The sequence below is a fragment of the Drosophila suzukii genome, chromosome 3 (genome assembly GCF_043229965.1).
Source record: "Drosophila suzukii chromosome 3, CBGP_Dsuzu_IsoJpt1.0, whole genome shotgun sequence".
Lineage (NCBI taxonomy): Eukaryota > Metazoa > Arthropoda > Insecta > Diptera > Drosophilidae > Drosophila > Drosophila suzukii.
The window spans coordinates 79129052-79257955 of NC_092082.1; the positions used below are offsets into that span (position 1 = coordinate 79129052).

Sequence of the window (128904 nt, forward strand, 5' to 3'; positions counted from 1 at the left end):
AACATTTGCCATTTGACTATTAAATTGACAATTTTATCGGGGGAATCCTTTTTTTGAGCTCCCGTTTCTAGGCATCTTCAGTATCTTCAGCACGCACAGAGACAATATCAATGGACATTGTAATGCGCGCATATAAAATGATGGCAAACATTTACAAATGTATTGCGACTATAAAGATTTTGCGGGAAAACCAAAAGAACAAGAAACGAAAATCGAAATCTAATAAAAATTTCCATTTTTCTATGCGCAGTTAACTTTATGCGACACTTGTTTTTGTGCGTGTGCAAAGTGTTAAGTGCACACGCACACACACTCGCACTCACACACACACAATGGACAACAGGCTAAAGGGCAAACTTTTGTTTCTCAGTTGCAAAGCGCCGTGGCACGCCCCCTTCTCAAGGATCCCCTTTTTCTCAGATCCCCTCATATCATAAAATCACAGTAGGCACGCACCAACGCCAAAATGTGTGGCACAGTGGTTCATATGGGGAACTTACAGAAAGTTTGGGAAGTTTCGGAGTATAATCGGTGATAAGGGATTTTCCTATAGGGTTATGCCAGCTGAAGATATTAATATTCCACTTGTGGCATCAAAATTATGGGATGGTAGTTGAAAAGATACTTAGATGGTTGATATATGAAATAATTGTACTGCTCGTAATATTTTTTGGATACATTACTTATATATATTTAAATATATATATCTTTAAAGTCATCATATTTATTTAGTCAATTAATTTCTCAAGTGAAATACAAAATAAAATACAAAAAAAGTACTTTATTATTCCGATTTATTTTAATTTTTATTTACTTAACTTTATAACTTTTATACTGTATTCAAATTTATACTCACTGTGCCTTCCTTTTTTTTTAGCACTGAAAACGCTTATGGCTTACGCACACACACAGCCGGACAATTTAAATATATGTATACGTGTATCCGTTAGATATATATTTCCTTTATCTTGGGTAAACTTTTAAACTTTTTTAAAACGCCGCGCCAAAGCCGAAATGAAAGAATGCCAGACACACTTCACAGGCTTTTGTTTCTAGAGCCAGGGGCGGGGATTTGGCAGGAGGGGGTGGAGGGGGCAGAAAATGGGGGCCCGATAAAGGGGCGGGGCAGCAGGCCATATTCCCCGTTGAAAGCCATTTTGCACGCCGGCAAGCATTATTTGGTAAAGAATATGCCCAGGGCAATGCACATAGATCCAGCTAAAAAGCGCCAGATCCTGGGGGTGTGCGAAATGCGAAAAAGGAGGAGGTGTTGCTGTGGCTGCGGCTGTGTGCGAAAAAGTATGTGCAAACTTTCGTAATTTATGTCATACGAAGTGTTAACCGCATGATGGCTGCACGCCGGATTGGATTTACATTGCTAAAACTCGAGCAGTCGAAACTTCACCGGCTACGACGACGACGACTCCGGAACAAGGACTACGGACTACAGACTAGGGACTCCGGACTACGGTCTACGGCCACAGCCATGTCCTGCTCCGGATGTAGAAGTTTCTTTACCTACTCTACACGGGGTATAATAGACGGAACCAACAGAGGGTGCTTTGAATATATTATTGCGGAATAAAATATAAATTTGAATATGGATATGGGGTTATTATAATACTTATTAATACTCATAGTATATAATAAACGTCGCCCATAAAAAATCATGTGTTTTTAAAAAATTGCAAGAGTATATTTAGAATCTAGAAGTCTAATGATTTTTTTATAGCATACTTTTGAGCAACTCTTTTAAGTGATTTCAAAGGGCAAGAAATACCTACAAAAAATACTAAAACGTTGAATTTGATTTAATTGTTTCGAAAGTAAAAAATTTCAAATAATTATAAATATTTTTATGTTATCTAATCAATGATTAGTAAACATAAACTCGTACAACATATAGGTAATTTTGTATAAAGGAGGTTTGATAAAATTCATTATGTTGCTGAATTAAAAGGCTTTGTAAATTAATGGCACTTCATTTAAGAACTTATCTATGAATGTTCTATTATTTTATTTATGTGATTTTTTTTTTTTTTGAGGACTATCCACAAAAATACATTTAAATATTTTCGATAGGGCATTATAAACATTCGTTTTCAAACCCTTCTTTTTTGCCTTCTACTGTAGTAACAACTTTTCATTGGCGATAACTCGACTTGTAGGGGAGAAATTGCGGCTCGGCTTTGCGTGGCCGCCTAATTGTTTTCAATTTAATGACCAGCCAGGAGATCAAATTAAGTTTGTGTCCTCGGCTCTGGTCACGTTTTAAAGAACCTGCCACGCCCCCCACTTGACCCTCCTCACAATTCGGCGACCAATGAAAGTTGGTTAAATAAATAAATTAATGTCCATTTAGTTGCGCCCTTTTTGTGTATTTTATTTAACTTTTTCGCGGAATATCCTTTGTACCGGCCGCATCATGTCCTTAACCTTTTTTTTTTCTTTGCGGTCCTCAGGCAAAGCTACTTCTTTTCACTGGGCGGTCCGAATTTGTATCTCATTTTCCATCGAGTGTCTGTGATTAATTGCCCTTCAATTCCCCAAAAATTATTTGAAAAAAAAGAGATACCACACAACAAAACCGGATGAAAGGCAGAAAGAAAGCCGACCCCAGTGCGGCAGTATCTGTATCTGTATCCCATAACATTTGAATGGGCAAAGTTTTTTTGCACGAGCATGGAGTTGGCAATTTGTAATTTTCCTACTTCTTCGACTGGCGGGTGGCTGGCGGTGTAATAAAAAAGGGACTTTATGCCAAATTTAATTAGGCGCAAAGCGAGGCGACCAGAAAGACGGAGTGAAAAACGAGCGGATGACTTCGATTTGAAATGTTGCCAAAAGAGCGCAAATTATTTTCGGGGCTTTCGGTCTTTGAAAAGGGTTGACTTTCGACTCGCTGCTCGTTTATTTTTTACTTTATTTCGCATCCTCCTTCTTTTTGGTTTTTGTTGGCCCGGCAATTTAAAAATGTTTAAAGAGCACATTAATCAAAAGCTGTGAGCTAATACCCAGCCTTCCAGTTCGTTCGGCAGCTTTTGCATTATTCGCTCAATATTTCATGACAGGTCCGGCAAATTGCTCATACGTCATGTGGGCCGGCATGAATAAGGTAACGCGGTGCCTGCAATTTGCCGTTAATAAGTTGAACAATTCCGAGTGCGATTTCTGGCTTGATTTCTGGTCAACATGAGTGCGCCGGTGTGTGTGTGTCGGCGAAAGAACAACAGCATTAAATTGCCAGCAATTACGTTTTTATTGTGCTAAAATGCACCTGTGCATATTCCTGATGGCGCAATTTCGAACAAAAACAAACGACATTGGAAAGAACAACATTGCATGGTCGACGGCGGTTGAAGGTGGGTGGTTGGGCTGGATAGTTGGGTGGTTGGGTGGTTTGGTGGCTGGGAGGCGGATCGCCCGATCGGTGGGTGTGGCTGGACATGGGTGGCCGCAAGAAAACCAACAACTGCGGTAACAGTAGAATAACAGTAGCTTGCCCCGCTCCACGAAACGAAGGTTTTAGAAACGCGTGCCAGGCACAGCCCTTAACAGCAGAGATCAAAATAATAGCATAGGCATTTGCATAAAATATTCATCAAAATAAACATAAAATTGTATGATTCAGAAAGTATCTTTAACCCACTTAGACAACTAATGGTAACACTTTTTTGTAGGTACTTTATACTTATATTTTAAAGATTTATGTTATTAAAAATACAGGATTTTGCTCATAAAAAAAAATTTAAGATGATATTTCTACCAACTTGTAGCTTTCCCTGCAAGTGTGGCCTTAAAATTGATTATTTTTTTATTTTGTTGAATCTTTAAGAAGGATCTCAAAAATATAAAATAACATTAGTAAGAATGTAACATTTTTCTGAGATACCTTAGTATCTTAAGTGCTCTAGACCTTAGATAATTTTTAATTTATCTTTGGTAGTAGGTAATAAATCTGACAATGTAAGTCCTAAGTAAGTTTTATTTTTTCAAACCTGCACTTCCACCTTGCTGACTCCAGCTGTACGTCTGCATGTGGCCAATATTAGCACAGGTAAATGTCCAAAATTAACATTGAACTTTGCCAGAACGGAGCACCGAACCAGACCGAAGCAGACGACTGACTCTCGAACAATATTATTGCAATTTTCCGGGCCCTGCATTGGGCTTAGTGTTAAGCTTAATGCCGGGGCCAGACATCCGACATCAGACATCCGACTCCCCGATAAGGGGACGGCACATGATGGCACAACTACGGCTACAACTGCCACTGCAGCTGCAACTGATTTTGCATCTGCTCCGGCAAATGACGATGTCCGTGTCGCATATTGTGATAGGCTCGTGCCCGTTCCCATTCCCGTGCCCGTGCCCGCATCAAATTCAGGAAGTTTATCCGGGGTGTGAGGGGTGGGAAAATGCCTCGAAACCGGGTGGGCCACCGCCTGCTCCTGGCATGCATCACTGGCTGAGCAAACACCGGACCCGGACCCACCGGTGGAATGGCGAAATAGAGGTGGACATGGAGTGGGTGGAGCGGTGGTGCGTGCACGTGGAGAATGGCAATTGTTGGGCTTAGGCCAAATCATACGGCACAGTGGGGTGATATTAGAAAAGTGGAAATATATTGAAAAGTTTAAATATTTTAAAAAACTTAAGATAGAAGTAAGACGAACTAAACAAACTCTTCTTTTTTCTCAGGCAATGATGAGATGAGATGCTTACCAAGAACACACCCTATTCGACGAGTTTAGCCGGTAAAATGCTGACTGAACATTGAACGCATCTTTCTTCTGTATTATATCTTATGTATTAATTAATTTTGAATAATTTTTTACTTGATACTATGATAGGCAAATAACATTCTTTATATTTTAAATGTGCCATTCAATTCTTAAAAAAAAATAATTTTTTGTGTTTTAATTTAACTTTTAATGCGGTAAAAGCCTTTAAAAGACACATTTTTATTTAAACTCAAGAGTAACCCACAGTGCGTGTGTCTTGTTTGTCTATCATAGATTGACTTGCTGCTGTTTGGCCACGGCAACAGTTGCCGTTCGCAGGGCAAATTCAAAGGAAGGCCAACTGACGCATCGGCTGGACGGAAGGGCCAGGACGACCAGAATCGGCGACAGGACGAGATGGAACACAAGGAGCAGGAGGAGCACAAGGAGTCAACGAAGCTGGAGGAGCAACAATAGCCCAACGCTGTTTGAACTTCATTAAGCAGCTGTAGTGGCAGTGCCACTGAAACTGGCAGATGGCGATTTAGAGGGGCGGGGGATTAATGTACGGTTGAATGGGCGGATGGGTCAGATCATGACTTTGATTTGCGGTGACTACTCAAAAGCAGCCGCAAACGGCGCATTATTATAACATTGTTGTAGTAAGGGGAAACCCCCCAAAGCGACCCCACACATCATCTCCAATTTCGAACACAACTGTTGCAGGCATAACCGCAGAATTAGCAACATTTGCGGTGCGTGGCGTGTGCGTTAAGTTGGCAAATAATGCTTAAAGTTAACGTCAGAGCCTTTTGCGGTTTGTCACTTGGTCAGGCATGGCAACCGCCCGAAATATCCCATAACCCACACCCCAAATGCCAGGATATCAGGACATCAGGACTTCAGGACACCTGAGTGCGAGTGCGGTCTGTTGGCCATTTATGCGACCGTTCACTCAACTCCATGCCTCATTTGCCGACCAAATGCGTCTCGCTCGGTTTGGGGCTCAATCTTCGGACTAGTCATCGGAGCCATGGTGCCAGCTCATAATTTAATATTGATTGGGTTAACAGCTGGGCATTCGCCCAGAGTGCTGCCATTCGAATCCCCCACACGACCCGTTGCCAGGCCATTTGGTTATGTATGCAACTTATTACGTGGTCCAAAGGATTTTGGTTCCATCTCAGCTGCCTCCCAGTGTTCACGTGGAGAAAATATAGTGGCTGCATAACCGGCATAATAAGCTCAGCCAAATGGGACACTTGTTGGCCCAGAGATGTTTGTGTGCGAATATTATTTATACTTGGCCAGCTCACACATTTAAAGTGGTTAGATTTATGATGAACATTTCCGGTTGATGTCTTTAATCTGTTCGAAAATATAATGTTGCATTTAAATAAAATTTAATTTTCCATTTATTGTACCAAACTTCAAAAGCTCTCTGTACAAAAACATCAATGGCACTTTCATTTTATAAACTCATCTCTCAAATGTGCCCTTTTTCCTTTGTGCTGTTTGATATTCATATATTTTATTGCATCATGACCTCACATAGTCGTTTTTGCCGGACATCAGGTGGTGCCATGGCGACATTTATTTTATATGCACCATAAATTGAGAGCTGGCATCATTTGAGCGAATGTCCAGCTGGTAATCAGGCATTGTTCTGCTAACAATGACTCAATTCGGGTACAGGTAGCCGGGTACAGGTTAACGACAATAACGTGCAGCTTTAATTAACTCGAAAGTAAAACGAAATTAGATAGGGAGTGGTTAGGAAGGGGGGTCATTGTGGCGCAGGGGGTCAGAAGGGCGGGGTTTTAACCTTACTTTTTATATTTATTAACCCTCTGCTTGCCTTGGCCGCCACAATAACTGTAATTTCGCTTTATGACTGCAAATCACAACCGAAACATAAAGGCAGTGGCATCGGGACAACAACGCACTCAGTCCTGTGAGTTGTGTGAGTGCACTGAGAAAAATATATGTGTTTTATAGCAATAGAAATCGGCTTCAAATATATGTTAAATGAAATAAAAATACTTGAAAAATCAAAAATGATCCAAAATAAATGTATGACATTGCCATTTGATTTTATAAGTTTCTATAACTTATTTAACATTTTTATTTTTAGGCAGAACAGATTGCGACTTGCTTTTCAGTGTGTGCACTCAATGGGTCTGCTGGACAACACTGCGTATACGCAACCTTTTCTTATGGACAATTGATGTCTGCACTGCTCCAGTTTTCTCCATTTCTGTGAAAGCCACGGACCAAACAGACCGTTGTTTGCCCGCTGGTATTCAGTCCTCGGACCAGAGTCCTCAGTCCTCAGTCGTTGGTCCTCTTTGGTCGTTTGTAATGTTGTTGTTAAGTCCGGAACATGACATTAGCCATTAACTCGCTGCATGCTTGCCTTCGGTTTACATTCGCAAATAAAACACAGGCGCAGGAAAAGGACGACGGGCTGCCCACAAAAGACAAGGGCAAACAGAGGGAATCACAGTTGAAATGAAAATGTATAAAAAAGGACATTTGAATTGGACTTATGGGACCACAACAAGCGTCGCAGCATACCGCACACAGAAGCGCACACAGAAACATTTTATTCTTATTACCCCAGTGCTGCAGGGAAGGGTGGGCGATTGTGTAGATATATCTGGTGGATATGGCAGGGTATCCCACTGTTCAGTAGCTTAGCAGGAAGGGGTTAACTCGGACAATGAGCTGTCATTGTCATGAAGCGATCTGGAGAGCACTGCATCTGGGCAGCAGAAGAAAGGGTTCCTTGTGATGTCGGATGAGTGGTCATTGCCAAATAAATTACTTAACCTATCACTATATACCTTTAAGGTATCAACATTATAAAAACCTTTCACATTTTAAATGTTGGATAAGGGATATTACATATCTATATTCCTAGAAATATTATTAAGTTGTTATATAACATATAACATTTGATGCAACCCAACTGTTTCCAGGCACACCGCTGCCCTAGCGATCACTGTTCCTCCAGAAATCACAGTTGATTCACTTACTCAACCCTGGAATTGGTTAAAATGTGACCCAAAAGCAAAAGACGTGTGTGTCTAAAAATAATAACGACTTGCCAAATAAAAACCAACAGTGATGGCAGCCCAAAGTGCGTGGGTTGGGTTGGGCTCAAGTTAGGATTGGAGTTAAGGTTGAGGAATTGAGCACTCGCTCGGACACTCACTCACAAGAACACACATACAAGCACACATATCCCATAACATTGAGGTAGTTAAGAACAGCAAGACGTAGTCATCGCGTCGACGAGTCCGGAGTTGATTTCTTTTGCGTTTCAGCCTTGCCTCAATCTTGACTTGGCCAATACACTTCACAAAATACATGGTTAACTACATAATTTTATGGAGCCAGCAGCGAGTTTCGAGTAGAAGATATATGGATTTTTTCCATAAAAACTTTATTATAATCGGAATAATATAGTTCATTATTTGTATTTCCTTACAATTTCCATATTTTCATCAGATTATCAGAATAGTCAATCTAAGAAATGATTCAAGTTTCTGTGAGATCGTATATAGATCGTTAGGAGCTCTTCTTTTATGAAGACCCCAACCCCATCCTTGGTGTACGAATTCCGTTCAGTGTAATCCTGATCCGCTCCTCCGGTCCAGATTCTGGTCCTTGTACGAGTCCTGTTCCTTCTCCTGGGCTGCCTGCTTGTTTTATAACCTTTTCACTTTATTTCCCTGGGGCCAGATAAAAAATGAAGAAATCCTTATCACAGCGTGTCAAGGATTTGCTTTTGTCCATTCCGCAGGACGAGCGCCTCCATAATACGCTTATTTGTAACGCATTGTGGGCGTGGTCAAATGGGCGGCGTTGCCGCTGAGGGAGGGTGGTTGGGGGGTTTGACTAACGAGGGAGTGGGGGGAAGTGCGCAGTAATGCGACTAGCAAACAAACAAAAGCAGCAGAGGCAACAAATAAAAAGTTAACGACGAGTTTGTTATGTTTATGTCGCCAACAAACAAATGGACCACATGTAAGCACTGGCGAGAATGAGAAAGGTATGTGGCCGAAAGCCGAAAGAGAGGGACAATTTTGGTAGTAAATGAGAGGGGTAGATTGAGTGTAAGGCCAAAGGGCCAAAGACCCTGACCCACCAAACAATCAACGAAAATTTCACGACAAAACGTAAAAATGCGTAAATAAATTTTATGCGCCCCAACACCCCCAAAAATGCTTTCTCCTTGCTCTCTTTACCGCAAATCCTTTGGCCCATCTTATCTTCAATAAATAATATATACAAAGCAACTTAATCACATCAACTTTAATGGTAAAGTACTTTTGCATATGGAAATTAATGGTAGCCATAAAAGAGTGCCGAAGGCGTTTAAATGCATTTGACAAACATTCAATTGAGCTCTGGTTAACATCTATGAAAATTGATTAATAAATTTTCTTTTTAGAGAGTCAATATTCTAGTCCTTCTACTTATTTTATGACTCAACAACAGATAGAATATAGTAGTTTCTGATAGTACATGATAGATCATGGAGTACTTTTTTCCTTCGATTTTAATGACTAAATGTTAGCTTCTTACCAATGTTTTTACTAATTAATTTCATTAGCATTTTACCAAGGCCAGCTGTACACGTAGTGACGAAGTAACATTTTACCTCGTCCAGAAGTGTTTCTGTTTGATATTGTAAGGGTACACAAGAAATATTAGAAGGACAATCATGGGGAACTGGTAAACATCATCAGGGGTGACATCGACGTGACTCTGACAATTTAAATGCCTTCGTGTTGGCCAGAACGGAGGAATGGCACTGGGTCCAAGGGGACCTCGCTGGTGAAACTGGGCTGTCAAAACTATACCACAGACTAGGCCCAAGTTATGCATGCATGTGTGACAGACGGACAGACAGAGAGACGGACACACGGACGGACGGAGGGAACAGGGGCAGCTGGTCAGGGGAAAGTGGAGGGGGGTTCAATGGGGAACGCTACCAGCTGATAAAGATGTCCTTCCTGTTGTTCCTGCCGCAGTCGCCCTTAACTATGCAGAGCGTGCCGTCCCTCCGGCTACTTTCGCTGGCCGGCGCAAACTTTCACCACTCTCTCTCACACACCCGTACACCCGTTCTCGCACTCACACTGTCACACATTCGTTAGCCTATGGGCGGTACATCCAGATCACGTAGCCATCATTACGCCATCGGGTCTCCACACGCACAGTGGCCAGGATTTGGGGTTTATACATACAGTATCTAAGGATCTATGGATTTCTGTGTGTCACGAAAGATAAAGATATATAAATTTCAAGTATTCTATGAAAAGGAGGGTTAACAAAGAACGTTCCTTGCAACAAGCCACTTATGACATTAAAGATCTTTGAAGCTTAGGTATTCTTAAATAAAGCTGGAACATCTGATTTAGCAAATAAAATCTTAAATATATAGCCTTTGCGCCTTCGATATGATTAATAATATTAGAAATTATTTAATCTACATCTAATACTTATATTATTACAACTGTCCAGACACCACATTCCTCTTAAACTTTTTTCGAAATTTAAAAGATTATTGAGCACTACCTATTGAATCTCTATTCAATTAAAAATAATTTCAGTGTATTTTTCGCACTGACCGGCTACTGTGTGTGAAGTGCGATTTTAGCCAGCCGAAACCCGAAAAATGTTGCAAATAAAAACACGCCCACACACTCTCCGCATCGCTCGACTCCTTTGATGGCGCTGATGACTTCATTAGAGCCGCTCTATCAGTGCAAATGGGCCAGCGTCATCAGCATAGGATATACGCTTTCGGAACAGGATGGGATGGTAGGGCCGGGATTTCGGAGCAGAACGTGCCGGTCCGGCAAAGTAGCGAGTTAGGGGCCAGAAAGTGACCGCAAAAGTCGTCGACCAGTGGTCAACAGTTGAGTGCATTAGGCCCGTCGGCGAGTTCATTAGCAATGGGCCGTGGGTCATTAGGCCACTGTCACTGCAATGAACTCCAGGCCAGGTCTTTAATGCACTAGGAAGCGCCTTTAGGCAAATTCCACAGGCAAGCTGCAGGCACCAGTCTGCAGAACAAAAATAGATTGGCACGCTTCATTGCCAGCACATCGCAAAGGGCAAGTAGATAGGGACAGTAGGGTGACTAGATAGGGACAGTGGGATGGGCTTGAAAGGGTAGACATAGAGCTCCAGACATACACACGCGCACGTACGGCTAATACGTCAAACACGCTTACGCCAATAAGTCGTCATCGCTGCGAAGGCTTCTTGCCAACTTGCTCAAATCTTATTGCCTGCCTTCGGTGAAACCAAAACCAGACTAAGGCAGACCAAAATCAGACAGACATAAGCCAGAGCACTGAAAAAAAAGTTTGTAAAAATCATGCAGTTATAAAAATATTAAGAATAAAATGTTTCAATATCTACCTTTTAAAAGCTAACGTATTAATTAACCAACGAATCATCTTTGTTATTAGTAAATCACATATATTTTTAGGCCTGAAAATAGTATTTTTTTAGGTGTGCCGTTTTCTAGCTCTCGGCAAGCCTGATACGCTGGATTGGACCAGCACTTTTCGATAACTTCTTTATGCAACTTTTTATCTATTTGCAACTACATAGAGCTCTGCTCTTTCAGACTTTCCACGACCTGCAGTTTTTTCGCTGAGAAATCAAACGCATTACGTACAAAGCGCCGGCTAGCTGGATTTCAATGATTTTATTTTTGCGCATTTTCCAGTTTCTTTTTTGGGGTAATGAAGGATATTGAAAGAGCTCTCACTGGGAAATTGCGGGGGGCGATGTGGAGATGTGGATTTGCGATAGCGGCGAGCTGAGGAGAAAGGAAAACTGTTACCTGTGGTCGAAGCTATTACTACGGAGAGTCCTTTACAGAACTTTGCACATTTGAGTTTGTTTGCCTGGCTGGCATCGGAATGGGAATGGGAGTGGGTTAAGGGTAGGGGCTAGAAAAGTTCTGATGCTGATGGATTCAACAATTATGTTGAGTGGCTACCAACGAGCTGGGAACTCGAAACTGAGAACGAGGACAATAATTAGAACTAGCAACTTTAAGCAGTTGACCGGCTGGATTTTTATGGATAGCCACTTTTTTGTTTGGCTTCTTGTGGTCCTATTTAATTAGCAAAAATAAAATATTACGGACTTTATAATTCGCTTAGATATGGAAAAACCCTGCCTTAAGTCATAACCTAATTTTCCTGCTTAGTGAGGTCTTACTGTTTCGCTCTTCTGCAAGATTACTCAATTTGCAAATGTTTTTGGAGGTTCAAAGCTGATGGAATACTGCAGCAATTATGTTCCTGCACCGAGCACATATGTATAGATATTTTTAAAGGGTAGGTATGTACATATATTTTCCGACTTAGACGCTGGGGAATTTCGGAATTTCCTTTCCCGTTACACCACCGCTGGCAAATTGAAGCGCGTAATTAAAAATTAATGCCAAAGCAGACGTTTCCCACATCTGCGGTCTGTTTTTCCTGTTTTTCAGCTGCTCCGTCTGCTGTTTTTCTCCGCACTTTTATTTTGGGCTTCACTTTGTCTGTGGGATTAGAGAGTGTTTCATTTGTGTGAGGGAAGCCCCAAACTAAGAGTTTTCGCTTATAATTGAACTTCAAATAATTTGCTAATTGTTTTCGCATTTATTTGAGCTATTATGAGCTTTGGATGGCAAAACAAAATGATTTTTCTATACAAAAAGAAGAGTTTATTGTGGAAAAAAACCTTTTTATACAGTGGTTTTTATACAAATATTTTTTAAGCAATTTAAAGTGCCTTTAATATCGAAAACAATTGGTGATTAGAGATATATTTAAAACAAATAAAGCTTCGTGATTAGCAGGCGAATATGACACCGATTTAATTATTTGAAATACATTCAAATTCGACGCGTTCTATTTAATTTGAATTTAAAATGATTTAACCAGTCGTTTTCGTTCATTGGCATGCCAGTGCAGTTATGCGTGGCATACAATTAAAATTAATTATTTGCCATTGTTGCGGGCTGAGTTGACTAATTGTTAACAATTTTCTCCCGGCTTCAATTTTGCAAAACCCCATCCCGCGAAAGTCCAGGTGTGAGTTTTCACGTTGCCATGACAGAATGTCGGCCAGATCGCGCTATTATGATATATATATATATAGTACATAAATGCATTGAAAACAGGGCTCTAATTAATTTACAATGCGCACACACCGAACTCATTACAATCGGTTCGGGGCGGAGATAAAGAGATTGGCGGAAGACAACGCCGGAAGGAGGGGCGGCGTTTCGGATCCGAGAGGGTTGCTAATTAATTCAATGAACGCCAAACATTATTAATTATTCATAATCAAATATGCAATTCCCTCGCTTGTCGTCGCAGCTCGATGACAGGGCCCCGAAACATCGCGGGAGTCCCTTTTGAGGCCGAGGTGTGAGTCCAAATCATGGGGGATGCATATCATTCGAGTGTCTGCAAATTTCCACACTTTGGATATGAAAGGGCGGCCTAATCACCAGCTTACATGATTACCAATAACGCATTAGGGGCTATTGTACAGTATTATTAAGGTCGATGGTGAAAAACATAGAGTCAATAATAGAATACTGATTGAGCCTCTCATTTCAATCTCTTGTTGTAAATATAGCACAGAAATAATCCAGAAATATTTGCAACAAGATATACAAATGAGATTATAATGGTATCATGATGGTTTGTCCGGTTCTGATTTTTGTTAGGGTTTTTCCCGGACCCTATAAAATATTTTACAGACTTTAGGCCGTTGCATTTAACCCATTTTAAGTTTTAGTAACACCAGTCTACCCTGGGGAAATTACTCAGTCATTGGGCCAAAACAAAACCGAGGCCCTGACCAAAAACCCAGAAGCCCAACCTCTGACCCGCTGGCCAGATGTTGGCACTGCCGCAAAATCTGCAATGTCCATCCGCTTTTGGTTGGGGGTGAAAGGGTTTAGTTTGGGGAAAGGGGCAGCTGCATACAGAGTGGGTGAGGTCATGGGGGTGGTATCGGTTTGCCGCCCCCTTGGCGCCGTCAGCGGTGTTTGCTGCTTTCTGCGTTTGCAGCGGTGCAATTTATGCAAATTGCTTTCAATTTGCTTAGTCCATTGCTTTGTGCGCCAAATTTCGGCCGACTCGTGCCGATTGCCAGCTAAAAATGCAGCAATATCAATGGCGGAGGGGGAGTCCTATGTGCGGTTGTATCTGCCACATTTCGTTATCGCTTTCGGAGGCGTTAAATTAGGCGTGCCAATCCATATTCCCGCATATCACATTCCCATCGCCGTCTAGCTGGTATTTCTCATTGTGGCCTCGGGCTTGATAAAGGGGGTACTTCCCCACTATTCATCGATTTTCGTTTTGATGAAATGTCATAAACTTTAGAACCTAGAATACCTCTTATATAATATTCTTTCATAAGTTTGGTTTTTTTAGATTTCTTTTGTTAGAAATATTATATATTCCAATTTTAAATGAAATAAATTATAAACGCCAGCAGAAGGACGTTTTTCTGAAGCCACTGTATCTATAAGATGAAAAGTTTCGGCCAGTAAATCAAGGGCCATGAGGAAATTTGATTTCTTCTCGCATTCTGTATTCTGTTCTAAAACCCATTTTCGGCAGGACATAACCATTTTCCCCCTCTGCGAATCGGAACAGGAACATGTCAGCTGCATTAGAGAACGCCTACAATGGATCTGCAGATCCCAAGAAAATTCACATTTGCAACAGCTCAAATTTCCGGCCCCAGAAAGAACGCCCTCGAAAATTGCAGTACCCGTGCGAGTCTCAATTTTAACATACAACATTCTAGTCGAACACTCGGAAGCCTGGGCACCTGCTTTAATAAAGCCTTCACCTGCAGACAGTCGGCAGGACAACAAAGGACCCCGCAGCAGGAACAGGAACAAGGACCTCGCACAGGCTTGAAAAGTTGCTGTTGTTGCAGATGAAGTTACAACTTCACACTAGCTCAGTGATTACAACAATGGTGAAAGCCCTGCTCACAGTCTCTTCTAAAATTATACACACTCTGGCAGTGGCAAATATTGGAAGAATAATATGATTCCTGCTACCCTTTCTTAAAAAACAAAAATAAATATACAAAAAAAAAACTAAGAATAATTAATTAAAAAACTATATTATATAACTAAATTTGATACAATTTGACAATAAATGTGATTTTAAATTTTCACACATTTTTAAGTAGTATAGTTTTTATTTAGGGAAGAAGGAAAATGGTAATAAAAAAAGGTCTTAAACTTTTGGGTCCAAATTGTATAAATCCGCGTTTGTAAATTTTTTATAAAGATAAAATCAAACAATTTTTTAATTGGAGTTCCTGCAAAATAGTTTCGGTACAATTCAATTGCGAATTTCAACCACCCTTTTTACGCCATTTGCATTGTGCCAAAGTGTTCAAAGTCCGCTTGTATCCATTGTCCTCAAGATTTAATAAAATCGCACATCGCCAACGACTGGAACCTCTCCATCCCAGGACTTTTGTCTGCAATTAATAAGAGCCACACGGGTTGGACCTGGATACAAAAAAAGAAATGGATGTGACTGAGTGTTGAATTGTATTCGCATTTCGTCTTCATTGGGGTTGGAGTTGATCCAGTGGCCCATCCACTATTCAATTCCCGCTCTCGTTTGAAATTTATTGTTGCAGATGCCCGGACGGAGATCCTGTTCCCATGTGTGGCGCATATGTTCTCGTTTTTTGCATGCAATATTCTATTGAAATATTTGCAAATTACTGGAGGATTTCACCACCGTCCTGACAACGACGTTGATGCCGGGGCCCCAGACAATGGACAATTTGCGGCACAGAATCAGGTATTTAAAATGTGCACTCCATGTGGCTCTAGTTGGGTAGATTTAAGCATATATGTACATAGTATGGACCACGCCCGGAAGGCAGCAGGAGGAGCTGTCTATGGCCATAATTTATTACGAGGAACAAAGTTATTTTAGGCGTTGCACACGTTCATGTTCATCTATAAGGAGCACTGGGTGAAAAATAAATTCATATCAATTAAAAATTCAGACATGAATGTATTCATTGCTGGTAACAACAACATGAAATGAAAATATTATCACTAATAATACGTAAGCAACCTCTAAATTCTATTTTCCTTTTTTTATTTCTTACTAATTTACAATTTTTGCAATATATTCATTGTATTCATAAATAAGTATTCAAAGCATTTTCCACACTCGAATGTATTTATTAATGATTTTCATATTTTACTAACATATTTTGTTAACACTTTTTATCTCAGTGTACTAAACGAGCACATATCCTTTGTTCGGCTTGTCGAGCCGGACCATTCATTAAATAAAATAAAGTTAGCTTGTAGTAATTGTCAACGACAGTTTGATGTTTTTGTGAAATATTACAAGTAAATTGTTTTGCCGGCAGCTCCTTCGACCCATGCAGATTTCGTAGATGGTACGAGAATAAGAAAATATATTCAGGACGGGTCTTTTATTGACAGTGTTGCAATTTGCTAAATTCGATTACATCATGCATATGAAAATGCCTGCCAACCGGCGATGATGTATGACCCAAGCGTTTTTGGCCATGATTAATGATTCGTTCTGTGATTGTTGCCAAAGCAGCGGAATTAAGAGGGTCGTGGCATGAGGAAGAGGAGTCCTCAATTAAGTATGCGGCAAGGTCAAAAACCAGAGCAAACTCAATTAATATAAGCGACGGGTCAACAATCAACAAGACCGCGACAACCACTTCCACTTTTCATGCGACGCATTTCAATGGCCATAAAACGCAGCTTTAAAGCCGACTTACGTCCTCGTCGGCCATCCGTCGTTTCCGCCCAGAGTGGGTGTGGGAAAATGGGCGTGGCAGTGGGGGTGTGGGCGTGGGAAATGGTTGCTGAGGTCGCCATTTCACTAATTAAGTAAATATTTGCCAAACGCTCTCCGCGCAGCCCTCTCTCCGATTCTAGTGGCAGGCTATCTGGAATTTTGCACGCCCGATGCTTGGAGACGAAAACCTGGGATCGCCTATCCCGTGGCTACCACAATAATAGACCCTAAGAATAATTCCTTGTCAACACACTCATAAATAATGGACTGAGTTGAGCTGCCCTCCATCCAATTTTTCCACCTGCTCCCCAACCATCATCAGCATCGTCATCATCATCAGCATTGTCAGATTCAAGTGGCCAGGTACAGACAAAGGCAAAGTATTTATCATAAGCAGGGCTAAAATTGGCTTAGTTCTGGATGAAGCACTTCTGAATACCCTAAGTCTAAGGTATTTTATAATTTTTCTTGTGGCTTAAAGTACCTATAAATGTTGTCTTTAATACCAACGGTCAAGATATAAGAACTAGAGAATTTTATAATGTGTATGTCAGACATTTTAATTATTTATTTAAAATCCATTCAAAAGAAAGTGTACCCTTGTTCATTAATATTAAATGGAATGGAAATTCTAGACAATCTTATCTACTATTTTCCATAATATATTACATCTTAAACCCAACAACAATGAATTTCGAGGGCATCTAAAATTTCCTGCACCACTTTTATAGGCGACAAATTTATCAGTGCCACAAAATGAGTTTCACTGACGAAGTTTTCACCGCCCCTCGGCTTTCACCTGGCGACGATTTGTCATCTTTTAAATACAACAACAGCAGAGTGAAGTGAATGGCTTCAGAGAGCAGGACGAAGGACAAAGGACATGGCAATAATGCGTCGCAGCATAAATTTTATTTATTTTATAAGCGCATAAAGCTCTTGCCATGGTCGAGGAAAAGAGGTGGCCATTTGAACAGTGACAGAAAACTGTATAATTTTATATTGGAAATTAAAAGTGAAGTGAAGATAATCTAAAAAAAATATTTTCTTGAAAGTGAAAAATGTAATAAAATTTGTACAGGACTCAAAGAGTTATTTTGATCCTTTGTTAAAAAAGTGAAATATTTTTTTTAGAAATTTAAGCTACAGTTTTTCTCTCAGTGCCGATCCACTACCTGCAGAGGCGACAAGTAGCCCCTTCTTCCACATTTTCCTACCGATGGCTGGCAACTTTGTTTGTCTAATACCTGAGATGCTTGGCCAACACTTTGTTGCCGTGGCGCGGTATTCAAAATAGGTTTTTAGTAGACTGTCCTGGAGGAAATAAACGCCGGCAGCAGTGCCACGCCCACAGTTATGAATGGCCAGTGCGCCCACGAGACCGGCCACGCCCCCCTGGGAGGGGGGGAGGAAACGGTGTGTGACTGTGCGTGATATGAGCAGCATTTCAGGATCTCGACATCGCAGCCACTTCATGTCAGGCTTTGAGCGTAATTTTTCTTGGGGAAAATAACTTGAGCAGCATCGCTAAACGAGCTTTTTACGCTGTCCTTGTTATAAAAATAAAAAGTGGGGTTGGGGAGGGGGTGTCTCTGATGTCGTGGCAACGACGCGCTTGTAAAAGTTGAAAGATTTGCATAAGTAATTTGACAAAATGTAGTTGACAGTAAAAAGCAGCGAGCCATGCACACATGCACGCAGAATGCCACTGAAAAAATGATATGGCCAAGAAGTGAGTGGCTTTTTGGGAGGGCTAAATGGGGGGAAAGGGGCCAGCTGATGACAGCCAGCGGTTTGGCCAACAGGGAAGTGCAAATCCCCCCCACATGATGGGGCAATCTTTCTTACTTACAAACCCACGCGAAAGCAGCCGCATTAGAGCAGCAGCCATTTCATTACCCCAAATGAGAAATGTGACGAGAGCACTGACAATGGAGATAATAACGAGTGAACAAATATTTTTAGAATTTAAGGAAAGGCCTCAAAAATGTGGAAGTCATAAGAGTATCTTTTAAGATATCTCATTAAAGCTCAGGCTGCCTCCAAAACTTGTTGGGAATCAAAGAGAAAGCTTTACGTTTATTGAAGGCCCACTTGAACTTAAATAATACCTTTTTAACTTTTACTATATTCAAATAAATATTAGTTTTTTATTTCTCAATAAACCATTTACAAGACTAAAAAGCGTAAATAAGTTTTCCCACCCTTCGAGTTCCAATCATTTTGTTTTTGGCAGCTCAACTTCCTTGAATTTATCTGCTCAATCGCAATATATTTTGATATTCATAAGAAAACTTAACAACCGTGACATTGTCAACAAACAAATCGACACAAGTAATGTAGGTGATGTAAACAAGGACTGAAATCCGAGGATTGGAGTACCCTTTAGTTTTGTATTTCTAATTTGTCAGGACTTTTTAGTATTTTGTTTGCCGCAATGTAAATTATTATTATTATTACAAATTAATTTTGTCATACTTGATCAAAGTTTAGCAGCATTTCCATCAATCGAATTATTGAAACCTTTCGAAGAGTATCTAAAAAATGAAATATACAACTCATAAAGCGCACATCAATTTGGCATAACGGAAGCACGATATGCGCGCATAAATTTTATGCACTCCGACACCACAAAAAACGGTAATGATAATGCCGTGTCGCGTCATAAAAATGTGATACTCGTACACCCCCAATCACCCAAAAATAAAACAAGGTGAGCACCCCAATAACAAACGGAAAAGGGGAACTTAAAAAAAATGTACCTAAACAAATGTGCGACAAGCCACAAAAGCTCGCGTAAAAATGTATCTATGCATCTGTTGGCGATTGGCACAAAAATAAGTGTGTTGCCAAGCTTTCTTTACAGTACACTGAGAATAAATAGATGGTAACGGATTAAAGAACCACATGATAATATGTAACTTAATTATATTTAAAGGGAAATAATAAAAAAGAAAATGGAAGTAGATCTATGTTTGTTACTAATCGTTGTTTGTAATATCACATAAAGAAATATTAAATGAAAATTAAACTTTGAAGAAAGAGTTAACTATCTTATATTTAACATATTTAGATGGAAGTTCTGCATTAAAAACAAAGCTTTGCACCTGTTTCTCTGAGTTGTATCTTTTTTCATATTCCTCTAATTAAATATTATGACGAAAGATAGGATATCATAATGTTTCGATTAGATAAGCAGGGTTATCCCACTTTTTCTCTGTGCACTTTGTTGGGTAAGGACGCCGCTTATGGCAATACTATAGGGTGTGGGTGTGGGCTCGGAAACTATCCACAGCTGCAACGGGTGAGTGGTTGCCCCGGTGGTGGTGGCTTTTCCTCATTCGTTGCCAACGCTCCGCACACGCGACACGTGCGTGGAAAACTCCGTATTGCTGCGACATTGTGCATTGTGAAAAGTTGAAACTGTTGAAACTGGAATAAAATAATAATAGACACTGAGTGTCAGTAGCTGCCGGGAAAGGTAAAAAGTGTGGCAAAGAAATAATCGACATGTCTGTTAATTATGGTGAAAGTTTTCCCACACACACATGTCGCTCCTTTTGCTGAGCTGACTCTTCTTTCTGCCTTTGTATTTTTTTTGGAGCGACAGCTGGCGTTGTCAGTAGCCGATACTTTGCTTGTTAGCGAAACAGGCGACATGTCATCGCATCTCTATATATATTTCCGTGTTTATCCGCAACAGTTTCTGAATCTGGAATCTGGTGAGTCGTGTCATAAGGACACGCACAAATCATTCTTAAACTCAGCCAGGTCCCGGGTCCATCTGCCGGCTTTTAACGTTGTCCTTGCTGCCTTTTGCTTAACTCGCAATTTATGGTTAATCGATGTTGTCTTTGAACGTGACCTATTTGCTTTATTTGCCGCCCTGCCGATGTCTCCTGTACGCTGTATCCTGTATCCTGTGTCGCCATTATCCTGTCGCACTCAGTGTCCTGCTGACGTGTTAAATCGTCTTTTTGTTTACCCTTACCCTCAATAAAGCCATAATTTATTTTTCATGTTCTATCGCAGTTCGTTAGCATCTCTTGCTTTCGGCTTTCTATTTTTTTTCCCCCTCGTTAGCTGGCATTTCACTTTTTGCATACGTGGCGTATGCGCTATATTATATCAGATGGTCAAAGTGCTCGGGGTAAATCGATACTCTGGACGACCTTGACATCCGGCAAGGATGCTGCAGTTTGCTGTTGAGGGTGCATTTGTTGCCCGGCAACATTTGTTGCCAGGACCCGGGAAATCCCCATTTAGAAAGCTCTACAGTTTTACAGCCTTTCGAAACCGAACTTTCGATTAAATAGAATTCGGAACTAAAATGATCTCACTGGGGAGTACTTTTTTAAGAGGGTTTAAATGGAAAAATATAATTGATTCATATTTTGCAAATCTCCTTATTCCATTGAATTTTAAACCTAATACGAAAAATATATTGGTTTTTTTAGATTTGTAATATTCAGACACAATATTTCAATTATTAGCTTAAACATATAATAGGGTTATACCAGGTTTAAATATTATTTTTCAGTGCCATTTTTCCCCTCTTTCGATATTTTATTTATCGGTATGCTGACTTTTTTCCAGTGACTTGTGACCGAATGGCGTGTGGCATCTAAGGACACTAAAGTGCCACCTGGGGCAGCTAATTAGGGCACCATTCATTACTCACGCCGCATTAGTCATGACTGTCTAACAGACTATCTAACGGGGTCATCGGGAATGGGTCTCCCTGTGGATGTATAATTATACTGTATAGATATAAAAACAGTTGGAATAAAAGCTTTGTGAGGTTGTTTACTCAGTCCGACATGCCAGTTATTCAAATCACATCAATCGATGTTATTTTTTCGCCCTTCACAGCCTTTTTTCTCAGTCAAGGCTTCAAGTTTCCCCTGAAATTCGGTATTTTCGTTGCCTTCTGAGTAACCAAATCAATGTTATTGATTTGAAAGACAAACATTTGACTGTTCAGGGTCTGTTTACTTCATTACCGGCGATGACTACATGAATCAATAAATCAAAGGAAATTACTACTGCAGGTCAAGGATGCGCTTAAATGAAAAATAAATATAGAATAATGTAATCCTTAAAAGCTCAGCTTACAGAATAAAATATCAAACTGAAATTAGTAGCGAATATGATTTAGTCTGAAATTATTAGAAACTATGATTTAGTCTGAGGTATATGTAAAACATGTCAAATTTATGAAAATAATAAAGCGTTTGAATTGATAGGTGCCATAAAAATAGTAGTAATAAATAAAAAAGGTCAACAAATCCTAAATTAAATGCCAACTTTGCTAATTCACAGTCAAAGCTACTTAAATTCCCACCTATTTTCGAGTCAATAGCGATGTGCAGATGTTTTCATCGCAAATTCATACACATATCGAGGCGAAACTATTATGATTGCGAAGTGATGCGTGAAATATTGAGGTGAGTGCACACACTTACCCTCGCCGCCCGAATTGAGTGCTAATCAAACTAGTTGGACCTCGAGTCGTCACAGTTCATTGAGCCAAGTGCCACCTGGTCAGAGTTTAGTCCCACCCCCTCGACTATCTATTCAATCTAATGTGATGGCAAAGGTGGGCACACGTAGGCGTTCTTAGCCACACTGCGAGAAAACCTTTGCATAAAGCTTAGAGCAAATGTATAACTACATAATATAAACATACTATAATAATATTTTATTAAATCTAAGCTCAAATTTTTAATTTATTTTTTATTTAACTAATGGAATTGAGCTTAATAGTTATAATAGTTAACTTTATTTTGAATTTCAAATAATTTAATTTATTTTTTTAATTCCAAGCAAATTATATAAACGATGAATTATTTATACTTTTTAAATTATTGATTTAATAATAACTTTTATTTTCTTAACTGAGAATAAATTTTAAAGTGTATGCTTGTTTGCGTAACGACACAGTTCCTGAAACATAAAATTGCTCAAAATGGTTCTTTCATCATGACTCCTTTTAAAGCAGAGCTGTTAGAGCATCTTTTGATTTAACAAGATTTTGTTTGACTTAGATCGACAATTAAGACAGAGAATTGCTGGCAAGCCTTGCGATGCATTGAACCGTGAATGGAATGCGCCATAAGTGACTGACAAGTCATATTTGGCCACATTCATTTAAAATGTAAATCAACTCGGTAAATTACAAAGAGGCTTTTGGTTTTTCAGGGGCATCGGGTGACGGCTTTGTGCGCCACCTTCTGGTGTAATTAGGCGCCTTTGAGCTAAAGTAAATCAATTCCGGGTGTAATAGCCCTCGGCCATGGCTGTCGCAGCCTGGCAACCAACGCCCATCGAATTTCCCGGCCCGAAAAGTATTTGCCGAGCTGACAATTATTGTAGCAGCATAAACACAAAAATTAAATATCAAACAAATTCTCGTTAATCGCCCGCGGGCAATTGACAGCTTATAAGCAAGCTTAGAGACAACAAAGGGAAGTGAAATGTTAATTAAATCCGAGGGAAAACCAATGAAGGAATGATAAACATGTTTCCATTTAATGTACAAATCTCAGGCAATATTTAAACATCAAATGATGCTGTGCTTTGCATATAAATTTATTGACAGAGGTTATAAAGTTAATATTTAAAGATTTTACTTATAATATTCAAAATCAAAGGTAGACTCACTTTTGATTTAAAAACTTGTTATGAATATAATTTTTAAAATATTTCTTAGCCATGAACTCAAAAAGAGTATGTTGGTTGGCAATACTTAACCCTATTTTCGATAAAGGTGACATTTTTAAATTACATTATACATTACTAATTTATTAAATTTTTTTAAAATTATATTACTTTCAAAGAGTCTTTTTTTCCTAAAATCTTTAAAGGATTTGAACATGTGAATTTATTTTCACAGATGCATCGCGAAAACGCCTACTCCAAGGAGTCCGCCCTGAAGAATCTGGCCAGGCGCGAGTTGGCCAACGGGCTTGAGAAGGATCCAATTTACAAATTGCGCCTGCAGTGCTTCAGTCGCGGTGCCACCGGCATCTTGGGTTTGTCCAGGTGAGTTGGCCATGGTAAAAAACCCCCTTTTTACCCCCGATTCAATGAACTAACTTGGCAAAGAATCAGAGGCTTAGGCTTAGCTGAGGCCGCCTGTTTGCATAATGGTGCTCCAGTTGTGTGTGGATCATAACCAGAGAGTTCCATGCGGTAGATTGTTTTCTATTTGTTTCTTATCTGCACACATTTTGGTGGGATTTGATAAAAGCGAAGTTTTAATTCCCTAAAAATAGGAGAGTAGCCCTGAATATGAACTTTTGTATGATATGATATATGTAATTCAATAGCCCCTTATATATCAATCACTTTAGCCATCAATAGATCAAGGATAATATATTTCCAGACCCAAATCCATTCATCCCTAGACCAGGGCATATAAGATTTGGTCAATTGGTTCGTTATACCCGAAATGTGTGATATGGGCAGGTGCAGGATATATGAACAGAAATCCCCCTTTATTCACCTGAGCTGCAGATGATTAAAATGATGAAATCGTTGAGGGTCCGACAAGTGACGAGGCCGAGAACATATGGCCAAAGGAAGGGTAGGTGAAGATGGCCTAGGCTCGGCAGGAAAATATGGCAAATGAAACTGAAACTTTGCTGGCTTTTCCAGCTACCGCTGCTTCTGATTCAGCTCCTGCTGATGATGATGTTAAGTTAGGGCTCAGCTAGGCGCATGTAAATACGAGCGCGCCGAGGTTCGAGTGCATGTTGAACTAACATTCTCGAAAGCGCTTTCAAGTGTGTGCAGGCCGGGCTGAAAAAAAGAAGGGGAAAATAGAAAATAGAAAAACTATAACTATGACGCTCGCTGAAAGACTGGAAACGGGAGGCGGATGCTGTGGGGGAGTGGCAAAAATCGCTGACTGAATGCAAACAAACATAATTGGATTTCTGTAGTTGCTGTCGAGTAAAGCTACACTCTGAGGAAAATCATGGGATTATTTTATATCGTAAGCTATTTAACAATTCAAATCTTATAAAGGGTTCCTTCATTTTAAAATTTAAATGCAAAAATATTAAAAATAACAATACAATACTTAGGAATGTAGAAGTGAAGTTTTGGGGTACCATTCCGAAATCTTTAAAATTACGGAAATATCGAACATAAAAAGCGGTTGAAAATGGGACCCTCGTTTAAAAGCATAATTAGAATGCAGATTATAAGAGAATTCAACCACAAATTCATAGAGGTGTCCCACGTCAAAATCGGGATCTATTTATAGAAGTTATGGAATCTAGAAGTGCAGTTTTGGGTTGCCATGTTGAAAACCATTGCAATTACAAAAAATCAAACATGAAAATGGGTTAAAATTTTGACCACGGCTTAATAAAACAATTTAAATGAAGATTGTTAGAGAATGCAACCACAAATTCAAAGAGGTATCCCACGTCGAGATCGGAATAAAATTACTCAAGTTATTTAATCTAGAAGTGCAGTTTTGGGCTCCCAAACTGAAAACCATTGGAAATACGGAAAAATCGAACATGAAAATGGGTTAAAATTTTGACCATGGCTCAAAGAAAAATTTGAATGCAGATTATAAGAAAATTCAACTACAAATTCAAAGAGGTATCCCACGTCGAAATCGGAGTAAAATTACTCAAGTTATGAAATCTAGAAGTGCAGTTTTGGGTTCCCATACTGAAAACCATTGGAAAAACGGAAAAATCGAACATGAAAAGGGGTTAAAATTTTGACCCTAGCCTAATAGAATAATTTGAATGTAGATTATTAGAGAATTCGACCACGAATTCAAAGAGGTATCCCACGTCGAGATCGGAATAAAATTACTTAAGTTATGGAATCTAGAAGTGCAGTTTTGGGCTCCCATAGTGAAAACCATTGGAATTACGGAAAAATCGAACATGGAAGTGGGCTAAAATTTTGACCATGGCTTATTAGAATAATTTGAATGCAGGTTATGAGAAAATTCAACTACAAATTCATAGAGGTATCCCACGTCGAGATCGGAATTCGATAACTCAAGTTATGGAATCAAGAAGTGCAGTTTTGGGTTCCCATAGTGAAAACCATTGGAAATACGGAAAAATCTAACATGAAAATGGGTTAAAATTTTGACCATGGCTTAATAGAATAATTTGAGTGCAAATTATAAGAAAATTCAACTACAAATTCAAAGAGGTGTCCCACGTCGAGATCGGAATAAAATTACTTAAGTTATGGAATCTAGAAGTGCAGTTTTGGGCTCCCATAGTGAAAACCATTGGATATACGGAAAAATCGAATATGAAAGTGGGTTAAAATTTTGACCTTGGCCTAATAGAATAATTTGAATGCAGATTATAAGAAAATTCAACTACAAATTCATAGAGGTATCCCACGTCGAGATCGGAATTCGATTACTCAAGTTATGGAATCAAGAAGTGCAGTTTTGGGTTCCCAAACTGAAAACCATTGGAAATACGGAAAAATCTAACATGCAAATGGGTTAAAATTTTGACCCTAGCCTAATAAAATAACTTGAATGCAGGTTATAAGAAAATTCAACTACAAATTCAAAGAGGTATCCCACGTCGAGATCGGAATAAAATTACTCAAGTTATGGAATCTAGAAGTGCAGTTTTGGGCTCCCATACTGAAAGCCATTGGAAATACGGAAAAATCTAACATGAAAATGGGTTAAAATTTTGACCCTAGCCTAATAGAATAATTTGAATGCAGGTTATAAGAAAATTCAACTACAAATTCAAAGAGGTATCCCACGTCGAGATCGGAATAAAATTACTCAAGTTATGGAATCTAGAAGTGCAGTTTTGGGCTCCCATAGTGAAAACCATTGGAATTACGGAAAAATCGAACATGGAAGTGGACTAAAATTTGGACCCTCGTTAAAAAGAATAATTTGAATGCAGATCATTAGAGAATTGAACCACAAATTTATAGAGGTATCCCACGTCTAAATCGGATTCCGATTACTCAAGTTATGGATTCTAGAAGTGCAGTTTTGGGTTCCCATAGTGAAAACCATTGGAATTACGGAAAAATCGAGCATGAAAGTGGGCTAAAACTTGGACCCTCGTTAAAAAGAATAATTTGAATGCAGATTATTAGAAATTTCCACCACAAATTCAAAGAGGTGTCCCACGTCTAAATCGGAATCCGATAACTCAAGTTATGGAATTTAGAAGAGCAGTTTTGGGTTCCCATAGTGAAAACCATTGGAATTACGGAAAAATCGAACATGAAAATGGGTTAAAATTTGGACCCTCGCTAAAAAGAGTATTTAAAATGCAGATCATTAGACAATTCGACCACAAATTCATAGAGGTATCCCACGTCAAAATCGGAATCCAATAACTCCATTTGCGAATTCTAGAAGTGTAGGAGTATTCCATGAGGTCTGAAGAAGAATATTCTTTGCCAGTGCAGCCACCTGCCACGCCCCCTTTCCACAATCCCCACAGTATTCTGCTCAGCCCACTGTTAGTTTTTATTTCAATTTGAGCTGCGAGCAGAGGAGAGAAAAACCGCTAGCACCTGTTCCGCCCACCGCCCCCCTTTCACCGGCCCGCCCACCGCCTCCACCTGCTTTTCCCGGCCGGCTGTCTGCTAACAATTTCCCGCTTTGAATATATAGACATTTTGTACAAAATCCTCGCATCTGCAACATATGTACGGTGTGTGCATTTGTTTGTTTGTTGGCTTGTCGGTCGGATGGTGGCTGCGCCTATTGGCCTCGTCCTCGTGAGCGCGCATTTTCATTTGTATTTATGCAATTTGTTTGTTTGCCAGCCGGAAAATTCAATGCATCGAATGCATAGCTGAATGAGCCCCCCTCCTCTCTCCTCACCGATAAACCACCCACTTTTCCGAGTATCTATCAATGGCATATTCTTATCCAGCTCGCTTTGTCCCGTGGCAATAATAGGAATATATTTTCATTTTGCCATTCATATTGAGAATTATTTTTGCCATCCACGTTTCGGTCTTCTTTTTTGCATTTCCAGAGCATTTCGGGTGATGGACGACGATGGCAGCAAAACTCTCAGCGCCGAGGAGTTCAAAAAAGGAGTCACGGATATCGGTCTGGAGCTGAGTGATTCCGAAATCGACGAAATGTTCACCAGGTTGGTAATTTTCAATTTAAATTTAAATGACAAATAGGGATTTGGGGCTTAGCCGACGAGGTCTGCTGAGTTCTGCAACTTATGCTCGAAAATGAAATAAGTAGTTGAGGGGATGCTAGCTAAAGTATCTTAAACTAATTTAAATATGTACCCTTTTTCGCAGCATCGACACAGACGGAAGTGGCAACATTAATATGACAGAATTCCTGGTAAAACTGCGGGTAACAAAATCTTAAAACTACAATAAAAATAGTATCTTTACTTATATATTATATTTTTCAGCCTCCCATGAATAATTCGCGTATCAGCATTATCGAAAAAGCCTTTGACAAGATGGATGCCAATGGCGATGGCCAAATTACTGTTACCGATTTGAAGAACGTTTATTCGGTGCGCGACCATCCGAAATACCAGAGTGGCGAAATGACAGAGGCTGAGATATTCACCGTGTTCCTGAAGAACTTCGAGGTCGGAGCTCCCAATCCCGATGGTATTGTGACCCGGGAGGAGTTCATCAACTACTATGCCACGATCAGCGCTTCGATCGATAACGATGGCTATTTCGATCTAATGATGCGACAGGCTTACAAACTCTAATCAGTGTTCCTTTTAGCAGCTAAAAGTTTAACGTCCATTTGCCGTCTTTGAAGCTTGATCAGTTGATTAAATTGCGCACATGTAATAATAACTAAAAGCGAAGCCAATGTTTTAATTAAATGTACTAGTAATGTTGAAATCTAAATGTCTTTATTTATATCTACAAGTCCTATATCAAGTGCTATTTAAAATTAAATTCTCTTGAAAACACTAAGTGTAATTAAAACATTTACCAACGAAGCTGCGCATCAGTTGAGTTGGACTTTAAACCGCTTTAAATAACCTAATCTTTGGCTTTACCCAGCGATTTGCGAAATGACAACGCAAATCAGTCGAGCCGTAAACATTCCAATGCCCCGACTCCTCTTCACCAACCGAGTTGCGTGTAGTTTTGGCCAAATAATGCGCTATAATAATTTATTAAATTAAAGCCGCGTGCTAATTAGCATAAAACTAATTAGATTACTTGTACATGCGAAGCCGCAAAGCACGGCGTAACACTCGCTGAACGGGCGACAGAGTTTAGAATCGGGTTTTCGGTGTGCGGGCGGGATACGCGGCGTATGCGCAATCGTTAGCTGTGTTTTTGTCGCTTTTAATAAAAGTCAGTTTGGCAAAAAGTCAGCCCGGCCAACACAGACAGAACAAATAAGCCTGATTAGCCCGTGTTTGTATGGGTGGGTGTCTGTTACTGCGTTCATACGATTCTCATGTTGCAAAACCTTTTCACAGAGCTGTCAGAAATGCCTCATTCGATTTTCATTAGAAATTCCATGATGGTGAGAGGTCTGACTTTTGGCATGTTCAAATCAAGTATCACATCACACATTGCTAATTAGCACAAGGAAAGAATTTTAACAAAAATTTGGTTTTTGGAAAATTGTGAATAGGAAAGAGATGGGCATAAACATATTGCTGGAAAATGAGAGTGTATATCTTGATACATTTATCCGGAATTCCGGCCCCTGGAGACGAACTCTTGCCACCCCTAAAAACTTTCAGGGTCTCTGAGCCCGACCAAGTGCTTAATTAGAGGCTTATTAGAGCGCTGACGACGGCAATTGCCAAACTCTAATTACATTCATTTCGCATCGATGATAAGAATACCACATCTGATTATAAGCCGGGTAAACAAGACTTAATATCCAGTGATATCGATAACAGCTCGGCAAACGTCTCGGCCTGATTATGCAGCCAAGTTTTTGTATGCCATGTAGACAATGTTAAAAGTTTGCCCAAGTAATTAAATCACTTCGATCTTTGCTAATTACAAGCTAAGAACATACATTTAGCAGCTTCGTGCTTCGTGCCCTTGTGTGTGTGGGTGTTCGTCTGTATCTGTGTGCCTCTGTCTGTGTCTGTCCTCCTTTTGAGCGTGTGAGTGGGTATCTGTGTGTGTGCACAGCTTGTTAGACAAAGCCCGGCATCACCGACATCCTCATCAGGCCAAAAGGGCCAACAGCGGCAGCAACAACAATGTTGACAAGTTACCTGCCAAATTAATGCAAACATGAAACGTGCGGCAACGGGAATATTAATTAACTAACTACCTGGGACACTCACACTAATGCCCACAGATACACACGTAACATTGTCAAGTGCACTGCGAGAAATCAAAAGGATATTGGTAAAGGAATTACTTACAAAATATATTTTAATAGAGAAAGCTCAAACTTTAATATTAAAGAAAAGAAAGTAGTAATGGTACTTGCAAAGTAGGTATAAATAAGATTTTATTATTTAAGTATTTATTTTTATTGTAACTTATTTTAAAACATGATGAAATATTCCCGCTAAGACTTTCAATATCCTTAAAATCATTTAATAATAATATAATATTTGTAAGTTCTTTTTTTCTGGCATCATACGACTTTTAAAAAGGTGTTAGTGTATGAAAACTTATGTTGTTTGAGTCAAAAAATATTAAAATTTGAATACCTTGTTTTCAACAAGATACAATTTTTCACAGTGCAGCTACGAGCTTCCAGATCTGTCGGCCTTCGGCCTCCGTGTGTGCCTCGTGTTGGCAGTTGGCACTTGGCATTGTCAGATTTGAAGGCGCATTCCCGGTTACATACCCGGTTTTGCTAACTAACCTGATCCCTGGCCCCATATCCAAAATAATTCCGACCGCTGCCAAGTGGCGTATGATTAATGAACGTTTCATTAGCGCGACTCGCATTACATACACGGTTTGCCTGCCAAGGGATCCAAAAGGAAGTATTTGCATTTCGGCAGGTTGCCGAACGTGATCACAATATTATCTCTTCATCAGCAGGCTGTCCGATGCTTTGGGAAAATGTGAAAAAATGTTAAGAAAATGGGGGATATATTTAATATGGGAAATGCTGAGATACCAACTCTAGATATTTTTTCATTGCTTATATTCAATACGTTTATATTTATCCAAATTTGTTTTTAATTTTGTATTTAAAAGATTTATTTTATTAACATTATTAAAGCCCAAAGATTGTACCTTTTCCAAGACTCTATGCCAAGGACTCAAAAACTCCTTTTAGCCCCATTTCGAGCCATCTCTACTCACCAGTCGTTGGCCATGTTCGAATCCTTTTTGCGGTGTGCCCATGTAGTTGTTTTTCCTCGGCTGCATGTCGATGGGTGGTGGTAAGTGAAACTGGCTTTTCTTCCACCCCATTTTAACTACCATGGCAGCCGCTAGCGTTAACGAGTTACAATGATTTTCGTGCTAATTAAAATGGTTTTTGCATTCAGTTTACCGCATTAGCATTTCGTTTAGCAGTTGAGCAAACACCTGCAACATAAATTACGCATACGCAGCGTTGCTGGCAGTGCCAGTGAAACGAAAACGTTGGCCAAAAAGTCTGTTTACGTCGTCTAATGAACTCCCATATTTGCCATAGTTTTGGTCTCTTTTGTCACCTGTCTTGCCACCTCACTATCTATTTTCCCACTCATCTCCCGACATTTTACGGTGCAGCCTAATTAGATGTTTCAGACGGTTTGACAGCTACGGCTGACTGGGATCGAGCTCATTAGTGGTTTTTAATTACACGTTCCTTGGCATTTTTCAACGGATGAGATTGGTTTCCATTTCTTTGAATAATCCGTGATGGCACTGAAGATTAATATATGAACTCAAAACGATATATTCAAATATAAAATTGAAATCAGTGAGCTTTCTTTTATGTTCCTGTTTTTTTTCCAAACAAAAACACGTTCAACTAAAGAAAGAAGTACTGAGACTATTAAAGAGATACTGAAACCCTTTTAAATTTTTCTATTGCTGTGGGATATTTAAATTCTTGGTAGTATATTTTTAACTAACTTAATTGGCATCCATTCTAGAGCCTGATTTTAAATTGAAGTGCAGTGTGCTACAATTGACTTCAATTACTCATCCTTTGCTTCTCAAGAACGCAATGGAATGCTTCTCTCAGTGCATCAAACAAATATGCACTCGTTCAATATCAAAATCCAACTTGACTAAACTGCTGCCACTTATGGCCCAATCTAAGCGAAGTTATACTCTCGAAAAATGGCTTACTCGTTGCTCCGGGCACATGCCGTAACACGTGTTGCAAAGTTTTTAGCCAATTCGGATAAAGTTATATTTGGCCAACAATAAGCAAATGCGAGAAATGCTCTCAAGTATGTTTGCAGCTTCTAATGCAGGGCATTTTATTGCCGGCACACATACGCTCACGAGATTTGGCAGCTCGCATTCTGGACACGTGTAAAAGTTCGGCTTTAAACACTTGCAAACAAAATGTTTTCGATTTTTGAAGCGTTTCTCGCCTTTGTTTTATGAATCTCAGCTTCTTTGGGGGCATGTGTATGGCCAACAAAACGCACGGCAGGGAAATCCCCAAAAGAGTTGGGGTGAAACTTTTAGTTTCATATCGCCCACGTTTACTGTCAATAAAACTTTTGCCTGAGCCGGCAAAATGAAAACAGAGCAAAAATCCCTTAAAAGAAATATTACATTCGGAGAGTGTGGGTGAAACAAACATGGAAACAGGATAGATTATGTTAGGGAAAACGGGGATGCAGCGCCGTGTCTTATAAAACATGCAAATGCAATGAAATTACACGTTACGTATACGCCCCTTGCTGCAGCCGGAAAAGGAGAAAGCGGAGAAAACAGCAACAGCAACGGCAGAAGAAGCAAACTTCATACACCAAAGGATTATGCAAAATTATGCTAAAAAAAAAAGTAGAGGGAATCAGGGAAAAGGAGCAGCAGCAGCAATGTGAAAAGCAAAATCCACGCACATTAAATTAAAGTGCTTTCAATAAAGTCGAATCGTGACTTTGGCGCTAATGACGAGGACAAAGGACGAGTCGGCAAATCTCTCTTAGTGCTTGACAAATTGACTTGCAAATCCCCTTTTATTTTTCCCTGCTTTATTATTATTATATCTTTGATTCGGTGCAAGTATTTCATAATTTTCGATGGGCGTAGCCGAAGCGGATGCCGCACTAAAAGCGCACTCAGCTCAAAGACAACCAGCGGAAATAGTTGGAAAAGCGGGCTGGCAAAAAAAGTAATATGCGACTGGCACACTGAGAAACTTTTTTGATAGAAACTTATTACTGCAAAAAATATTCTTAATTTTATTTAATAATATATGATATTTTGATGAACAAATATTACAAGAATTTAAAAAATATTGTTACTAAACACTTCCTTAAAATGTATTGATAGGAATTGTATCCTAAAACTATTATATATGAAATGACTTCTGGAAAAAGTCCACAGATTTGGATTGAGAATATAAATTACAGATAGTTAGAGATTAAAAATATCTATAAAGAACATAACAAACAAAAGTTACAAATTTTCTCAGATAAAGTATAGCCCGATCCGAAAACTAATATCTTATAATGATATACAAGACATTTAAAGAAATTACAATTATAAAAGTAATACCTTATGATAATATAAAATATTTTTAAGGACCTTACAATTTTTAAAAGTCTGAAGTTCTTATATATTTTCATATTTCTGGCACTCACTTTTTCTTCCAGTGTGCGAGTACGTGCCACGGGCCAAACAAAACACGCGACCCAGACGAGTCATAAGCAGCTGAAAGAAGGATTTCGGGGGGATGAGCAGGGGCTTGAGCCGTTTTGGTGGCCGACAATGACCCGGGTCTTTACTACGAAGGGGTGAAGGGGCAAAGAAAGGGGCAGGGAAAGGGGCAGGGGCAGGGGCCAAAAATGAAAGCCGCAGCCAGACGACCGCCATTTATAGCGAATGGATTCGGATTTTTCGGATTTGCGCACAAGATAATGTGCAGCACTATCCCTTCTGCCCCTCCTTCCTTATCCCCCCCCCCCCCCCCTTTCTCCTTACCCCTTGCCATCATCCCAATCCTTGGTTGCATGTGAGAGGGCTAAGCAGCAGCTCGAATGCAACGGAAATAGTTTTGTGTGAGATTTATTGCCACTCTGGAGAGTCATAAAACGGAAATTGTACACAAAATCCTTTCGGATGCTCGTTTAAGTTGCCAGCTGACCCACCTCCCCACCATGGACGCCCCCCCTTTTCTCGCAGTGTATGGCTGTGTATGGGTGAGCATTTTTATGTGTTGTGTCATTTTTGTTTACTCTGCTCCACTCTGCTGTTAGGTTGTCCAAATGTTTATGTAAGTCATCGCTTCGTTTATTCGATGCCATCCCATTTTGAAATTATATTTTTGCCCATTTTGTGGAAACGCTTCTGATTTTCTGCTGGCTAAAAACTTTTTTCTTTGCCCTGCAATTGCAGTTTATTTATTTTATTTACCACCCTTTGAGTGGGTCAAATGCATTGTCCACTTGGATTTCCCCCCATCCTCGCCCTCTTGTGCCATAAATTTGGCCTGGCTTTCGCAGAGACACAGATTAAAATGCCCACTTTGCTGAATTGGTTTAGAAGTAAAAAGGGGAAATCTGGAAAGCCCTTTGTCGAGCGCAATATGGAAAAGTGCATTAAACTTTTAATAAGGAACTATTGCCAACGAGTTCAGTACTTCATTAGGAAGCCGAATCAATGGAATGGTCGAACGACAAGTTATAAAGAAAAGCATTACTGTGGGAAAACTTTTGGAAACAAGTAAATTAAAATGTTTGAAATAATTATTGAGGCAGTTTTTAATTTTGTGAGCGGTGAGGGAGTAATAAAATTGAAAATGGCAAATCTGTTGGATTTGTTAAAGTTAGAGTAAAATATAGGGAAATACATTTTTAATTAAGACAAACATAATTATAAGCAGAAATGTTTTCAATGCTGTAATAAAAAACGAATCATTCAAGTTGTATAAGAAAAATGTAGATTCGATTGGGTTTTAAGCACTCTGTCGCAGCATTCATTTGAATTTTGCCAGCTCTGCAAAAGTTAAAATTCTTAGCTTCACTCATTTCAATTCCAAATCAGTTTCGCCACCTCTCCCCAACTTCGCAAACCATTCTTTCGATCTCAAACAGTTTCGAGTAATTTGGCTGGAAACCAAAAACCCTGCCGCTGCCGCCCAACCTTCGACTGGCAAGTTTTTAGAGCGCTGTCTGGCAGTCGCTGGCTTTTTGATGACAACCGAAAGATATCCCTGGAAAAGTGGCTGGCCAAGTTACGCAGTGAAAACGGTTTTCTATGGCCACCGAGGCCATTACCATATATCTAACGGTGAACTTATAGAGCAAACCTATTTGCCCCTCAGCTGCAGCTACGCCTCTTCATCTTCATGCGCTCTTTTGTCATCTTGCGTAAACAGCAGAATTTTGTCGGATAAAAGCGGGCGATTCGGGGGATCAGGAGGAATGTTGCCACCGTCTAGGTTAGAGCCCCATTTGGGTGCTAACATGATTTTGCACCGGGAGTCCCGGGTTCCCTGGTCCCGAGTCTTCAGTCTCGAGTCTGGGCCTGGTCATTTCCATTTCCGTGGTTGACAACATTTTTGGCAAACGATTTTCTGCTTATTTGCCACAAAGCGAAACCAATCGAAAGAGCTCTAGTGATGGGAGGGAATTTGTACGCTTTTCTTGTTTATCGATAAACATATTGATTCAACGTAACTGTACAAAATAGTCTTATAAAAGTACAGGCTTTGAAAAAAGGTTCAATGTAATAATATAAATTATAAAGTATTTTTATTAAGATTATCTTTGTATTTATAGGATTTTTTAATTTTTAAAATCAAATATCTTTATATAAATAACCATTTTCTGGACTTATCATTAAATTGACCCCTAGATTATAATACATTATCTAGGTTTGTAGGTTTTGTATATGCTGGTATACCCCATAAAGTTCAAAGGATAACCTTATTATCCACATCCTTCTTACCAACTTTACTTTATTTTACTTGAGGGTTTCTCCAGAATAGTAATAACAAGTTTATGCTGTCTTCAGATGCTTATACCTTTCCGTTTAACCTATCTGCCTGGCCATCTCTAGCCAAATTCATTTATCTCCCTTTAATAGAGTTGGCCAGGCCCGGCTGCTTAGCATCGCTGAGACAGAAGACCAAAGACCGAGCTCCGAGCACCGGGCTCCGAAGACTGGAACCGTGAACCGTTGAGTTGGCACTGCAGACAGCACGGCAGGATAATCATTTTTTCATAAAGTCATTATTGTTGTGGTTGCAGTTGGAGCCGTATTCCAAAGACCCCACCTCGTACCTCGTACCTCTTATCCTGCTTATCTTCTCCCCTGGCAACTATTGTTCTCAAGTGTTTGTCGTTTGTGCGACTGTGGCAAGGGGAATGAAATTATGTTGCCGATGGCCAAGGCAGCCGCAGAAAACAATTTCCATTTAGTACGTTTTTCCTGCAAGTAAACACGTTCCTGTCCTTTTGCTTACTATTAGTGGGTATCCGCAGTATGAATGGAGTGTATTTAATTGAATTTAATATATGAATCATCTTGGCAGAATTTTCTAGAAAGAATGTCGGTGAACAAATGTAGAGGGAAATTCTTTAATTACTTCTGCATATACTTCATTCTAAAAAATATTTTTTAATTTTAGAATTATCTTGAGTTATAAATCCTGTGTTCTAAAATGTGGTTTGACACTTTTAATTTGCTTTACACTTGGCATTTCGTTATTTTGCGGTGATGGAACTGGATGGAAAGCCTCAAAATAAATGAGTGAAAAGTGATGGGTGCAAGATGAGGCGGATTTTCCCATGGAAAATGGGCATTAGGGCCGGCTTTCTTTTCCGATTCCACTGTGGCTCTGTCAATTAACCGCGGCCAACCGGCTTAGCCTTCTATATCTTCAAGGCTAAGCCCCCAGAATTAATTGATCGAGCCTCTCCGGCTGAGTAACCATATCACATTTCAGGCAATTAGGCAGGCGCTTAAACTCGCACTCGCCTCGAAACTAAATATTCATTTTGAGTCATTTGCCGCAGTCAAATTCTAATAGGGTCAACTGCAATAATATCATTAGGAAAATTAAACACGGGCCATGGAAAATCGGTGGGGGTGGTGGTTGGGCGATGGGGTTTGGTATGGGTAAATGGAAAATGGAAAACAGAGAGGGGATGAAGGAGGCCGCAAAGTTTTAGCCGTCGAGCAACGACACCCGGCCAAGTCGAGCGTATTATGCCTAATTGGGCGCTGCCAGTACCGGGAAAAAGATGCTGGAGCACCTAGCTGTCGCCTGTTTTCCGCTTTTCCACTTTTCCCCCACTTCCCCTCTTCATCCCCCTCCTGTCGTCAGCTCCTTGGCTTTTGCACGTTTTGTCTACGCGAGTAATTAACTTTAATTGCGGCCATTAAAATAAATTGGCAGATACCTTTAAATATTGTTATTGTTGCATACTTAGACCAAGGGGGAGGCACTTTTCCGGACAGGAGGCGGACCATGTAACGCTTCATATTAGCACCGAAAGAGGGCGCCACGGAGTGGCCAAGTGTTGGGCGGGGAAAATGGAAAAACTGGCCCAACTGCGAGGTTGGAAAAATGAAATTAAAAATACGTCCTGCTGTCTTGTCCAGTGGAGTGCAGTTCTGCGGAGCATCCACAGGGGCCATTATTTTGAAAATGCTTTAGAAATTGGCTAAAGGAATTTAAAAAGACTTCACTTGAAAGGAAAGATATCACTATACCTTAAAACAACATTTTTAAAGTAATTTCACAGTTTTTAAGATCTCATTTAAGAAGACTCAAAAAGGGTAGGGTATCCACTTAAAAAAATGTCAGAACTCGATGCGTTATCGATGCCAGTATCGATTTTATCGATATTTCTGATTCCGAACTATCTGAATTTTTGTAAATTTACACCATTTACAAAATAAGAAAATTATTTCTTTAACTAAAATTGTATCACTTTCTATTTAAGATGTATATTTTTATTGGTCCTTCGCCAAAGCCATTTCCAAAATATATTTTTATTTTGGGCCCAAGTTGCCTTCGAGCTGCTTTATCACTGCACACTCGCAATGACAATCGCAATCTACAATTGAATATGCATGAGCCTGTTGTTCCCTCAAATGTCAAATATTTTGGAGCTGCGCGATGATGGGAATGGCTTCCCATTCCGCTTCACTTGGCAAAAATGCAAAATATATTCGGTGCTCACTTTTCGGTTTTGCCTTCTTTTATACTTTTTCATGTGCAGGCCATCAAATGACATGGACTGGGATGGAAAACGGGGACAAATTGCCAACGCAAAACTTCTTTAATTTTGTTGAAACGCTGTAAGCGAAGACTCGGCTCGCTAGACAGTGGGAAAACTAAAAATGTTTGGCCTACGGCAATAAATGTCAAACAAAGTTTTCTGCGCAGTTTTTTCAATTAGAAAAATTCATGCAATCCATCTTCGCTGTACAGAATGTTAAATTCCCTTTGGTTTATGGCTTAAAGCATTATATTTCCCTGCTGTATAAAATGTAAGAATAACAATCTGAAAAAAGTTACATGGTTATAAGTTGACGTCGAATTATTCTTAAACATCATTAACGGCGTATCAATATTTTTTACGAACCCAAATTGGGATTGAGGATAGCATTTGATATGGATTTAAGAACAAAACCAATCTGCAACTCGAAAAATCAAAACGTAGGTAAAATGATTTCACATATAAGCCAGAATAAAATCAAAATAAACAACTTGTGCCTTTGAAAGAGTATAAAGTCACGAAAAATTTCGCAGGGGAGCCCTGAAAATAGTTGGCTTTGCATATACATATATCAAAGATCCGCTGAGCGACAACTGAACCGTGCACACATATTCCCTATATATGAACATACTATATATACATGTGCAGCGTGACATTAGAGCGGCAAAGGGCATGCAAATAACTGAAAGTCAAAAACAAAGGCCAAGTTGCCCCATATGGGGAACCAGGGACAGGGACTGATATATCAGACGCCGAGCACTTTGATATATAGAAACTGCTAGGCGAAATGGAATCTCAGCCATTATTTGCTTTGGACCCAGACAAAAGCCAAGGGAAAGGTAGCCAGTGAGCTGCAAAAAACAAATAGGAATTCGAATTCGCATTCGAATTGCTATTGGTATTGGAGATACGCAGCGCACGCACTAAATTCGCTGTTCGATGGCAAACTTCCGTTTCCGCTTTTAGTTTCGAGCAGTTGGCCAAGTGGAGAGCCGCAGGCGTTAACTTGATATTTACTTTGTTGCTGTTTACCTATACCGCCCAACCGCCGCCCAGCAAAGTTTCTTGGCTCACTTCCGTCCGGTGTCCGTTTGTCCGTTTGTCCGCTGTCCGTTTGTCCGCTTGTCCGTCTGTCCGTTTGTCCGTCAGTTGTCCGCCGTCCCGCCGGCAAATGCGTCCATCAAACTTACGGAAAAGCCCCGGACCACGCTTGACCGGGAAACTACTCGCCATCGCCATCGCTGGGAAAATGTTTTCGTTGATGAAAAAACTTTGCCTGCCTTCAACACTTCTCAACTTTTGTGTAGTTCGCCCAGTCTCTTTGGGTATACATATATAGGTCTATATACATAAATGCCTATCCATTTCTTGTTTTCTTGACCCCGCCCTGACCACAATTCGTTTCATCATTCGGTGTTAATTGTTTTCGTTTTCATCACAAAACCGACTATATATCGAAGGGCCATTAATGGGTTGCCGCCCAATACGTATACGCCGTGTTGATCGTCTCCGTTCTCGCTTGGCGCCACCAATAAACTGGAGATGGACTTCCGATGGCTCTCGAGCTGGATACACTCAAAGAAATAGTGAGGGGAACTTTAGAAAAAATAATAAAATAGTTTTACCTTAAGTGCTCAGAGTAATCGATTTAATCTGCAGAGACAATCATTCAAATGGGAACATGAATACACAGAACATTAATATATTAACCCTTGAGACTTTCCCCAGTGTCCTTTGCCTTCTAACTTTGCCCATTGTGTGTGTTTGTATGGAGAGAGCACAAATGCGCTTAATCACTTCTAGGATACTCTGCTCGCATTTGGAGGAGATGGAAAATAGGGTCAGTCACCAAGTAACCAAGCAAATGGGGGAAGAAAATCCCTTCGAACCAAGAAGACGATGATGAGCTGGGAACCAGCCGCATATACCAACTGAAGATTGTGAAACTATGCGCATAGAAATTGAGAGAGACACTAATTGCTTTTCTTTCCAACCAACTCTTTTCTTTTCTAATTACTATATGCATGTGCGAGGGGACCCACAGACTGCTGGCGACTGTCGGCACACATTCTCCTAAGTAGGAAAATGATAGTTTGAATGCTTTGGTACGAGGGGGAAAATGGGAAATGGGAAAATGGCTAAAAGGGACGACATGCAGACAACGACTTGGACGCATTTAAAGCACATAATTCGGTTTTGATTATGTTTTGGTCTTAGCCGCCATTGCCACTCGCTCGAACATCCCCTTCCACTGCCATTTCTGGCGCACTTCAGAAGTTAGCAACTTCATTATGGCTAAAACCCAAATGTGTTGATATTGCGGTCGGAGTGAATGGGACTGCTAGATGGTCGTTGGTCGTTCGTTGGATTGGGTTGGGTTGGGGTCCTCGTTCCAGGTTCCCGGGACTTTGGCCAAATGAGTGGGCCACTGTGCTTTTGCGCAAATATGAGCGTTTGTGATTATTTGCGGCTTAAGCCATGTTTACCGGCAGATAACATTAGCCCGTTCTGAAAGAGTTTTGCCCAAGGGCCCTACCAATCATTCACTGAAAGAAAATAAAAATCAACTAAACGGGTATGTATATGTTAAAAAATTATGTTGTATTTGGAACTTATAAAGAAATAAGATGACCAGCCTCATCTTTTTTCTAAGCACACATTATTTATATAATTTAAAACTCATTAAATTTTTGTTTTAGTGCATTAGGCTCTTTGAATCTGTCAATATGGAAGTAGGAGAGGGTAGACCCATCCAAATCATGGCAAATGAAAATTCTTTGTATTATGGTCATCAACTCACATGGCTTTGAAAGGGATATTGCCAGTTTTTGTTGAGCCAGTTCACCATACAGATTTTCGACAAATTACTTCTGCCCAAAAAGCCACCTTTGGATGGAAATTCGAACTTATAGGACCATCTTTGTTATTTCTTTTAATCATGTTAAAAATACACTGTGTTTAAACATCGATACATCGAATTCAAACAACAAATTTTTAGACTTCTTGCCAGATTTTCTCTTATTATTAAAGCCCTTTTGGCAGTCACATAATTTAAGCTGTTTATGCGCGACCTCTCCTATAAATTATGTACCAAAAGCCTAAGCGCAAATCAGCACATCATTTCGGTTACACGCGGCTCCCCAAACGTCGCATTTCCCCTTGAGAACCCAAAGTCCCCCAAACGGAAGTGCGTGAAAGTCGCGCAGGAAATCGGCGAAAACAAAAATTACCAAAATACAGGAAAAAGGTTTGCGCCATAATTTTGAGGGGAAAAAAGTATGTAACAAAAGCCAGAGTAGCAGGCATCTGTTAAATGAAAAGCTGTCATAGGCGTGGGAACATGAGATGTCGAGGGAAACCCAAGTTGGGCAAAAAAAGGGGTCGTGACTTGTGGGAACTGAGTTTCCCAACTTACGAAAAAAAAGGGTAGCGTAGAACTGTAATAATCGGAGTCAAGCGAGACTTTAAATATTTTATACTGCTCAAATTGGTGGCCAGAAAAAAGCATTCAAAAAGTAGCGAAGAAAGACGGTTATCGCGAAAAAGGTTGATCGACTATAAAGTGACTTTAATTGATTCAGTTATATAATCTAGGCACTTCTTTAAAAGGATGTTAATGCTAAATGTTTTCGTTTTTAGGTTTTTACTAACGAATAATTATAAATAGTTGTATAATAAAGTTTCTAACCATTCTCAAAGGGGACTTAAAAAAAAATATTTAAATACATAGGGGCAAAGCTCTTTACCCTTCTTACTTTTAAAAAAAAATTTAAACAGCTTTGTAAAATTCCTATTGTGTTCTAGAGTCCTTCAGAATTTTATACGATCCCGACCTGCATCATCTAACCAATCAATAGCCCGCAACTTTGGTCCAATATGCCTTTTGGCTCTCCCAGTGACGTGGCTGGGAAAAAAGGGGCAGAAAAGCAGAGCCGTGGGCACGTGCTAAGCCGAGGGGCGGGGGAAAATCGCTGGTGACAAGCGCGGCGGATGGAGTTTTTCCGGGGTTCGCTGGCAACTTGAGCCACTTTGATTTTTGCTCAAGCGTAATTACAAGTTAAATGAGGCCAGGACCGCGGCTGGGACCGAAACTGGGAAAACTGGGGAAAATGCGAGATGCGGAAAATGGCGAGGGACTGGCCATAGGAATGGGAAATGGAGATGGAGATCGAGGGGAAGGGAAACTGGCAGCGGCGGTTATGGTGGCCGCCAAAAACAGTGTCATCATGCGGAAGGATGCGCGGCTGGCAATGAAACGGAAGGAAGGAAGGAAAGACGAGCCAGCGGAGGAGGACGAGCAGATAGACCAGCGGATGATGTACAGGCGGCGATTGCAGGACACCATCCCGGAACGGGGAAGGGCCAAAGGACTCGCTTCGGCGGATGGGAGCAGTGCTGACAGCTGTGTTCTAGAAAAAGTCGCCAAATTAAGCAATTCAAATCGTTGTAGCTGAGGTTTTTGGGAAGTGGAAATGGGTATTGTCATTTTTACTTAATATTACATTTACCTAATAAATAATAAAACATATTGTCTTATAGAACATAGATATGAACATGGTTCTATTAAATTTGTGTTCCAAATTCATTTGTTAAGTGCGAATTTGTAAGCAATATAATAGTACAAGAATTGTAGCTTTGACCATACCTATAAGGTCCATACAGATACTTTTATATTTTTTATAAATAGTTCTTAAATATAATTTTTCAACCAATAAAACTTCGAGCAGACCTATGAATATAGCCAGACCCATCCAGAAGTTTGTCCCGGACAAGTTGGCAGCACTCGACAGGACTCGGCCACGCTGCATGCAACCAAAGCACTGGTAATGAATGGGTGGCATTGTCCTTTGCCCATGTCCTTTCGCCCATCCTGGGCCCAGAATGAAAAATTGCGCCTGGCGACTCAAGCTTGTTTGGCATCCTGGCCGCGTAGTGACGTTGTTTGTTCTGCTGAAAAGCGCCGCTCGAAGGAAGTATGCAGAAAGGGAGAAAGGAGAAAGGGAGCGAAGCAGAACTTAAAACAAAACAAGAAATAACGAAGCGCAAAACAAAAATGGCGAAAACAAACCGCATTAGTGAGCAGATACACTAGCACTGTAAAAGATACAATAAAGAAGAATTTATTAATTTATTTAAGTTACATATTTTTATCCTTATTTTATAATGTTTTGGAAACCAGATTATAAAAATATGTTTACTCATTTATTTTGAGTACTTATAATCGATTTTATTATATATACTTTAGGGCTACAATTTAAATTCATTGTTTGACATGCCAAGATAAACTTCAAGTATAGAAGAAATTTATATTATTGTCACCACATATTATTCATTTTCCTGTTTAACTGAATAGTAATACACGTTGTTTTGTATCTATCAGTTTCTCGATCAAAATTTTTTTGAATATATAAACTGGATTTTTAGAACCTATAACAATATTGTTTCTTTGATTTTAACTGAAATCATATGATAAAATGCCAAAATATATTATTTTTGTATTGTAATGAAGAGGAGAAAATACATTTTAGTCGCCACATTATTTTTTGCATTATTAGGAATTGGTATTTAATATTTTAACACGTTTCCTTACAACATCTCCAATAAAATGTTGTCCTTTGTAATGACTTACAATTTTTTTCCAGTGCCTGGACAAGAATAGAGATGAGATCTCGAAACGGAGCCGGGCTAGTGGCGATGGAATGTCCGCTGATGGAACGTCACGTCAGCCAGCGGCCGACAATGGCGACATCGAAAGTGATGGGTCCACGGGTGGATGCGGAGGAGCAGCCGAAGTCCTGGTGCTGAAAACATTGTCGTCGGAGTCGGAGGCATCCATGCCATACCATCCCATTGCGAACTGGCCAGGAAACGGCAACTGCTGTTTGGCCAAGTCACAGTCATAGTGCCAGTACAGTACCATAGTCTCAGGGTCTCGGTTCCAGCATGGTCATCAGTGAAGAAGTTCATTTTACAGTAATTAACAAATTGTGAAAGAGGAAGATGGCCAAAGGAGGCGAGTGAAAGCCAGCTGGCAGTGCATTTTCGACGGCCAAGTTTGTTTGAGCGTAAGAAATTATAGATGCTGATGCCCAATCCCATTTCCCTGCCCAATCCACCCACTTCCCCCACTTCCTTGATGATAGTCAATTGCAAAAGTTCGCTCGACTATTAATATTTTATCCCATTTCACTTCGGCGTCCATGGCCGGTCCATTGTCATCGGCACTTGTTGGGTTTGTCAAGTTAAAACTTTTGCACAACTTCAAAAAATACCAGAAGGAAGAGCAGTAAAAAAAAAGAAGAGGATGGAAAAAAGTGGAAATGCAAGTGGAACTGATGTCTGCAAATGGAAGTTATTACAAGCAGCAAGCCAAGTTTTGATTAGTTTCACAGCCGCTGCGAGTCAAGTCTGCGATTTGTGCAATTATCATAGAAATTGTGTGGAAAATGATTCCCACTCTGCCCTCTGCAGAAGCTAAATATATAATTTAGGGGCTGGCGGAAACCCCATCTACAGATTGCTCTGCTGTCAAAATATTGAACTCGATGGGGAATGGTTTTGAATAATTGTCAAGGCAATTTGAAATGGTGTCAATTAATTATATATAATTAATTGGGTATTGTAGTTTTTTTAATGCATTATCTAATTGAAGTGTTTTTGGTTATTTGTGGAATTTTAACATTCTTCTAATAAAAACAAAATATTTAATAATTACCCCGGATTGGTATTCTTAATAAAATGGATTAAATAAATGGTAGTATTCTTGATTATATTTGTACCATCTTAGATTAGTATTCTTTGGAATATTTAGTAATACTTTTTAAGGGATTTTCATAGTAAAATCTTTATTATATTTTTACCATTTTAATTCTTAAAGCTCACCTAATTGAACCCACTTATTGCGATGGCTGTTCTTAAGCCGATTGTGTGTCAACTTTTTCAACTACTTTTTGGAGTGTGCCATAATTAAGCGACAAGTTGCACGAGTGACAGTAAATAAAAACAAGGAAGAATGCTATAGTCGAGTACCTCGACTATCAGATACCCGTTACTCAAAGGGAAATGGAGATATGCAAGCAGCAAAGCGAAATTAAAATGCGCCACCTACCGGCGGTAGACAGATTTAAGCGTTATGGGCGTTAGAGTGGGCGTGGCAAAATTATTTTTGGATCAATCGATAGGTATTGACGACACCAATACATTTCAGTTAAAATTTTTTATCTAGCATGCAAATTGTGGGCGTCACAGGTTTTCGCGGTTTGTGGGCGTTTAAGTGGGCGTGGCAAACTTTTTTTTAGGTCAATCGATAGGTATTGATGAGAACAATACATTTCAGTTAAAATTTTCTATCTAGCATCAAAACTGTAGGAGTTACAGTTTTGGGCGGTTTGTGGGCGTTAGAGTGGGCGTGGCAGTCTACTGAAACAAACTTGCGCTGCGTAAAAAGCTCAGGAATCTGTACGCCAAATCTCAATAGCCTAGCTCTCATAGTTTCCGAGATCTCAGCGTTCATCCGGACGGACAGACAGACGGACAGACGGACAAACGGACAGACGGACAGACGGACAGACGGACAGACGGACAGACGGACATGGCTAGATCGACTCGGCTAGTGATCCTGATCAAGAATATATATACTTTATGGGGTCGGAAACGCTTCCTTCTGCCTGTTACATACTTTCCGACGAATCTAGTATACCCTTTTACTCTACGAGTAACGGGTATAAAAATTGGGATACGAAAAGGCAGTAAGCCTGAAAGAAACGGTGGCAGTGGCATGCAAAAAAGGGGCAGCCAAATGGCAAACGACAGCAGCCGTCAGCCTCGCGCGTTCACACTCCATTCACATCTTTCCTGGGTTTTCCTGAATTTTCCCGGGCAGCCCCTGCCCCCGTTTTTCCCCCGGCTGCTTGAGTGCGAGTGCTGCGAGTGTGCTGCACATGTGGCAGCAGTGTGCAACATGCAACACGAGACATCGGCTGTGACAACGCCGCAAAAGCCATGTCAACAGAGGCAGCAGCAGCAGCAGCAAAAGATGCCAAAGCGCTGGAGTCGGTAGAATATTTTCACTTGGTGGAATTTTGACATCAGTCTACTCTCAGGAGTAGGAGTCGTAGTCTCACTCGTAGACGTAGTCGCATTCGTACTCAGGACCAGAATCAGAATCAGAGGTCTGGTGAGAGGCTTGAGGGCTTTTCCTGACCAAATCCTGACGCTGACAGACGCTACTTGGCATTTCGACTTTAATTCGGAGTGGCCCTCTGTTTATGAGGGGCTGCTGGGACCACAGGCAGTTACAAAGCCAGATCTTCACAAATTAACATAATGCATTGTGTCCGGATCAACAGAAGCTGCAACATTTGTGGATGACGTGGAGAGGTGTTTAGCTGGGGAGCAAGGCTTTGTGGTCAAGTGCTTCAAATGCAGCTGCAAATCGGGGGAGGACTAATTACAAAGGATACCTACTATCATAAGCAGTAAAAATATAAAAAAAAATATATAAAATTTATTTTATTTAAAAGCTTGATTATAAATTAAATACATTTATTTCCCAGACATACCTTTAAATATTTATGCTGGTAGCCTTGTAGCTTACCATATTTTGCATAGAATTTCTATGTAATATAGTTTGTTTTTAAGCTCTGTTCATGATTAACTTATTTATTTATATTATAACCAAATAGTTTGCTGTATTTTAACATCTTTAAATTGTATATTATTTTAATTTTCTGATAACAAGCTAACTTTTTCCATGACGCACTGTAATGCCCTCCGTTTTTCATTGCATTTAGCTAATTTATTTCTTATTTATTGTAAGTTAGTTTGAAGCAACTTGTCACCAAAGTTGCAATCGAAAGTTTTCCCCAGCTACTTGCAGCATGCTGCACAGTGGGTCGCAGGGGTGGAGGGGTATTTGCCTGGGCCCCGGCCATTAGTTTTCGCCCACTGTGCCCCTTTTGCCAATTTGCATGGCTCGTCACTTCGGCGAAGCGAAATCTTCGCGCATTTTGCATTTTAGTTGTTTCGCTTCGTTGCATAAATAACTGCAAGCATCCCGCCCCTTTTTTCAGTCAGTCAGTTGCGCCCTTTTTATTGTTTCAATGCGCCATTTGCATGTATGAGAAGCTTTTCCCAGCTACGCCCTCAGCCCCCTTCCCCCGCGTTTTCCCCGGAAAAACTCTCGTTGCACAATTCTAAGCGCAAACAGATTTTTGTTTGCAGAAACTTTACTAAAAAGGAGGAAAATGGAGAAGTAAGTCTCCAGACTGCAGCAGCTCTAGATGAATTTTTATGCTTGACTCGGCAAAAGTGTCGTAAATTTTTGATTTCATTAAAATGCGTACCCAGCAACAATCCCCCTTTACACACAAGAAAAAATATATTGATCTATTGAACATCTAAAAATAAATAAAATAATTTTTAAAATATTAAAAGGTTATCAATTCTTTTGTAAATATACTATAAAATATATTTAAAATTATACCTTACCTGCAAATAAAAAAATGAAATGGAAAGTCTTTTTAAATTCATTTTATATATTTAACCACAATAATTTGTAATGGAGTCTTATTTTCTTCCGTGCACAGTAAAAACCGAATCTGATGCCAATTGGAGCATAAAATGTGCATTGTTTAGTCGTCTTTTGGCTTCGAGTAAAGTTCGAACTCACTCAAATATAGCTTCATAATTAAGACATTATTTGGGAGTTCGTTTCGTTATTTAGAGGGAGTTCGTTTTTAGCGTTCTTCAGCATAAATCATTCGTCGCAACCCATAAATTTGTCAATTATGAACGCAGTCCGATTGCAGTGGACTGGAACATTTTCCGAGGCGAGTGAAAACTCGGGCAGATAACAGATTTGCCAAGAATCCCTTTGGCACTGGCTCAAAAGTCTCGCCAAAATCGCCGCAGTCGGTTAATCGGAAAATGTACGAGTTGGGCTGAATATAAAATGCCGCAAAAAATCAACTGAAGAAATAATTTTTCGTTCTGCTCGCCTTGCCAACTGATTTGCACTCGCTTATCGGGGTTTTCCCCGATTTTCTCCCCGGCAAAAATATGGCACGTGCCACGCCCCCGGGCATAACCGAAACGCCCATTTTGTTGCTGCTCTTGGCCAGCCAAGTGCAATGGCTTCGATAAAGATTGACGGCGCTGTAAATTCTCTGATTTTGTCACATCGGAAATTGGCAAAATTTCCGCCAAAGGCAAAACTGCGGACTGGGAAATGCGTGTTGAAATAAATAGTACTTAAATATGATGTAAATAGGAAAAATGTTCTAAATTATGGCATCGGATGTAATTCTTATAAACTCCCCAAGATGTACAGTACTGCCTTTAAGCATTCAGCATTAAAATTTGTATTTATGTATTTATGACACAATAAAAATAATTGTAAAAAAATATAGAAGGAAAGATAACACTTCAAATTGTTTTACACAAGTTAAGCAACTACCTAATTGCAGCAAATAAAATAATGATCTTATGTAAATTTTCCCATAACCAAAGTAAACAAACAAACATATTTTCAAGCAACTGCAAGAAAAGAATTCATTCGGTTCCTGTCAGTAAATAAATTTATTTTTATGCACACAAAAGTCATTAGGAATTCATTTTATCATCAGCTCTGCAAACATTGTCGAGCATCATGTAAACATCAGTTTGGGGAATCAGTCGCCCATATTTGCACACTGCAATTATTATTTTGTCTCGATAAAAATTCATTTGCTAGCAAATTGAAATTTTTCCGTGCACTTTGTGGCAATGCGGTCGACGACAACGGAGCACCGAAACGAAGATCATGAAATATTTAAAAATCTTTCACCAATACAAATGTTTGGGGGGAAAAACAAGACAGGAAAATAGTGGCAACAAAATGGCAACGACTGTGGGGAAAATCGGGTGGCGATGGGGAATCCCCAAAAGGAAACGAGAGCTAACGTATGTTCCAGCTTGTCGTTTGTTTTGTGGCCCGGGAAAGGCGTCGAGTGTTTGCACCGAAGTGCAAATAGAACACCAACAATAACAATTGGAAAGAATTTAAATTTGCATTTTGCGCAAAATTGTAAGAGGTATTCTGGATGCCCCTCCTGCCTGCATGTCCTTCCACCCATATCTTGCCCCTCTGGTGGTGGAAAATGTCGTGTCATTAAAGCGAAGCGGTCCAGCTTGGGTCTAGTCTAGAATTTTACATTTGTATCACTTTTTTTATCGCCATTTAAATGTAAATTGTTGCCGTTCAGGGGGCCAGAGGTGGACGGGTCGCAGTTTATGGGAGTGCGACGACTTCCGACCGCAATTGAATTTTTTAAAAGCGCTGAGCATTGATAACCAAAACAATAAAAATGGGGGCCCCCTCACACACACAAGCAGAAAAGAGGGTACAAATGTTTTAAAAGCGCTTAAATATTCAACAAGCACATACAGTTGCGATCGAAATAGCACCACAAACGTGGAAAGATTTTTATTGAACTGGTCAAGTCGAAAAATATATTCTTTAAGGTTTTGAGCTGTTGAAAAACAAAGATAATCATATGATATTAAATGGTAATAAATAGAAAATAAAATCAGTTTAAATTTCTTTAAGTCACAATTTAACACATTTATAAAAATCAATGACTTCTTAGTTCTATAATTTTGCCCGCTACTATAAATACCCAATCCAAAAAACCCGAAAGATATGTCGCAAAGGCACAAAGCGCAAATCGGCCTATAACAAAATATGTGTGTTTGCCTACAATATGTTCGTATCCTCTGCCCGTATATTTTTTTGACAATACCAACCAATTTTTCCACCCATTTCACCACCCACTTTGGCGTCCTCGTTGGCCAACCAAAATACAGAGGTTCTTCGTTCTGTATGCTCCATTGTGGGGAGTCGTTAAATTTTATATGCATTTTGCAAAAATTTGTTCAAATTAACAATAAAACGTGACCCGGCAAATATTTCGGGCAAAAGTCAATTGAATATTTTATATCCATATACAAAAAGCTCGCCGCATGCATATGCAAACATTTTATTTTTTAAATTCGTAGTTTTCCTTTCTTGAATTTAAGAAACGTACCGCTTAAAAATAGTCAGGAGTTTTAATAAAAAACAGAATTTAAGAAAACATTGTATTAAAATAAGCTATTGTACTTAAAATTGAATAAAAAATTGTGGTTGCCAAATAAATACTGATATTTCAAATCCAAAAAAACCGAAACGTATTTTTTAAGTTCATGATAAATACAACAAATGATTAAAATCAATACGTGCTCTTTGATTATTCACACATATATCGCCGATTTGACAAATAATTTAATTTAGCAGGCATAAAGCTCCAAAAATACAACCATTTAATCTCATTACAAAACTGTGGCAATAAATAAACCGCCGAAAATAATTATTATTAATTATCAGGAGCAATAATTATGCATTAAAGCCTCCGAAACAATGTAAAAGCCTGCAATTATGCATTAAGCTCAGCACGAAGCTATAGTTTTTCGTTACTTTTTTTTTATATTTTTGCACATTGAATTCCATTGAAACTGAAAATATGAAATTACCGACTGCATTGGGTTTTTGGACCCCACGGCCTGGTTTTGTTTAGGTTGGCATTTAATGTGCCATAAATAATAAAACTGCTGCTCTGGGCGGTTGGCATTGTGTAATTGTCAGCAGGCATTACGTTTTAAATATGCTAATTTGCATTCATTTATTTTTGGTTATTTTATTTAAATTATTTTTGCATTTTTTTCAAAATGACAAATAGGGACAACTGGCAGCTAGCTATTGATGATCAAAGCCCTAGATAGATGTGGATTATAAAGTTTGTGGGTATGTATTTATTGGTAAATAAATTCAGTGTTTTTGCTTGAGAATGAAAGGTGATATATTTAAAGACTACAGCAAAAATAGTGTGTGTATCTAAAGAAGTGCAAATGAAGTCTATCAGATGCTTGATTGTTTCGGTCCATTATGATAATAGCGTTAAAGTACACCTTCCACATAAAATTCATTTAGCAAAAGCAATCTTGAAATAGGTTAAAGCCCTGGGCAATACTCACTGTATCTGTATCTGCATCTACGGCAAAGTATCTGCGGCATTTGAAAGCTGCCTGCGTATCTTTTCCTGCTTAACAATAGACGGACATCTCGTACGTGGCCAGTGAATAAAATGACAGGACAGCTGAGTGGCCAAAGGGAAACCCTGTTGCGACTTCAGTGGCCATGTTAATTGCTTATCTACGTGATTTCTTACCAAATTAATTTGAGCAAATTGCAAATGGCAAATGGCGAGTGGCCGGGACAACGGGCAGTGCCAGTGCATAAATCAGTTAAGTTGCTGTATTAACATTGAATTCATTTCCCTAATTAAATCAAGCCGAGCTCGGTTGAATATTCCCCGTGGCCCCTGGCAGTGATCCCGATCAAAAGCTTTTCTTTTAATTGAAAAACTGTTCAGCTGGCATTTGGGGCTCCTCGGGCTGTGCATAACATTTCGGGGTACAGTGGACTATGGCAAATAAGTTCCCCCAAAAGAAATGTATCAAATAAAATCATCAAAATTAAAGGTTGTTTCAATTAAAATATTCAATAATCTTGTTGTATTTTTTTCGAAAAATGGCAAAAATTAAAAATTTTCAGGTTCGAATGCCAATCGATTGGAAATTTAACAACGAGCTCAACGAGGTATGACATTCCTCATTCTGACTTATATTTTTGTTATGGCAGGCAAAAAAACTGAATTTTTATGTCGAAAAAAGGGTTAAAATTTTTGTCAAAAATACAAAATTCAGATTTTAGTAAAAAATTCGAAATTTTTTTCCGGTTTTTCCATTGTAGTTCAGCCAAATCAAGGCGTACAGCTAAAAGACCGACTGTTTTGAACAGCTTGCTAAATATGCTAACGATCCTCATCACTTTTTGGAAAATTTATTTTTTGACCAATTTCCTCAATTTTTGTAGGGGTTACATCACTTTTTTTTGAAAAATGTCAAAAATTAAAAATTTTCAGGTTGAATTGCCAATTGATTGGAAATTTAACAACGAGCTCAACGAGATATGTCATTCCTCATGCTGACTTATATTTTTGTTATGACAGCCAAAAAAACTGAATTTTTATGGCGAAAAAGGGTTACAATTTTTGTCAAAAATACAAAATTTAGATTTTTGTCAAAAATTTGGCTTTTTTTTTTGGTTTTTCCATCGTAGTTCAGCCAAATCAAAGCGTGCAGCTAAAAGACCGACTGTTTTGAACAGCTTGCTAAATATGCTAACGATCCTCATCACTTTTAGGAAAATTTATTTTTTGACCAATTTTCTCAATTTTTGTAGGTGTTACATAACTTTTTTTTGAAAAATGTCAAAAATTAAAAATTTGCAGGTTGAATTGCCAATAGATGGGAAATTTGACAACGAGCTCAACGACGTATGACATTCCTCATTCTGACTTATAATTTTGTTATGGCAGCCAAAAAACTGAATTTTTATGGCGAAAAAAGGGTTAACATTTTTGTCAAAAATACAAAATTCAGATTTTTGTCAAAAATTTGAAATTTTTTTCCGTTTTTTCCATCGTAGTTCAGCCAAATCAAGGCGTACCGCTAAAGGACCGACTGTTTTGAACAGCTTGCTAAATATGCTAACGATCCTCATCACTTTTTGTAAAATTTATTTTTTATCTTTATTTTCTATTATTAATATTTAAATTTTAATGTTTTCACGTTTAGGTAGTCCACTGTATGTAATTCGGTGGTGACCCTTGTTCTGTGCTTCTCTTTTATGATTTTGTTTAACCGAACTGAAACGACACATGCGCGCATAAAATGCAAAGACAGCAAACTAACATTAAAATAAACATCAATCTGCGTCCTCGAAACCCAAAAAATGGTTTCACCCGCATTTTGTTTAGATAGGGTTAGCTGGGGGAAAAGACCGCGGGCTCTGTGTAATTCGTTTGAAACACATTTCGCATATGAACAGACACAGACCCACGGAATAGGCAACTCTCTCAAAATGACAGGTCCTGCCAGCTACATATATGAATCCTGCATGATGTTGACAAAACATTCAGGAAAAACAATTTGTCCATCCTGTATCAAAATAGGGGAAGTGATGCTGGCGTTTCACTTAAAATAGTATATATAAATTAGGCTAATAATAAAATATAGTTTAAACTTAATATAAAAGAAGCAAAACGGTTTCTCAGGGTAAATAATATTTTAGTTTGTAGGTGAGATTTGCTTAAAAAAATACATTCAAGCCATTCAAATAACTTGGTAAACTTCGAAAAAATATCTTTGGCTATTAATGAATAGAATGCATCTGTTTTAGCTATAAAACATCTGAATGTAAGTCTCTGGGAAAATAAAAACAAACATAGTGCGCGGACAGCCATCGGGAAAAATAAACAAAAACATGCATCGAAATTATTTTGTTATCGTTATGCGACATCAAAACAAACTGCCCAGTGTAATATACGTTTTCCCAGCGCTGTGATTTATGCGTTTATTAAAGTACACTCGATCATCTCAATCTATAATATACCAATTTATGTGACTTTTGCTACTCTCTTGCAGCGGAATGCAACAGATTCCGAGTCGCTTTCTTGGATAACTAGATCAAGTGGCTGCTCCATTTCCCAGGCCCTGGAAACAGTGGCAATAATATAGCAATCTCATTCTTTTGCACCCTCTTTTTGCAACCCCCTTGGCTTGGCCCATCAAGTGCTTAACCCATTCACTCACACACTCATCTCCATTCGCACACTCACACTCGCACTCACACACACACACACACAGACGCTGCACAATGCAATTTCTCTAGCATACTTTAGCGCAGCTCTTGACACTGATAACACATGTCGTCTGAGAGTCCTGGGTCCGAAGTCTACAGTCCGAGGTCCGAAGTCCTGGCGCATTAAATGGACAAAGGTACCGGGTTCTCGGGGGCTTGACATTCTGCAGCCAGTTAGTCCGCCCCCCTGGCCACCGTGAGCTGGGCTTCATTTAATTTGCAGGTAATTAAGCCATTTGAGGGAAAGTGTTTTAATTATTGCAACACTTTAGGTGAGCCGTGATGGGTAAATCAGGGGAAAATATTTAACAAAGTGTATTTTAAATGAAAATAATATTGTAAATGTACATTTATTAAATAGTAATTTAATTAATTAATTAAAGTAATTATTTTAACACTTTCTGTGATAATAGAGAGATAAATCGAAGGAAAAAATTTGACAAATAGTGAAATAAATAACAATAATAACACCAGTTTACAAAAAAAAATTGATGAAATACGCCTTTCAGGAAACCTTTGTTTTCCGGTAAGATACATCTCCCTGATTAAGAAAAGGGCACTTAAAATTTTTTCTATGGTACCAATTTTTTTTTAAGTGTAAAAAACGTTTTTCGCACTTTTTTATTTTCTAACTCGAGTTGTGATAAACCGAATTCGGTCATTAAGGACTCATTTTACAGGTAATAGAATGCCCTTTAACTTTCTTATACACATCATTAAGTTCCATTCATTAGTTCAAAAGCTACACTTCGTCAAAGTTGAAAAATTTGGAAAAAAATCAAAAACGCTGGCATAAATGGCTTCTTTAAAAATACACGCGTAAAAACCGAAATTAGTTTTATGTTGTTTTCTTGAAGGCTGAACCATAACGGAGAATATGCGCCATAGATCACGACAATCCGTTGGTAAATCGATTTTTAACAGATTTTTAAACGTATATACCCAAGTTCAGTATTCGGGAGCAGCGGCCGTTAAACGTTATTTTAAATTTTCAGTGTTGGGGAACGTAAGAATTTGGTGCAAGTTGTTATGCATAACGTCAGTTTCCTTGCTAAAAATATATAAAAATGATTTCCTCGTAACTGCAATCGCATACTTTTTAGCTTGCCCAGCGCTAATAGCAAGGAAACTGACGTTATGCATAACAACTTGCACCAAATTCTTACGTTCCCCAACACTGAAAATTTAAAATAACGTTTAACGGCCGCTGCTCCCGAATACTGAACTTGGGTATATACGTTTAAAAATCTGTTAAAAATCGATTTACCAACGGATTGTCGTGATCTATGGCGCATATTCTCCGTTATGGTTCAGCCTTCAAGAAAACAACATAAAACTAATTTCGGTTTTTACGCGTGTATTTTTAAAGAAGCCATTTATGCCAGCGTTTTTGATTTTTTTCCAAATTTTTCAACTTTGACGAAGTGTAGCTTTTGAACTAATGAATGGAACTTAATGATGTGTATAAGAAAGTTAAAGGGCATTCTATTACCTGTAAAATGAGTCCTTAATGACCGAATTCGGTTTATCACAATTCGAGTTAGAAAATAAAAAAGTGCGAAAAACGTTTTTTACACTTAAAAAAAAATTGGTACCATAGAAAAAATTTTAAGTGCCCTTTTCTTAATCAGGGAGATGTATCTTACCGGAAAACAAAGGTTTCCTGAAAGGCGTATTTCATCAATTTTCTTTTGTAAACTGGTGTAATGTAAGGGTATTTTTATTACATGATTATAACTGTTGCAGAAATCTTAAAAATATTTAAGTAATTATTTCATCACTTTATGTGAGCCTAGATGGGTAAATCAAAGCAAAGAATTTTAAAAATTGTAAAATAAATAAGAATAGTAATGGATTTATATTATTATTAAGGGGATAAAACTGTTTCCTTAATTTTAAAAATATTTCAATAAATGTTTCAACACTTTACGTGAGCCTAGATGGGTAAATTATAGAAAAATATTTTAACAATTGTGAAATAAATAAGACTAATAACGTAAATATACTTTTATAAAATGGTAATAACTTTTAAGGTAATTTTAAAAATATTTTCATAAAATTCAGAGACCTTTTAAAATGAGTTATTATAATGTTTTGTAATTTTAATATTATTAAAATAGGCCCAAGTTACTATAGAATCTAGCTGCAGTCACTGTGCTTCGACTAACAATCGAGGTCCTTTTCCTCCGGCCTTCCTGTCACATTCTGCTCCGCTTGTTTGTCCTGTCGTCCCTCATCCTGCCTCCACACCCCCCTCCCCCCAGGCCTGTCCATCTGGCAAAGTGTCCCTCTGTCTTTTCTTTTTCAGCCGCCTTTGTCCCGATGTTGCATTCAGCTGGTATTTACTTTACTCACAGCATTTGCATGGCATTGTGCAGCGCGACTGCGGCTGTAACCTAATTTTGTGCACTTAATTGTTTCATTATGGCGCCGCATCAACAAAAGGCCCGAAACCAAAGGCTGGGGCCAAAGTGGCAGCAGGGAAATGGAGAGTGGAAAATGGCAATGGAAAATGTCGAAAGAAAATGCCCGGCAAAGTGAAAGAGAAGATTTGAAAATAACGTAACGTGTAATGTGGCTTTGACTTGATTGGCTGGCCCTTTGTTGTCGTTGCAGGGCAACCGCATGCAACCTACTTTGTGCGGCCATTGTTTGTTTTTAATTAGCCGCAATAAACGCACTCACACACACAAATGCACACGCACACACACAGGCACAGGCTCACGGAGGAGACACACACACACTTAAGTGCAATGGGCCCACTTAAAATAAACAATTGTAAATGGTATTGCACTAAGCAATTGAATTGGAGCCAAGGTCTGAAAACAATTTGTGCACTAAGTGCACTGGAAAAAATGTTTTGCAGATCGGAAATATTTGTAAGATACTTCATCTTAATAGATCAATGATTAAACCAAGATGTAGTACCTTTTATTCTAAAATAAACTAAGAAATTTGTGTCTGGGAATTTGTTAATCCGATATATAATTTTCCTTTACTTACTTTAGTATATTAGTATTATTTGAATCAGGACAAATGTTTCCAAAAAATGATAAAATATTAATAAAAATGATGATTTGATTAAAATGTTAAAATAAATACTTATAAATGACGTATTTCAATAAATGTGTGTACACAGAGAAAACTGTCTAAGAACATTGTTCTTGAATTGAGCACATTGTTCTTGAATTGAGAACATTGTTCTTGAATTGAGAACATTCGTTCTTAAAAACCGTGTAAGTACATTTTAGTATCAATATAAGAACGAAATGGTGAGAAGAGAAAAGTTAAATTGAGTTTATTTAACAACTTTTTGATAAGTATACACTAATGACTGAACAAATAGTTTATTTGTACATACAATTTACTTAAATACCGCCAATTCAACTTGATTGGAGCAAAATAAAAACATTTTCAACTTAAAAATGTCGTTCTATTTTTAAGAACATTTTCAACTCAGATTAGAACGTCAGAATTTTCTCTGTGTACCATTTGAATGTCAGATTTATTTTATAAATTGCAATTTTGTTTTTAAATTGCAATAAACTTTTGCTTTGGTGTAACCACCCGAATGGCCAACCCCACTAAAACGTCCCCCATCTGTTTGTGCTAATTAACTTGCACAACATGTCCCTAACTTTGAATCCATTTCCATTTAAATGCGCTCTTTTCTCTCGTCGGCGAAATTTGTGTGGATGTGCGGTCTCAAAATCAAATTAGTCAGACGGCACGCAGTCGGGTGAAATATAAATCTGCTGATTTACACAGAAATAGGTCCGAAGTCGACCGCTTTTCGTAGCCATAAAAACAAATTAAGCCAAAATGTTAAATAAACAAGTTTCGGCGAAACGCGACGACAGGCATAAGCCAGCGGCTGTCTTGGCCTGGCCAAAATTGAGACAAAAGTTATCTTATTAATTCCTCGCCACATCACACACTCGCACTCCCCAGTGTGTTTTTGGCCCCCCCCGAGATTTCCCCCGACTTTTCCCTGTCATCACGCCCCACTAAACTCGCCGTTAATACGCACAATCAAATGTGATAAATATAACGGAATATTGTAGCATAATTTTGGGGGCAAGCTAAGCCGACAGAAATAACACTTGAGCAAATATTAGATCAGCCTGGGCTCACAATTTTAGCCAGCTTTCTAACCATCACCCTTGGCATCTCTTTCCTTGGCTCATTCGCTATCCCCTTCTATGGGACACACATATATTTCGCTTTTCCATTTGCCTGCACTGAGAGAAAACAATGTAAGGGCAACAAAATATTGTTAATAATTATAAATCCATTTATCAATGTTTTTCCTAAAATAATTCTAACAAAAGTAAATTTTCTTTATCAAATAAATAAAATAAAAAGGGAATTTAGTTTGGTAATGACAAATAGTATTTATATTTTCTCAGTGTGCCTATTAGCCAGTGTTTGTTGTGGCAATTTCTGTTTTGGCAAAAAAGAAAGGAAAAAGGGGGCAAGGAAAGTTGGCGGGGAGTCATCTATGTATGAGTAATCGCTTTCATGCTTGATGACCGAAATGATTAATGGATTTTGGGAAATCGAGCCAAGTCCAAGATTAAACGCAACAGTTTCCAGCATTGATCATTTGTTATGCCCCAGCAGAAAAACATCTATCCCATGCGAAGGGTTTTTCGAGATGGAATTAAGGCTCTTAAGCCTTTAAATCGTGTTGGTAATAATTTCCAAAAGGGAATTCAGAATATGCCAGGATGTTTGCAATTGACATACAATAATAGGAGATTTCTCTTAATATTAGCTTTTGGTTTTACTTATCAGACACTTCAACAAGCACAAATAAGACTAGGTAAATTGGTAAGCCATTAACCAAAATTCACAACGAAATGTTTAGAGATATAATAATATTTCTGCAAGACGCTTTTAAAATCACCTGAAATTATTCATGCTGAAATTATTCATGATAGGTTTGAAATCAATTTGCTGAATTCGTAATTACCAACTGGAGAATCAGGTATTGTTGCTTTTGAATAATTTGTACTTTGCAGACAACTGGCTGGCAAATACAAAGGCCTTATACCAAATTGAAGGAGCAACAAGCCATAAACAAGCCAAACGAGGAATGCAAAAAGGACTCTGTCTCTTGCCTTCTGAATTCTTTTGCATTTGCTGCTGTTTTAGCCAGCTTTTTTTTTGACCCGTTTCACTTCATAGCAGTGCCGTTTTGAATGTGATTTTTGTGCTCTTGTTTGGGCCACTGGTTTTGTCATTGTTTTTGGCCTGGCATTTGCTTCGTCGCTGCTATCTCTGGCCGCAAGGATTAATGGGGTCAATTTGGCTGTGACACGCACCACCCGCCATCTACCACCCACCACCCACTACCCACTACCAACTTCACTTTGGCCATCCCAGCTGCAAGTGCAACTGGCTCATAAAACATGCACAAGGAAAAATCGCAACAGCTACTATAAATCAATTCTACATTTTCGGGTTTTATCATATTTTAGATTTTTTTAATTATTTATTAAACGGTTCTAAAATTTATTAAACCCATAAACAAAACTATTGATTAGTTTAGATTAATACCCAAATTGTGCTTAATGACTAATGGTCACATTAATTTAAAAATCACTAAAAAAATGTCTGTATTTTAAATCCAAAATTAGTATTAAATTGTCCTAAATAAATAAATTGTTCAGGTGACTTTAAGGATTCAAATTAAATGAAATTAATATGCCAAAAAGCAGGTTCTTAGAGCACTTGCCAAATTTTTTCTTGGTGTACCAACGAGATGCGGCTCATTTCTCGCCAGTTTGTCAGTGCCGAATGCACTTGGCATCGAGAGCAAAAGCCAGGCCAACAAGCCGAGGACTAACCCAAAGACAAAGATTCCATTTCAATTTACTTTTTTAAATTGCAAACTTTTGCGACAAGTTAAAGCCGCCAAACACACACTACGCACAGCACATACACCCATTTTGGAAAAAGGGAAAAACAAACATTTCCCAGACTCACACACACACGCACATCGCCAATAACACGCAACAAGAGAAATGCGAAAAGAAAGTTGAAAAACGAACCCAACTGAGGACGACAAATTCAACATGTCAGGCATTAGAGGAGGATGGATATAGATAAAAGAAGGAGAAGGGAAGAGAGATGGCGAGCTGTCACGAAGATGAAACTATTATCCACGGAAATTAGCGGGTTCCAATGACAAAAACACATGAAATGCAAAAACTTTCCGCCCTTCGCTTCAAGCTCAATTTCCAAATTGTTGACGACGTTGTTCGTGTTTTTGTTCCTGTTGCCTCTGCCGCCTCGTTGTTTTCCCATAAGAGGTTTTGTTTCCTCGAGAAAGTTACTAATGCGTATTTAAGTGCGAGTACATACCAAAACCAGCTAACCGATCAGAAACTTTAAGTATTCAGCCGTTTTCTGTGCTTACAAAACAGTGTAAGGAGTATTGGTTCTATTACTTATACCCATTTCTTTTAAAGGAATTTAAATATGGGTGTCTAAAAGTATGCAGCAAAAAATGTTATGCCCTCTTTATTCACTGCATACTTTCAGACACCTTTATAAATAGTTTTAAAAACATTATTTAAATTTAAAAAACACCTCTATAGTAATTCAAGTTCCCCAAATAATTTATACCTTCAACGGGTCATGTCACATATTTAACTTCGAGCAACTACTACCGCACTCAATCGTTTCCCATTTGCCAAGTCAACCTCTTTTTAAGCCTCGTTTTATATTTATAAGTATATGTATCGCCTCTGAGTTATTTGGTATCTTTATTTGTGAGTACATCTTGAACGACATGAGAATTGCCCGGAAGGCTGTTTCCGTTTGACTTTGAGGCCATAAAATGGCCAAAAGGGAGAAACAAAAAAGCGGAGGCACATAAAATATGCGTAAAATATATGCGCAAAAATAGTTGGGTCATCTAATGGCTGAACCAAGTCCAAGACCAAGATAATTGCGCCCGCCCGAATATGTCCTCTGTGCTTTGCATTTTCTATTTGGAAATCCTCAGCACCAGAAGATACACTCAAAATTTTTACGACCCCAAATGGCAATATCCAAACGTACTTGACGCGACTTTCTTGGCTACGTGAAGTTCGCTTCCTTTTCCCCCATCGCTTTTCTCTTTCGTATTCCATTGGATACATCTGGGTTAGTTTTCCTAGTTGCAAGTGAAAGGAAGGCAAAAGGGATAGGAATGGGGCTGGGGACTTCTTTTATTGCGGGCCATCAAAAAATGTTAAAAGCCCCGATTTCCATGCCCATTGTCTGAGGCCGTAATTGCTTTGGCTTTGGTCCACTGAGTGTCGGCTTAGAGTGGGAGTGCCAGTGAGTTTGAGTGAGTGTGCTTCAAGTCACAGATCCTGTTGTCCTTTTATGCATACAAACGATTTCATCCTCTATAGGTTTTAGGCTTTAGAGATGTAAGGCATAGTCTTTGCCAGTTGAAGAGGTAGTAGGATAGACTGAAGCCGACTAGGCATTTTTAATTGATTCCTTTCTTATCATTACATTATCTTGCCTAAGAAGCTTCTATTGGATTAAACTACGCATGTATAAAGATGAATTTATACTAAACTGTAGGTAAAGTGAAGTCAAAACATCTTTCAGGACCAAATATAATTTTAAGAGGCTTATACTGTAAATTTGTACTTCTACTACATGTTAATTATAACTATCTGGGAACATGGCCTTTTGTTTTGGGATTTAAGTTAAAGCACTGATGCACATTATAATGCATTTTCCAATATCCATTATGGATTCACTAAGATCTTAAGCTATTTTCAACATTAGGACCCTATGAATATGCCTACTTTTCAACAATGCTTTTCCACATCGGTATATTAGTCAACACAAGGAAAATTAAAAACAAAATTACCAAGCTATTCAGTTTTTCCTGGAGTTATTTGTTGTTAACATTACTTTCCTTCATAACAGTTTATGTTAAATGGAATGTGCAGAATATGTTAGGCCCATGTAAGCTGTGCTAACATTTTGGAGACTTTTACTGCAGCCACATAACAGACCCAAACTTAACAGACTGCAGGGATAAGCCGCTAAAAATGTTAAATAGGTAAACAAGTTTTAACAAGCTTAGAAAACATATCTAAAAATCCATCTAAAATAACTTGACTGCTTTGATAAATTTTAGATATTTTTAAATAAGAAATATTTTAAAATATAGGTAATCCTAGCACTTGACTGCCTTGTAACCTGTCTCGCCTAACTGACCCAGAAACGAGAAAACCATCGAAGAGAATGCGGGCTACAAAGCTACAAAAGAGCGGAAATGCGGAGAACCGCTCTCCCTGCCACACGAAGTTGGCTGGGACTCTTGATTCTGTCACGAAGTGCTTAACTTCGTCCTTGATTTCGTCAGCATCAGCAGCATCAGAATGCTGCCCTGCGACAATATGTTGGTCTTACTATACGGCCGCTTGACTGACTGGGCCCACAGATTCTTCTTCGGCGGCGGCGAAAGCCAAGGGAATCTGGCTGAAAGGACCTGCTCATGACATCAGCGATGGTACGCTCTCCTTCGTCCTTCGTCCTTCTGCCGCAGCGCTGCTCTGGCAGCTCTGCTCTGCTCGCTGCCACGGGAATCGCAATCGGAATCCTGAGCCGCAGGTTCGCAGCATCGGTGCTTCAGTCTCGAAAAGCCTGCTGTGCGTGCAGGGGTTTTCAACGCGCGACAACACACGCGGCGTATACGCAACGCGGCCATAAAAGCTTTAGGCCAAAAAAGACGAAATATTCCGCGAACTACATAAATAGGAAGCAAAAAAGAAACCAGGGAACCTATATAGAGACGTGAGTGCCCGGTCTGTGTGAGTGTTTCGGCCTTTTCCCATTTTATCGTTTGCCGGCTACCGGTTTACCGTCTGCAATGAACCATGCCAAAGCCATTGAGCTGTGCCGGCCACTCTGTTGATGTTGTTGTTGTGTTCACTGAAGAAAAAATGTCTTCAGTTCAGGCTTAAAATTTCCAATTTAAGATGCTTTCATTCATAACGAAATACTTAAGTCCTTACGAAGGACTTCTTAAACATCAGTATTGTTATAATATGCTACCTACGCTGTAATCTTTTTCGTTTTTAAAATATTCTTTTGTTTAACTCTAAGAAAATGCATTATTTTCTGTGTTGTAAATGGCTGAATTCTGCATTTTATGTGTAAAACGTTCAGTTCATTAAAAACAAAGGCTTAAGGTATTTTATGAGGATGGGATTTTATTTTAGATCAATAAAGCTAAATTTAATTTATTCCTTTGGATAACTTTCTTTAAGGATTAAAGTATTCGTTTTTTTTTCTTATACCATTTTACAGCACATTTTATTTTACTCCAACAAGATTTATTCCCTGTGTTATTGCAATATAAACGGGAAATCGAAATCGATGCCCATCAGAAGGACCTAACAAGTGCGAAAGGCGGGGTGACTTAACCCTTGCCACTCCAGTTTGGCTTTTCCGAATGCTTCTGACACTTTTGGTCGACCCCTTATATTTAATTTTTTTACTTTTATTTTGGCAACCGTGTTTACTTGTCTTCTTGAGTGTCGGCAAATTAATTAACATGACAATGACGAAGGTGAATTGCGTGTTTTCAAAATGCTCCAATCAGCTCTCAACAGAACATTACCACCTTTTAAATGCGACAGCCTCTTTTTTCCAAAGTGTCGATGCCTGACAAGTCTCTCGGATTTTTCGAGGCGTTTACAAGTTTTTAATTAGACCCTTTGACAAATTACCGTTCGGAACACGGCACAATGGTCGGTAATTAAATGTTTATTGTCGGCGATTTTTTGGGACCGAAGGGCCTGATTGAAGTGACTCGATGGGCGGTGTGTAATTGTGGGGTTTTATACAAGAGGACAAGTTAACCACTCAAAGGCGACTTAATCAGCAGGTCGATGAGTGTTGAATAACGTGATTGGGGGATATTTCAAAGGATAATGGGATAAGCCACTTAGGTGCCAAAGATATTTTTCCAAATATTTTATCTTGTATTAGTTAAACAAAACAAAAAGTAGTTAGATAGGCAAAGACGTTTATATTGAATTATTTATTAAATAAGAGTAAAATAAATTCTTGTTCTATAAATTCAACAAAGAAAATTGCTATATTATTAATACTAAAGAGAATAGAACATTGAGAGCTTTTATTAAAATAAATATTCCTAAGACTTTTGAAAACTTTATCGGGTTCCTTGTTTATATTTTCCGTTTTATACAATTACATTTCCCCAATATTTAAGATGTATGCCACCATTGTATCCACTTTTTTACTCGAACTTAAACACTGAGGTTCGTTCACAACAAAACACAATTTTCTATATTATTTATGGAATAACGAAATCAATATCGCATTAAATTTTCATTTTATGGTTCGTTCCGCTTTGCACCGCCGCAGGACTTGCTTTAAACTGGCGTCCTGGCAACGTGTGGAAGTTCCTTGTCATGCTCTGCCCACTCTTCCCGAACCATTCCCCTTGATGCTTTCATATTTGTCTAGTATTAGGGGTGAGGACTTTCAACTGCTGCTTTTGCCGTTACTGCTGCTGATTCTCCTGGTTCAAGTATAGCCACTTAAACCCTTTTGACAATGTCAGCCATCAGGCTCAGATGATGATGATGGCGATGGTGATGATGGCGATGACGATGACAAAGTGGATGATGATGATGTGGCTCAATTCAAAACAGCCGTCGCACAAGTTCGCCAAAAAAGCAGCAGCACAAAAATACAAGCAGTTCCCATGCATGGCAAGAACATTAAAATAAAAAAACAAGAAGGAAAAAACGACAGGTCCATATTTATCCTGAAAATGAAAAGACACAAGCTAATGGATGAAATGTGGATGGATGGTTTCCACTCACTTTAGCTTCACTTGAGCCCCGTTGCCTTGGCTTTGAACAGATTTTCAAGCATTCGGCTAATTTATTTTGCCAGTCCTAAAACTCATTAACTCATACATTTTTAAGGCAAACAATGTCCGCGTTTTCAAGTGAAATGCACACACACAATGCCTCAAAATTCAAGTGGGGAAATGCTTAGGAAGATGGAGGCAGAACAGAGTGTTTTGCAATAATAATTTATAAATGAACGAATAAAGGGCGCACAGCAGCGGCAGCCAAAGGCAAATAAAAATAAATAAATAAAAATGGCAATGCGGCATAAAATGTGCCGAGAAGCCGAGTTGAGCCACCATTCCATTCCACTTTTATTTTTCTCCTTTGGTTTTGGGTTTGAGCAGGCCGGAAATGTAACTGCGACGCGTTTATTTTATTGCGTATACGCGGCGCAGCAAAGTAGGCAACAATTTTTGCGGAGTGGGTTTTCGCATGCTTTGTATTTGCTCATGTGTGCGTTTGAGTATTACTGGCGTGCAATGTGTGTGTGTATCTGTGTGTGTGTGTGTTATATGGCCGCCACAGCAGCGGCTTAACTTATTTTCCACAAAATTAAACCATCAAAAATTTGCCAACAACAATGTTGGGGTAATTTATTTGACTCATGTGCTGCTGTTAGCTCGCCTGTTGTTTGGGCATAGAAAGCCACAGCAACAGCAACAGCAGAATGTAAAAAAGCACACACACTTAAGGGCACTGGAAAAAACTAGTGGACTAAGATGGTTTAACATAATTAGGTCTTCATTGTCTGAAATAATCATATTTTAGATTTAAGGGTTTCACAAAAATTCCTTGGGCTTGAAATCACTTATAAAAGTTGTATAAAACTATGCAGCAATATATTTAAAGGGCGGAATCCCGATATTTTTATGCCGAAAGTTCTCGTTCCTTTTTTATTGCCTACTTGTAGGCGATTTTAAAAATTATTATTATAGTAAATTTATTTAAATTGTTTAATTTTATTTCTGAATCGAAACCCCCTGATTTTCTAAAAGTGTAATACTCACACCCAGTCCCATCCAAGCCCTTGGCGTTAGTTGTGGCTATGGTTATGTTGGTGACGCTGCCACAGCCGCAATGGCTAACACGTACACACACCAGCACATTTGGCAGGAGCATACATACACATATGCAGGAGACTCGGACCAACTCATTCACTTCGTCTTGTTCTTTGTTGGCTGGCGCACTTTTTTGTTGTCGAAATTAAATAAACAGAGCAGGCATCGCAGGCAGCTAAACTGCCACATTTCCCAGTCCCTTGCCACGCCCCCTGTGATGATGAATTGATGATAATGCCGCCGGGGATTTAGGCAAAATAATGCACAAAACTCGTCGCTGTTTTTGGGGCAACAACGTTTCCCGTATACTTACATACATACATTTTTTCTGGCACTACGAACTTGGCTTTGAAAAGAGTTAAGCGTTTATTTATTTACATATACTTGTATTTTGGCTTTTTTTTTGGGGACCGTCGTGCCCGGCGGGCTCAGTTTATTAAGTCTCAAGTGGAGAGACCTATTCTCCGAATGATAGACAAACTCCACTCATTCCATGAAAAAGATTTAGTGCACTAAAGAAAAATTCTTTTTCAAGCTGGTATTTCCTTAAATATTCGTAAGAAAACTTCTAAATAAAATCCAAACTCTTCATCTAATAATGGATTTAAGCTTATTGTTATTTATTATTGTATTTTTAGTTTTATATCTAATACTTATGATTACTTTAGTTTTCAAAATTTGCAATTAAAATTTAAGTTTTCTAAGTATTGTAATATTTTATTTAAAATTGTTTTAGCTTTACGAGATATATCTTTCTGTGCACTAGACTCGTTCCCAGTTCGCTTTGTTGGCATTGCCGTTGGCCTAAACACAGCCAATTTCATGCAAAGTTGGATGCGCCCCTTTCGCATCCTCCGGTGACCTGTTCCATGTCCTTGATGGATGACTTTTGACGCCAGGCAACGTTTGGCGGCCAATTTGATTTGGGCCGCATGGGGAACAGAGGATCCGGGTCCAAAGGCCCCTTGGCAGGACCTGCAGCTCACAACTGTCGATTTGTCAGACATTTGGCGTGGGACTCAAGGCGACCAAAGTGGCAGGGCGCGAAGCGAATGTGCCCAAGTAGCCGGCAGTGTATTACAGATTGAGTTTTGAATTGTGGGCATTCCTGTGTGCTGGAGCCAAAGCGATGGCACAAGATGGATGTGCTGGTAAACTGGCGGAGAACCATGGGATAATATTCCATCTGGGTCTATTTAAGGTTTTAGGAAAGTCTGATAGCCCGGCAGTATTTTCTGTCAAGATGGTAATAGCCATTTAAATTAGAAAATGTAATTTATAAAACATAAGTCAAATTCCTTTTAATTTAAAAATGTATTAAAAACAACAAATTGGCGCTATTTTTGATCCATATATGTCGTCTATTTTCAAAGACTTTTTTTGGTCCCTTTAAGCTATACAAAGTCATAACCCAAAGCAGAATAAAACAAGACCCAGATTCACCCCTTCACATGCATTCGCTCACATTTGTGGCCGCTCACATGTCGCAAAGACAATCCGCATGACGTATACGCCACATGGGTCACGGGTGTCACGGCAACTGGGATCTGGGAACTGGTAAATGTAAGCTGGTAGGTGGGAGCCTCCCTCACATACCAGGCCAACCTGCTCTGCATGTCTCGTCTCGCCTGTAAGCCAATGCTAAAACAGGCCAAAGCCAACGTCTGAAAGTCGTGCGACGAGACAGACGCCAAATTCCTAGAACGCAACAGTGTACAGAGATCAAAATAATTGTAGATTATAAATTTGTAATATGACATAGCAGAGAGAGATCTGCTCAGGCTGGAAATAAATAAATATGTTACGAACTTTTTTAATTGAACTTAAATTGAATTATTTAGTAAGAAAAAACATTGTCAGCATTCAAGAAACATTATCCACATCTTTAAAAAATTACAATCCAATTTTCTTCTATCTTCTTTTTTGAAATCTAAATTTGTTATCACTTTTTTTCCCCGTGTAGCCACAAAGCCATAAAGACAACAACAAGAGCGCTCACAGCAGAAACGTGGAGCCCAGGAACGATAAATCTTTAACGTGGATTTCATGCATGTAAGCCAGCCAAAGACTCTCAGTCACGATATGATGCATGAGCCAAAAGCGGGTTTAATATGTAAACTCCTTGAAAGCGCTGCATTTTCAGCAACCGAAGTGCAGCGGCGTTAATTTGCCCAATAAAATGCAGCCAGCTACGAAGAGCAACTAGCGCAACCATAAATATCATCAGCCATCTGAGCGTTTGCTCAGAAATGAAACGAGTTTTCTCCGCGAAGACAAAGGAAAAACCAACTGGTGGGGGGCGAGAATCAACAGGGAAAGCTCAGCGGGTGGCGCTCCGCATTTAGAGGCAGTCAAACTGGCAGCCATCGGGCACAGTTCTTCCTGAGATCCTGGCATCCTAAGTCACCTCCTGGTGCTCCTGCCACCCGACTTCCTGCCAGCGCCTCCTTGAGCCGAGCACTTCCGCTTCTTATCGCGGCAATGTAAACGCGTTTCCGTTTAGGACTCAATCCCAGGCTCATTTCGCAGCATCGGGAGCGGCATTAAACTAGCAGCTCGGCGCTGGATTACAAGTAAATTGGAAAGGATTTGAAGATGAGCCTGCTGCGCCTGCTTGGTGCCCTGCTGCTGGCCACATTGAATGGTGAGTGCACTTGGAGAAAATATTGTATTTACTAGAGATTTATAAAGAGATTTAAGGGGAACAAATTCAAATGGACTGAGGTATTTTTATATAATATAAATGTTATTGATAAACTGCTTAAGAAAGATTACAGCAATGGGTTACATTTCATAACTATTTCAAATAACAAATACTAAGCTTATAAAATATATTCATTAGAATATAATTAAATTTTAAGAAAATTGAATAGAACTTATTATTAAAATTTAATATTATTGGCAAAAAGAGCTTATACCTTAACTTGTTTTAATTAATGCAAATTTACAAAATGTTTTTTTAGTATAATATATTTGAGCTCTACAAATATGATACAGTAATCTAAATTGTAGACTTCTTGAAAAAGAAAAGGAATTTCTTATGATTGTATCTTTGAGATATAAACCTTTTTGATCCAACCTATGTCAAAACCCTTTTTCCGAGTGCAGAATAAAGAGCTGTTCGAAATTTATGAACGTGATTAACGGTAAGCCCCGCCCCCAGCCCAAAAGTGTCATAAACGTTCGGCTTTCGCCCGCTCGCCTCGATTTATTTGCGCTCACAATTTATTTGCACAACTATTTACGAGCACTGGCATTGGCAATCATAATAATAGCAACACAGCACGAAAGCCATGGCAGCAACAATTCAATAAATGTTGCAATTTGCATCGACAACTACAATAAATTTATCTTAAATGAACAAACATTTTTCTTGCAGCTTTGCCGCCTGGCTGGCAAATAAAATGCGATATGCCAAAGGCTTATCGATGCCACAAAAGGCTGTGCCAGCAAAAAAAAAAAACAAAAGCAAAAACAACAATAAGTAATAACCAAAGCTGCACACAAATTACACCATGGGAAAACCCTCGACAGCACTCACAATGCATTTCAATTTGTTAAAACACTCACTCGCATGCCCACTTTGCCATTGCCGAGTGCATAAAGATCCCATGAAAACGGTTTTGGACATAAAAAAAGGGCAAATTTCCAACATGTAAATTACGGAATTTCGTCAAGCATATTTGTCAAAATAATAAACATATGTGTGTGTATTGCGGATTTCCCATTTCGACTGTGAGATTTTCAGAGGAGAAAATAGAAAAGGCTTAGAAATCGAACTATTTATTTGAAAAATTCAGATTAAATTGCCAGATAATCTGTGAGCTCGGCAATCTTGAACCAGATATCACAAAGAATTTTCTTTTAGTTGGTTTTCCTTTTTGAAAATGAAAACGACAACTAATTATTTTTGGGCTGTGATGACAAAAGGCTGTTAGTCATGATGAACATAAAAAATAATAATAATAAATAATAGAATACTAATAATAATATGAACATAAAAAGCTTTAGACTAACAATAAAAAATAAGATAAAATAAAATTAAGTGTTAATTAAAGAAATCAATTACTTTCTGAATTTATTTTTTCGTAATTTTATTCAGTTTTGCATGAAGCATAAACGAACTTTAAATGGCTCAAAATAAACCAGATGCGAAGAGATTTTCTGGTGATTATAAAGCCAGCCAATATAAAAACATTTCCATGCCGAATAAAGTATTTTGATTTCTCTTGGCCATCCGCAAAGGCACCGTAAAAATATGTCAAATGCAAATTATGCATATAAATAAGAATAAATATATGAATCAACAAATAAATATGTCGCATAAAGAGATATGTGTGCACCCGCATCTTTGTGTAAAAGTCAATTTGCTGTCGCCGCCCGAAAGTCGCGAGTGCCATAAACATGGCGAAATGTGCGTGAGACCGCAACGCCGCAGCAAACGCCATCTGCAAATAAATAAAAATGAAAATGAAAATAAAAATCGAGCGCAAGAGCGGAAAATGCAAAATAATTGCATATTTATGTGCGCCCGGCCACTGAGCCAAAGGATCTGGAATCTGGTATCTGGTATCTGAAAAGGACGAAAGAGAGCTGCGAGCTGCAGCCATAAATCCCGAGAGGCTTGCCTGCTTTTAATACTACGAATCCCAATCCCATTCCCAGCCCGAAATGCGCAAATGTCTGACTGCTCGTAATATTCGCCATACGCTGTCGAAATGTCCGTACGGGGGCGTAAATTTATTTCAATTATATAAATGTGCATATCCTGATTTTTTGGGAAAAAAGAAAACACTCCTCAAGGACGTGTTAAAAAGATCTTAGCTATTTAGGTGCTAGAAAAATTTCAATTTGAATTTTGCAGAAATTATAATGGGTGATAATATATCAGATTTATTCAAATTCCTGTTATAAATACGCTTTAATTGGTTGTTCCTTTAAACAATAACTTATTTTCTGTTTTATTTATTAAACATTTAATATGTCAGATTTTAAAAATGTTGTACAGTTCTTAACATGAAATGCAGATCGCAAAGATTTTTAGGAATGCACTCAGAACACTAAATTTTATACCCAATTGAAGACGCTGCAAGGGGGGTCTTAAATCCCTTGAAAGGATTGCCATAATTAGTGGAAAATGACCAGGGGTTGATTGCGCAATAATCCCCCCTCATCATCCCCGCTTTAAGAACACAAAGCCAATGAAATTAACTAAAAATCAGTCAAGAGCATGAATGGCAGCGTTTTATCTCGTCGCTTGTCTTTCGGCCATTATCTTTGCGTTTTGTGCGGCGGAAGAGGAAGCGCGTTTGATAATAATAATAATAATAATAATAGCTCCAACACTTGGCCATTGTTTTAGTGGAAGCCAAGCGAGAAAGCAGCAGCAGCAGAGAAAGCAGCGGCAACAACAAGATGACACTTTAATAGCACAAATGCGGAACTAAACAAAAACCAAAATCAACGAAAAATGGGTGTGGAAAGCGACTCCCGCCAGCTGTCATAATGAAACTGTCAAGGACAATAGGGGGCCAACGGATATACAAAGTGTACGTGTGCCCCTGGAAAAGTCCCCACCCTGAATTTTCCACCCATACCCCACATCCCGCCCCCTTTTCCCATCCGCCACTTTCCGGTTTCTGCGATAAAAGCGACAAACGAAAATTCTGTCTGACGGGCAGAGGCCATTTATAAGAGCATCAGTTACAATAACACTGCAGGGCGGCTGGGCGGTCTAAAGGGGGCGTGGCCCTCACAAAAGCCGGGGCCATTGTCATAAATTAAAAATGAGGAAGTGTATGAAAATAAACAAAAAGCCAAACGGCCCAGCCAGCTAGCCGCAGCGGAAATACAAAAAGCGTTGATAAATAAATTTCTAACAAAACAAACAGCTTCCACAGAAAAGGGCAACCCAAAACCCAGAGCCGAACCCAAGAGCCCTAAGAAAAGATATGGTGGCAAACGTGTTGGCCAGGTCAAGATCTCATAAACCTTACAACAATTACCAGTTTAAAAGACATTATACAAATTATTGAAGGGCTTTACAAATTTTGTATTACAATTTTATAGGATGTTATATATGTTATATTTTATACTATGTTATATTATCATATTCTTTACCTCTGTTAAATGGTAACTAAAACTTGAATTCTTTATTTTCATTAAGTAAACATTTTTTTCAATTTAATTTTAAAAAAAGTTAAGTAAAACTAGAAAAGGCTTAGTACATTTTTAACTTTCCATCTTACTTACAAATAACATATATTATTTATTATTTCCTATATTGGCTACTTACTAATTCCTAACTCCAAGAAAAGAAGAGCTTTCTTATTTTAATTTGTATTTTGCCACATTCGTTTAATTAAAGTAACAGATCCTTATCTCATTATCCAATTTTAAGTTATTTTTGTCACCACCTTAAACTTCCAGTTTGGGGCGATACTGAAATTCAACGCGAGCCACAAATTTCACAGGACGCATTTTATGTGTCGTAGGACCCCCTGCCCCCCGTTTCCTGGCCAATTCCTTTCGTGCCACTGCAACAGCACAGCAACGTTATCCAAGAGACGCTGGGCGCTGTGGCCAACAGCTAGGTCCAAAGCCGCTGCGGCTTTGATGGAATTTGCGAAAATACTGCACGAGGAAGTCTGGGCAAAACAAATAAGCAAGTAACTTAAAGTCAAGAGCGACTTTGAAATGCCCTAAGAGAGTTTACTATACTAAAATCGTTGAAAATACCAAAATTGGTTGATAATATTCTATTTCTTTGTACTCATATATAACTCAAAGTACTTGATTTTAAAGCAGCTTAAAATGTGTTATATCAAATATCTTAAATAGTCATTACAATTTGGAAAAGGCCTAGTTTTAAATACTTATACCAACCATTTTATAAATTTTGTAGAAGGTTCTTATTATTAATTCTCACACATTTCAAGTAACTCTTAACTTTGAGCTTTAATATACTAAAGGTCCGATAAGCCGGGTTACTTTAATAAAATCCGCTATAGGGTTGGTTCCTGCACATCCCCCAACCATTTCGACGACAGTTTCCGTTCTGATTCTAAAACCCGGACCGTTGACCATATCCACAACGTTTTACGCTATATTATAGTATATACGATATTTTTGTTTCTATTTTATTTATGTGTGTGTAAGGGATTTTTAAGCTCTTGAGCTGCGTGTTTTCCCTTTTTTTATGTTTAGAGCAGCTCAAATGTCAAATATGTTAAGTATATGCATTTCACGAAATACTAATGGCCATCACCTCTTCAAAATAAAACGTACTACAAATAAGTTTATTTTTAGAATGAAGGCCAACGTGTTATATCTTTAAATGTTCCCCCTTAATATAAATATAAAACGAATGTTGTTAAAATTCTTAAAAATGTAGATCTTCAGCGCCCTGAAGTCTTTGTAATATATTACAATTTTGTGTCTTAAATTTTTAGATATTTTCTGATTTATAAATTTTATGAAAATTAGTTTCCCTGTTTTAGAAACCTTTTCTTGTCTTTCGGAATCCCTAGAGTTTTTTGCAAGTTATTATTGGACCCTTTGCCTTTTTTTAACTATATAAAATATACCCTTCCTAATATAAAACTTTCCTCCCAGTTGACGGCCACCTTTCTCATGTTGTTTTGCACAACTTGTGATTGGGCCAATTCCCCTGCCCGGAAACTTAAGTAACTGCCCTCGCGGCTCGCATTGTTCAACTGCTTGTTAGCCTCAGGTGTAAATTACAAATCTGAGCGGCGCATAATGAATGAAGGCGCACGGCCCGTGAAGCGGCAAAAGAAGCGACTAAATGAAATGAAATCGCAGTGAAAACGCTTTCATTAAACATGCCAGAATGCCAGAATCCCAGAATGGGAGGTGCAAAACTTTTCCCCTCCGCCCCTCCAGCCCTCCTTCGGGGCGGGGGGGCGTGGCTGACAAAGGAGGCTGGAAAAGCTAGGGGCTGCGGGAAAAGCGCGACAAACTGCGGCCAAGTTGATTAGAAAGCCGAGCAGAAAGTCTCGCCTGGGACTGGCAGGCAGCCTAATGAAAAACTTGGAAATTTACGGTCAACGAGTTGTCAAAGCGGCACCAGTAAAGCCGGCCAAGTAGGGAAATGTGGGAAAATCAAGGGAAAATGGGTAGTGGGAGGGGCGAATGCCCATAGTTTCAGAGACGCCAAGTCAAACAATTAAGCCCAGCCATGTTCGAATGGAAAGGGCGACAGGCGGTTTAAATAAATAATTGCCATCGAAATTAAGCAATGGGCTGGGCGGCGGTAAAAGGGGACCTGCTGATGGCCACTGGGCACGGGAGTACACTGGGAGAAAATATAGAAAAAACTTCCAATAAAAAAACGCCCCTTCCTATTCTGTCAAGAGAATAACTTAATACATTGTTGTCTCAAAAAATAATCTTAAAAGTTTAAAGGAGCACCACATTATAAATTGTTTTGAAGTACCTATTATCCTTGACAAATTAAGTTCCCAAAGAATGTGTTTTGGAAAAACATTTTAATATATTTTTACTTTTTAAGAAAAATGTTCAATATCAATTATTATATATTTTATTATTTATGATCCTTGACATACTACAATTTTTTTAAGATCCAGTTTAAATTTAAATTTAATTTTGGTGCCAGGTGGAAGAGTTTGCTTATATCCCGTGGGTGCCTAAAATTTTTTCCATTGATTTCGAGATACCCTCTTTATTTTTTAATAGGCTTTTATTGTCAGTGTGGGGGCTGTAATCTCGCGGGCACAGGACAGTTGAGCGAAGGAGCCAGAGTGCGAGGACATCGAGGAAAGGCCAGAAGTACAGGACCGGACAGGATGACAAGGTAACGCGCGGACCCGGAAGCGCGGAGCCTGGGAGGCTGGGAGGCTGGGAAAAGGACGATAGCAGGAGTAATGACAGGAAGTCCCGATAAAGGAGACAAAGAAAACGCATGCATTAACACAGATAACGGGCCGTGGGAAAAAGCCGACACCCGGGGCCACAAAAATGGGGTGGCGTTCGGCATATAGTTCATTAGCGCTGATCAAGAGGCTACGGCTACCGCTGCCCATTCGAAAATTCCGGATGCCAGTGGAATTTCAGCTGGACGATGGCCAAAAGAGCAGCCCCACACGGCACATAAACTGCTATGTAAATTTACCACTCATTAATAATGCCAACCGGGGGGCGGCCAGGAAATGGTTTGCGGCCGATTCGGCCAAATAGCAACTATTAAATTGCAATCAAATATTGCCCAAATTTTAATAGTAGCCACAAAAAACCTTTTAGTCCCCTAAAACCCCAAATGCCAATGGCAAAAGTTAATGCTAATGTGGCATATGTATGTAAAAATAGTAATAGATAAGCCCATCGTTTTTAGGGAGGAGAGCCTGAAAGTATTACCACGGGGCTAACAAAATAAGGCATATATGTATGTTTCTTTTAATGTAACAAAAATCCTGCATTTAATAAAATGATGCGTTGAAAATAGAAAAACTATTTTAATCAAATATTTATTAACTAGAATATTTGCATTATGTACTAGTCAGCAATAAACCATTTGATTTTTTAATCTTCTTAATTAAAGAAACATTTTCCTTAAATTGAATCAAGGCAAACGATTTGAATGCCTACCAGGGAATCAATAGCTTTAACCTTTTTCATTTCGATTTCGCACACACCAACCTGGGGTCAAAGGCTAATTGCCAGACCCTCACCGTAGTTTTCGTGACATTCCCACTGGTCACGTGCTCCTCGCTAGTTCGCACACACAGCGAAAAATGGGAGGTGGGTTTGGGACTGGGATGGTCTGCCTGGCATTTTGGCGACCCAATCTTGATGCTATCATCAATTGTCAAATAACCAACTGTGTGAGATTTGCGCACCAGCTGTGGCCAGAAGCGTTGAAGCATTCATGGCACTGCAAATCAACGAATGCGGGGTATGCACACACATGTTACACAGTTACGCAAATGCACAGGGAAAAATATGTAAGCATTTATAATATTTCTATATTATTTAATGAAAAAACTTAATTCACCTCTATATTTTGGAAAAGTTTCATACCTATATTTTGTCTTATAACACTTTTCATTTAATACTTTCAAAGAATGTATTAAATATTACCCTACTTAAGTTCAATGACTTAAGTTAAACATTAATCCTAGCAAAATAAATTAAAACAAATTGAAAATATAAGAAAAGTTTTAGATGTTGGAACTTATATATATGATATGTGATATATGACTATTGATTTCAGTGAACTTCGCATATGAGAGCTCCCTCCGAACAACTCACTTTGTGGGTTATTTGTTTTGGTCATACGCTCATTTCGCTTCTGCTGGGAAAATCGAACGAAGGACCCCAAATAGCTCAGGAAAACAAAAACCGGAATAGGGAAAGTGTGGGAAAACGAGGAAAGAGGGAAAAGGGAAAAGGGCAAAGGGATAAGGCAAAAAGGTTCGACTAAACGATTCAAGGATCCAAGCACAAAAATCAAGAGCAGCAGCAGAGTAAACAAACGAAAAGGGGAACCGCAAATGTACAACGGACAACAAGCTACCAAAACCGAATCATGACCAAAGGTTCTTCCATTCCCCTCCGGAAAATCCCAACTACTGGTGCTGTTTGAGCTGCCAGAAAAAAAAATGGAAAAAAAAATCCACAAAACCCAACCCAATCTCAAACGACGAGCAACGAGCTGAGCAATCGTAAATCTTCTTATGTGCAGCAGCATTTTAACGATAATTTGCTTTATTGAAGCCGTTTAGATTTGGCCAGCAGAGCGGTCCGGTCTGCACCGAACCGGACCACAAGTCAAACGACAACTAGAGCGTACCCATGTGTCCAGACTGGGACGCAATCTATACTCCTTCTCATCCTAAAGCACACTGAGGAAAAATGTTATTAAGGAAGGAAAATCACATCGATAAGAAAGCTACTAACATTTTATAAGAATAGGAAAACTACTTATTTCATGTTAATATCAGAAATTATTTAGGTAAACACTTTAGATTTCGAAAGAAGTATTATGAAATTACTAAAAATAGCATATGGGTTCAATGCAGTTTATAATGGATGTTTTTACAGTAGGAAATTTACATACCAAAGGAAATTTAAATTCACCTAATTCCACACTAGCGTCAAATATCCTATAAACATATTTTTTTTGATCAGAACATTTTATAACTAAATTACTTTATAGATGATATGGGTTAAAAATAATATGTAACAAAATCAATATCATATATAATTTACTTTCCATATGAAGTGTTTTTAATACAGAAAATGTATTTGAAATATAATATAATTTATTTTAATAACCATTTTTATTTTTTAATACCGATTTTCCTCAGTGTACTATTTGGCATCGGTTCCCCTTTGAATGTTTGAAACGCTTCCGTTTAAATGGTTTTTATAGCAAATTTATGTAGAGGAAAACACTTTTAAGGTTGACCAAAAGGACATACGCAGGAATCCATAAAAATAGCTCGCCAAACACATGCGACCCGGGCCAAATCGAATCGAATCGATGCCCCTTTTCCCCGGGACTTGCAGAGGTGTGAACAAAGATTTGCCACTTTTGCCGCTCGTTTGACCGGGCAGTCTTGGTAGTGGTAACTGGATACTGGGTCTCCGGTTTCTGGACCAATATGTGCCATGAATAATGGCCGGGCAAATTGCTCAGCAGCTTTCCAGCTAACTGGGTTGCAGCAAATTGCCCAGTTAGCTGCTGCAGCCAGACATCCTGTTAATGTTTTGTCGAGATCTCCAAGCCCCCTCCCCCCTCCAGAAGCTGTAAAAATGTTACCACATCATTGGAAGTAATTACTGTGTCATTTGGCAATTGACTTTGGATTGGTATATGGCCGTCGTTGATTTGCCAGCCTGACAGTTTAAGTAATTACAGCTTAGCTGTGTTAAGTGTGTGTTAAATGTCAGAGGTCAACTGCAAGCCTTTTGATTGATCTCATAAGATTACCCGACGTGTCGGAGTCAAGAAATTAATCTTGAAATGTCTCCACCTGCTCTGCTGTAATGAATAACAAAATATTGCCTGGCCATATCTAAGTGTAATAACTCAATTCGTCAGCATTCGACTGCATTTAATTAAAATATTTTATTAATTTATATCGCCAGGCAGATGGCCATAAACTCGCTGTATGCCATGCATATACGCAGACACAGTAATTGTGAAAAATAACAACGATGCACAAGCAACATAAATTCAGGACAACAACAAGGACACTGGGCCATATAGGCAGAGATATACGTACATTTCCTTACTCCTTTCGCCAGACTCTTTCTTTTTGGCCCGGTCATTATTTAAATTAATAAATATATTACAGTTTTACATTAAGCCAAAAAGAGAATGCCAAGTGCTTTTAAGTCGCATTACGCATACGCCCTGTGCCAAACTTGCTTAACTGCAAGGATTCTGGCAGTTTACCGCTGACAAATAGATTGGCAAAAATTATGATTGAGTAGCATTTGCAGTTCAGCTTTTTTGGGGAAATATATTATTCTGTACTTTAATTTATTTATCCGGATCAAGAAAAAAGGCTTTGTATTAATGAATAAAGTTTTTTACATGCTTTTAAATATTTTACCACTTTGAAAATAATGTAGTTACATTTTAGTTTACTTTTAATTTTATTGCTTAGAAATAAATCAACTATCCTTGTTATGTCATGTTAAATTTTTATATTAAAAATGCTTAAGTGGAGCTGTTGTTATTTCTATTAAAACAAGAACTTTAAATATTACAGTCTTAACTGGAACTCTAGAAGCTGTCCTTGACTCTCTCCATCACTTTCCCGTATTGCCGAGGGGCTGCATTCATTGTAGTTCCTGTGCTTCTGTTTCTACCCTGGTCGGCTTTACTTGGTATTCACTGAGAAAAAAACCAGAACTTTTAGGAAACAGTTAAACAAGAATATACAGGGGTAATATAAGTGACTGAGTACAAAATAGCAAAACTCCTATTAAAGTAAATTACAATAAATGGTATTATATTGCTAACAGAAATTAGTTTGTTAATTCTAACTTAATGTTTGTGGCACCAATCTGTTTATAATCGGTAAATAAACATCGGACTCTTTTTTTTAATAAATATACCATTTTTAAATATCTTATTTATTTATTAAAGTAAAAATATCCATTTAGAACCCTTAAAAAATATTTTTTTTTAAATGGGTATATATTTTAGCCTAACGGATGAATTAATAAAACTAGCTACCTGTGCTATCAACAATTCTTTAACAAAAGGAATATACATGTTTCATAAATTTGTATTCAACACTTTTTTTTCTGAGTGTACCTTCTTGCTGCTTGGCGCTGAGGGGCGTGCCTGGCATGTGACATTCGCCGGCATAAATGTCAACAACTGTTAGTTATTGTTGTTGGCCTGCTGGCGCTTGTGTGTTTGTGTTGTTGGTGTTGCAGGGCTGTTGCTTCCACCGGGTATTTGTGTTGTTGTTGTTGTTGTTGCTGTTGTTGCTGTTGCTGCTGTGGCAAGTGTGACTGCGGCTTTGGCTGTCAACAATGGCTGATGCCAACAATGTGACCGTCATGCCGTGGGCACTTCGCAGCGCCAAGACTTTTCCTCTGAAAGCCACTCAAACTTCGCCCAACACCGACACACGCCGCCACACACACACGACACGTTGTTGCGTATACGCCGCGTGGTAATTGTAATTATTCCCGCAATTCAGCCAGATTTGTTAAGCCATTAGGCAACAGGTCGGCCGGCATCCATATTAATGCCATCGCACAGCTGAGCATTCGACTTGGGCTGGAATAATGGTGCTTGAATGGGGAATTCCCCGAAATAATTAAATTCATTTATGCGAGACCCCAAGCTTAGCACAGAACTTTGGCCATAAAAACCCGAAAATAACCATAATAATGATAATGATATCAATAACAATGGGGATTACTTGGCAATAGTTGAGCGAGCTTCATAAAAACCAGCTGTTCATATTTTTCCATTTTCACATCGATATGTAGTTAAGCACCGCAAACACAGCGCCAAAAAAAATACAAATATAGGGGAAGAAAAAACGATAGATAGAATGGAAAAATGCTTTCGGTCTGTGGAAAATGTTAATGACCATATAAAAAATTTAGCCCCTCGTTTAACGTGGCTTCTATTGCAAAGAGAATCATAAACAATTAGTTTATCGGTCCATTTCAAGTTGAGTCTTTAATGGTGGTTAATAAACATGTGCATTTTGCCATTTCAGTTGAAAATATTTCAAGACTATTTATTGCACTCATATTTGTGTCATCAAATTCTAAGGATATCAATCTCTTTAATTTGCTGTTCAATATTTGGTTTATGTTGTCCATCTATTGAATGCAGTTCTCAAACGATTTATTCAACCTAATAATGCACAGATTAAATTGTCGCCTCTCATATCAAAGATTTGCGTATTACACTTTATTAGTTTACCAAAAACAAATTAAATTCAATGATAGACTTTATTTGCTCTTAAAGAGCTTCATCGATTAAATGCAAATCGTATTCAACGGAATAATATTTATTTGTACTCGCCACTTGTCCTTTGTTAAATCATTGTAACACGGCTCCGCTTAAATTTGATCCTTTCCATTTATCAATGGCAGCTCCTTGAACCACTCTAGCTGGAAAATATGATTTATGTGTCCCGCCGCGCTTGACTACTCACTCCCTCTTTCCGGATTTTCCCCGAAATTTTCCCACAATTTTCCCCGACCAACCCCGCGGCCGTTTGAACTGTCGAAAGTTGTAAGTGTTGCCAAAGCAGCTTGCCGCTGTTGCTACTAAACGAAATCGAAATCGAATGCCATCGTAATGGCCTCTGGGCAGACAACGGGCATAATTTTACACGCAGACTTTCAGACGGAAGGACGAAAGACTTGAAGGCCAACGGCTCGTTTGTCTGGCTCAACTTCTCAATCTAAACGGAGAAAAAAAATCAATAACAAAATAATATAGATAAAAATACTATTTTCTAACTAAGCAATACTTAAAATAAATTCATAAGTAAATTAAGTATTCCCATTTATTTTATTATAAGTTACTGGAAATCCCTTATAAAACTATAAATGATCTGATTAACAAAGGGTTATTATATTAGGTCGGAAATAAACACCGAATAAATTTAAAGTTCCTTAATATTAAACGTTTTCCCACATGGTTACAGGTAATATAATATTTTTAAGTACATTAAAAGTTTTCCACTTAAAAATGGCATTTTAGAAAATAATATTTTTCCCCGAGTGCAATCCCTTATTAGCAGGCAGAATGAAAAATTTGAAATTATAATGCCATCCGGCCGGGCGGCAAAGTTCTTTTGACCAGCCAGCCGTCTGATGTCTTGGCGCCGACCCATAAATATAAATTTGATTTTTTATATCGCACTTTGATATGTGTGCAGCAACACCAACACTTTTGCAAACTTTTTGAATCGGATCTCATCTCATTTTATTTCATCTCCGGAATCGGTATCCTGTTACAGCTGTCGGAAACTAAATGAAAAACACACGCAAACAAGGCCAAAATAAAGAAATTGCCAAAGGAAAAGCTTTAAATGCCGCTCAAGTTCCATTTGCATCATTTCGATTTGCATTAGTGGCCATAAAATATGTCCAAACTTTGGCAGTAAAATCAAATGGTTTAATTTAAAAAGTCGTTAATTTTATTTACTTCCGTTTAATGGCAGCATATAAATGGAATTATTGTTTCGACGCTTTGGGAAATTATCTTAACAAGTAGTTAAATATACTTTAATGTGGGAAGTAATTGATTTGAGGTATTGACTGGAAGACAATTGAAATATTTCGATCAGATAATTGTCTGCCATAAAGAATTAGATAGATTTCTTTTACCTCATTATTAGAAGTTTCTTAAAAAATAAGCTTTAAGTTGCTCTATTTTCTTCCAGAACAACCTTTTTTATTTAAATCTAATTGTTTGAGATTTTTTCATTTAATCAAAGTCTTAGCAAGACCCCATAACACATTATTTAAAAATTAAATGGACTAAATATAAGCCTATTATTAGTTAAAGTTAGCAGCATGTTACGAAACAAATTATCCCAGAATCCATAACAAAAGTGGTTCAGAAAGCAATTTCAAGTTTCTGTAAGCGGCTTACCAATTTGAATCAATTATGTGCGGGGGCTACCTGCCTTATACCCAATAATTAAGTTTATTGAATCTCTCAAAAATCGCACGTGTGCTACATTTTTTTCCGAGTTTTTTTATTGGAATATTCTAGCCTTGGGCATAATGCATTGTGATTTGGAGACCCACTCAAACAAGCCGTGAATTTTGGTTATTTGCCAAAGCTACGACTGCCATTGACAGTGATTTGCGTTTGCCAAAAACTTTTGGACCATTTTTCGCCGCAAGTCGGGAAAATGTCAGAAAAATACTCGGCCCATCCATATGCGTGCTGAGAAGATCTCCAAGGTATGGGTATAAGTGGTAGCCAAGAGGGGGCTTTTCCAAAGGAGGGTGAAAAACACGGAAAACTTTTTCATTACGCAATTTTTGCGCTACGCCAGCGTACATACGCACCTCGATGCTCCCGGCATAGTGAGGGACTTTTTATCAAAATCACACTCATATATTCAGCTTTGCTTAAAAACTTTTCTAATTCCATTAACGTTACGCACATGCTCAGGCTCCCCATAGTCCTGCCGCCTTCCATCCAGGACGTCCTATTGTGGCCGATGAAGTTTTGCACCCACGTGCATTGGGCTCTGGACAAAAGGACATCACTGGGGGAAATTTCTACTCAAAAAGGTGCTCTTAAACAGATAAAATCCTTGCTTCCTAATGATATTTCACAGATTTAAGAAAATATTAAAAAATGAATTAATGGTTGCTGATGAAATATTACATCTTAAGATATAGATAAAATATCTTGAGGTTTTGATATTGATAGCAAGGATTTTTTAAAAAATGGTTTAGAAAGTAGTTACAGACCTTCCATACTTTTAATAAGGCTATTACATTTTCATTAAAAAAATATATATATAGTATGGCAACTCGCCTATATTATTAACCAATATTAAGCATTTGTGCATTTAACTAAATATTTTTACCCACAAAAATATCAAAATTTCTCCTAGTGCAGGGCATAGAAAACCCAGGGTAGATTTTCCATGACTTTACAAATTCTGGCAACATTTTTTGGCTCACTCCCCGCTTTAAAGTAAACAAACAGAAGAGAACAGGACAGCGTCTATAATGAGCCGTAGTTGCGAACAGATTTCCTCGGCCCGCCGAAAAGTCATTTTTTGCCGGGGGGATAAGTTTGGCTTTGTGGTCCGCTTTAATTCTGTTGGGAAAGTTAAACATTTTTTCCACGTCTCATTTCTCAGCTGGATTGCCATGGTGAGGAGCTGGATTTTGGGTTCCGCTTAATTTTTGTTAATAATTATTTTCGCATTTTCGGCATTGCTTGCGGTTGATGGCAGCCCGCGTTGCCCGGACGAGGGATCAGAGTTAATTAGTTTGTAATTATTATAAATTGAGGATGAATGCTTGTGGCAAGTTTAATTGGATATTTGATGTTTTTAAATTACGTAAAAATGAGCGTGAAATATTAGCGCCAGCTATTTCTCTTCTTTTTTTGCTTCCTGTAAGCTAGTCCTGGTCGGGGGTAAATTAATTTTTAATGCCTTGGCTTTGTCAGTGGACCCTATATTTATGTGCTGAGCCAAAGCAGCTGCCTTATGCCCAAGCTGCATGCTTTTTGTGTCATCGACCGCGTTTGTGTCACACGTGCCACGCCCACTGTAGGTACAGTGAAACCCCTAAACTAAACAAAATGAGGATAGTTTTATTTAACTAATGACTATGCTTCTTTTGTAAGTATACCTATTTTTTAGTATTCAGAAAATGGTCATGAAAGAAGTGCTTATTAATTCTATATATATAAGACTATCCTTAAAATTTGAAGAGTAAATGCAGAGGTCAAGCCAGAAAAAATAAAACTTCCATATTCTTACCAAATATTCTCACTACAGTATTAATTTTTGCTAAGAACTGGTTTTATCCCAAGTTCCTTTATATGTTTTTTATAATAATTATAGTTTGAGTATATTTTAATTTAATCCTTTTTAATGAAGTCCTCATTAAACGATTGCTATTAACCATCTTAAGATCAACCCTTTACTTTAATATTTGTAGTTTCGAATAGGGGTTTAATCCTTTGATGCCTCACTGTAAACTCAAGTGGTTGGGGGCTGCTTCGTGTTCGGTTTGTAGAGAGGGCGCCGAACAATTAATCATAATCTCGTGTAGTTGCACAGCCAAGTGCCTGGGCCACGTTCGCAGCAGTTTTTCATAGTAGCGAACAATAAATTTTAGAGCCGCCGGCCGCGTCTTGAGCAGTCATAACTTTGAATCAAGAAAGCCACGTAGCCTTGTACACCATCACCATCCACCTCCTACAACCTAAAACTCCCAGCTGAGGGAGAAAATATGTTTAAATTTTACTTTAGTTTGCCCCAATGCTGTTATTGTATTATCATTTTCCCTATGTGCCACAGAGCCACGTACATTTGTAATAATTTACAATGAAATATGCTTCGGAGGGTGTGGGACAATGATAAAGTCATTCGCTTTATTTATCCCCCATTGCTAATTCAATAAGGTGGCAATTCCGAATAACTGCATGCGTGCTGAACTATTTGCAGCAATGAATAAGAGACTACTTCTTAAGTTAAGAAAATTACAAAACTATTGTTAGCTAAGAAATTGTATTCATTTTTAAAGAAAATCTATATATAATGCTTTTAAAATGTTCTCTAACTTATGAATTCAACAGCTTTAAGTGGCATTTCTATATTTTATATGGCTCTTTGCCCAAGTGTACTGTCACATTAAATATTCTTCGATTTGCAGTCCTGCACTTTTGTTAAAGTTTTCCTTTTTTTTAAAAAGCTTTTCCTGTCCCCCAGAGCCTGGAATACGTGTGGTGACCACACTGAGCCCCATAAGTACGCATCTGTATGCAAAAGTACACAAGTTCGGTTGAGAAACTTGAACCTTTGGTGTTTGTTTTATTGCCAATGATACACACAATTGTTTGTATGTCCTGCCAGTGAGACAAACTCCATTTTCCCGGTACTGTTTCCATTTCCATTTACATTCCCATTTTCATTTTCATTCCCATTCCCATTTGGCAGTGGCACTGCCCCTTTGCCATAAGCATTACCCTGTTGTTTTCTTTGGATGCCCAAATTGATTCTATTGACTTTGTTGTGATAAGGTCAGAAGTTAATGTAAATGTTGTGGCCCTGTGCATCGAGACAGTTTGCTGGGGGTTTTCGGGCTTGGGTTTGGGTTTCCAAATTAAAACTTCCAACTTTACTATTCTTTTTGATGTGGCTTAAGGGTCTTTCCCTCTGATAAACTCTGATCAAAGTAAACTGGCACCGGGGATTCGATCTACGATAGAGATATGCAACTGGGTAGGTAGCACATGGGATGGTGTCTGACAGAAAAACAAACAAATGTCTCTGAACGTTGCAAGTGTGACAGTTCACTTGGATTTCAAGTACTTTAGGCGAGCCTATAACATCCCTAAAAAGAAAATATAAATTTGTGAGCCTTAGATTTTCATTTAAATTTTAAAACTATGGAGCTCACTCCACTTTTTGTTTATAGTTATTTTCTTTATCTTGTTTTGGTAAAACATGTTAATAAAACAAGGAAGAACGCTATAGTCGAGTACCTCGACTATCAGATACCCGTTACTCAGCTATATGGAGATATGCAAGCAGCAAAGCGAGATTAAAATGCGCCACCTACCGGCGGTATACAGATTTAAGCGTTATGGGCGTTAGAGTGGGCGTGGCAAATTTTTTTTTGGATCAATCGATAGGTATCGACGAGACCAATACATTTCAGTTAAAATTTTTTATCTAGCATGAAAATTGTGGGCGTCACAGGTTTTCGCGGTTTGTGGGCGTTAAAGTGGGCGTGGCAAACTTTTTTTTGAGTCAATCGATAGGTATTGATGAGAACAATACATTTCAGTTAAAATTTTTATTCTAGCATCAAAACTGTAGGAGCCACAGTTTTGGGCGGTTTGTGGGCGTTAGAGTGGGCGTGGCACTGTGCTGAAACAAACTTGCGCTGCGCAGGAATCTCAGGAATCTGCGTGCCTAATCCCAGTATTGTAACTCTCATAGTTTCCGAGATCTCAGCGTTCATACGGACAGACGGACAGACGGACAGACGGACAGACGGACATGGCTAGATCGACTCGGCTAGTGATCCTGATCAAGAATATATATACTTTGTGGGGTCGGAAACGCTTCCTTCTGCCTGTTACATACTTTCCGACGAATCTAGTATACCCTTTTACTCTACGAGTAACGGGTATAACTATACTTAAAACAGAAATCATTTTTAGGTATACCTTTGAAGTATAATCAAATCTATTGCTATTTAATTTGTAAAGACAGAATAAGCACTATTTTCTGAATGAGTTTTGTAGTATATGATTTATTGCTTTAATAAGCATTTAATAATTGCAAAAATTGTATTATTAGTTGTTAAAATATATTCTTTTTAAATTCCAAGCTCTTAAATTTTGCTCTAAAGAATCCTCTAAACCGGAGTTGAATTTAAAGAGTTAATTTCCCCTTCACTCATGCCAGACAGCCACATACTATTGAAGCAGACTGTGGGTCGGTGGGTGGAGGAGTCAAACTGAGGCAGCTAACTGACAGCAATGCCGTGTCGATGTCGAAAGCATCCATTCTCCATTCAATCCGCCCGAAAAGCTCCATTCCGTTCCTGAGTCTTCCATCTCTCCCCACTGAACCATAAAAAGCAATGCCTGCTCCTACTTCTCGGGATCTCGGGATCTCTGTCTCAGTGGTTGGCTTTGGCAAAGTTTTGTGCGTAACATGAAAAACTTCGATAAATTCACAGTTGAAACAATTACCATGAATTTTATCAAAAATGATACGCGCTGTTCGTATCCGACCATGCAGCAACAATATTTTTTAATGCACTTTGGGGGAAAATGAAACCCAAGAAGGATGCCGAGGCAGCTGCTCGGGATAAGGATCTGTGGGGCGGGGATGGAGGCGGGGTAGCTGGGGAAGCCCAGTGGAAAGCCAGGAAAAACCAAGAGGAAAACCAAGGGAAATGCCTGACAGATAGACCAGGAGCCAGCGTGAAGTTGCCGGGATGCCGCCGCTGCTCCTCCGTAAAATGTAAGCGCAAAATTGCTTGAGAAAACTTTCTCAACTTTTCAGCTAATATTTGACTTTGGCAAAATAAGCAGACGATGTGGAAAAAACAACGCAGCGACATTGCATCGAATGGCAAAAATATATATTTTCTTAAACATTATGCGACGACATTTGCGCTGATGTGAAAGTATCTTAAGGATACCAAATTCCCCTTCATCACATTCCCTTACAGCATATGCAGGCCAACATTTCTTTTGCGACATTTATGGCTGCTAAAAAAAATTGAAAAAAATAATCTCGAATAATATTTATGCCAGCAAAAAGTTTTACGCCCTAAACGCTGCAATTGAAAATGAACATTAAAATTGATATTGGCCCGCTAGTCGGACAACTTTAATGGCTGTCAATTGCAGGCGAAAGTTTTTCCCCTGCTCCGTTTTTATTTTATTTTATATTTATTTTATTTGAATTTGTGTAAACTTAATATTTTGTTATTAGTTTTGCGAAAGTGTCCAATGGTTTTTATTCCATTGCAAAAAGTCCCAGGCAGCGCAGGCAACTCAAATAGATTTTGAGTAGCTTTTCAGTTTGAGTCGACGTTAAATGAGAAAAGTTTCGCCGAGTGTTTGTTGCAGTTTTTCGTGTAAGTTGGCCGCTACTCCTTCGTGGCAGGTGAAGTGTCCTCTTCTCTGGCCTTGTTTTGCTTTTCCTCCTTGTCGTTTTGCCAGGCGTTAATGATCTTTAGGCCAACAGTTTAGCCTTGCTAACCCTCCAAAAACACGGGCTAAAGGACAAATATTAACTGAATCATAGAATAATTTTTAAATTTTGTGAGTTTTTTCTGCTCTCCCTTTTTTGTTTAGCAATTAGCACATGGTAAAAAATGTGAAGATTGAAATATGCCCGGCTGCTGGGCCATTCTTCAATTTCCACCCATAACTTCTCCAGTTGGCACACTTTTCCTTGGGATCCATTTCCCCGTTTATAGGCCACCGCATCACACTCAGAACTCTCGGCACCGCCCAGTTTACTAATTTTAGTTTTGCAACTTTTTGTTGTCCAAAACGAACGAGCAAACATCCATATATACACACAATAAATATACCCCAGCGTCTGTGGAGACCGTAGAAACAACCAAAACTATGGGACGTGGGAAATCTACGGGTAGCAAAAACCAAGCCGAAAAAAAAAACCGAAAAACAAGGAAAAACTCCGGGAAAAAATTTTTAAAAAATATAGAAAGAAATGGAGGAAAATTAAGAGCAAACAAAAAGGCAAGCGTCGCTCTGCCAGAGCCGAGCATATTGTATTGAGAGTTCGTTTTAATTAAAAGCAAAAGGAACGCCAAGAATGGCAGCGGCAGATTGCGGATTGAAAAAGGTTACTGCAGCGCTGAATTTATAAAAATGATTAAAAAAGTTGCAAAATGCAAAATGCAAAAGGCAGAACAAACAATCGCAAAAATTGCTCAGAGCGGAAATAAATTTAAGCAGAAACCGAATTTGTCAGACAGCGCAAAATAGCAGCTCACAAAATGCTAGAAACAAAAAAAAAAGGAAAGTAAGGGTAAAAAAAATATAAGCGAAACAGGAGCATAAACAATGCATTGCGGAATATTTGCATTGCGTATACGCCATGTAATAAATAAAAGAGGAAGTGGGAATGGAAATGGGATTGGGAATGGAAATGGACTAGGAGTGGCTGCTCCTTGAGCCCTTCTCGGCAACTTGGCACCGGCAAACAGTTTCCAACTGAATGGCTTTATATCCAACGACTAGTGCTGCCTTTGCCACAGCTGCCAAGGATCTCTGGCCATCCTTGTGGAGTTGCCCTATGTTCCACCTCTCTAGAGTCACTTGATACGCTTGTATCGGGTTTTATAAGCTGACAGGGGAATTTACATCTATCTATAATATCCTGTCTCTTTGGATCTTCAGACGATTCTGACACAATATTTGTTTAATATGTTCTTTTTGAAGAGGTTTTCCTTTATAGTAACAGCCAGAAATACTGCGATGTTTAGCTTGTTCTAAAACTATGATTTCTCTTTTTAATCTTTTGGTCTTTGAGGAAGATTTAAATAATTTAACAATATTCTTTTAAGATATATTTATATTTTTATATTACCCCAGGGCTTGTTATATTTAAGCATTTCTTTTTTAAGGAAACTACCCATTCGGTTCAGAAAAGTCTGCGCTTTTCTTCAGCTTCTCCATGCCATCATCATCGTCATCTTCGTCTGCATTCAACTTGCAGCTCGTTTGTGCCAGTTTTGCTCGTTTACAGGCTTTTACCTGAAACTATTACCTACTTGCCGGCTGGCTCGGTCGATCCTGGCCACGCCCCCCTCTTTCCGCTGAACTTTCACCGCCCCCTTTCCCTTTTTTCCCTGACGAGTTTCCTTCTGCGCCTGCAATCAAGTGTCGACTCGCTGCATCTTATAGTTGCAAGTATGCAGTTTCTTTTTTTCAGCCGCTGAGCATCTGCAGAAAAGTTGCTCATCTGATTACATATTTATTCGCAATTTATGCATAATGCTATAACAGTTCAGTTCATTCTGGACTGGCTTTAATCAGCGGCCAAGTAAGAGATAACCTTCCGGAATCGAAGGCATGCCAGAAAACAGGCGCCGGGCAATCCATCAACTCGTATCATGCCCAAAAACTAAACCCCACCAATTCCCAAGTGTATAAAACTGTCAGGAACTAGCAAACACTGGCTGTAGAGGGGGAAAAAATAACAAAATAAAACACTTTACCATCCGATACACCACGTTAAAGCCCCTGCTTTAAGACCCGCCAGCAAACTATCCGAGAAGCGCAAAAAAAGATGATGAATCTTTTGTTGTTCGCCCGCTCCGAAAGCCACTAAAAATGTTAACTAAAATACAGGGAGAATATATGGTTTCAGAAGAACAAAAAAAAGAAGGAAAAACCAAGGAAAGGGAAAGTAAATGTAACCAAGATGAAATGTGCAGAACTTCAGCAGCAGCAGCAATAACATGTTGAGCAAAAAATTATGATGGAAATGGGGGGCAGATGGAAATAGGACACGGAAAAGTGGGCCAGGACTTCGAGGGGCTGAGGTGGAGATGCAGGGCATTGACAAGCACAAAATAGTCCTGGTAGTCCTGTGTGGCTCAGCATAAAACTAACAAGAAAATTTCGAGGCATGCATTCCATTCAGGGCGTAACGAATCATGTAACTGAGCTCTCACTTCTCGTTTTCTTTAAAATTACGAAAACCAGAAGCAACTGTCGGAAACTAAATGAGAATTGTGGGGGATGTGAAATGCTTTTAGGCAAATGCTAATCAAACAAGAAACTTTCTAAGAGACAGAAATTGTGGAGGCCCAAGGAAGTTTGAGATTACAAAATGTGTATTAAATCTGTACAAGGGTTTTGCCAATGTTACATTTTAAAGATTTTTTAAATAAAGCTTACTATTTTAAGGCCTCGGAACCGATCTTATACAGCTTTACTACCGAACACTTACTAAATTAATGCATCATCAAAAAAGAAGACCTTACCACATGTCAATGTCAACGGCGATGACAAAGATAAATTCACCCAACACGGCAAGCAAGAAGATCTTTCACTTTGTCTGGCCAGTAAAGGCCATTAAAAATTTAAATTGGAAAATAGTCCCGAGCTTCTCTTTAAATTTCAAATTCTATTTCTTTTTTTTTTTGTGAATTTAATGTGCTGTTAGAGAAAAAAGAACACAAATGGCGCCAAATTCCGTCCAACAATCAAGTAAATTCAAAGCAAATTGTCCGCACAATGGCCCAGCCCAAATGTTTGCCAAGGAAGACCATCATGAATGTCCTCGAGGATACGGCAAGCCAACGGCCTAATGCTCATTATTTTGCGCTCGAGAAATTTCTGTCTCGTCACTAATTCATCATTGTTTCGGCACATTAAATCCTTGAACGTCAACGCATTCATTATCTCATCGCATGTGAGCCCAAAGCCCAGAGCCCAGATCCCAGAGCCAAAAGCCGAATGCCGAGGGTTCTGAGCCAAATGCCCTGTTTTTGACCAACTCATCGCCGGGCTCACATGGTCAGCTGTCCTTATGTCGGTCTGTCTGTCATCGAGGCTTCGTCGCCACGGCATGCTTGAGTGATATTAACTGACCGACAATCAGTCAAGGGCAACTGGAGCATCGACGGCCAAAGCAAAGTTGGCCAAAAGAGGCTTAGGCCAGATTTTCGGCCATCGCGGGGACCGGATATGAGGTAGACCATTCAAGCGGCTGGCAAGTTGATCACGAATAGCCCAAGTCATTTTCACGGATATACAGATTTAACCCTATGTGCACATATGTGGTTTAATTTTGGGCATATGCATAAGGGAAGTGGTTCATTAAATAAACTTATAAAAAGACTACGAGTTTTTCTAAAATTGTTAAGTAACAAAATACAAACCATTAGAAAGTATTAGCATAAATTCTAAGGATAACAGTTCTGAAAGTTATAATTAAAGTAACATAATTCAAATATATAAATGGCGTAATCTTTTTAAATAGTAATCTTATAAAAATTAATAGGCCACTATTTTTCTTACATTTTTCTACCGTCAAAAAAGATAATGAATTTCTTATGAGAGGGTTAATGACCCCGTTCAAAGGATCTCTATGCGTCTCGCATGTTAATTGCCTCGCCAGGCTAATCGTATTTTTTGCCTGTCATTATGAGTAATGTGTTTGGAATGCGCACATAAAGCAATTTGTCGAGAAGATTGTGCCGAGTGGCAAATTGCTCTAAGCCCTCGGCAATTTAAACTATTCGGGCTATCCGACACACCGACATAAACAATAAAACCGTTTAAATGTAATCCGCCGTTAAATCAGCAAAACCATATTAAAAAACGAAAATAATATGCCAACCCAACATAATCGCAAATGTCATCTGGCCTTAATTTCGCATGCAAACAAAGCATGATTACAAATGGCCAAAGAGCAACCAAAAAACATTAAACGAGATGGCAAAAAAAGGTTAAACGAAAGTATGCAAATATTTAAAAGACCGCAGGTCAAATCACCTAGTGGTTTAATACAATTTTAAAACCCATTTCTATATTAATATTAGGAATTGTTCTTGGCATTTGGGAACCGCAAATAAAAGGTATAGCACTGAAATATTAAAAACGTTTGTCAAGTAAAGGAAATATTTCGTGTTGCTAAAATAAATTATAAACAAAAGAAATAGCAATGAAATATTAAAAACGTTTGTCAAGTAAAGGAAATATTTCGTGTTGCTAAAATAAATTATAAACAACAAATAATTCCGCGCAGCATTAGCCAAATTTCACATTTTAATCCCAATGACATAATGCGTTTCGCAATGCTTTAATTTCATTATGTTGTTTGGAATGCAAACTGTGTCACGCGGATTAGTCACCGTTTCGCCTCCTTGGGGACCAAAATCATCACCATCCCGTAGTTGTCGTGGCAATAAATTCAGGGCATCCGGCGGGGGCAGCCAGAAAAAGTCATATTACATCGCTAATTTATGTAGCACATAAGTTAATTTCTGTTTGTCTGTTATTTGTTGTAATTAGCCGACGTTCAAGCCGTTGTCCCAGGGGCCATTAAAACTCCTCCCTGGCCGCCGGAAAAGCTCTGGGATATAAACAAACGAAAAACTGTTGCTTCCGCTGGCTGCGTGTGAAAAAATAGGAGAGAGATAGGTACTACTATATATATATATATATACGAAAAGAGATGGCCGTAGTCCTGTAGTCCGGGCTAATTATTTTGTCGGTCAGCCAAAGTTCATAGTTCACATGCCGCAAAAAGGGGGCAAAAGCAACGCCCACTCGTCGCTGGTCCGTTTGTATAATTTTTATTATCAGGCCAAGTAATATAAACTTAATTAATACCCACGTCGGCCGACGGGTCGGGCATTTGATTCATGGCCTGCATTTGCGGGGTCCGGCTTAAATGCAATAATGGATGTGGCGACGCGGAATAAAAATAAAAGTAAATGTATAAAAATGTGCAAAGTACGACCGCAAAAAGTGTGAAGGCGTAAAGGTCGAGCCACGGGTCAGCTCCCAAAGTCGGGGCTTTAACGACGCGTCGACCTTTTTGGCACCTCTGCCTTTGGAAAAGGGTTTTCTTCGCTACACTGCGAGGGTAAACTTTGTATGACAAATTATATTTTCGAAATGATTTTTAAAATGGTTTATGGTTTTTAAAAAATATAAATCCACTTCTGTCAAGTAAGAAAAGTTATTATAAATATATTTCAAAAATAATATCACTGATATATTTACTAAAAATGTTATAGGCTATTTCCAACATTTTTCACACCCTATACAACATTCACACCTCACCATTCGATTAAAAAAAGCGATCAAAAAATCAATTTACAAACAATAAAATCCCCGCGGATAGCGAAACAAAATCTATTATTTTAAGTTTTTCATGTGCAGGTCAATCCGCCCTTCCCCGAATCGAATCACCCATTTATCCACCCGCGTGGCATACTCGCACTTATCAACAGCTTACCGAGTAATACCTATGGAATCGCTTCCCGCTCTGGTTGCATTCAGTGATGGCAAAGAAGCTATATTATAACCGGTTTTTTTTATAAAACTCCCATACCTATCTTAATGTATAATATATATATTCAATATTATTAAAACTTCTTAAAATTAAGGTATACTCTTCGTTATTGACAATAGTTGGTATAGTTATATTTTGAAATATACTTTTGAAGGTTTTCAATCTTTTAACCAAGCAAAGCAATATTATTTTTAAAACCGTATAATAATTTCTCAATGTTTAAGTTTATATGATAAGTTATGTATTTTTTGATACCCGATTTTATTTCCTTAATACTGAGTTGCACTGGTTGCGTCCTCGTTCCAGGAATGGCTCCTGTGCCCGCGGAGGGACTGCACCTGTCCAACCTCTCCGTTCCGCGCATTATCGACGTGGCCCAAAAGGCGAAGCTCTTCTGCAGCTACGCGATGGGCAATCGCACACTGAACTCCGTCAAATGGTACAAGGATGGCCTCGAGTTTTTCAGGTGAGCCCACCCAACGGCTGCGGCCGTAGAGCAAATAAAAACGGTCCCTCCCAAACCCGAACTCCCAAGCCCCAACCCATAAAAATATTTTTCGGCATTCAGTTTGAAATAATAAAATGTCGCCAGGGAGCCCCGGAGATTGGGAGTTGCGAAATGTGCCGGCGCATTCATGCAGATTTTATGGCGCAAATTGAAAACGTCATGAAACTGCAACACTGTCCGCAACAAAGTAAAGTCCCCCCTGCCCCAAAAAAACAAAACAAAATAAAGGAAATAAAAACAAAATAATGGAAGTGGGCTGGGTCGCTTGAAAGTGTCGCAACTAATTTAAATGCTTAATTGAAATGGATTTTTATGGCCCGCCTGCAATTGCGGCCAGGTGACGCTGCCATATCGGGTCCAAATATGTGCGAAGAGGGCTTTTATTTAACTGGCTTAATTGTTGCACATTGCCGCATATACAACATATATGGCCGGAATATGAGGAACCGGCGACCGTAGCCCAGATCCATGCTCTCCATCCGGCACTTAATCGAGCGTGAAATTTTTAACAAAGGTGTGTGTTTGGGCATTACAATTCTTTTTTAATGTTTTGGTTATTGATTTTTTAAAGCCCGCTACAAATATGGTGATGTGGGACAGCGGGAAAAAATTATTATTTATGCCAAATATCAGAACCATTTAACGGTTTATGGGCTTTGCCAAATGGTCGGGCACGCCCACTTTGGCAAAAACACTTGCATTTATAACACTCATAATCTGTTACCGAAAAAAATTAATTTTTATCCTTGTTTTTACTGAAAGTTGTATTATATGTTGGTTGCCTTTGTGTGAACACACTACTTGTTTTTAAATTAAATATTATTCGGGAAAGGGAAATCCATGATATCCCCTATTAAGTAATACTCAATAAATTCAACAATTAAATTAGGTTAATTAAAAATGGTGATCTTACTATAAATAAATCGAACCTTTTTTGTTTTCCAAGTTTAATAAGCCCCCTAATTTTAAAAAAAAATGACAAATATATTTCTAGAATTTTGATTTATTTCCGTATAGCTCAGTGCACTCTGCCAACCACGCCCACTGCAGCAAGGTTCCATGTAAATTTGAAGCATTTTGGCGACCACATTCGATTGGCATGCCCAGTTCCAAATTATTGTTTTTGACATATTCGCGAGGGGGCGTGGCATTTCAGGACTGCTGTGGCAGAAGGGGCGGATTCTGGGGATGGCTTCCCAGTAATTTACTGCCGTAGGCAGTTGGCTTTTATCAATTACGCTTTTGTGTGAACGTTTTGATTGTGCGGTCTGCACTCGGCTTCAATTATTCATGTGCATTTGACACTGCGGTTGCTTCCATCTGTAACAAAAAACGCCACAAAAGATACACGCATTTCGAGTGTAATTCTGAATTTGTTCGGCCGTGCTTTTCTATTTGTTAAATTGAGTGTTTACGGACAACAAATCGACCTAACGACCCTTTTGGTATTTGCGCGCACTAAGAAATCCTACAAAAGATAGCTCTTTATTGTGGTTTTTGTGATTAATATTGCAAAAACCACTATTGAAAAAGCCTTCCCCTCTTCGACTTTGTCTGAGTATATGTAACTGCTTTTAACAGTGGCCGGAGAGATTTTAAGCCTAGTTTGCCTCCATAAAATTATTTTAAAATGTAAAAATCTTACAAAAAATAAAGTTCCTACTTTTCCACTAGAAATTATGAACGCAGATTATTCAATTATTAATTCAACCACAAAAACAAAGAGGTATCCCACGTTGAGATCGGAATAAAATTACTTAAATTAGGGTATTTAGAAGTACAGTTTTGGGTTCCCATACTGAAAACCATAGGAAATACGGAAAAATCGAACATGAAAATGGGTTAAAATTTTGACCCTGGCTTAACAGAATAATTTGAATGCAGATTATATGAAAATTCAACTACAAATTCAAAGAGGTATCCCACGTCGAAATCGGAACAAAATTACTCAAGTTATGGAATCTAGAAGTGCAGTTTTGGGTTCCATACTGAAAACCATGGGAAATACGAAAAAATCGAATATGAAAATGGTCTAAAATTTTGACCCTGGCTTAACAGAATAATTTGAATGCAGATCAAAAGAAAATTCCACTACAAATTCAAAGAGGTATCCCACGTCGAAATCGGAATAAAATTACTCAAGTTATGGAATCTAGAAGTGCAGTTTTGGGTTCCATACTGAAAACCATGGGAAATACGAAAAAATCGAATATGAAAATGGTCTAAAATTTTGACCCTGGCTTAACAGAATAATTTGAATGCAGATCAAAAGAAAATTCCACTACAAATTCAAAGAGGTATCCCACGTCGAAATCGGAATAAAATTACTCAAGTTATGGAATCTAGAAGTGCAGTTTTGGGTTCCATACTGAAAACCATGGGAAATACGAAAAAATCGAACATGAAAATGGGCTAAAATTTTGACCCTGGCTTAACAGAATAATTTGAATGCAGATCAAAAGAAAATTCCACTACAAATTCAAAGAGGTATCCCACGTCGAAATCGGAACAAAATTACTCAAGTTATGGAATCTAGAAGTGCAGTTTTGGGTTCCATACTGAAAACCATGGGAAATACGAAAAAATCGAATATGAAAATGGTCTAAAATTTTGACCCTGGCTTAACAGAATAATTTGAATGCAGATCAAAAGAAAATTCCACTACAAATTCAAAGAGGTATCCCACGTCGAAATCGGAATAAAATTACTCAAGTTATGGAATCTAGAAGTGCAGTTTTGGGTTCCATACTGAAAACCATGGGAAATACGAAAAAATCGAACATGAAAATGGGCTAAAATTTTGACCCTGGCTTAACAGAATAATTTGAATGCAGATCAAAAGAAAATTCCACAACAAATTCAAAGAGGTATCCCACGTCGAAATCGGAATAAAATTACTCAAGTTATGGAATCATGAAGTGCAGTTTTGGGTTCCCATACTGAAAACCATTGGAAATACGGAAACATCGAACATGAAAATGGGTTAAAATTTTGACCCTGTCTTAATGGTATAACTTGAATGCAGCTTATAAGAAAATTCCACTACAAATTCAAAGAGGTATCCCACGTCGAAATCGGAACAAAATTACTCAAGTTATGGAATCTAGAAGTGCAGTTTTGGGTTCCCATACTGAAAACCATGGGAAATACGAAAAAATCGAACATGAAAATGGGCTAAAATTTTGACCCTGGCTTAACAGAATAATTTGAATGCAGATTATATGAAAATTCAACTACGAATTCAAAGAGGTATCCCACGTCGAAATCGGAATAAAATTACTCAAGTTATGGAATCTAGAAGTGCAGTTTTGGGTTCCCATACTGAAAGCCATTGAAAATACGGCAAAATCGAACATGAAAATGGGTTAAAATTTTGACCCTGTCTTCATGGTATAACTTGAATGCAGATTATAAGAAAATTCCACTACAAATTCAAAGAGGTATTCCACGTCGAAATCGGAATAAAATTACTCAAGTTATGGAATCTAGAAGTGCAGTTTTGGGTTCCATACTGAAAACCATGGGAAATACGAAAAAATCGAATATGAAAATGGTCTAAAATTTTGACCCTGGCTTAACAGAATAATTTGAATGCAGATCAAAAGAAAATTCCACTACAAATTCAAAGAGGTATCCCACGTCGAAATCGGAATAAAATTACTCAAGTTATGGAATCTAGAAGTGCAGTTTTGGGTTCCATACTGAAAACCATGGGAAATACGAAAAAATCGAACATGAAAATGGGCTAAAATTTTGACCCTGGCTTAACAGAATAATTTGAATGCAGATCAAAAGAAAATTCCACAACAAATTCAAAGAGGTATCCCACGTCGAAATCGGAATAAAATTACTCAAGTTATGGAATCATGAAGTGCAGTTTTGGGTTCCCATACTGAAAACCATTGGAAATACGGAAACATCGAACATGAAAATGGGTTAAAATTTTGACCCTGTCTTAATGGTATAACTTGAATGCAGCTTATAAGAAAATTCCACTACAAATTCAAAGAGGTATCCCACGTCGAAATCGGAACAAAATTACTCAAGTTATGGAATCTAGAAGTGCAGTTTTGGGTTCCCATACTGAAAACCATGGGAAATACGAAAAAATCGAACATGAAAATGGGCTAAAATTTTGACCCTGGCTTAACAGAATAATTTGAATGCAGATCAAAAGAAAATTCCACAACAAATTCAAAGAGGTATCCCACGTCGAAATCGGAATAAAATTACTCAAGTTATGGAATCATAAAGTGCAGTTTTGGGTTCCCATACTGAAAGCCATTGGAAATACGGAAACATCGAACATGAAAATGGGTTAAAATTTTGACCCTGTCTTAATGGTATAACTTGAATGCAGCTTATAAGAAAATTCCACTACAAATTCAAAGAGGTATCCCACGTCGAAATCGGAACAAAATTACTCAAGTTATGGAATCTAGAAGTGCAGTTTTGGGTTCCATACTGAAAACCATGGGAAATACGAAAAAATCGAATATGAAAATGGTCTAAAATTTTGACCCTGGCTTAACAGAATAATTTGAATGCAGATCAAAAGAAAATTCCACTACAAATTCAAAGAGGTATCCCACGTCGAAATCGGAATAAAATTACTCAAGTTATGGAATCTAGAAGTGCAGTTTTGGGTTCCATACTGAAAGCCATGGGAAATACGAAAAAATCGAACATGAAAATGGGCTAAAATTTTGACCCTGGCTTAACAGAATAATTTGAATGCAGATCAAAAGAAAATTCCACAACAAATTCAAAGAGGTATCCCACGTCGAAATCGGAATAAAATTACTCAAGTTATGGAATCATGAAGTGCAGTTTTGGGTTCCCATACTGAAAACCATTGGAAATACGGAAACATCGAACATGAAAATGGGTTAAAATTTTGACCCTGTCTTCATGGTATAACTTGAATGCAGATTATAAGAAAATTCCACTACAAATTCAAAGAGGTATTCCACGTCGAAATCGGAATAAAATTACTCAAGTTATGGAATCTAGAAGTGCAGTTTCGGGTTCCATACTGAAAACCATGGGAAATACGAAAAAATCGAATATGAAAATGGTCTAAAATTTTGACCCTGGCTTAACAGAATAATTTGAATGCAGATCAAAAGAAAATTCCACTACAAATTCAAAGAGGTATCCCACGTCGAAATCGGAATAAAATTACTCAAGTTATGGAATCTAGAAGTGCAGTTTCGGGTTCCATACTGAAAACCATGGGAAATACGAAAAAATCGAATATGAAAATGGTCTAAAATTTTGACCCTGGCTTAACAGAATAATTTGAAGGCAGATCAAAAGAAAATTCCACAACAAATTCAAAGAGGTATCCCACGTCGAAATCGGAATAAAATTACTCAAGTTATGGAATCATAAAGTGCAGTTTTGGGTTCCCATACTGAAAACCATTGGAAATACGGAAACATCGAACATGAAAATGGGTTAAAATTTTGACCCTGTCTTAATGGTATAACTTGAATGCAGCTTATAAGAAAATTCCACTACAAATTCAAAGAGGTATCCCACGTCGATATCGGAATAAAATTACTCAAGTTATGGAATCTAGAAGTGCAGTTTTGGGTTCCATACTGAAAACCATGGGAAATACGAAAAAATCGAATATGAAAATGGGCTAAAATTTTGACACTGGCTTAACAGAATAATTTGAATGCAGATCAAAAGAAAATTCCACAACAAATTCAAAGAGGTATCCCACGTCGAAATCGGAATAAAATTACTCAAGTTATGGAATCATGAAGTGCAGTTTTGGGTTCCCATACTGAAAACCATTGGAAATACGGAAACATCGAACATGAAAATGGGTTAAAATTTTGACCCTGTCTTCATGGTATAACTTGAATGCAGATTTTAAGAAAATTCCACTACAAATTCAAAGAGGTATTCCACGTCGAAATCGGAATAAAATTACTCAAGTTATGGAATCTAGAAGTGCAGTTTTGGGTTCCATACTGAAAACCATGGGAAATACGAAAAAATCGAATATGAAAATGGTCTAAAATTTTGACCCTGGCTTAACAGAATAATTTGAATGCAGATCAAAAGAAAATTCCACTACAAATTCAAAGAGGTATCCCACGTCGAAATCGGAATAAAATTACTCAAGTTATGGAATCTAGAAGTGCAGTTTTGGGTTCCATACTGAAAACCATGGGAAATACGAAAAAATCGAACATGAAAATGGGCTAAAATTTTGACCCTGGCTTAACAGAATAATTTGAATGCAGATCAAAAGAAAATTCCACAACAAATTCAAAGAGGTATCCCACGTCGAAATCGGAATAAAATTACTCAAGTTATGGAATCATGAAGTGCAGTTTTGGGTTCCCATACTGAAAACCATTGGAAATACGGAAACATCGAACATGAAAATGGGTTAAAATTTTGACCCTGTCTTAATGGTATAACTTGAATGCAGATTATAAGAAAATTCCACTACAAATTCAAAGAGGTATTCCACGTCGAAATCGGAATAAAATTACTCAAGTTATGGAATCTAGAAATGCAGTTTCGGGTTCCATACTGAAAACCATGGGAAATACGAAAAAATCGAATATGAAAATGGTCTAAAATTTTGACCCTGGCTTAACAGAATAATTTGAATGCAGATCAAAAGAAAATTCCACTACAAATTCAAAGAGGTATCCCACGTCGAAATCGGAATAAAATTACTCAAGTTATGGAATCTAGAAGTGCAGTTTCGGGTTCCATACTGAAAACCATGGGAAATACGAAAAAATCGAATATGAAAATGGTCTAAAATTTTGACCCTGGCTTAACAGAATAATTTGAATGCAGATCAAAAGAAAATTCCACAACAAATTCAAAGAGGTATCCCACGTCGAAATCGGAATAAAATTACTCAAGTTATGGAATCATAAAGTGCAGTTTTGGGTTCCCATACTGAAAACCATTGGAAATACGGAAACATCGAACATGAAAATGGGTTAAAATTTTGACCCTGTCTTAATGGTATAACTTGAATGCAGCTTATAAGAAAATTCCACTACAAATTCAAAGAGGTATCCCACGTCGATATCGGAATAAAATTACTCAAGTTATGGAATCTAGAAGTGCAGTTTTGGGTTCCATACTGAAAACCATGGGAAATACGAAAAAATCGAATATGAAAATGGGCTAAAATTTTGACACTGGCTTAACAGAATAATTTGAATGCAGATCAAAAGAAAATTCCACAACAAATTCAAAGAGGTATCCCACGTCGAAATCGGAATAAAATTACTCAAGTTATGGAATCATGAAGTGCAGTTTTGGGTTCCCATACTGAAAACCATTGGAAATACGGAAACATCGAACATGAAAATGGGTTAAAATTTTGACCCTGTCTTCATGGTATAACTTGAATGCAGATTTTAAGAAAATTCCACTACAAATTCAAAGAGGTATTCCACGTCGAAATCGGAATAAAATTACTCAAGTTATGGAATCTAGAAGTGCAGTTTTGGGTTCCATACTGAAAACCATGGGAAATACGAAAAAATCGAATATGAAAATGTGCTAAAATGTTGACCCTGGCTTAACAGAATAATTTGAATGCAGATTATATGAAAATTCAACTACGAATTCAAAGAGGTATCCCACGTCGATATCGGAATAAAATTACTCAAGTTATGGAATCTAGAAGTGCAGTTTTGGGTTCCCATACTGAAAACCATTGGAAATACGGAAAAATCGAAAATGAAAATGGGTTAAAATTTCGACCATGGCTCAATAGAATAATTTGAATGAAGATTATAAGAAAATTCCACTACAAATTCAAAGAGGTATCCCACGTCAAAATCGGAATAAAATTACTCAAGTTATGAAATCTATAAGTGCAGTTTTGGGTTCCCATACTGAAAGCCATGGGAAATACGGAAAAATCGAACATGAAAATGTGTTAAAATTTTGACCATGGCTGAATAGAATAATTTGAATGCAGATTATAAGAAAATTTAACAAAGAATTCAAAAAGGTGTCCCACGTCAAAATCGGAATAAAATTACTCAAGTTATGGAATCTAGAAGTGCAGTTTTGGGTTCCCATACTGAAAACCATTGGAAATACGAAAAAATCGAACAAGAAAATGGGTTAAAATTTTGACCATGGCTTAATAGAAATAATATATAACGTCGATATCGGAATAAAATTACTCAAGTTATGGATTCTAAAAGTGCAGTTTTGGGTTCCTATACTTAAAACCATTGGCCTCTCCCTTAAAAGAATGTGTAAAAATGCAAGTTTTTAGAGAATGCAACCACAAGCTCATAGAGGTATTCCACTCTAAATCGGAGTCCAATAACTCAAGTTATGGTATATAGAAGTAAATGCACTTTAGCTTGCAGCCAAATAAATTCGATTGTAAAATAATATTGCTTCTTAAATGTTACGAAACAATGCTCTTTTTGTCTATTGCTCAATACTAAAACACTTTAGTTTTAAATTCCCTTTAGATCATTTCTCAACACAGTTCCGATTCGAAGCGATTCAAAACGATTTTCCCCAATCGCCACGCTAATTGCTGTAATCAAATGCAGCATTCCCTGCATACGTACATACATATATGTATGAATGGAATTTGAATTCGCATTCGAATTTGAATTTTATTTGAGCTGTGAAGAGAATGCGGAGCCGAGTGGAACTGCATATTATTCATAATAAAATCGACAGCCCGGCCAAAAAGTGGATACAATTCAACGAGAGCTGCAGCTGTAGAAACTGAAATGGAAACCAAAAAATATTTCTTTTTTAGCATGATTCGCTCATCAATATTTCATGGTTTCGGTTTTGCGCAGCACTCGAACTCAAGCAGCAGCCTCTGTCTGTCTGCCTGTCTGTCTCTTTCTAACGCTGTGTTGCCGTCTCTTTCCTTGCAGATACTCGCCACTAACACCGCCGACAACAAATTGGTTCCCCGTTAAAGGTGTCACCATCGCCGACGGTTCGCCGCATTGCAATCAATTCATCTGCAACGTGGAGCTGGAGAAGCTCACCGCCCACTCTTCGGGGCAATATAGGTGCGAGGTGTCCGGCGATGCGCCCGAGTTCAAGCTGATCGATCAGACGGCCAATATGACAGTAGGAGGTAGGTGCACAAATGACCCCCTACCCCCAAAAGCGATCCAGAGCCCCTGGCTAGACACAGTGGTCAAAAACTCAAAAAGAGCCCATTGTCGTACTGCCTATGCAGATCCTAGGTCCCAATTATAAGAAAGTTTTCGAAACATTTACAAACCGCAATGATATTTAAAAAAACCAATTCCTACTTTAAGCAACTGACCGCATCCTAATTTTCTACCTTAAAAGACCCATCTTTTTTCGAAAACACAAACTTATGTTTAAACTAACAAACTTATCTTTAAACTTTTCAATTATTTTAAGATTTAATCAAAATATTACAATCCCTTTAAATAACACCTCCCCTATAATATCTGATCCAAAACGACTACACAACACAACCCATTGTCCAATGCCCCTTTCTACCCACTGTAAAATTTTCGTAGCTGTCTTTGATTTATGTTTTGCAACAGAGAGACAACAAATTATGTGCAATTTTGCAAACACTTAATAAAATTATAAATGGTCCTTGCACGGCCACCAGAATTCGGGGTCGGGAGTTCGCCGCCTGAACTCCTTTCCATTTATCAATGCCACACCGGCGGAGTGCTTTCCGGGCGGATGGCGGAGGGAATCACACGGATTACCGGATACGGATAGATGGGTGGGGGGTCGGCAGTACGGTACCGGAGGTTCTCGGGGTCGCGAACCTAGGGCAGTAGGCAGTTCAAAAGGGCGTAGCATAAACGCTGGAAAATTGTGACACGCGTCAGCCATTTGTATGAGTAATGATTGTTAATAAATCCCGACGTTCATCCTGTGTACAGTGAACACCCCGAGCCGAAAGCCCCGCTGCGCCACCTGCCGCCCTAGCGAACAAATTCGACTCAATTGTGAGTTTTGTACGAATCAATTTATAATCTACAATGCGCGGTCGTTTGCCGTTGTCACGTGCTGGGCCTATCCAACAACAACCATGACCGGAGGAATGGCGCAAAATACAACAAATATATCCCAGGACCAACTCGTTTGCGGCACTTGTAGTTGGGTTTGTTAACGTCATCGCCGCACCACCGAACCACCGCTCCACCGAACCACCGAAAGCCGCTAGCAACGCATCGCCCACCATTTTGATTTCGCTTTGATTGGCAGCGTACATGACGATGATTCCGCCCAGCACCCAACACTCTGGGCTACACTGGAGAAAATTAGACATACTAAAAAATATAGGAGTGACTTTGATTACTATGATTATGACTATCCGATCTTGCAGTTTTTGTTATTTGGAATTCTTAGGCCAAGCAAACAGGGTACAACAAATCTGATCTATTAAAAACCTTAACTGTTATAACATATTCTTGAAAATGTCCTAGCCAAACAAAGTTTGATTTAAAATATTTTTAATTTATTAATCATTTAAGTCATACCAAAAGTAATTTCACTTGATATATTCATTTTAATGAGCTGTCGGCATGTTACTTGATGACATTTTGTCTTTCCGCTGTTGCACACTGTTTGTGTGGCGGCTTCCCGCTAAAAAGGTAAGCTGCCGACCGCTGATTTAAGTGGATCTGGTAATAGCCACTGATGAAAATACTTTTTAACACTCATTAAGGTTCAAGAAAGTTTAGAATACTCTGTTTTTTTATAAGTTTGAAAATCTAGAGACCTTTGATATATTTTCCAAGTGTAACAATGCCCCTTTTTGCCCCTTTTCTGCGGCTGATTGCGGCCAGGAGGAAGATCCGTCAGGCAGGCAGACAGTCAGTCAGAGTTTCGGTCGCTGGGCTGGCTCTACTTTGAAATTCAAATCAATTGATTTCGGTCCAAATGGAAATGGCCTGCTTATGTCTTTTGTTTCTAGTTTCTATGCGGCTCAAAATGATTTATTTGTCGCAATTTCGCCGCTCAGCGATTTGTCTCCTTTTTGGGCCAGGCAATACTTCTACATAGATGCTAACTGGATGATGGGCCCGGGGCCTCGAGTGGGTTTTTGTATTTGCGTTCGGTTTTGTGGGCGTCTTATTTATTGACGTTACTTTAAGAGATATTGATTTGCATAATGCGCACTTAGGCATTTGTTTACGCGTAACAATCAAATTTGAATTCGCATTTTCGTATTTGTATTGCGTCTTTAATTGGATGTTTGGCAGAGGGCAGACTGTTTGTGTGCTCGCTATTTGCATGTCAATTTGACTTTTATCTATTCAGCGTACTTAAATAGACAAAGTAAGCCATGCTCAAGTGGTTGTACATGGAAATCCCAGTGGCTAGATTAAGTGCCAGTCTGCAGGACGGCTTACTGAAACGTGGATGGTTTTCCCCGTCGTCCCACGATTTTCCCCCTCACCTGATGGGGTTTTCCTTGCTTTTTGCCACAACACTGTATTCTCGATTATTAGTTGGCATTTATTTATGGCTTCCTGATTTTCAGTGATTGATTGGGAGTTGTGAAATGTTGAAATGAGTGCATCAACAGAAGTGCACAGAATAAATTTATGGGCTTTTATGAAATGGAAATATTAGTTGTTTTAAATTCCAAAAGGAATCTTTTATTACACATTACATTTTTTTATACCAATAAAATGTATCTACTAATTCATCACTTATTGGGAAAAAAAAGTTCTGAACATCTTTGTCTATCCTTAAAAATTTTAAAATGATACACAAGTTCAAAGATTTATATATACTATATATATATTAATAAATTTTCCTTTTTTATAATAAATTAATATTTTGTTTTCATAAGAACTTCATGATGATGATACATTTTTTAGTTGAGTTTATTTATGTGACTTTAAATTTAAGCTCCTTTAATGCCCTGCTCTTTTCTGCTCCACAACATATGAAATTCAAATAAAACCTTTTGGAGATAATAAAAGGGAAAACAGACCATATAATCATAGTGGCTGCATTGTCCGTCGAGCGATAAGTGCCTTTGGCATATGCCAGTGTCAGTGGCCAGTTGGTTTCGTCATTTTAATTTATATACATATAAACCCAGAGAATAAGCTGGACAACAAAAAAAAATATACAAAAATACAATGCCACCAGGGGCAAGAGCCAAAACAAAATAAAGCCAACCAGCCATGGCATCAAACTTAATCAACGAGATAGCGGCAAAGTTTAAAGTCCTCTTTGGGCGGAACAATATGTGCGTGTGCGGGGAAAAGCGGGGAAATGTGGGGAAAGTGTTCGGAAAAGTGTGGTTAAAGGGGGAATTGGATGCACGTAGTTTTAGCTGGTGTCGCCCGTTTTTTGTTTCAATGAAGGCGAAGCTGTTGACAGACCAACAATCGACTTGGGAATTTTGTCACTAAAGTGCCATCGCCATCGTAACCACCTTAAAAACTTTGTCACAACAACATTGGGCCGAGAGCTCTCGCTCGATTTTCAAACAGGACGCTTTGATGATGCCCAGAAACAGGAACAGGGTTACGGGGATATGGGGATCCACGGAAACACACGGGAACTGAGGAAAACAGGATCAGGCCCGGGGGTTCGAGGTTTGGTCTAAACTTTTGCCTGGCAAATATTTTGTCGCTTAGCTGCGTGCCGTGTGTCATCACACTGATTAACTTTGCCAAGTTTGCACAGCTCAGCAATGGGCCGGCAAATGCCAGGATACGCCGGGATACGCCAGGACATGCCAGGACACGCCGGTCCACACACTGACCATAAAACGGCAACTGAGCCGCACTTAATTACTTCGGAGATTTGCCGCATTTTTGGGTACAAGCTGATTACGTTCTTTTTTAGCTTTTCCACTGAAAGAAAGGTCATTGTTGAAAGTGGGGACACAGTATCCTTTTATATAGAATTAATTATTAGAGAGTGCTTTAAAATAAGTTTAAATAAATATTAAGTAGCATAAGTTTAAACAAAGTTACATTAAACTTAGATAAAGATAATTAAGCTAAACAGCTTTAACATAAAACCCAGCAAACTCTAAACATTTGAATAATCGGAAATTGCATTACAAAGGTTTTCTTTATTAAGCTTAATTAAATATAAAGAATTAAGTTTTCCATACTGTTACAAAGAAACGTTTGATAACTATTTCCTTTAAATGTTGATAGCAACAACTAGTTATTCTAAGATATTTTACAAAATATTTATTCTCCCATCGCTAGAACTTTATAAATGCATAAAAATTCCTTTAAAACTATAGTTAAGGAACCCATTTATTTTAAAATATTAATTCTCTCTCTATCGACCCACTTTTTGGAAGCTCCCCTCTGAGCTTTTGTTGTATTTTAATGCGGGGGCTTATCATTCGAGGTCAGTTTTCCCTTTAAACTAAACACACGCTCCAAAATGGTTACACCTGTCCAGACTGGAAATCCTGCACTTGTTTTTTTTGGCTCGTTTAGCTTCGTTTAGCATTCCAACAACACAATTTTTGCCCCCAAAAACTGACTTTCCTTTGTATTTTTTGGTTTTCGGCGGGGAGTTTCCCTCACCACTGGGTGTGTGTATTTTTTCAATCTTGTTCCTGGTGGTTTACTAGTACTTGGGTATACTACATTGCCATTTTTGGTTTATTTACCCTAGTTGATTGCTTTGTTTTCGTTGAATTTTCATTTTTGCTGCTTTTGTTTCGCCCGCAATGCAAGTCACACAATTGGGGGCGGCCAAATGGGCAAATGGGCCAAGTGGGCGTGCCACCAGGCACAACATGGCCGCAATCATCAACTTCAACTCCGGATTCAGTTCGTCCGTCCGTCAGTCCCCACCCACCCGTAAGTTGTACTTGAAACAGGTCAGAAACTTTCCACCAAAGTGGTTTGTATTAAGTCAATTAAAAAGTTTACAGTCCTGCTGACTGCCTGACTTCTGATGCCAAACCCCTCCCCATCCTCCCCTGATTTCCACCCCTCGCCGTCCATTGTCTCTCGAGGCCTTGGAGGTCCTTAGCATATTTCACAAATTTTCCACAACAACATTCATTCGGATGCGGGATTTGTTGCCTTTGCGGTAATGGGGCGGCGGTGGGAAATCGGGGGGACCTTTGCCATAAACTAAATTACGCTTGTTTTCATCAAAAAACTTTGTCCTGGGCAATTATTTGTTAAGATTAATTAACACTTCAAATAAATATTTGGTGTTGGCGTGTCGGTAATTGTCTAAGTGCCTTACTTCACCATATAGCATCCATTTCTACGGAAACTAAGCTCGGATTTCGGTTCTAATTGGGATAAGTTTGGTGCCCAAATGGCATTATGCTTTTGCCGGCAGAGTTTTAAACCAAAAATTTACTTTTGCCGACGGCGAACTAAAATGAAACTTTATGCACTTTTGGCAAATGAATAATCGGTGGCCTTTAATTCCTGTTGGATTAAATGAAATATTGGTATAAATGTTTAGGGTTTTAAAAGTATTTTTGTTTTATTTATAATTAAAATGCATCAATTCTTTTAAATACATTTCAGTGCTACCCAAATTTGATCCCTTTATCTCGGGAGTGCGACATGCCTATAAATACCACGACTATCTGGTGGCCAACTGCAGCTCAGAAATGTCCAGTCCAATGGCCAAGTTAATGTGGTATATAAACAACAAAACGGTAAGGAAACAAGATAGATTTTCTCTTGAGTTTTACAATATAAATACATTATGAAATCAATATCTATCTTATCATTATCGAAATCAAAAAATTCTAATAGAAAACTGTCAATCAAAAATTCTCAAATCTGCTTTTAATAATCCGCAAGAGAAAATTTGTCTTTGGTTTTTTTTTGAGTGTATTAGAGACACTTCATTCTTTATTAAGCCAGTCAGTCAGTAAGCCCTTTCTGCTCATCGAACTTGTCCAAATGTTGACAAAGAACTGGGACAGAAGACCGGCTGAAAGTCACGCAGGCATGTGGTGCACAATTCGGCTTTTAAACCCACCTCTCTCCATTTCCATTTCAATTCCCGTTTCCGTTTGCTTCCGGCCACAGGCACCTGGGCACAGTTTGCAGCCGCAAATCAACGAAGTCTCACGCAACGCCGACGGCTTTCACCTGTTCGCCAGCCACCTGCAGTTGCGCCTCCACCTGGACGACCCGCGGTTCATCAGCAAGAGCGAGATGCTGGAGCTCCGGTGCACGGCGGACATCATGGGACTGGCGGCGGTGCGGAGGGAGAGCCGGGTGAGGACCACCATCCTGGCGCTCAAGGACGCCGGCACCAAGCAGCGGCTCACCGAGAACGGATCCTGCATCACCGGCCAACCAGGTGAGTTGGCCTTCGGTTCTATTTAAAAATAGTTCCAGGTTTCTTATTAATTCGGTTGTTTTTAAATTTAAGGTAAATATAATAACATTAATATTCTCATCATCTAAAATCATATCATTTATGCGTACTGTTTCCTTTGATTAAAACTTTATTGTAATATTTAGGACGTGGAATTGTACCAACCTTTTGTTTCTTGCTATATCTAACTTTATTAATTATTCCAACGCAATGATTAATTTTTTAGAAAAATTTAAGATCATTTATAGGTTACTAAGTCTTTAAAAAAATGTAGTTTACCAACACATTTCTTGCACGAAAAATTGTGACTGAAAGAAATACTATATTTTGGATAATGCCGTTGAGTAAAGATTTAAATAAAAGAAAAAAGGTTATATAGTGTCTTATTATATTTTATTTTATATATATTTTACAATAGACCTAAATATTTTCTTTTTTCAGCTTCCCTGGCCGCCTGGCTTCTAAGCCTTGTCCACATTCTGCGCTGGCACGGCTCCCAGAGTTAGTGGCTGGCATTGACGGGCGCTCTATTTGTGGCCTAAGTTTCCAGGATCTAAGGACCCAAGTCTCCCAGTGCACACACTCTAAAATAAACCAAATTAAAAATGAGACAGAAACGGGCACCAAATTAATTGGGTGTTTCGCACCATTTCGAGCCAAATGAAAAGTTAACAAGCCAAGGCAGCAACAGTTGAATTTGTATATAGTCGAAATCGAATTAGTCTAGGTCCGCGCAAGGAAGCCCAGCCATTTCCTACATAAGTGTAATGCAACCTTTGTTTTATGTGTGAACAAGCCATCGGAAATGCGAAACCGAGAAAATCAACAACACAGGAGGAAAACTATGAAATATAAATTAATATATAGGTATCTAAACGTAAAATTTGCTACCAAATACGATTATATGTCAGAATTATTTCAATAGTGGAGGAAAATTCGAATATCAACAAATTTACACATGAATATTTGAGCACAGAAAAAGGAACACACACAATCAATGGCAAGTAAACTTAATTATTGTATGTGAATTGTTAATTGTATTAAAAGATGTATGGGAAATAAATAAATACGAATAAAAAAGACTACATGAAAGGGGTTTTTTGAAGTTTCACTTGGAAGCAAAAAAATGTTACATTTGCAAATATTATTTTTGAGAAAAAAATGTGTATTGCTTACACATATAAAGTAAATTAAAATTACGATTTATATATATTTATTGGGATTATAAACATTCCTGGCAACAGCATTATAAGGTGGTTCCCTTGGCTTCGGAAAACGTTCCCTGTAGCGCAGGCCCAAACTACCCAAATGGATCTCAGATGGAAAGGCATCCCACACGGAAAAGAAGTCGAAATAATCATTGTCCTTTTCCATCTCCACAGCACTTCTTTTGCAGCAGTTTTTTCGTTTTTTGGGAAGATTCCAGCAGCTCAAAAGGAAGGTTAACGCCATGGAAAGACGAACAAGATTAAAATATTGGGGCAAATTAGAATTCTCTCTATAAGCTAATAACTTTTGTATTAGACAACCGGATGTGTCCCAAACCACTGCGAGTGAAAGATAAACCACTACTATATGAAGGATTATAAATCCTATAATATGTCTTGTGGCAATATTACTCTGATTTCTGATCTTGCGAAGTGGTCCAACTCGAAGGAGGTAATTGTGGATGGCAGCCGTAAATATTACTGAACTTGGGTCTGGATCCTGACAGCTTAAAGGCTGCCACAGAAATCGGCGAATATGAACTATTTCCATTAAAAATAGTATACTAAAGCAAAATAACTTGCAAAGTAAAGAACGCCATAGCATTTTTAGTTATTCACAACACGGAAAATTTTAACGATCGGAAAAGAAATATTTGAAAATTGGGAATGAAAAGGAAAAGCTAACTTAAAAAGAAATTGAAATTAAGTATTCTGATCAGTACATTTTTTAAGGCAAGTAGTTTGAGTAATTTTCTAAACTTAAGTATTTGTATTTGCTCTCGGAGCTTTTGTTAACTTATTAAATTAGTATTCCTTGCGTATTCCTTAAAATTTAAAGTGTTCCCCGTTTCCTGGAAATTTACTGGTTGCCTTCTTAGGCTGGGACAAAAAATCTCAACTCAAATACCTTACTTAATCTGAATTCCGCAAAACCCAATAGGGACTCCTGAAGGAAAAAAACGCTTATGCCCCACATTTCCTATCCTCAAGTCGTTTACCTAACTTATGGCAAACAGATACAAACAAACAAAAACACAGTAAAAATGAAAGGAAAATGCCAACAACGAGAAATTCGATTTAGCATCCCCCAGAAAATAAATATAAAACCAAACACTTTACAGGGCAGTGAAAAATATTCAACGCATTAGGGAAAATCCGGTCTAAAATATGCAATGGCCAATGGCCGCCCCAGGTAAAAATGACAGCCGAAAAAAAAATCAGTAGCAAAAATAACAAGAACAAAAAACTGTCAGGCATTGACCGAAAATTATGCATAAAATTGCCTTGGGCAACGGGAAAATAACCAAAAAAAAAATTTGAAGCAAACAAAGATAAGTTCCGCCGTCTGTTGGCTTGGGCTCGACTTGAGTTCCAGCTCCGGATCCGGATACGGCTGTGACCCCCGCCTCCCCGCCCACAATTTGCCGCGGGCCCATTAAATGACGGAAGTAAATAAGCTTGACAAATTTCCACTCATCATTTTTGCATTAATTCTGCCTCCTTTTTTGGCCAGACCGACAACCAAACAGCCAAGAGACACGGGCACTGCACAAAAAAATGTCCTTTGATTAATCAAAAAATTTACCACTGCCACTGGAATGGGATAAAACAACAACAGGGAAAGTAAAAGCAAAAAAAGAAAAAAGAAAACCCAACAAATTGCCAAAGAGGCGCCGCCGGTGCTCGGAGGGATTTTTTGAGTCCAGGACGAGGCGCCAAAGCAAAAACCCTACTCATGGAAAGGAAACTCGAAGCAGTTGCTCGGCAATCTGCACTCAAAAAAATACTAAATTAATCAGTACACTTGATTTAGATAACAAACTATGATTAACTATTAGCAAAACATAATTACCATATAATCGCAAACTTATTTTTAAAATGTTTTATTATTAGAAAAAAAGATATTTGTTTTTTCGGAACCCTAAAAACCAAGTTGGTAAGTCACAATAGCAATAAAGTTATCAGGCCACTTGCTTAAATACCACAATATATATATTTATTTTACAATGATAAATATAAACTCAGGTATAAGAAAGAAAGAATTTTTCTCAGTGCACAAGGTCTTCAGCTCTGGAACTCACAGATAGAGATGGCAACAAACGAAGATTTCACAGATTTTTGCACGCGATTTGTCAGCCCGACATTTCCGGCGACACCACCATCACCCTGGGCGGGAATTGGATTTGAGGTGTTTTTATATTTTCACTTCTTAGTCCTGTATTTTTCGGATGCCGCAAAACGAGCGACAGTCCAAGTTGATTTAGTAAGTCACGTGGCCGCGTAACTGTAAATTGCCTGATCCGGGGTTTTCCGTTCAGGTGTGGGTTCCGTTTTCCAAGTCGTGTGCCACAAAGTGTCACCCCGGCTATGCTTCGGTTTTATTTTACTTGCTTTTCCCATCGTTTTTCTCTCCCAGTCAAATGTTTTTCCACCGAATTTCAACCAAAAAAAAGTACACTCTTTTGACCGCAGGCTCTGCCAGAACACGTACAAAAGGCACAAAATTGTAGTTTGGGATGAGAGGAGATAAAAGTCATCCCAAAGGGCTCTCTTTTTACTTCGATCCATTTCATACTGAATCAAATACTTAAAAAAATACAATATTTAGCTCAGTTCTAGAGGTCAAAAGATTAATTATACATTACTAATAATTGCGAAATTTTGATCGAGTTATACATTTTGCTGGACTGCCATCACCCAAGAAAATATACAGACGATATACAATTGGATTTTCTTATTTTGCAAATATAAACAACAGCGATAAGAACATTGTTCATACATTTTTACTAAAAAGTTTCATGAAATTTGATTTAAGCAAGAACAACAAAAGCTAAACGCTTATCTGTGTCATCCGAAGTCTTCATAATTTCAAGTATAATACACTCCCAGGCAGTCATCTTTCCCAGTGTACTGTAAGCGATCCCCCAACGTGGTTCACAAGCCGAAATCATTATTGCTGATAGCGTTAGCGATTGTCTCTTTTTATAGTGACTCTCAGGGTGAAAACATTCTGGGTCTCTTCCCCAGTCTCAGTCCCTCGCATTTGATCATCCAAATGTATATTTAAATTTCACAACAAAGGTACACATTGGTAAAAACATGGCTAGATCAGTTCAGATCATATAAATACAACATTTTGATAAAGACATCAAAACCGTAGCCGTAAAAAATAGGGGTTTTATAAGTTGCAATAATTTTGCGATACTGTTATCATTCGAAATCAAACCATGATAATACTAGTAGGGAACGGTTCCCGTTTTAGAAAGCTCAAGATTACAATAATGTTTAAAGCGATAAGGAATACAAAAACCTTTCACGAAATATCTGAAATCGGTTGTGAAATGGTTTTGTTTGGTGCAACCTAGCACAACAATCGCAAAAAGTACTACCGGCTTATCGTTAGCAAGCTGAGCCGTCATCTGAAGTCAGCGTCTGTTTGATTTCGAATATAAGGCACTGCCAGTCAATGGACTTTATCAGTTTGCGTGAAACGATCCACCAACATGGTTCACGAACCGAGTAAGATTTTGGTGCTAGCCATAGCCATCGCTGCTTTTATGGATGGCTCCCAAGGTGCAAACATCCTGGGTCTCTTTCCAAGCCTGAGTCCTTCGCACTTGATCATCCAAATGTCGGCAGCTAAGGTTCTGGCGGAGAAGGGTCATAATGTGACTGTGGTCACAGCACTAAAGCCAGTGATTACCCACAAGAACATAACCCTAATCGAGGTGCCCCTCACCAAGGAGGAGTCCCAGTTTATGAGCGATTCAATTGGAGAGATGTCCAAGACAGACAATAGCAACATGGCTGTATGCCTCATCCGAATGATGGGACAGATGGAATTCATGTTCAGAAAGAATGCCGAAACCCTGATGGATGATCGAGTTAAGGATCTGTATTTGAACAAGGACAATAAATTCGACCTAGTACTCTCTGGATTTTTCATGAACGATTTCCAACTTGGATTCGCAAGGAAGGTGAATGCACCTGTCATCGTCGTGGCCACAATGGCACCCAATCCAATGTTGAACCCACTGATTGGTAATCCCTTGGAGATCTCCTACGCGGGAAGCAACGACGTAGAGAAGGGTAAAGGTGCTACCTTCATGCAACGATTGGTCAGCTACATTATAAGCTGCGTTTTCGGGATCTTTACTCTTTTTTCGGAAAAGCGTAATCGGAATTTGTATAAGTAAGTAGAACCCTGATACAAAATATGCACCCAAAAACATATTTGCGTTTACCATTTCCAGAGAGGTTTTCGGTGATGATCCCACCATGCCGGAGTACTCAGAAATGCTCAAGAACACATCGATGGTGTTCTTTGCCAGCCACGCGGCCAGCGAAGGACCCATCCGACCCAATGTTCCGGCATCCATAGAAATCGGTGGTATTCAAATTAAGGACAAGCCTGATCCCTTGCCGCAAAATATTGCTGATTTCCTGGGAAATGCCACTGATGGAGCTATACTTCTTACTCTGGGTTCAAATGTCAAGGGAAGCCACATTAAGCCAGACACGGTTATCAAGATGTTCAACGTCCTGTCGAAACTTAAGGAAAGAGTAATCTGGAAGTGGGAGGATCTGGAGAAAACCCCCGGCAAGTCGGACAACATTCTCTACTCCAAGTGGCTGCCTCAGGACGATATCCTGGCCCATCCGAAAATTAAGCTGTTCATCAATCACGCCGGCAAAGGTGGCATAACAGAGTCTCAGTATCACGGAAAGCCAATGCTTTCACTGCCCGTCTTTGGAGATCAGCCCGGCAATGCAGAGGATATGGTCAGGAGTGGTTTTGGCCTCACTATAAATCTTCTAACTCTGGAGGAGCAGCCTTTTCAGGAGGCAATCCTAGAGATCCTGTCGAACCCACAGTATGCCCAAAAGGTTGCCTCGTTCTCCTCCCTCTACCGAGATCGCCCCATGACCGCCAGGGAGTCAGTGGTCTACTGGACGGAGTACGTCATCCGGCACCATGGAGCAGCCCATCTTCAGAGTCCTCTGGTCCACATGAACTTCATAACCGCCAATAACATTGACATATACGTCCTGTTTGCTGTTATATTAGTAATTACTACACTGATTTTTAAGGCACTAGTCAAATTTATTTACAGAAGATTCACATCGAAGTCAAAGAAGGAGAAAATTCAATAAAAGGATTAAAGACTTAAAATAATGTAATGTTAACATATAAGGCAAATACTCTTTTTGTGCTATAATAAAAAGTATAATACCGACATTTAGTTCAATAAACATACATACATATATATAAAAAAACCTTTTTTATTATTAGTAAATGATTAATCTTTTTGATATCAACCGATCAGATACTGTTATGGTAAATAAGCGTGGGAATCATATGATTATTAACATATATGATTAACATATGATTAATAACACTCAATTTGAAGAAACCCTGATAGCCTGAGCCAATCTCATTTATTTGCTTTTTGTGTTGCTTAAGTCTACACTGCTTTTAAAGTATCTTATCTTATCATATATACATATTTGTACAATAAATGACACCAAAAACCTTGATAACCCTCTTTAACAAACAAGATAGACTGAATCTATCAGAAATTCAACTAAATATATATTTACAAGTTTTTATTTTATTTCGCTAGTTTAGTGTCATATTTAGAGATGAGTATTTCCAATAGTTACTAGCCTATTCAAAATGTTCAGTGCTTTTTCTGCTTCTTTGGTTTTGATGTGCACTTTCTGTAAATAAATTGCACCAGCGCCTTAAAAAGCAATAAAAGAGTAACAAAGATAGCAACTAACAATACATAGATATCTATGTTTTTAGCGGCTATGAAGTTCATGTGCACCAATGGACTCTGCAGGTGCTGAGCTCCATGGTGTCGTATGACGTACTCCGACCAGTAGACCACTGATTCCCTGGCGGTCATGGGGCGATCGCGGTAGAGGGCTGAAAACGAGGCCACCTTTTGACCATACTGTGGGTTCGACAAGATCTCTAGGATTGCCTCCCGGAAGGGCTGCTCCTCCAGGGTGAGAAGGCTCACCTTGAGGCCAAAACCCTTTTTCACCATAGCATCCGCGTTAGCCGGCTGATCTGCAAACACTGGCAGAGAAAGCATTGGCTTTCCATGGTACTGGGCCTCAGTAAGTCCACCTTTTCCAGCGTGATTGATGAACAGCTTAATTTTAGGATGGGCCAGAATATCGTCCTGAGGTAGCCACTTGGAGTAGAGAATGTTGTCCGACTTTCCGGGGGTCTTCTCCAGATCCTCCCACTTCCAGATGACCCTTTGCTTCAGTTTCGAGAGGACGTTGAACATCTTGACAACCGTTTCTGGTTTAAGGTGGCTTCCCTGAACATTGGAGCCCAGAGAGAGAAGAATTGCACCATCTGTGGCATTTCCCAGGAACTCCGCCATATTCTGGGGCAGGGGATCCGGCGTGTCCTTAACTTGTATACCCCCAATCTCTATCGCAGCAGGCACATTGGGTCGGATGGGTCCTTCGCTGGCCGCGTGGGAAGCAAAGAATACCAAAGACGTGTTCTTCAGCAATTCCGAGTACTCTGGCATGGTGGGATCGTCACCGAAAATATCTCTAAAAACAAAAAATACGAGATATAAATAAAATCACAGGGAGTGCACACTAAAACCAGGATCTCACTTACTTGTACAAATTTCTATTACGTCTTTCGGAAAGGCAGCTAAAGATTTCGAAGAAGACGCTTGAAACATAGCCAGTCAAACGCTGCCGGAAGGTCAAGGCCTTGCCCTTTTCCACGGAGTCATTGATTGAGGGCACATAGGCGACCTCCAGAGGGTTTCCGATTAGAGGGTTCAACAGTTGATTGGGTGGCATTGAGGCCACGACGATGACAGGTGCCTTCACCTTCTTTGCAAATCCAAGCTGGAAATCGTTCATAAAGTATCCAGATAGAACCAGGTCGAATTTATTGTCCTTATTCAGGTATAGATCACGAACACGATCGTTTTTGAGGGCTTCCGCCATCTTATCGTACATAAAGTCCATTTGTCCCGACATGCGAATCAGGGACAGGATCATATTGCTATTGTCGCTCTTGGACATCGCTCCGATTGTATCGCTCATTTGCTGGGACTCCTCCTTAGTTAGAGGAACTTGGATCACTTTGATATTCTTGTGGGTAACCACTGGCTTTAGCACTGTGACCACCGTCACATTGTGTCCCTTTTCCGCCAGAACCTTGGCGGCTGACATTTGGATGATCACGTGTGAGGGACTCAGGCTGGGAAATAGACCCAGAATGTTTGCCCCCTGGGAGCCACCTATAAAAGCAGCGAGGGCTATCGCCACTACGAAAAAATAACCCGACTTGTGAACCATTTTGGTTGATCGCTAAACGTAGACTGACAAACTAAACTGGTGGGCATTACTTTATAATTGGATTTATATTCTCGCTGACTTTGGATGACCATTCAGTTTGCCACCGATAAGTGGGTAGTGTTTTTCCCGCATTGTTGTCATTTAAACACCATTTCACAACCAATTTCACCTATTACTTAAAACGTTTGATTATACACGCATTGATAATGGGTCTCTTATCAGACCAAACGTTTCGATAATCCTACTTATCTTATCAAGGCGATAACATTATCGCAAAAACACAATCAGCTCAAACTTTTTCTTATCGCTCACTATTTCGGGAGCTCCCTTTATAAGCTTTCAAATCAAATAAAAAATTTGTCGGTATACCCCCGAGCAACTGTATTGTTAATTGTTAATTTTTCCCGAGGAATACACTTTTATTATTTAACAAAAAAATGTTTATTAAATTTATTTATTTGTTTTAAGACAGTACTTAACTATTTTAATGTCATAGTGACAGAGTATTTTCGTTAGTGGACTGATACTTTGCAAGCTTATCAAAAACTTTCAGTTCGTTTTTTCCTTCTTGGGTTTTGAAAATAACCTCTTGTAAATTAATTTCACTAGCACCTTCAAAAGAAGTACAAGAGTAACTATTATTACGACGAATAATGCGTAAATATCGATATTATTGGCGGCTATGAAGTTCATGTGGACCAGAGGACTCTGAAGATGGGCTGCTCCATGGTGCCGGATGACGTATTCCGTCCAGTAGACCACTGACTCCCTGGCAGTCATGGGGCGATCTCGATAAAGGGATGAGAATGAGGCCACCTTTTGGGCATACTGAGGATTCGACAGGATCTCTAGGATTGCCTCTCGGAAAGGCTGCTCCTCCAGAGTGAGAAGGCTCACCTTGAGGCCAAAACCCTTTTTGACCATACCATCCGCGTTGCCCGGCTGATCTGCAAACACTGGCAGAGAAAGCATTGGCTTTCCATGGTACTGGGCCTCAGTAATTCCACCTTTTCCAGCATGATTGATGAACAGCTTAGTTTTAGGATGGGCCAGGATATCGTCCTGAGGCAGCCACTTGGCGTAGAGAATGTTCTTCGACTTCCCGGGTGTCTTCTCCAGATCCTCCCACTTCCAAATGACCCTTTGCTTCAGTTTCGAGAGGACGTTGAACATCTTGACAACCGTGCTTGGTTTAAGATGGCTTCCCTGAACATTTGAGCCCAGAGATAGAAGAATAGCTCCATCAGTGGCATTTCCAAGGAATTCCGCCATATTCTGGGGTAACGGATCCGGCTTGTCCTTAATTTGAATTCCGCCAATTTCTATGGCACCAGGGACATTGGGTCGAATGGGTCCTTCGCTGGCCGCGTGGGATGCAAAGAACACCATCGATGTGTTTTTAAGGACTTCAGAATACTCTGGAATAGAAGGATCATCTCCGAAAATTTCCCTGCAAACACAAATCCATATAAGTTCTCTATTGATTTGAGGATCACATTTTGGGTTCTACTTACTTGAACAATTTCCGATTCCGCCTTTCCGTAAGGTATTGAAAAAGCGCAAAGCGCTAGTCAAACGCTGTCGGAAGGTCAAACCCTTGCCCTTTTCCACGGAGTCATTGATTGAGGGCACATAGGCAACCTCCAGAGGGTTACCGATCAGGGGGTTCAACATTTGATTAGGTGGCATTGTGGCTAAAACGATGACAGGTGCGTTAACTTTCTTGGCAAATCCCAACTGGAAGTCGTTCATAAAGTATCCAGATAGAACCAGGTCGAATTTGTTATCTTTATTCAAGTACAAGTCCTTCACTCGATCGTCCATCAGTGTTTCTGCATTCTTTCTGAACATGAATTCCATTTGTCCCATCATTCGAAGAAGGGATAGAGCCATGTTGCTGTTGTCGGACTGTGACATCTTTCCAATTGTGTCACTCATTTGCTGTTTTTCCTCCTGGGAGAGTGGCACTTGGATGAGGTTTATATTTTTGTGGGTCACTACGGGTTTTAGTGAAGTGACCACAGTCACATTGTGTCCTTTTTCCGCCAGAATCTTGGCCGCCGACATTTGGATGATCAAGTGCGAGGGACTCAGGCTGGCGAAGAGACCCAGAATATTTGCACCCTGAGAGTCACTTATTATTGCAATGGCTATCGCCAGCAGCAGAAATCGACTCGGTTTGCCAACCATTTTGGCGGATCGCGAACAGCAAACTGATAAAGAAAACTCGCTGGGAGTGCCTTATATTTAAAATTGTATAGATGTTGACTTCGGATAACACATTGATTGGCACAGAAGAGTAGGCCGCACTTGTCGGGTTTGTTGAGATAGATTGGCGAAACAATATTTCACAACCAATTTCAGCTTGTTCGAGAATCTTTTCAGTGTACTCGGTCACTATGACGTTGAAAGAATTTATTACTGTCATACATTAAAATAAATATAAAATAGCTTTTTGTTAAATAACAAATGTTTTGCCCTTGAAAAAATTAGTTCGAAAAAAAACACTGGGAAACTTAAGGAAAATAAATCACACGACTGAGAAAACGGAACTCTATTTTTTTTACTTTGTTTAGACTTTATTTTTTTTTGGGTTGTAAAGTGCCTTCTTTATTTGGTTTGGTAGGTGGTTCCTAAGTTTTCTATCTAAGCTTATTACTGGCCACATTTTAAAGCGTACGGTGGGTATTTAGAAGGCCTTTATGGCTGGGATCAGCTCTAGCTGCACTTTGTAATTTCGGCAAAGAAAATGTTTTAAATTAAATGAAAACACGTAAATGGCTCCGCCATCCTCCAGAATCTCCGGGTGGATCCCATGTAGTTTCAGGCAAATGAAACGAAAGCAAAAACAACCGCATAAGAGTCGCTTCTCAGGTGATAACATGTGGGTTCTGTTTATCTTCCACTTCCCTCACCACTTCTTGATTAATTTCTCCTTCCCAAAACTTTTCAATTTAAAGCAAGGTTTTAATTTAATTTGAGCATGTTTTGTCCCATTTTCATTTGCACTAGGACAGCTTGTGTTTTTATTTAACCAGTTTACAATTGACCAGATTCGACTAATGGCCAGTGACACTGATTTAAATTAAATATTTGGACGAAACGGCTGTGTCACTCTGTCTGCATGTTTTCAAATAAACATAAACTGGTTTTCACATCCTGGCTGCTGTTATCAATCCCACTACTTTTTGGGTTTTTTTAGGATTTAATTTTAAACTAACTGGCTAAAACTAAATTGATTTTATAGCCAACGGTGAATGACAGACATGGATTACCCTGTGAGCGGAATTGATGGAACATAGTAGCTTTTGAAAAATATATCAAATAAAATTGGTTATTAAAATTATAAATATATATTTATATTAACTATTAATAATAAAAAAGTAAGAAAAATAAATAGCATTAATGAAAAATATACTTTATTAAGTGGGAAAGATTATCTTAATAGTAGTCACAATGATGAGTAATTTAATATAAATAAAGACATGGTTAATTTTAAAAAATTTAAAGACCTGAAAAGTCTGAGCCACTTCTAAAAAGAATAATGAAATGCTGGAAATATTCTGAAAATCAGTCACTGGCGCAGCTTTGCAAAATCAGTCAAGTCAGTGTCATCGCTGGGAGTCCTTTTTTCGGGGGGGGATTTGATGTGTAAGCTGGTGTGAGCATTGATTTTACATTTTGAGAACGGGCTGTCAGTCAAAGCGCTGCGAGGTCATGATTTTTGGCCCATGACAAGGCTCTGAACCCGACATGCGTTCAGCGCGATGATGGCAATTTAAGCTGGTCCGGAATCCCTTATTCGGCGGCCCTTTCCTGGGCTTACTATGCTATTTTTGGACTGCTAGATCTGCAGATGACCATGTTACACAGCACTAAAAAATTTATTTTACTTTAATTGAGTTTAAATAATCCAAGTACTTATCAACCAACAGAATTCGTAGCAAAACAAAACATAATTCAATATATTATGAATTTTTCTAAAGCTCAAATATATTAATCATTATTATTTATGAAGAAAAGTATTTAAACCAACATATTATTATTGTGTTTCTTAAAACTCTCATCTAGTATCGGAAATGTTGCACATTTTGTGCTGCTTTTAGTTTTTTAGTTAGTAATCTTATTTTTCCGAGTGCATGTTTTGTTGTAATTAAATGGAAAATCGTGAAAGGTGGGCTAGTTGTCCAATCTGCAGTCCCAAAGTCACTACCATTCCTTTTGTGATTCCTCAGAAAGAACTGCCAAGGGCAGCAGTCGTCTTGTCGAACGAATTTTGACTGCTGGCAGTTTTGGGGAAAATCTAGTGGAGGGGGTGGAAAAGTGGGTGGCAGGCTGTTTTTCAGACACAGCCTGCCGTATCATTGCCAAATTGCATTGACATATTGTTGCTATCGGCCATGTCGAGTGTTCTTGGGTCCCTGCGACTGTCAAAATGTCGCGTCACGATTCCCGATCCGGCTAAAGGCAATCGAAATTCCCAAAACCCATCCCCTCGTGCTTTTGTCAGGAAATGTCGCCTATAAAGCCTTTGGCTTTACGCTTGGCATTAAGTGGACTTATAATTAAACGATTTGCTCATTTAATCGCGTCCGTTTATCGTCCAATGGACGAGCATGGAAACGAATTTCCCTTCGCTGCAGGACATTTCGCAGGATGTCGTATGTCCTTTGCTATGTCGCTGTTGTTGCAGTTAATGTTGGCATTTCTGATTCACATTTGCCACTGACGCGAAGATAAGCCAAGTGGAAATATTTCAGAAATTAAATTCTAGTTTGAGCACCACAATTACTGTTTCAACTTAACCACACAGCACCATTAAAGATAGATTTTATCTAATTTATGAAACAAACAGGATTTTTATAGACTTTCTCTAGGACTTTTTATTTATGTTCAGAAATCGTAGAGTAAAAAATTGTGAAAACACTCAAGTCATAGCTAAAATAGAACATGTACTTCTCCAATATCAGACTTAATACCTTTTGACAAACTTTTACCAAAATAAATTGAGTGAAAAAAAATATTCTGATAATTTCTTTCATCTTGTTTCAATTTAAATCAAAATTGGAACAACAGCTTTCGAATTAACTTCCGAAAAATCCAGTAGAGGGGAAGAACGAACTTTGAAATGTCAACTAGGATGACGACCTTCTAGCACGGGTAATATCCCACATGGGTACCATTTAAGCAATCTGTCATATGCCCGCCAAGATGCTTAACTTTTCCTCCACCTCGACTCGCAGCTTTTCCTGTTCCTTTTTTTATGACAGGACACGACAAGCGAGCGACAATAACAACGATAACAAGAAGAGGAAAAATAAATGGGCAACCGAAGAGGCGTGCGAAAATGTTGGGAAACCTTATATCAAACACTTAGAGAAAAGTTCTAAAGATTCCTAATTAAATAAGCAAACTTATTCTATAATTTATAAAAATAATGTAAAGGTTTTATACATTTTTTTAAAATATAGAGTTCAGGGATTTTTTAAAGAATACTTTTTTTTAATTTAAAAGTACCTTTTTGTGTGAGTGCCCTTGGAGGCCTAAGAAATTCCCGGGAAAGTGGATGAGACGCTGCCGTGTAGTTATAAAAATTGTTATCTTAAAGCTTCTGTCAGCTAGCCGGCATTCCCCTGCAGGTTCTCCGGCTGTCTGCTGATGAAAACGAAGTTGACAATACGAATGAGTTTCTTATAACAACAGCCGGGAAAAGAAAGGAAAAAGGAAAAGCGAGTGGAGGGGCGGATACAAAATGAAGCGACAGCAAAAAGTGCGAACGTGCCGCCAAAAAAAGAAATAGGTGGGGTGGTAGTCGAGTAAACTGGAGAATCGAAATGGAAACTTTTGGCTCTTGGCTCAGATTGAGCTCTTTGGTTTGGCCAAGACTCTAGGATAGTAAAACTCGCACACAAAAAAAAATGACAGCGAACGAAATGGCTTTTTGTCTGTATTTTATCTTCTCGCGGTGTTTTAGCCAAAGTTTAATAAATCAAAATTACTGTATTTTCCTTTTTCAGTATGTGTTTTTATGAGTTTTAAGCCTTGTTAACAGGCTAACGGCTTTAAAAAATATAGTTGACGTACATTTAAATACCATACAAAAATACTTAAGGAACTTTAATTATAACGTTCTAATAATAAAGAAAAATGTGTAAAATATTATTTTTAAAGAAAGAACTAGCAAATGACTACAAGTAATAACTTTTAGTAACCTTAGGGTATAAAATATTTTTTAATATCGCTTATACGTATGCAACTGGGTGATGGTGATAAAAATTGGAAGATCGAAAGTTGGCAGGATAACGCCAATTTTGTTTATGACAGTTATTACCCACGTTGATTGTCTGTGCCCCGGATGAAAGGAGCAGCAGCCAAAATCGTTTCCACATCTCTCGCTTATCCCTCAAATGAAAACATATTGCTGGGAAATTGTGGAGCTCTCATGGCGCTCCTTAAAACTCCAAACACTTATTAAAGGATCTTGGGACTCTGTTGTTTTCCCTTCAAGATGGTGGATAAAAAATTTCAGCTTGGTCGAATTTAAAGGTTTCAATTTTTTTTTCCGCTTGTTTGTTTCGCGAGAAAAACTGTTTTGCAGCAACAACAAAATACGCCATTTGAAATTGATTTACTTCATTTGTAGCTATTGTTGCTCATTTATACTGAATTTGGCTTTGCTTTTCATAATGCTCTTGAAATCAAATTATAGACATCAGAGTTTTACCACTTTGTCAGCATTCTTGATTACCAGTTACATAAAAATTATGAATTGGCTCAATCAACCAGAAATTAAAATCAATTGGCTATAAATAATTAAGTTATAATGGTTGAAAACAAAAAAATGGATGTATTCAGTATCTCTCCCTTTAAAGTATAATAAGCTTCCAACAATACATCAATCTTTGAGTTACCATTTTATTTCCAGGTCCATGGTTCTTTTGTTTGGTTAGCCAGTCAAGATTGATTTTGTGGCGGATCTTCTTCATCGTGTAAGCCCAAAATAGCATCACGTTTTAAATTGATGCTTATCAAAACATGTCCCGAACTGTAATCTGTTTTAGCACTCGCGCGCCCAACTGCCACCACCCCCAAAAACCAGCCAGCTTTGCACCACCCACATGTCCGCCCCGCCACCTGGATGGCTAAGAATTTTTCCGGAGGAGGCCACGACCAAGATCAGGAAACGAGAAAAGCGGTAACCTCGAGTGAGCAGCGGCGGCGAAGCGTAAAATGAGTGAAAGCAAGTTGGAGGTAAAAACGCAACCGGCAACGCAAACTGACACATCATTTATATGTGGGATATACACTCCTAAAAAAATTCTAAAATTTAGAACACGTAAAATCACTTTTAAATTTAATTTTTAGGTGCCTAAAAGTATGCAGTGAATAAAGGATGACGGTCTTTCTAAATGAATTCATTGTATATCTGAGTTTAAAATATAGTGTTGCATACTTTTAGACACCTAAAATTACATTTGATCTACTTTTCGTATCTGTAAATAAGAAATTGTACAACTTTGATTCGCCAACAGTATGTATTTTTAAGTCTATTTTTTGAAAACCAAACAACATTATATAGAGTAATATTATTAGTAACAATAAGTGTTTTAAAATGACGTTTAAAGAAGTAGGATGTTATATTTCTCCGTGTATTTTCGAAAAGGCGAGAGCATATGTAAATTGAAACGAAAGGACCGCGTTCCGAATGAGGCTGACTGTGAGATGGATTTGGATTTGGTGTGCGAGGCGGAAGCAGAGGCGACAGGACCTCTTATCAGCGGTGGGCATAAAAAATGTACATTAGCACGAATGACTAAGCGAGATGGAGGAGGATCCAAGGATCCATATCGTTCAGGGTTAGTCAAGTGCTGGGCGTGCAGCAGACACACCCATGTAAATCCCAAAAACCCAAGCAATCTTTGTTCATTCGCATCCAAAGCAATCTGTCATCCGTGCCTGAAATGTTGGCGGTTCCATAAATTCGTGACACTTTTTTAGCGAATTTATTACTCAAAATAAATCGCGAGCTGTCTGACGGTACACATGCTGATATGCTCATTTGGTATTCATTAGAGCCAAGCCCGGCGTTACCTTTTGGCCAAGTTAATTAATTGAGCGCAAAGATTGGTTGGCTTTGCCAGTGTCATTGCAACACGAGTACTCCTGAGATCCAAATGAATTGGTTTTCCTTCCTTTTTTTCCCCTCTCTACCCTCTACCCTCTACCCACTTCCTGTTTCCCTTTGGTTTTCCCTTCGAACTACTCGGGGTGGTGTTGATTTTTGAAATTGTTTGGCACTTGAGTGGCAAAGTGCTCCCGATTGGCTGCTGTGGCTGCCAATTCTCCACCAAGGAATCCCAATGGGGCAGGCAAATGGCTGAAAGAGTGGACTGGTAGAGGTCAAGGGGCAAAGAGGCCACAACCGATGGAACGATTCACAGACAAAACATCCGGAATCATTCGAAAACTAGGTGATGGCGGAAAGTGTGCACTGCACTACTAAACAAAACTTTATTCGCTTGTTACACGAGATTGGCATGTCCTCTACAAAGTTGCTATTGTGGGAGTAATGGGTTGTCCTTGAAAAACCTCAAATAGCTCATTCTAAAAGCTAAAATGTGGAAATATTATAATATATTGATAAAACAGAAAACTGGCATTTTTTATATAAAAACAAGGAAGAACGCTATAGTCGAGTACCTCGACTATCAGATACCCGTTACTCAGCTATATGGAGATATGCAAGCAGCAAAGCGAGATTAAAATGCGCCACCTACCGGCGGTATACAGATTTAAGCGTTATGGGCGTTAGAGTGGGCGTGGCAAATTTTTTTTTGGATCAATCGATAGGTATCGACGAGACCAATACATTTTAGTTAAAATTTTTTATCTAGCATGAAAATTGTGGGCGTCACAGGTTTTCGCGGTTTGTGGGCGTTAAAGTGGGCGTGGCAAACTTTTTTTTGGGTCAATCGATAGGTATTGATGAGAACAATACATTTCAGTTAAAATTTTTATTCTAGCATCAAAACTGTAGGAGCCACAGTTTTGGGCGGTTTGTGGGCGTTAGAGTGGGCGTGGCACTGTGCCGAAACAAACTTGCGCTGCGTAAGAAGCTCAGGAATCTGCACGCCAAATCTCAATAGCCTAGCTCTCATAGTTTCCGAGATCTCAGCGTTCATCCGGACGGACAGACAGACGGACAGACGGACAGACGGACAGACGGACATGGCTAGATCGACTCGGCTAGTGATCCTGATCAAGAATATATATACTTTGTGGGGTCGGAAACGCTTCCTTCTGCCTGTTACATACTTTCCGACGAATCTAGTATACCCTTTTACTCTACGAGTAACGGGTATAATTATTTAATAATATTACCTTTCTTAGGTAAAAAGAAATGCTCTTTTAAGGAAATCACAGTCATTTTTTGTTTCGTTCTTAAAAATAAAGTAATTATTTATGCAGAAGAATATCTAACACACCTTTGAACCATTAGAGTTACCAAACAAATCAAAAAACCTCCAAATACCTCCAACTTTCGCCACAATTGCCTCGAAATTAAAGTGCCAGCCGTCAGAAATCCAATCTTTATGTCCAATAACTCGGACATACACAAGCTGAGGCGATTCGCAGCGATTTTCTACTTTTCCAGCAATGCTTTCCTTTTCTGCTTTTCGCTTCTTATGCGCATTACGTATACGCAGCGTGGCCGGACGAGTCATAAGTTAGGTCATCATTATGGATAAACGCAATGTATGTGGGTTTTATGTACTTAACACTTCAGCTCAGCACCCTGCGATGCGATGACACTGAGTCCAGGCTTTTTAGGGGGCATTGGGGGGGTGGGGGCATTAGAAATGGGAAATGGGGGCGGGGTCAGAGAAAGGCGACATCACATCAACGCCGAGGTCGAGCAGATGAGCAATTTATCTCGCAGCTGTTTACTGTTTCACCCCCAACACGCTTGGCTAAAGCCACTTATGCCCATGCCAACAAATGCGGGTGTATGTGTGATTTATGTGTGTGTGCTGTAAATACATAAACACATGGAAAGCTCAAATAAAAAAAAGGGAATAAGGGCTCATGTCCTGCGATTGGAACTATAGATACCCTAATATATATTCCAAAAGCAAAATTATTCATCACCAATGTCAGATTGAATTTTTTGAATTTTAAAATAATAAGCAGATTGTATGTATTAGGACATTTTGTATCATCTTACATCCTAGGTTTATCATATAATATTTTAAATAATCCTAATATTACGTAAATATGTTAAAATATATTTTTTTAAAATTTATTAAAATTTATTATTGTATTTTCTTAGATTTATTCATCCCCAACCTATAAGTTAAGTTACTATACAAAATGAATCTCTATAAATACAGAAAGGTAACTAATTAATCATAAGCTGCTCTGCATATCTCGTTCTTAAATATCTTTTGAAAACCCCACTCACTGCGTTGAAAAACTAAATTAAAATACCCTTTTAAAGCGCATTAAAAAAGGGGGCAAAGCTGTGGGAGGACCAGAGCTGCGGAGTGTCCTTGTGGCTAACGCACGTATTAAATGAGCAAAAATGTGGGGGTTACCGCCGGGGGGCGTTTCTGCCAGCGAAAGTGAAATTAAAAACTAAGTTCTCCTCTGGAAAAAAAGGAGGCGTGGCCGTCAATTGACAGGGGGACAGCAGGGATTGCATAGCGCCCTTCCATCCTCAACTGTTTGCATTTCATTTGCAGGGAAAAAAGCATAAAAAGGCAGTTGCGAGGGCTCATTTGAAATTTTTAAGAGGTCATAAATATATGAATTTAAAATTATATACAATATTTTATTCTGTAAAAGCCATGAAACTTATAAAATTAATTAAATCATGGCATCATTAACATAATAATTATGAATATGATTTAATGAACTAATCGTTTTAAACACTTTACTACGAATAGATACAATAATCAGGAAATAATTTCCAAAATAGCCTGTGAAATTTGAAATAACAAGATTTGAATAAGATGTTAATCTTGTTTGATAATTACTCTAAATATTAAACATCACTAAACTATTATAAA

The 128904-nt window shown here is 38.7% G+C and overlaps 3 protein-coding genes and 1 pseudogene across 5 annotated transcripts; 3 read left to right on the forward strand and 1 right to left on the reverse strand.

Annotated features, from left to right (window-relative positions):
- The first annotated feature begins 19917 nt into the window (after window positions 1–19917).
- On the forward strand, window positions 19918–28468 carry LOC108005702 (calcyphosin-like protein). Its single transcript, XM_017069029.4, has 5 exons — window positions 19918–20075; window positions 23490–23638; window positions 27613–27732; window positions 27896–27953; window positions 28015–28468. The coding sequence occupies exons 2-5, from the start codon at window positions 23490–23492 to the stop codon at window positions 28327–28329; spliced, it is 642 nt and encodes a 213-aa protein (XP_016924518.2). The 5' UTR covers window positions 19918–20075; the 3' UTR covers window positions 28330–28468.
- Window positions 28469–62344: 33876 nt separating this feature from the next.
- Window positions 62345–110373, forward strand: beat-Vc (beaten path Vc). 3 transcript variants are annotated; one of them, XM_065866387.2, is made up of 8 exons: window positions 62345–62512; window positions 67630–67718; window positions 67796–68310; window positions 93746–93905; window positions 102860–103068; window positions 108473–108606; window positions 108986–109262; window positions 109722–110373. In XM_065866387.2, exons 3-8 carry the CDS (start codon window positions 68262–68264, stop codon window positions 109784–109786), a joined length of 894 nt encoding a protein of 297 aa, XP_065722459.2. In that variant the 5' UTR covers window positions 62345–62512; window positions 67630–67718; window positions 67796–68261; the 3' UTR covers window positions 109787–110373. The 3 variants fall into 3 exon arrangements, with proteins under 3 accessions (XP_065722459.2, XP_065722458.2, XP_070851705.1); XM_065866386.2 differs by having other exon boundaries at window positions 62345–62529; window positions 67630–68310; XM_070995604.1 differs by having other exon boundaries at window positions 67630–68310.
- A 3472-nt stretch (window positions 110374–113845) lies between these two features.
- On the forward strand, window positions 113846–115664 carry Ugt37A3 (UDP-glycosyltransferase family 37 member A3). The gene is made up of 2 exons (XM_017071195.4): window positions 113846–114680; window positions 114742–115664. The coding sequence occupies exons 1-2, from the start codon at window positions 113992–113994 to the stop codon at window positions 115640–115642; spliced, it is 1590 nt and encodes a 529-aa protein (XP_016926684.4). The 5' UTR covers window positions 113846–113991; the 3' UTR covers window positions 115643–115664.
- Window positions 115665–116080: 416 nt separating this feature from the next.
- On the reverse strand, window positions 116081–120053 carry LOC108005694 (uncharacterized; annotated as a pseudogene).
- Window positions 120054–128904: the final 8851 nt, after the last annotated feature.

Coding starts and splice junctions, on each gene's coding strand:
- beat-Vc (XM_065866386.2), top strand. CDS start 68,262: ATGAGCCTGCTGCGCCTGCTTGGTGCCCTGCTGCTGGCCACATTGAAT. Junction 93,906..102,859: donor GATGGCCTCGAGTTTTTCAG/GTGAGCCCACCC, acceptor CTTTCCTTGCAG/ATACTCGCCACTAACACCGC. Junction 108,607..108,985: donor GGTATATAAACAACAAAACG/GTAAGGAAACAA, acceptor TTCCGGCCACAG/GCACCTGGGCACAGTTTGCA.
- Ugt37A3 (XM_017071195.4), top strand. CDS start 113,992: ATGGTTCACGAACCGAGTAAGATTTTGGTGCTAGCCATAGCCATCGCT. Junction 114,681..114,741: donor CGTAATCGGAATTTGTATAA/GTAAGTAGAACC, acceptor TACCATTTCCAG/AGAGGTTTTCGGTGATGATC.
- LOC108005702 (XM_017069029.4), top strand. CDS start 23,490: ATGCATCGCGAAAACGCCTACTCCAAGGAGTCCGCCCTGAAGAATCTG. Junction 27,733..27,895: donor ATCGACGAAATGTTCACCAG/GTTGGTAATTTT, acceptor CCTTTTTCGCAG/CATCGACACAGACGGAAGTG. Junction 27,954..28,014: donor AATTCCTGGTAAAACTGCGG/GTAACAAAATCT, acceptor TATATTTTTCAG/CCTCCCATGAATAATTCGCG.